The sequence below is a fragment of the Prionailurus viverrinus genome, chromosome B3 (assembly GCF_022837055.1).
Source record: "Prionailurus viverrinus isolate Anna chromosome B3, UM_Priviv_1.0, whole genome shotgun sequence".
Taxonomy (NCBI): domain Eukaryota; kingdom Metazoa; phylum Chordata; class Mammalia; order Carnivora; family Felidae; genus Prionailurus; species Prionailurus viverrinus.
In genome coordinates this window covers 120,411,646-120,555,824 of record NC_062566.1, presented here as the reverse complement: position 1 = coordinate 120,555,824, position 144,179 = coordinate 120,411,646, and the positions used below count along the sequence as shown (strand labels likewise).

Sequence of the window (144,179 nt, the reverse complement as noted above, 5' to 3'; positions counted from 1 at the left end):
TAAGCAAAGGGAGAAGAGAGTTTGGACTTGGTGTTTACCAGTATGCCAAATGCGATTGAGGTCAAGCAGAATGATGAGTACAAGTGAAGTCTTTGAGATTTGGCAAGAAGGTGATTATTAGATGTCCATGGGAAGAGCAGTTTTATAGCTAAACAATGATGGAAACCAAATTGGAAAGCAATGGTAAGATACATTTAAACCCATCAGACAGTATAAAATGTAAAATCTGACAACACGGATTGCTGCAAGGCTGTGGGGAAGCCTCAAACCTTAACAGTGAAAGAACACATTGAAACAACTATTTTGGAGATGCAATTGGTGAAAACACACACTGCCTGAGGCCCAGATATTGCAACATCTGGCTAATTACTTTAAAGAAACTTTTACCCATGCCCAGAAAAAGACATGAACTAAAGTGTCCATTTTGACATTATATTTGGTAGTGAACAATTAGAAGCCATGTAAATGTCCATCATAAGGGAAAGATAAATGACTTGTGTCTTATTTATATGATGAATATTACTCATCAGGTTAAAATGAATAAATTGAAGTCATGTATCAATATTGATAAATCTCAAATATATACAGTATAAAATATATTTAATGAACAAATTTCAGAATGGAACATATAGTATGATATCATGTACTTAAACACTCAAAGGAACACTATTTTAAAAACTACATAGACCCATAAATATGTAGCAAAAGAATAAAATACTAAATGAGAAGGATTCAGAATGGTTACTTAGTGGGGGAAGGAGTTGACAGAGGTGTTAGGCGGGAATGGGGCCAACCAGAGTTACAAGGATACTGCAAATGCACTTGATATGCTTTATTTATTTTTATTTTTTTTAAGTTCAAATTAAATAAGACCAAACTCTAACATGGGTTCATTTAAGTGGTAGATGACTTCTTATTTTACTCTAGATATGTTTGAAATATTTTATTAAAACATGAAAGTAAAGATTGGTTTTCAATTTGGGGAGGGATAATTGTATTTTAAGATAGAGGATGCTAAGAAAGAAGGAGAATTTTAAGACTCTGAAGAGACTGGGGATAAAGCATGGACCTCTTAAAAATGAAATGCACAGGGTCTCAGGATTAGAGAGGAGTGGACTCTGAGATCCATGCCACATCTTTCTCTTCGCACATCAAAGAAGACTTGAAGGAGAGAATAAATCAGAGCTAAATTAAAGAAAGGACAAAAGCTGTGGCATTTATTCTGTGTAACCAAGAAGAAAGATATTTTCCTGTTGAGAATGGAAGGGCTTAAAACACTAAGATTTATTTTCTTTTTCAAACACTTGAATCATGTTCTCTTGGTAGTGGAGCCTAACTAGGTCCCCAAAACTTAAATTCAATTATATTGTGAGGGAAAATGATAATTTGGGAAAAGCAATTGCCAGATCTACTGAACTGTAAGAGATAACTTGCATTGGTATATTAAGGGGAAGCAGACATAAAGGGAATTTTGTGAAGCTTTGGATAAGTCAGAGAGTTGGTAAAAGGTGGTTGATTTACTGACTGAATTGAACTGGGTTAGAAAACTCTGTATCAGTAACCTTATTTTGTATTAATATGAAGACTATGCAGGCATATGCATTGGACAACTCACATACTAACAGTGCTGTACCAACAATGGGTAGTGTTGCTTTGAACTATGAATCACACTGTGTGCATAATAGCAACAGCTACATTAAAACTCTCACTAGGGCTGTCCCCAAGATCTGCAATTAGAGTCGACCTTAACTTGATTCTTTGGTTTCATTCATTTAATACTATCACTGATGTCAGAGGACTAAGGACAGGGCAGATGTTGACTATAGGTCATTTGTAATTGTGCTATTGCACGTGATAAATCATCAAATAATTCTGAGATAATTGCTTGGCCAAATAAATAACACCAAATAATTCTGAGATAGTTTCTGTCTTCTGGAAAACAAATCTCAGGGTTTTATGACATTATACAGAATTTCAGTGTCAAAAAATTGCAATTGATAGGTAGTCAAATTAGTTGGGGCTTTCAGATTTTCTGCATTATATTTTCTTTATGACTAGAAGCTCTAAAAGCACCAACTAAATAGAATTACAGTAAATTAGAAAAGGTAAGCGTCTATTAATATTTCACAAAATACAGTAGTCAGTGGGCATCTGGTAACCATTGTGTATAACTTTAACCAAATTTTATTATGTTTTTATCAGGTGTTAAATCTAAGAGTATAATCATGTGATGGATTCTGAAAACACATAAAATAGTATAAATATGGAAAGGGTAACTATGGGCCTACTGGCAATTCCAGTCCACCACCTGTTTTTGTATGGATGTGTGCTAAGGATAGTTTTTACATTTTTAAGTGGTTGAAGGAGATCTAAATAAGAATAGTATTTTATTACATAAGGAAATTGTAATAAATTCAAATTTTTGTTCATCAATAAAGTTTGATTGGAACATAGCCACACTCATTCATTTCTGTATCATCTGTGGCTGCTTTCACACTACAGCCAGAGTTGAGTAGTTGTGACAAAGACCACATGGTCCACAAATTCTAAAATATTTACTCTATGGGCCTTTACAGAAGAAGTTTGCTGACCCCTGGTCTAAATATGTTATTTTGTAATTATGTAGTACTTTTCCTTCCTGAGATTGGCATAAACAACTCTTTGGGTCACTTGACAGTTTTGGGGTTTGGCCGGTCATCAACCATCACATTAATCGTCCTCCGAAGGCCACAAGACAGAGAATAGACAATTATATAACAGTCATCCATGTAGGAAATAATGGCAATAATCATGTAGAATTTCCTGAGCACTGCAAGAGGAGCTATTGAAAGCATACTTCCGTTAGAGGCCTTTCAGCTCTTGCTGGAAAAAAAAGATCTTATTTAACCAACTTGTTGAGAATGCTTTACAAGTAATATTGGTAGTCATAGACAAAGAAAATAGAGTTGTTATTTCTTAGAACCCTGAACAGAAGTTGCTAGATGAATATCTGCTTCCTTATTCCTTATTTGGAAAGGCCAGCTTGTATAGCCGAACTTTGTCCTGCGTATTCAGCTCTTGTTTTTTAGTGTTTAATAGTTCAATTAAAAAAAAAAAAAGGAATTCTTCCATGAAACTAGCTGTCTGTGCACAGAATTTGCTCATTTTTTGGTGCTTGTTGTTTTAATTGCCTGGCCCCTTTGGCTCTCTAATGCCCTTTTACTGTAAATTCTACACCAACTTGGTCTTTGTGTTTTTGTTTCAATGCGCTGGGCATTGAACGTGGAGGTACAATGTCCCCACATACTATAAAGGAGCCATAGAACCTTAAGAACACAGGAAAAAATTCTCTTTGGTATTTGACCATGTCAGAGTAGTTTCTCTGCCTTGCTGAGGAAAAATCCAGAAATGATGTTTTCCTAATAAAACTTCTTTTCAATTACTGAATTTTATTGGAAATGTCTAACATTGCTATTGGCTTACCTGTCTCTTTCAAACAGATGTGATTTTGTGTTTTCATAGTTGTTGGATTTAGAAATACCTACATGAGGTAAAGACTTTTTTTTTTCTTTTTCCTTTTCTTTCTTTCTTTCTTTCTTTCTTTCTTTCTTTCTTTCTTTCTTTCTTTCTTTCTTAATGTCATGGCTGTGGAAATTTTTCTTCCTTTGATGGCATTGAAGGCTGTTTAAGCAGCCAGGCAACTAGTGAAGCTCATAAAGGCTGAAAAGGCAGAATGGAAATGGCAATTTCTCTATTGCTTCTGGAGAACTTTGAGAGAAGTTTGATACCACCATGCTTGTCTCTGACACACTTTCATTCAATTTTCAATACAGAATTTTATATTCCTCTAAAAAACTTTTTTTGCAGTTTCCTTCTCTTCTTCTCTTCTTTCTTTTCCCTCCCCTATCCTTTCTCTCTTTCCTTTATCTTCTTTTCTTTCCCCATCCTTTTTTTCCCCCTCTATTCTTTTCCTCATGTGCGGAAAGGAGTTTCCTTTCTATTTTTTTATTGGATTATCATTTCTTAGATAATACGGATCATGATTTCAGTTTAATTGTCCAATTTAATTATGTGTGTCAGATGTACTATCACCACGCCATGCAAACAGGGGAACAGTCAAAGAAACAAACCTAAGCATGTTTTATCTCTAACTAGAAATATTTAGGGGCACCTGGGTGGCTCAGTCGGTAAAGCGTCCGACTTCGGCTCAGGTCATGCTCTTGGTTTGTGAGTTCAGGCCCCGGGCTGACAGCTCAGAGCCTGGAACCTGCTTTGGATTCTGTGTCTCCCCCTTTCTCTGCTCCTCCCATGCTCATGCTCTGTCTCTCTCTGTCTCTCATTAGTAAATAAATGTTAAAAATTTTTTTAAAAAAGAAAAAGAAATTTTTAGGGCAAGGGCGCCTGGGTGGCTCAGTTGGTTAAGCGTTGGACTGTTGATTTTGGCTCAGGTCAAGATCTCTTGCTTGGTGGAATTGAGCCCTGTGTTAGGCTCCATGCTGACACTGTGGAGCCTGCTTGAGATTCTCTCTCTCTCCCTCTGCCCTTCCCTGCTCACTCTTTCTCTCAAAATACATAAACATTGGAGAAAAAAAAAAGAAATATTTAGGGCAAACTTCATATATCTTATCTCTCTCCACCTTTATGTCTTTCCTCATTTCTTTCCTTTGATGGTGCTCCGTCCTACTCAGTTTTCACCTGGTTTCTTTCTCACTCCATTCTTTCTTCCAGGTTTCTCTCTTCGTTTTCTCACCGTAATGTAATAATATGTTTTCTGTTGCTGTGTATTACTGCCAACTTACTGGCTTAAAACAATACCCGTTTGTATCTCACAGTTCTACAGGTCAGTGCCCAGGTGGACCTGATTGGATTCTTGGCTTAGGGTCTTGAAAGTTTAGTTAATCTGGAGTCTCCAGAGAAGAATCCGTTTCTAAGCTCATTCAAGTTGTTGGCAGAATTTAGTGCTTTGAAGTTTTAGGACTGAGGCCCTTACTTTCTCACTAGTGGTTGGCTGCTACCTTTCTCAGCTCTTTGAGGCTGCTTGCCTCAGGGGCAAGGACCCCCTCCCCCCACCTTTGCAATGGAGAACCTCACTTATAACAATCTCTCTTGTACTTTGAATTTCTCTGACTTTCTCTTCTGCTACCAGTTGGAGAAAACTTTGCTTTTAGAGGGATCAAGTGATTAGGGTGGGTCCCTGTGGATAATCTCCCTGTGATAAAGTCAACAGATTGGTCATCTTCATTACAACCAAAAAATCCCTTTTGCCACATGAGGTAGCAATCACTAGGGCTAACGCTAGGAGGTACAGGTCATGGGGGTCATGTTAGAATTTTGCCCACCACAAATAATAACATTTATTTCTTCTTCCTGGGATAGGTTGAGACATTGGTAATGATGAAAGTTGACCCTGCCTTTTATATATGAGGAAACTCACTGATATCCTCAATAAAATTAGTTGAATCAGATGTTGCCAGATATGTGAGACCAAAAAAGGGCTTTATGACTCCTGCTAAAGTGTTTTCTTGGCTATACCTTGGTACTTTTCTTATAAAAGTTGTAGAATGTAAATTCCACTTTTTCCCTCCAACTTTGAATACCAACACTTATCAAAAGACAAGTAGTTATTAAGGGCTGAAAGGTGGAGGAGTCTTTGAGAAGAGCTTTTATTTATTCCTTCATTAAGAGTTGTTATGAGTTGAATTGTGTTTTCCCAAAATTCATACGCTAAATTCCTAATCCCCAATACATCAGAATGTGACCTTATTTGGAAAGAGTGCCTTTGTAGATATACTTGTTAAAATGGGGTCATACAGAAGTGAGATAGGCCCCTAATCCAACATGACTGATGTTCCTATAAATAATAAGGGGAAATTAGAACACGGGCATACACAGAAGAATGCCACTTGAAGATGAAGGAAGAGATTGTGGTGACGCTTCCACAAGCCAAGGAATGACAAAGGTTGACAGTAAACCTCTAGGAACTACGGGAGAGGCATGGAGCAGATTCTCCCCCCACAGAACTCAGAGGGAACCAGCTTTACTGACACATTGATTTTGAACTTCTAGCTCCAGAACTATGGGACAATAAATTTCTGTTATTTAAGCTCCCCAGTTTATGGTACTTGGTTATGGCAGCCCTAAGAAACTAATAAAGTTTTTTACAGTGATCCAAATTTTAAAACCGTAGTCTATCATATATAAGTTACATTTTGAACAGGTACCATGTGAGTTCTAATAGATGATTACTAAGCAGTCCAGTAAAAAACATTACAGAAATTAAAGACACCTGACTCATGAAAACACATATTTCTTTTTGTTTTGATTATTGAACTCTTACTAAAACTATGATATTAAATAAGGAAAACCTAAAAACCTGTCAACAGTTTGAAGTAAGCAGCGAGGGTTCATCTTTGTATCCCAGCCCTGGTTATTTATAGCAGGTGTTGAATAAATGGTCGTGGAATCAAAGAATGCAAAAGAGGAAAGTTGATACCCCAGTATCCGTTCAGAGAAGGCTCTAAAGAAATAAACAAGAACAAACTATTTTTAATTCAAAAACAAAGATCTTAAATGTATGGGACCTTCTTAGGAGAAATCCTAAGTTCATCATAGCACTCATTCAGTAAATATTTATTCTGCACACATGACCTGTGAGGTACAGTACTGGGCTGTGGGGGTAGACACCCAGAGCCGAGCCTCTTGGAGATGACAGTGAGTGGAGAAGATCTGAAACAAACACCCACTGGCAGATCTTTTAAATTACAAGTTCTCTTAAATGTGATGAAGGAGACAAAGTCTTCCATTCTCATTCCCTGTCTTTGGGGGAAAAAAAAAAGATTAAAAAAAGATTAAAAAAAAGATAAAAATATAACACAGCTCTAGCTGCAATAATAAAATATACACTGGGTGGCTTAAATAATAATCTATCTGCTTACAGGTTTAGAGGCTGGATGTCTGAAATCAGGGCTCCAGGATAGTCCAGTTCTGGCCTCCTTTTCAGAATGTGTTCATATGACATTTCTTTGCTGCCTGTATGCAAAGAGAGAAAGCTCTGGTGTATCTTCCTTTTATAAACGTATCAGCCTTGTCAGATTAGGGATTTACCCTTATGACCTCATTCAACTTTTTTCACCTCCTCACAGGCCCTATCTCCAAGTGTAGACACAATTGGGCCTTAGGGCTTCAACATATGAGTTTTGGCGGGGTGGGGTGGGGGGAACACAAACATTCATTGCATAAGTCCTTCAAATTATTCCCCCAAGGAGCAAACAGGATGATGAATTATATAATGCAAAGCAGATCATATCACCCTTCACTCAAAAACTTCCAAGGGCTTCCGATTTCAGTAAGGGTAAAAGCCAAGGAATCTGCTATGATGTCCAAGGTCCTGCTCCATATGACCCTACCATTACTTCTCCAGCATCATCTCTTACAGCTGTCCGCTACTTCAGCCAGCACAGTCCCTTGTCTCCCTCAAATATTCCAGGCACTTTCTTGCCTCAGGACCTTTGTGCTTGATACTCCCTCTGCCTGGAACACTTTCTCCTTGGATAGTCACAAGGAAACTTGCCGGTCCCCTTTGGCAGTCTCTTCTCACCTGCTAGCCTCTCAGTAAAACATTCCCTAGCTCCAGTATCTAAAATAAAGTATCTAGATGTTTTTGATACTCATTTATTTTTTTCACCATATGCATTTCTAACTAAAATGTTCATCAATGCATGCATCTTTTTGTGTGTTTTGTTAACTGTTGTTTCCACAACGCTTCACACAGGTACTGGCACATAATAAGTATACAAATACATTTGTTAAGTGAATGAAAAAATAAACAGGGTGTTTTGTGATAGGAAAGAGTGGGGGATATCTGTCTAGGTCAAGAAAGGCCTGTCTGAGGGGCAATAAAGTGCAAACCTGAAAAATAAGATGCCATCATGAGAAGAATCTAGGGGAGGGCAGTCATTTGGGAGAGGAGAACAGGTGGGGAGGGATGTGCTACACAAAGAGGGAAAAGTATATGCTGTGGGTTGGGAAAGGGTCTGGCATGGTTTAGGAAGTTAAAGGAGAGGAGTATTGATGGAACAAATGAGAAAGGGAGAAGGGGTTTATGATGAGGTTGCAGAGGTAGGCAGGGGCCAGCTTATAAAGCACTTTGAAGGCCATGCTAAAGAATTTGCACTTTTTTTCTTTGTGCAATGGGAAGCTGTTGAAAGTTTTAAGTGGGGGAAGGGTATGACCTGATAGAGTATTTGTAAAAATCATTGTAGGCTACATGAAGAGAAAGGATTGGGGTGGGCAAGAAGGGTGGTAGAGCAGATGTTACAGCTAAGTAAGATACAACGGTTATTTGGATTTAGTGGTATCTTCCCGTAGCTTTATTTGCCCCATGCCAGTTACCTTGCTGGTTCCTGTTATCGGCATATAGCTATAAGAGGGGCAGCAGGCTGTGGACATTCCTCTTGACCAGTTACCATTACTTGGGTGCAGTATATTCAAAGCATAATGACAAACATAGAGTTCTACAGTCTTTATCTTACTGGAAATACTGTTCTCAACCTATTTGTTACCTCAGTGGGATCTAAGGGTGAGGATTACTTTTGAATTGGCACTCTCCTATCATGATAAGGATTCTATCTATGCTGTATGACTTTATGGAATATTGATTATGTGAGCAGAGCACAACCAATCAAATGCCCATTTTTTCCATCTGCCAAGTGGGAATGCTCCTTGTTTTTAAGGGCATGTCTCTCTTGAGGTAGAGACAATAGAGAAGATGAATAAGTCAGCAGGGACAGCTCTAGAGATGAAAGGTGATATGCAAAATTAAAAGTATTCTAAGGACTCTTTAAGAACTTTTCAACTGAGACTCTCAAAGGAGTTTACCAGCTCTTTATTATTGGTCATGACTGTTCCAGCTGAGGAGAGAGGTAGCTTGCAGTGGTAAAGATCCCAGGGGTAACAAAGTTGAGTTCCCCAAAGTCCTTGGCCTATTTTACAAATTTTAATAAATATGCAATCCAATATGCCTGTTCTAGGACAGAACTAACATTTTATTTGGATGCAATACAGCGTACAATTGCAATGGTTTTGACACATTCAGTTAGACAAGAGTTACTGAATCCTGCTATTATACAGAAAATTAACAATGGATGCTATTGCTGAATCTTAGTATCTAGATATAATCAATCCAAGGGCAACAAATCAAAGTGGGGAGGTCTGTTAACCACCTCATGCACAGATATAAAAATATGTGTGAGCGAAGTTTCTAAGGGCAAGTAACTTCGTGTATGGCAACATTGCTAAGACCTGTAGGTACACAGGCACATAGGCATGGGCCCAGAGCACAAACTGAAAGGAAGAGTCTGTATTCCCCATGCTGGTTACTATATTCAGTAACTGTTATCCTTTCTTTTGGTGATGGTCATGCTCAAATTTATTTTTAAGCAAGATTATCACGAGAGAGCAATTGCTAATGATTTGTAAGTTTAGCTAGGAGGCTTTAGGGAGCTCTGCCTATGCCTCTTGATTGCCCAGCTGCTTTCTGCAGGTCTACTCCATTGGTAGAAAATTTGGAAAGTGGGTTAAAGAGGACTTTGACAGCATCCTGGTAGAAATAGGGATTATTGCTGCGATCTCATGACAGGCCATGATTCCATTGGGAATTACATGCTTGAAAATACGCTCAAGTTTTGCCCCACTTCCTCAGCTTGGCATATTGGTCTTTGGCATATTTGTGACTTAAGCAGAATTTGCAATGACACTGTGCATCTGCCAAAAGACCTCATGTTGTATATAATGAGCTTCCTCAGGTATACAGCCTTAATTCCCCCAACATGAAACATTATTTAGCTACAGTGTAATTTATAAATAATGTCCTGATAGTGTCTGTTAGGCAGCTGGAGCTACTGTATCTTGTGCAGCATATGCCCTAGTGGTTAAGAACTCTAGTGTCTACCTGTCTGGCTTCAAATATACACTGCGACTCCTGCTACCTCTGTGACCTTTGCCAAGTTATTGATTCCATGTGCCTCAGTTTCCTTACCTGTAAAAGTTGATAATGGTAATTTCCACATAGGTAGTACTAACACCATAGAGTTGAGGATTAAGTACATTGATTCATGTAAAGTACTGAGAAATGTGCTGAGTGCCTAGTAAGCTCTCTATAATGTTACTTTTTATGATGTAGTATGAGGCAGAGCATGACTAGAATGAGAGCAAAAGCCCAATAAACATCATATCAGCAGGAAAGAGTACATATTTACTAGAACATGTGGTGACTTTGCTCTGTAAGAATTTAAAAGAGCACATACACAGTTTTATTTAAATAGCTACACAGGGCTGAAAGATTGCCAGCTCATGGTGTTGACATTGTGAAACACTGATATTTCTAAATTATTGCTACTTTAGTGCTATTTGGGGACTTTTATCCTATTCAAGTGTCCCACCAAATGTGATGAGTTTTTGTGCTGAGAACTAAGATGGATGTTAATTGCCTCGTGCTTTCTTTAGGAACCCCCACTCCAACCCTTAAATGTCTTCCTATGACCGAGCACTCATATACTCCTGCTGCCCCCTTGTTAATTCTTAACTTAGGGCTGATCCATTGATTGAACCGTTCATTCATTCATTCATTCATTCATTCAACAAATTTTTTGAATGCATAGTAATAATTATGGTTTCTATTAAGTGCAAACTCTGTCAAGCCTTGTGAGAAGTACTTAAAAGTATATCTTTATCCTCAGAAGAATATTTGAAGGAAGGAATTATTATGCTCGTTTTATAGATTAGGATTTATGAGGTGCAGGATCTTACCCAAAGTCACAGAATTTGTAATTGGCAAAATTTGAACTCAAGCCCAGGACTGTAAAATCAAAGCACTACGTTAAACTGCTTCCACGTGATCAGGCACTATGCCAGGTTCTGCTAAAACAAAAATAAACGAGCCAAGGATCCCAATTTTAAGATCAGTTTAGGTCAGGGACTAGTTACTATACAAAGAATGACAACACAGTGGGATAAGTGTTTATGTAATGCACAAAGAGCTTTGCTCCAAATCTTTCCTTCCTCCATTATCACATCTATCCTTCCTCTTTCTTATTGAAATGTGCCTGCGTCATGTCCCATTAAGTCAGGGCTCTAATCTCAGATAGGGAATTGCTAAATAATTGAGTATATGGTTACAATGCGTTAGAGTCCTCTATGTCGGATATTTTACAGAGTGCTTCTAGAGGAGGCAGGAGGCATCTTATTGTAAAAGGCTGACATCAGTAGGCATCTCAAGGGAAAAGCTGTGAGGTTTAGTCTTTGTCATTACATCAGATCATGAGGGCCTGTCATTTATGTGACAGCCATGTCTGTGGCCCCTTTATTTGTGCAAAGAAGAATTCCTCACCTCCATCCCTCATCTCTTTCCTCAAGCAAAGCTTTCTTGCCTTTGCTTCTTCACTACCTGAGTTCACCTTTGAAGGAAGGGAAGACAAAAAGTCTCAATATTTCACAAAATTAGATGATTTACTTTTGGAGTCAAATCTGGCAATGTGACCAGGAAATCTTTTGGAAAAAAAAAAGTTCTTGGTATTTCCTGCTTCTTTGCAGATAATGAATTCAGAAAGGATGATCTCCCCCCAACAAGCTTAAAAAAATGTTTACCTACCCTTCTGTTTTCCAATCCAAACTGGTATGATAACATTCAGGAGGTCAACATTTGAAAATGGGTTTTGAAAAAGAAAACCACCCACACTCAAAAAAACTATTTTCCTTCCTAGTAAATGTAATTTTAAATTTCAAAGACAGGATTTAGGTCAGTGGTTTGGGTCATTTTTTATTTTACCCAAACTGGGCCACCCTTCCCTTATTGTGCAATCTAGAGGAATCAGAAAGATGTCAGGTAATAAAAATCCAGCAAGGAAAAAAAGTTGGAATACTTTCTGCCCAAAGTTGCATGCCCTTAAGTCCTGCTGACTTCAGCAGGATTTGTACATAAGTAACAAAGGGCACAATCTGGTCCACTGATTTTATTATCATTGAAGAGGAGATTTTTCTGACTGTAAAATGAAAAAAAAAAAAAGATAATATATGATTCAGACCCAGGCTGACAGGCTGAACAAGAGATGGCAACTTACCTGCTTGTGGCTTTAAATACAAATATATGCAAGTCAGTGGCAAACAGGAGCACCCACACGTGACCGAGAGGCACTCAGGTCCAACGTGACCTTTCCATTCCCGGAGCATCCAAAGCATATGGATGTGCTTTCAGACAGGGTCTGCAAGTGAAGTTTATTATGACATGGAAGCAAGATGAGGTATGCCAGGCTGACTGGACAAGTGACCTTTTCAAGCTGTCAATCTCTGTTATCCTCATAAATCATTTTAGTGCAAGGCAAGAGCCAAGAAGACTGCTTCTCACCTCATACATAAAGCTTTAGCTTGCTAGTGCTGATGCTTAACCTGGACTAATCACCTTTGATGGATGCTAAAAATATGGCCAAGGTGCAAAAATGATATTCCTTTGAAAACCCTTTTCTGTTTTTCTTCTTTTTTTACCCCAACCTGCTGTACTCCTATTTGAACTTGTCCACTCCTGCATTTGCTTGACCTTCTGATTTCATACGAATGTGCTTCTTTCTTGTACTAAATGCTCCAGTGTTATGGTCCTTCAGCTGACTGGTGACTCCATTTCAGAGATGACTAAAGTGATTCCAAACAATGATGTATGCAGTTTTGCTGTTTGTGATGATATTAACATATAGACTCTCTAACAAGTTCAAATTTAATGAACATGTTTTTCTTAATCATGCCCCCTTCTCTTTATGTAACACTCTTTAGAAGCTCATATGTTTATTCAACAAACATAACCCAGTACTTGGTACATAGTAGATATTTAATTAATGTTTGCTGAATAGATGAATGGCTTCCTATTTATAGAAGATGTTGCATTTGAACTGGATTTTGAAGGATAGATAGAATTAAATAAGTGAACAGGGCTGGGGGAAGGTTAAAGCCATAGGTAGGGAAGTACAAGGTATGTATGTGGAATGGGCTTAATGTCTGGTATGAGGTCACTAATCAACAAATATATGTTGAATGGGTGGATGGATGAATGAATAAAGGTGTTAGACACCAAACAAAGAGAAGGATAAGTTATACTCTCTTCAAAGAGCTCAGTCTAAGCTGTAAATAACTAATGATAAACCATTTACTTATTCAACAAATATTTACTGAGTGCCTACTATATTAGAGTTCCCCAGAGAGAGAGAATCAGTAGTATCTCTCTTTTGATAGATAAGTAGGCAGATAGATAGATAGATAGATAGATGATAGAGACACAGATAGATATAAATTTCTATATCAATATATATATGTATATATATCCATATATATATATGGATATTCTATATCCATATATATATGTATATATGTATATATGTATATATACATATATGTGTATATATGTATATATACATACATATATATGTATATATGTATATATATATATATAGGGAGAGAGAGAGAGAGAGAGAGATTTAAAGAATTGGCTAAGAAGATTGTGGGTTCTGGCAAGTTTAGTTGTCACAGTAGGAGAGCAGGCTGGATACTCAGAAAAGAGTTGTACCATAGCTTGAATGCCGTCTGAAGGCAGAATTCCCTCTTCCTTGGGGGGAGCTGAGGTTTTTTTCTCTTATGGCCTTTAGCTGATTGAGTGATGCCCACCCACATTATGAAGGCTCATCTACTTTACTCAAAATCTACTGATTTAAATGTTATTCTCATCTAAAAATGCCTTCACAGTGACATCTAGACTGGCGTTTGACCAAATATCTGGTTACCATGGTGTAGCCAAGCTGACACATAAAATTAGCCATCATACCTACTAAGTAGTGAGCCCTGTTCTTGTTACTAAGCATACAGCAGTGAATGAGATAGGTAAAGATCCCTGTGATTATGGACTTTACAGCACACCCATATGCAAAATTTGTATTACAATATATGGTAAATACTATGTGAAAAATATAGTAAAATAAAAAAGAGAGAGGGGAAGCTACAGTGTTAAAGAATAGTGAGAGAGGCCTCATGGAGAAGCTCCCATTTGTATCAAAACCTTAAAGAAGTAAGGAAGTGGCCATACAGTAGTCTGGGAGAGGGAATAGCAATTGTAAACCTTAGGAGGAGAGTGCCTAGTGTGCTTGAGGATCAGCTTTTGATAAGTGTTTTAATATATGTAAAATGTAAGCAAAGATGTAATATAGGCAGAGCTTGATGTTGAATTACTGTGGAAAGAGAGATTATTGTCTGCCTGAGCTTTCTTGGAATAGACCCCAGTACCTAGTACGTAGTAGATAACATTTTCTGAATAAATGAATGATAGCTCATCATAGATGATGCTATATTCGGGCTGGATATGGAAGGATAGGTGGAATTAAGTAGGGAACACAGGGAGAAAGAACAAGATGAGCAGGAAGAAACTACAAGGTATTTTTGAGTCATGGACACTAGTCCAGAATTGCTGAGGCATGAACAGTTTGGGGGAACTGAGCATGGGGTGTATAAGGAAGACTGGCTCAAAAGAAGGTTGAAGCCTGATCATGAAAGGCTTTGTAGCTAGGCAACAGAACTTGGGTGTCACTTCATAACCACTTCTAACCATCAGATTTTTAAGGGAGGAGAAAAATGAAGTTATGTTGTGATTTAGGAAAGTATTTGCTGAAGGACATTCTTTAAACACTTATTCTTAGATTATTGGTAAGTATTATATGAAGAAAACCAACAACAATGTAATTTTCAAACAAATTTGGGACATGGTAGATTAAGCAAAGTTAAAGAGTTCTTTTTTGTTCTGCAATACTTCAAATAATCTTAATATGCCAAGAGACATTTTAAGGCTCAGAGAGATGGATGTAATAAGCTATGTTTTCCTAATATTTTTGGTCACAGAAATGCTTTTATGATAGTATATCTAAAAGGATTAACAGATCATTGTGCACACTTCATTGGAAACCCTGTTTTAGGAAGATAACACTTGTTGTAAGACTGGATTGAAGGAGTAACTGACATAAGGAAGATTGTTTGGAAAGCTGATAAAATAGCCACAGGGGAGGTAATAAGAACCTGAACTGGGGCTAAGTGGGATTGTGAAATTTTTCAGAGGCAGCATCACAAATCTGTCAACAGATTAGTCTATGTTTGATAGAGGGGTTTGGGGGGGTTATTAAAAGAAAAAAACTTGAAAAGTTTAATGTCTTAGAGCAAAGGAAGCTGCTGATGTCCTCTGAGGCAAAACCCCCAAAATAGATTTAGGTTTAAGGAGAAAAAAAATACATTTGAGAGACTTAAAGAGAAAACAATTTTATAATTCCTAAATATTGGGGTATTTTCTAGATATCTTTTTGTTATTGATCTAGTTTAATTTCATTGTGGTCAGAAATTATATTTTGTATGATTTAAAATTTTAAAAATTTGGGGCGCTTGAGTGGCTCAGTCAGTTAAGCATCCAACTTTGGCTCACGTCATGATCTCATGGCCTGTGAGTTCCAGCCCCGTGTCAGGCTCTGCACTGGCAGCTCAGAGCCTGGAGCCTGCTTTGGATTCTGTGTTGCCTTCTCTCTCTCTGTCTCTCTCTCTCTCTCTCTCTCTACCCCTTCCCACTCATTCTCTCTCTCTGTCTCTCAAAAATGAATAAACGTTAAACAAAAATAAATAAAATTTTAAAAATTTGTTGAAATTCATATTCAGATACAGAATATAACCTATCATGGTGAATGTTCCATATTACTAGAAAATAATGTGTGCTATTCTGTTGTGGAATGAAAGATCCTATAAATATCAATTTGATGAATTTAGTTGATACTGTTGTTCAGGTCTTCTATATCCTCACTGATTTTCTATTGTTTTATGAATTACTAAGAGCTTAGAAATATCCAACAAGAATTGTATATTTGACATTTTCTTTTAGTTCTGTTTTCTGTATTTTTTTTATTTTTATTTTTTAACGTTTATTTATTTTGGAGACAGAGAGAGACAGAGCATGAACGGGGGAGGGTCAGAGAGAGGGGGAGACACAGAATCTGAAACAGGCTCCAGGCTCTGAGCTGTCAGCACAGAGCCTGATGCGGGGCTCGAACTCACGGACCACAAGATCATGACCTGAGCCAAAGTCAGCCGCTTAACCGACTGAGCCACCCAGGCGCCCCTGTTTCCTGTATTTTAAAGTTCTGCTTTTGGGTGCAATAATATTTACAGTTGTTGTTTTATTATGAAATGTCCTTGTATATACCTAGGAGCATTCTCTGTGCTGAGGTCTTTCTGATATGACAGCCACTCTCGCTTTTATTTTAAGTTTATTTACTTATTTATTATGAGAGAGGAGGTGGGGCAGAGAGAGAGAGAGGGAGAAAGAGAATCCCAGAGGCTCTGTGCTATTAGTATGGAGCCCAAAGTAGGGCTTGAACCCATGAGCTGTGATATCATGACCTGAGCCAAAACCAAGAGTTGGACGCTTTACTGACTGAGCCACCCAGGCGCCCCACTCTCAGTTTCTTCTGACTTCTGTCTGCATGGCATATCTTTTCTCAACCTTTTACTATTTGCCTGTCTATATCATTATAGGTAAAGTGGATTCTTACAGATAAAATATAGTTGTGTCTTGCTTTTAAAAAAAATTCAGTCTAACAATCTTTGCCTTTTAACTGGGGTGTTAGACAATATATTAATGCAACTACTGACATGCTTAGATTTGACATGCTGCTTCTCCTCCACTTGCCTCATGTATTCTTAGTTCCCCCTTTCCTCTTTTTCTACGTTTGTTGATTCAGTTTTATTTTCATGATGGGCTGATTAGCTATACCTCTTTTACAGTTTTTCAAAAGTGCTCCAGGGTTGGAATACATAACTTTCGTTTAAAATAGTCGATATTATATTAAACTATTTCACATATCGCATAAGAAACTTTCAATCATATATTTTAATTTCCTCTCATACTTTGTGATATCGTTTCATACAGTTTACTTCTACATGTTATAAATCCAGCAAGACGTTATTTTTGGTTTAGACAGTTAATTGTTGTTAAAGCAATTAAAATAAGAACAATGTACCTTTCTTATAGAGCCTCCGTTTAAAAAGCTATTTCTCTTGCTCTTAATTTGTCTTTGTAAGATCCTTGTTTCTAAATGGTATCATACTTCTTTCATGAAAGATTTTTCTTTAAAACTTTTTGAGTACACATCTAACGATGAAACAATGAAAAACAATGAAAAAGACTTTAAATTCCTTTCATCATTGAAAGATATTTTTGCTAAATACACAATTCTGGGCGTGCAGTTTTTTGTTTGTTTTCTTACTGTTTTTTTTTCCCCTTCCATCCTTTAAGTATGTAAGTCTAATACCTTTAGGCTTGTATAATTTCTGACAAAATATCTGGCGTAATTCATATCTTTGTTTCTCCTTACGCATATTCCTTTTGTCTATCTTCAAGATTTTCTCTTTACCTTGCTTTTCATCAGTTTGACTATGGTGTGTCTAGGTGTGTCTTTTCATGTCTATCCAGTGTGGCATTCTCTGAGCTTATCAGATCTGTGGTATGTTGTTTTTCATTAGTTTTAGAAAACTGTTAGCCATTGTCTCAATGTTTTTGATGTTTTATTCTTTCTCTCTTGGACTTCCGTAATCTTTATGTTAAACCATTGCTATTATCCCACAGTTTTTGAATGCTTTGTTTTAATCCTCCACTCTTTTGTTTTCTGTCTTTATATTGAAGTTTATGAGAAGGATGGTGTTCTTTTCATATGATGACATGGTCTGAATCTGTTTGTCAGCTTAGTCTTTGTTCCATATGCCCATCTGCAAAGGGCCATAATAAGAAGGGAAACCCCTTATCACCCTGAACACTAGGTCTACATGCCACAAAAAATTTTATAATACAATTAAATTAAAATTTTTTTAGAATCTAATAAAGGAGAGACTGAACTAGCATATATTAAAGGGATTTTACCAGGCTGGTTTTCTTTGCTTGTGGGGACTCACAGGCTGTTTGGTTCTTTCTTCAGAGTGACATAGTCTTGGGACAATTTAATCATGGGGTAATCAGCAGATAGAGGAAGTGGCACACAAATCTCAATCTCAGTAAAATCTGATACATATATTTTGAGCTACTGCTATGGTGCTTATAGTTCGTGCTTGATTGAAACACCCTGTTAAATGAAGTAGAAATCCATCTGAAGTTGGTACTTCATAGGGATATTCCTAGTTAACTCAAAGCTGCCATAATAAACATAGAAGACAAACTGGAAAACACATGGATGAATCTATTATGACTATCTTCAACTATCTTTGAGAAATTATCATAAAACTCTTGCAAAAGTTTAACAATTATAAGAGAAAATGTAAGAAATATGAAAAGTAGCCCCAGGCTATTCAATCTAGTAATATGAGGAAAAAAAAAAAGGACAGATAAATAATAAAAAGCATATGAAAAGGAGGAAATTTCCCACAGGTGAACACTTGAGTTTTTACCTTGCAAGCAATCATCATATCAAATTCAGGCAAAATAAAAAGAAACTGCACCTATACTTAAACTCAACATATTTTAAATTTGGGGAAAAATGGAAAAATTCTTGCAAACATTCAGGCAGAAGAAATAAGTTGTTTATGAATTAAATTTCTTTTAAAATATTAAATGCTATGAGGCAGTCTTCACATTTTGAGGAGGAAAATTTGACTTAAAAATTTTATACTCAGTCAACGTATTTTTCACAATCACGGCATCAAAAATAAATTTTCAGAAATTTAATTTTGTTTTTTAAAGGTAAATTCTTTAAAATCTTTGAAGAAAAGATAAATCTATGCTCTGAAACAAAGCTTAGTACAAGATGGACCTCTTCTCAATTTGTTTTACAAAGCCAGACTAAGCTGATAAGAAAATATATATATATTGTTTTCTTGGTAGATGCAAAAAATTTGGTAAAATGCAACACCTCTTGACCTGAAAAATAAGAGCCTTAGTAACCTACGACAGGGGAAAACTTGCTTAAAATACTAAAATTATCAGTCTGAAATAAATAGAAAATGTAATATTTAAAGGTGAAAGACTAGAATAATGTCAAAATCAGGAATAAAGTAAATATATCAGTTATTACCACTTATTGCTTTTTAACAGATGGAATAAGTCAATGAGTTATAAATATTAGAAAGGAGGAGACAATTACTATTTGAAGATCATATAGAAAGCTAAATCAACTTAAGTGCTAATTAGAACTAGCAAGACAATGAAATAAGGTATCCTTCTAAAACTTAAACAATAAGAATTAGTAGATTTCCTACATGTTTATATTTTAAAATGTGAAAACAATAGAAACGATTTCTCAATAGTCACAAAATTTGAAAATACCTAAGAATAAGGCTATCACGAAGTATATATAGTTGACAGAAAATTCATAAGCTTTACTAAGCAACCTAAAAGAAGACTAATAAAAATCGAATCATTTTTGAAGGATTTAATTACATAAGTAATTGTTTATAATATATCCTTGAAATTGGCAATACCCAGAGCTTTATTTTTTTTTTAAGCTTATTTATTTATTTTGAGATATAGAGAGAGAACGGGCAGAGAGAAAGGGAGACAGAGGATCTGACGTGGACCCTGTGTTGACAGCAAGGAGCCCAATATGGGGCTCAAACTCATGAACCATGAGATCATGACTAGAGCTGAGTCAGATGCTTAATTGACTGAGTCACCCAGGGGCCTCAACCCAGAGCTTGACATACAGCATAAGTTCAATTTTTTTTTTTAATTCACTTAGGAAATAAATTGAAGAAGACCTACCAAATGTTAACAGTGGCTATCTCTGTATAATAGAAGGTGGACTGATTGTTTGTGTGATTTTTTTTCTTCAACATGAAGAAATGAATAAACATTTTTAAAATTCAGAATAAATAAAAAATTATATACTTTTAAAAGGTAATAACATCATAGCGTTATGGATATGAAACATGTAGGAGTTAAATCAGTATTTGTCAAAGTATAATCTGCAGTCATCTCATCAGATTTCACCTGGACTATTTGTTTAAAAATTCTGACTCTTGGATCTCATGTCACACCCACCTAATTAGGCTACCTTGGTGAGGGCTCAGGAACTTATATTGTAAACAAGCACTCTAAGTGGTTCTTTTGCACACTAGAATTTGAGAACAACCAGGGTAAAGGGCTTGCTCAGCTTATGCAGAGGGAAAACATTTTGTAGAGCCGAGGATAGAATAAAGTTGTAAGACTTCCGTGGTCTGGAATGAGTTTAGATGCAACGCTGGAAGTCACCTGGAGGGTGAAGTGAGTCTCACTAGTTACTAAGTCATTTCTCTTCATACTTGGCAAAATTCTCGCCCAGGTGCTCATGAGCTGGAGAGAAGTTCTTACAGTCTTATTAGCTCTCATTGTTCTCTAAACTCAGTAAATTCCACTTTCTGGGATGGAAGCACAGCCTGTCATCTTCACCACTCTATCCCCAGCACCTAGCATGGTGCCAGGAAATTATAGATGCACAGTCAATACAGTAAAACCTTGGTTTGTAAGCATAATTCATTCCAGAAACATGCTTGTAATCCAAAACGCTCGTACATAAAAGTGAATTTCAAGAACCATTGACTCGGTTGTGATCATGTGACATTCAGCATCACATACTACTTGTATTGCAAGACATTGCTCATTTATCAAGTTAAAATGTATTAGAAATGTTTGCTTGTCTTATAGAACACTCACAGAACAAGTTACTCACAATCCAAGGTTTTACTTTTGTTTAAGGAATGAAAATTGGTCTGCCAGGTGTATTTGAAACCTGGTGCTCTAAGGAAACCACCCAGGACTCAGGCCTGTGTCATTTACTTCTCCTCCCCTACCCACCTCTTATCCTTACAACCCGATGGCAAACCCAAGATTTGAGAAGTCAAAGTTGCTCATTGTTAGGAAATTCTGGGGCTCTTATATCTTAGAGATATGTGAGAAATTGTTGAAGTTTGAGGTTTACAGTTCTCTGGTTTTGGTTTCAGTACCTAAGAACATTCTTTATTTCCTGGAAAACAGGAGATTAATGAATTCTTTATGTCCTAATAGCATACATGGTTCTGTGTAAAGAGAAGAAAGTTCTTGTATTAGTGCTCTCCAGAGAAACAGAACCAGTAAGATACATGTATAGCTGTATGTATATAGATAAATATATTTATTTTGAGGAGATGGCTTGGCTCACAGATTATGGAGGTGAAAAAGTCCCATAGTGTACCATCTACAAGCTGGAGACACAAGAAAACCCGTAGTATAATTTAATTTGAGGCCTGAGAACTGGGGAAGCTAAGGGTATAAATCCTAGTCAGAGTGGCAGAAAATAGGAGATGAGATGTCCCAATTTAGGCTGGCAGAAAGCAAAAAGGGAATATTACCTCTTCTTTCACCTTTTTTTTTTTTTTTTTTTTTATCCAGGCCCTTGATGGTTTGTATGATGCCTATTTGAGAGGGTAATCTGCTTTACTGAGTCTATGATTCAAATGCTAATCTCCTCAGGAAACACCGTCACAGACACACCCAGAAATAAAGTTTATTTTGGGAACCTCATGACTAGTTGACCTGACACATAAAATTAACCATTACAATGCATTTCTTTTGGTAGGAATAGATGCTAAAAATACCTGTTGTAAAGGTGCAGTGATACTCCTTGTGAAGTGCCTGAGTTGCCTCTTAACTTGAATATATTTTGTCTTAGTTTCCTACGGCTGCTGTAACAAATTACTACAAATTTAGTGGCTTAAAACACATATTTCTTATAGTTCTGCAGGTTCGAAGCATGACACGGGTGTGATTGGGCTAAAATCAAGATGTTGCCATACTGTGTTTCTTTTGGGCTCTAAGGGGCAGTCTGTTTCTTGACTTTTTCAGCTTCTAGAGAGTGTTTCATGTTCCTTAGCTTGTGGTCCCTTCCTCTATCTTCAGAGCTGTTGCTGACTCCAGTCCCTGGGCTCTCCAAGTAATGGAGCCAAATGGGGCTAAATGAGAGTTTCCATGCAAGGCTTATGCTCCATCACAAGGGAAACAGCACAAGGAAAGGGTCCTTCATGCTGATTCTCAGAACAAAGGCCAGGAAACAGTTTTTTAAAGAGGCTAAAGCAGGAAAGGAGTGACATCTAAACATGTAGGGGTTGGGAGAGATACAGGAAGTTGGGCCCACAGGCAGAGTGGATAGAACATGTGCATGTCTCTTTAGCATGTCAAATCTCCACCTGGGGTATGAATTTTAGTATTATAATGAGAGAAAAAGTGGGTGAAAGGTCAGTACTGGGGTCTACTTTGGTGTAGACAGGTTAGGTTTGGTCTTCACCAGTCTTTGTAGTGAATCCTTCCTTTGGTAAACATCCTGCTTCTGCATCCTGTAAGACATGCTACTCAACAGGAATAGGGTTTCAGCCAACAAGTAAAGCTGGATTTCATGGTCACAGTTGAGGGAACCCAAGTGCAGTCCCTGCTCTGTCTCAAAGCCAGCAAACTGCATCTCTCTGGCCATTCTTCTGTATTCATATCTCTCTTTCTGATTCTAAACCCAACTGACAAAGGTTTTCCTGTTTTAAATACCCAGGTGATTAATTGGGCCCACCTGAATAACCTAGGATAATTTTATCATCCGAAGGTCCTTAACCTTAATCACATCTGAAGGTCGCTTTTGCTATGTAATTTACAAATTCACAGGTTCTAGGGATGAATATGTGGACATATATTGCAGATTCATTATTCCACCTACCACAGACCCCGTAAGACACTTACGTTTTAGGAATGTTTGCGGATATGGGTGAGTGAAGAAATGCTTCTTTTTCCATAACAGAGTACCTTTGTCCTGCAACTAAATCAGACAAATGTTCATACTGCAAATGCCAGAGGTTGCAAAGAATTTACTGCATAGAGAGGAAAAGGACTGAAGGCTTTATTTATAAACATGATGCTTCATTTGGCCTAAAAAAGTTGAACTGAGATTCTGTTCTTGCTGTGAGGATTTGACAGAGAAATAACTGTTTTAATGTAAACCAGTGTGCTCTTTACTTCAGTTGCAGAATCTGTACCTAATTCTCAACTAGGGTTATGGTATTTGAATTGATGTTATTTGAAGTTTATGGACATTTGGACCATGAGGGATTGGAAACTTGAGATTCTGGAGTTAGACATTATCTATCATTGGAAATAAATTACTTCTGGCTGTATTTGTTTTTTAAAAAAGAAGGCAAGAAAAGATCTCTGACTGCAATATTATTGATATATATTAATGATGATCCTAAGATAAACCAAATATATAAGACTCTGAACAAGATTGCTGGAATTTAATTAAGACACAGTAAGGGGTTCAGTTGGTATATTTATACACTGTCAGTTATTTGCAGAAGAACATTAATAATCTGAGAAGAGTGTGACCTATATTTGTCTGAGTATGTAAATAATAAAGTCCTTTTGCCAAAAGTTAAAGCTGTTTATAGCCTGTGGAGAATTTCATAGTAACTATTTTTATCCTGTCATTTCTGTGTATCTTATGTAAACATCACTCGAAGAGGATTATCTGCAAGCAGGAATTAGTTAGCATTAAAAATAAGATGTACTCATCAAGCTTTCAACACAGATACCATTTTCCAAATTGACATGCTGTCAGAGGACTTCATGACTGCAAAGATATCATAATGAGAAAAAGGGGGCACATGCCTAAGTGATCCAAGTGTTCTTGCTTTCTACACAAATCTCTCTTGACAAGTGGAATGAATTCCCATGTATACTCCCAGGATGTGTCTGTGTGTGTGTTGTGTGTCTCTTTCTACCAATGATCAGCCGGTTTAACTATAAATCACTGAGAATGTTCTTTTATGTTCCTGAATCTTTAGATAGTGGAGCCACCTGTTGATATGATTACCCATCCTTGATACTAGTCAATATCCGGGAACATAAAAAGCAGGAACAAAGGGGTCCTGGATGTGTTTGTTGCCTATCAACATCCTGATTTCTGCCTCCTAAATTTGGGAGAGTGAAAGGCCATCTAGTGTGGTGATTAAGAGTGAGGTTCCAGATTAAGAAACCTATTTGAAGATCCAGACTGCCACTTTTCAGTTGTGTGATATTGGGAAAGTCATGTAATTTTAAAGGACCTCAGTTTCCTCATCTATAAATACAGAGATAAAAATGCTACCTATTTCATAAGACTGTTCAGAGAAGTCACTTTACATATGTAGAATGCTCAGAACAATACCTGACAAACTGAACACTGAGTATTGCCAAATTGCTATTCTTGTTTGAGGTCATTTTGCCAGCAAAACATTTTTATGAAGAGTTGTGCAAGTAACTTTTAAGGGAACTGAATTTTTTCCAGAAACATTTTTAGGACAGCAGCGTATTTGAAAGAAGGTATAGGATATGCTTTGAATAGTGAAAAAATGCTTCACTCTCAAGACACTAACATCTCCCATTCTTTCAGAGCAGGCCTGTATCTCCACAATATTTGATCAGCGGGTTATGTAATCAAGGAATATTCCTAACTTCTTTTATTTACATAAGTGATATAGGACTGGGACTAGGGTGAGGCTCTAGATTTAGGCATCAACCCCTTCCCAATTAGTGATATGTTAACACAATATTTAAGAAAAATAAAAATTAATGCAAGAAGTCCATGATGAATACAAAATCAAAATTTAAATAACAGGATCAGCATTTCTGATTTTCCCTTTTGCCTCAACCTCAGTATGGCTTGTCATGGCACTGAGTAATGTACTCATATGTTCCATATAAAACTATTCAGGAATATATGTAAGATCAATGGTTAACATTAATGAATGACTCTGTTATAGACATTATGCTAAGCGATTTGTGTTTTTTTTTTCTTTTCAAAATTTTTATTTATTCTGAGAGAGAAATAAGGTGAGCAAGGGAAGGAGCAGAGAGAGAGGAGAAAGAGAATTCCAAGCAGGCTGTGTGTTGTCAGGTCTCGAATTCATGAACCTCGAGATCATGACCTGAACCAAAATTAAGAGTTGGACACTTGGGGTGCCTGGGTGGCTCAGTCAGTTGAGCCTCCAACTCTTGATTTAGACTTGGGTCATGATCTCACAACTTCTTGAGCTCGAGCCCCACATCTGGCTCTGCACTGACAACATGGAGCCTGCTTAGGATTCTGTCTCCCCTTTTCTCTGCACCTCCCCCACTCTTGTTGTCTCTTTCTCTCTCTAAATTAATTAATTAATTAAAAAAATAAAATAATTGGATGCTTAACTGACTGAGCCACCCAGGTGGCCTATGCTAAGTGCTTTCAATGAAGTGATTGAATTAGTATAAATACTCCCATTTGTACATCATTAAATTAAAATTAAGTGACTCCTGCCAAGTCAAATCCTTTGTTAGTATCATATGTTTTACTTCTACATACATTGTAAAGTCCATTTTATTTTATTATTAATTTTATTTTAAGCAATTATCTTCCAAAGAAAGGAATTTAAAAAATGCAAAAAATAATTTTTGTATTTAGTCACATATTACCATTTCTGGTACTCTTTGTTTTTGTGTAGGTTCATATTTCTGTCTGGTATCATTTTCCCTCTGTCTGAAAGATTACTAGTGATAGATTTTTAAAATTTTTGTGTGTCTGAAAAAGTTTTAAATTCACTTTCTTTTTTGATATATATTTTTCCTGAGTATAGAAATGTAGAATTCTTGGTTGAAAGTGTTTGGTTTTTATTTGGTTGTTTGTTTATTTGTTAATTTGTTACAGTACTTTTAAAGCTGTCACTACATTGTCTTCTTGCTTCCATAGTTTCTCAAAGGAAGTCTGCTGTAATTATTATCTTCACTTTCTATATGTAATGTGTTTTCCAGTGAATATTTTTAAGATTTTCTCTTTATTACTGGTTTCAGCAATTTAAATGTGATTTGCATTGGATTGGTTTTCTTCATGTTGGGGTGTGGTGAACTTATTGGATCTGTGAGTTTAAGTTTCTATTAAATTCAGAAAATTTTTGCCAATATTTTTTTCAAATATTTCCCCTCTCCATTTGCATGTTAGATCATTTGATATTGTCCCACATTTATGGTATGTTCATATTTTAGTCTTTTTTTTCTCTTTGTTTTATTTTGGATATTTTCTATTGTTCTATCTCCAAGCTTACTGATATTTTCTTCTTCAATGTCTAATCTATTTTCAATCCCATTCAGTGCATTTTTTTCATGTCAGATATGGTTTGATTTGTGTTTTTTGCATACTCCGTTTCTCTCTTCATCATGATCTTATTTTGTCCCTCTACCTTCTTAAAAACTTTTTTAGTTTTAATATCCTTGTCTACAAGTGTTGTCATATTTTAATTTCTGGACCTATTTCTATAGATTGATTTTTCTCTTAAAAATGTGTCAGAGTTTCCCCTTTATTTGCATGCCTGTAATTTTTGATCGGATGCTAACATTGTGAACCATATGTACTTGAATGATGAATTTTGTTTTATTTGTTAAGTACTATTTGGCTTTATTCTAGGTTACAATTAAATTTATTGTTTCAGTTTGATCCTCTTAGGCCTTGTTTTTAAGTTTAATTAGGACAGATCCAAAGGCAGCCTTCATTCTAAGACTAATTTAGCCCAACTTCTAAGGAAATGCCATACTGAGGACTCTACTCAATACCCCAGGTATAAGGAGATTTTCCTACTCAGTATGGTTGGAACAGAACTATTCTCAGTCCTGTGTGAGTTTCAGGAATTGTTCACTTCTTCTTCTCTTACCCTTGGATAGTTTCCTCTCACACACATGATCATCAGTATTTAGCCAAAAACTGAGGTCATCCCCTCTTCAGATTTCTGGGTGCTGCTCTCTAGGTAACCCCCTCTCTAGTACTCTGCCCTACTAATTCTAGCTTTTTTAGCCTCCTTGAGTTCCAATCTCTTGTCTCCTCAATTCAGAAAGACTTCCGGTTCCATTTGGGATCCCTTTTCTGTATTGCAACCTGGAAACACTGCACACAGTAGGCAGGGGCAATCATAGAGATCATTTTATTTGTCTCATTTTTCTCAAGGATCACTGGCCTGAGTTGCCAGTTGTCAAATATTTGAATAGCATTGTTTCATTACCCCCCCACCCCACCCCCCACCCCCCACTCTGACCTCCCTGGTTTTCTTATTTGAGGTAGGAGGATAAATCTGGTCTGTTACTTCCACATGACTGGCTGGGATTAGAAGTCCTCTGAAGGATAACTATTTAAAAGTTAAGGACATTTCATGTATTATGTAATCATCACAAGCCTTACATTCTCATAGATTAAAAGACTGAGGGTCAAACAAGTGAAATTATGCTGAAAAATGATATAGCATAGAGGTTAAGAACATGGCTGAACAGCTAGCACCCTGAGTTCAAGTATTAGCTTTTCACTAACTAGCCATTTGAAACTCTTTCTGTTTCAACATCAATAAAATAATAATATCATCTAATTCATACAGCTATTATATAGACTATACTTAACATGTCAGGTGCTAATATCTGTTCCTGAAAAATACTAATTTCTCAGTAAATGTTATTATTTTCAAAGTCACATGGCCTGTGGTGGAGCTGGGTCTAAAATGGTGCCTCTAGGGGTGCCTGGGTGGCTCAGTCGGTTGAGCGTCCGACTTCGGCTCAGGTCATGATCTCACGGTCTGTGAGTTCGAGCCCCACATCGGGCTCTGTGCTGACAGCTCAGAGCCTGGAGCCTGTTTTGGATTCTGTGTCTCCTTCTCTCCTTGACCCTCCCCCATTCATGCTCTGTCTCTCTCTGTCTCAAAAATAAACGTTAAAAAAATTTTTTTTTAAAATAAAATGGGGTCTCTATTGCTCATTCAATTCTTGTGATTTCCTCTATTTCATGCTACTTCTGAAGAGTGAGGCTTATGAATGTGCTGTTATCAAAACAACTGGTGGAATCTGGTAAGCAAGTCTTAATAGACTTTCATTAACATCTGTGCATTGAAGATAGGTTCCCAAGTATTCAAACACTAGAACTAGTCATTTATAATGTAAAGTTACCTCCAGTGACACAAGTCAATTTAGGGTCAGTGACTTCAGTATGGGAATATAAAAATTAAAGCTGGAGGGTCCTAGCTATCCCTGCTGCCAAGAGGAGGCCAGTATTTTGGTAACCTGCAAGCAAATGGTACAAATATCTTTGATGCATCATTTTCTTCTTTCCTTTTCCATATCAGGCCACTATTTTGCCATATACCCACACTGTACTAATTCAACTAATGTCACACAGAAATATTTTGGATGGTGCCCTTGCCTGTATGGCAATGCCTATGGGGCTAGGTTGCTTCTGTAATTTCCTTTCAGGTTCAAAAATGTATGAAGGACTATTTCAATGGAAAAATTAATCTCTTTCATCATCACAGAGGTGTGTTTCTGCTTTGACATCTTGAGAACACAGAGATAAAGACATTGGATCTTTTTCTTCTATTCAAAGAAGAGAGGGGCACCTGGGTGGCTCAGTTGGTTAAGCATCAGACTTGGCTCAGGTCATGATCTCTTAGTGAGTTCGAGCCCAATGTCAGGCTCTGTGCTGACAGCTCAGAGCCTGGAGCCTGCTTCAGATTCTGTGTCTCCCTCTCTCTCTGCCTCTCCCCCATTCACGTTCTCTCTCTGTTTCAAAAATAAATAAACATTAAAAAAATACAAAGAGAGAAGGAGAGAAAGAAGACAGAGGATGTAGGAGAGAGAAAGAGCAAATAAGCCATGGAATAAAATGACATATTGAATAGAAACTTCCATTATATCTAAATGTTTATGAGAAACAGAAAATATTTAGGATATCTCAAAGTTATTTTACCTTAAACTTATTGGATAAGACTAAGCTTACTAGTAAACTCAGTGTTGGAAACTCCTGTAAAAGCCTCCAATGTCCTAAAGAAGATAAATAATTAGAGGACTGATGAGCTGCCACCCTTCCCTTTTCACCAGCTGATCTGTATTGTTAATCTATTAAAAAGATATCTGTTGGGGCGCCTGGGTGGCTCAGTCGGTTAAATGTCGAACTTTGGCTCAGGTCATGATTTCCTGGTTCATGAGTTTGAGCCCCATGTCAGGCTCTGTGCTGACATTTCAGAGCCTGGAGACTGCTTTGAATTCTCATTCTCTCTCTCTCTTTCTCTTTCTCTCTCTCTCTCTCTCTCTCTCTCTCTCTCTGCCCCACTCCCACTTGAGCTCTCTCTATCTCTCTCAAAAATAAACATTTTTTAAAATTTAAAGAAACATATTTGTTCTTTTCTGACCAACTCAGCCTTCTTTCCTCAAAATTCGTCTCAATTGATGTAGTTTCCTGTCAAAAGGATTATTCTTTTAAGGCTAATCTGTGGGTTTTTTTTTTTTTTTTTTTTTTTTTTTTTTACAATCTGGGGTCACTTCAGGCCTTTAAGGTTTTAGTGGGTTTAATTTTTTTTTAATTTATGCATTTCTTTTGTGTCTCTGTCACTTCCCTTTATGAGTACATCTGAATGGAATTGCTTCACTTTAATTATGTCACTAGTGTCCTTCACAACTTGCTCCCCAAGCGATGAGAAGCAGCTGGTCCTTCCATGAGGTAGGGAAGCACCGAGATGGCCTCTTCCCTCTATGCTGAGAAGTCCTGTTAGGAATGTACCATGTTTAAATGTAAGTTCCTTTGTTTGTTTATCTACAATTTCATGACTGACCTTAGCTAAGTGGAACCTGATGAAAGAGAAGGGAAACTCTCATCACCATCCATTCTTTTGTTTTCTTGGCCCACTGAGTACATTTTCCCAAGTTTCTGGCATTTCATTTTAAAATTTATTTGGAACAATTTTTCTGTTGCATATTTAAAAACAAATGCATTATAAGTTCATTTGGGTTTTGCAAACAAACTTTGCAAAATGGTTAACTTTTTAAGAAAAAGCACTTTGTGTTCTTAAAACTATTTTTTCTTTTAGAATGGTGGAAATGGTGGTTTTGTAAGCAATCAAATCTGTAATCTTGAATGAAAATTGTACTCCACAAGGATCAGTGGACAATGAGGGGTCTTCTACTGGAACTTGGTACTTTATTAGCCTTTTAGCCTTGATTGTTTTAATTCCCTGGTGACCCATTTGGAAGTGAAGTAATTCATTTTCCATGCACCAATCTATTCTTGAGCAGATGGAGGCCACCAAACAGATTGAAGCAAAATGTCAAGTTACGTAGTGTTACCCCCATCACTTCTGAGAACATGACATGCTGCATCCAGTCGTTGCCCCAATCTCAAGGGTGTGCTTCTCTACACATTTGAAGTAGTTGTCATTAAATGATAAATATCATTATATAGACCCATGACTGGTTAAAGCTTGGAGTACATTCTAGAGGAAGGGTTTACTGCGTTTCCACAGTTTTCCTTATAGGGCACATCTTGGTTTTATAGAAGGGTATAACACAGAGGAAGTTTGGGTAAATAGATGCAGAAAATAAAATCTCTTAAAATTGTAGGTTTTAATCTGATAAAGAAAGTTGCAATGTTGAATGTCTATTTATTTCCTACTGATGTTTTGCATTGATTTAGGATAGTGGTAGGAGGAGCCTCACAGTACCCAAATGCCCAACTTTATGTAGTGTTTACAACAGCAATGTACAACCTTGTTTGGGTATTGGAATGCATGTGTGGACCTGAAAAAAAAAAAGTGCAAATGTCTAAGCTCTTCCCAAGACCTACTGAAAATAAATTAGGTGGAGGTCAGACCTGGATATCTGATTTCTTTCAAAAGTTCCACAAGTGTTTCTGATTGAGAACAGTGCACTCAAAAAAATTTTTTTTCAGTTGTTATCTTGGGAAGCTTTACCTTTCTATCCATACACTACAGAATTATCAGAAAAGTTCAAATAACAGTCCATTTCAAAGATTCTGGACTATCTAGATAGCTTTTTAGAAATAGAAAGTTCTTAAAACTCTAGTTTGAGAATGACATGTTATATAGTAAGAACATCTCTTTCTTTAATCCTTTTACTCACAACACAAACAAACAAACAAAAACCACTCACTACCATCTGTCTTTATTGAGGATCTTCTCTGTCAAGCACCATGCTGGCTCTTTACATTTAATGTCTCATTCAATATTTACATTTATCCTAGACTAAATATAACTGTGTCCACCATAGAGATAAGACACTTTGGGCAAAGACACATAGCAAAAGCCAGAATTTAAATTAATGATGATCTGATTTCAAAACTTGTTCTTTTTTTTTTTTTTTTTTACCAGCCACCCTCTCTCCTCATTTCTTTTCACCTTCCCCACCCTTTTCCTTTCAGCTCCTATGTCCTTTAATTCTTGTCTTCTTTACCTTTCCATGCTATAATATCTGGAAAATGAGAGAGAAGGGTGCATATGTCTCACTAAAATTCTTGGTAACAGAGATTGTCTCAGTATTCTTGTAAACATTTCCACTTGGAGAAGTTCTCACAGTCACTGATTTGACAAACCTCGGTCTGGTATCCTTTGACTAATGGAAATATTTATATTTTTTGACTGCTTCATTTTAAAGAATGTACTGGGATTTGCTCAAGAGAATATAAAAACCTGCTGTCCCTGTTTCCATTTCCCGACCCAGACATGACCCCAGTACATTAAAGCATCTGCTTTTGATTTCACATCTTTCTATCTTAAAGGCCATCTTTCTGAACTAGGGTTTAAAGTAGCTCAACAAGCAGCAAGTGTGAGATGAAGGCAATGAGGGAAGTGGTTCTGGTTGAAAAGCATAAATAACAGAACTATCTATGTAACCTGAACTTTGGTGTAGTCATCTACATTCATGGCCTCCCATTTACCCTTGCCATGGGCCCTGGTGCATCTAGCTGCTCATCTGCCTGTGTTTCTCAAGTACTGCCAAAGAATTGCAATATGACTTACCCTTTCTCCTCTAATCCACTTATGTTTCTCCCTAGGTGGGGCATGGGGAAACGGGTCTATGGCTAAAAACTACTATGCAAGGGGCACCTGGGTGGCTCAGTCAGTTAAGGGTCCGACTTCAGCTCAGGTCATGATCTCATAGTTCATGAGTTCGAGCCCTACCATCAGGCTCTGTGCTAACAGCTTGGATCCTGGAGCCTGCTTTGGATTCTGTGTTTCTCTCCCTGCCCCTCCCCCACTCAAGCACGTGCACATGCTCTTGCGCTCTCTCTCTCTCTTGCTCTCAAAAATAAACATTAAAAAAATTTTTAAAACTATGCAAAATAAGACAGCTTAAAAACAAATATGAGTTATGGAGAAAAGCTTTGAACCTTTCTGACGTGGAGATGTAGATATTTACTTAAGTAAGATTCTGCATGATATTTTATAATATTCATCTAGAAATTATAGAGGAAGCTAGTTGTAGATTCAGGGAACGTGGAGGTAAACAACTTGATCAATTTGAGAACTGAAGAAATTGACCAAGCTGGCAAGAATTCAATATCTCTGCCTAGTGAATATTGTGCACACAATTAGTTCATACTTAATAAATATGGGCTAGTAGAGTATGCAACCAAAGAAGACTAAAAGGAGGTAACACAGTTGATAACTCAAAGCCACAATGTGGTTATGTGGAGTCAGAAATGTCCATTTCTACCTTGGGCAAGTGACACATCATTCCTGAAATTGCTGCTTCTTTTGTAAAATGAGATTTATGATACATACAATGGAATATTATTCATCCATAAAAAAGAATGCAATCTTGCCATTTGCAATGATATGGATGGAGTTACAGAGTATTATGCTAAGTAAAATAAGTAAGAGAAAGACAAGTACCATGTTATTTCACATATGTGGAATTTAAGAAACAAAACAGATGAGCAAAAGGGAAAAAGAGAGAGAGGCAAACTAAGAAATAGACTCTTAATTACAGACAACAAAATGATAGTTACCAGAGGGGAGGTAAGTGGGGAGATGGGTTAAATAGATGGTGGAGATTAAGGAGTGCACTTGTGATGAGCACTGAGTGATTAAAATAAAAACTTAAAATAATAAAATGAGGTTTATGATACCTACCTCACAGATTGTTATGAGGATCAACTGAAATGATATATGTGAAAGAACTTCAAAAATTATAGACTATGAATAATCAGGGAAGTATGAGAATCCCAAATCATAGATATGTAGTATGGATTCAATTAAAGCTTTGGTAGAGAGTCATGAAAGGGAAATTAATAGGAGTAAAGCTACACAGACTACATATGTTTGGACCTAAAAGTTAGTGCTGTTGTTGAAGACAAAAACTTTGGTTGAAGTAGATAATTGATTTAGAGAAAGGACTGTGTCATGTTAATACTTACAGTTCTGGTTCCAGCAGGGTCTTCCCTGGAGTAGATGTTTAGTGCATGTTAGAAGGGATAGGTGAATTGATGAACAGATGTATGTGTGACTACATAGCTGTAGTTCATTTTTAGGTTCAGAAGTGGAGAAGCAGTTTTTAATATTCTCTTTAGCTCAGCCCAATATGGTTTTATAAGAAAACCAACATCATGACTTTTACTAAGTATTTTTTTTAAGACTGCGGTGTTTACCTCATTTTCTAGAAAGACAGGTGATGACATGAAATAATGCTGAGAAAACAAGGCTTATACTTTGTGATTGTAAACCACATTTTCTGAATTAGTATTACAGTCAGCCAATGAGACCAAGCTGGCTGTTAAGTGATTTTTAAATTACATAAGAGGTATAAAGACTATGCCATCAGCCAGTTTTATCACATACCATAGAATGGTGCCTCCTGGCAATGGGAACCAATATCCTTATTGGGCATTAGGGTAGAAAGGAGGTAGCAGTCTTTGTTGGGGAGGCAGCTTTATACAGAATTGGGGCAATTATGAATGAGACATTTACACTAAGTTCCAAGACTTATTTGAACCTATCAGAATTTCAAAAGCACCAATGTGGTGTATCTCATGATATGTGTTTTCATTTTGGTAGGCTTGAGTTTTTGTGGCCTTGGATTTTGCCCATTAACATTTTTCACAAAGAATAATTGTGTGTTTGTAGATAGGCATCCAGACTACTGGTGAATCCAACCAAGTAGCTTTTTCATTGCACAAACTTGTTTTGATAGTTTGAAATACCCCACAAGAAAGCAAGATAAAAAAAAATTGACCCTTGGAGGCTAACAAGATAGACATGAAACTCTATGAAAGCAATCCAACACCTATTATTGCTCTCATGGGGATACTTTCTTGGGATATGTGAATGCATCAAGTTTAAGCATGCTCAAAAGAAATACGAGCAGATGTAGACAAAGAAGTTTAGTTATCAGGTCTATCTATGTCCATAGGGCAACACATGCCAGTGAAAGATGCTTCCTGATGACTGGACAGTCAGTCTCCAGTAATAAAATCATAATTATAGTACCTAATGTGTAAAGGAGAGAGAGACCTGGGATTATGGGCAGTAAAGGATGAATCCGGGCACATAGATATTACTTGAAGCCTATATCCGCGTGTCTTGGTTTAACAGGTAAAAACCCATTCCCTTCCTTTTCTCATCTTGAAGACCTTAAAGAATCCCTAGGGTATAAGAGCAAATAGGTGATCCAGTTACAGTATTATTAGGTGAAATGTGGGTATAGAGACCCTTTCCACTATTTACTTATTTATCAATAAATATTTATTGATCAGATACTATGTGCAGAGAGCTTTCTAGGTGCTTGGGTTACAGCAATGAACACAACAAAATCCTTGCCCATATGCAGCTTACATTCTGGTGGGGAGGACCAATAGTGACTAATCAACCACATGAACACATGCATTATAATGCCAAATAGGGATAAGTATGACGAAGAAATACAAAGTAGGCTAACAAGATAGAGATGACCTGGGATAGCCATGTTAGAGGATGTGGTCAAGGAAGGCTTCTCTGAGAAGTTGAGGTTGGAGGAGAGAACTGAATGAAATGAGGGAGCAAGTTGGATAATGTTATAAGAGGATGGAGCAGCAAGTGCAGAAGCCTGGAGGTGATTGAACTTAGATTTTTAGAGAAGGAGAAGGGAAGTGAGTGCGCCTTAAGTTGGAAGGGTCATAGGAAGAAAATGAGACTAGAGAAACAGGCAGGCAGCAAGAGAATCAGGGACCTCCATGTAGGTCATGGTTCAAATTTGGGTATCATTCTAAGTGTGCTGAGAAGCTATCAAAGGGTTTTGAGCTGGTGAACAATATGATCTCATTTGTATTTTAAATTCATCTTTCTTCTCCCAAACAGAGACTAAACTTCTTGGGTCAGCCATGGTTTGAAAGCAGAACCAATTATCTCTCTCCCCTCTCATGATCTCTAGCCTAAAAGAATATGCACTCCTCATGGATGGAGACTACCTACATCTCTACTATTATTGTTCCCAGTGCTTTGCCTTATCTTGGCACTACATGGGTACTTGGCAACATTCTGGAGGGGTGGGTGAGGGAAATTTCTTAGACTGGGGCCGATATATCTTCGTCTATTATGAATTAGGACCCCTCTCATAGATGGGTCAGTCCCCAAGAAGCATGAATTGGGTATCTTATGTTTTCTCGAGTTTCCTAAGTGATTTCCTGGGATTGTGGGAAGATCATTATAATAGCGACCATATAGAACTTGCAGCGATATATGGAGGGAACTTTGAAAGCATCTCATGAAATGGAGATGAGAAATTTGAGTCATACAGAAAGTTTGGCTTGAGACCGGAGACCAAGACTATATCAGTTAGCTGGTCAATTTGTTGTCATTTCTCGAAAGGCACTTTGCAGATTTAAACTATGTAAGCATTAAATGTTTTCTTCCTCCTTGTCAGTATAAAATGTATTTGATAAGGTCATGAGTGTTGGGTAAGAAATAGGTCTTTCTTCTTTGATGGGCCCCTCTGGAGACTTGTCTTGACCTGTGTCCATAAAATCACTCTTTCCTAGCTAAATAAAAGAAACAAATCTGTGCAAGCCTCCTCATAATTTTGACTTGTGGGTGTCAGACAAGTCTGTGAGCTCCCGCCCTTATTATAAACACCATCTCCAGAGGAGGCAAACGTTCTTAATTTTTACAGTCACGATGCAGTCATGCTTTGAGATCATCTGAGAAGTGCTGTAGAAGCACAAAGCGTTATTACTATCATTAAGGCAGTAATGACTATGATTATAATGCAGTTAGGGGAGCTGAGGAGGAATGGTAGTTAAGGGTGAGTAAGCTTTACCCCCCCATATATCTAAGTAAGATTTGCAGTATCAGAAACATGTATGTGTGTGCATGTGTGTGTGTGGTGGGCACAGAGAGGCAGATGATATTGAGATATCATTACTGTAGGATATGTACTGAAATCATTTTAGTGAAAATTTTCAGAAAACATCATTCTATTCCATTCTACTTAAAACCTAGAGCACAGCTTTGCTTTGTTTCAGTAGTAATGTGTTGGTAGAAATGTGATTTCCCTGCATATCACTTGGAATGTGATGGTGACCTCAGAAGCTCTGGATTTAGCAGAAGGTTGTGATATAAAGTATTTATTTCAGATATTACTCTAACTGCTCTGCAGAACAAAAGGAGGATGTGACAGAAAGTCTGTAGTTTGGCATTTTTTTTTTAAAGGAGGCTTTATTTTTTTTATTTTTTTATTTTTTTTTCAATGTTTATTTATTTTTGGGACAGAGAGAGACAGAGCATGAACGGGGGAGGGGCAGAGAGAGAGGGAGACACAGAATCGGAAACAGGCTCCAGGCTCTGAGCCATCAGCCCAGAGCCTGACGCGGGGCTCGAACTCACGGGCCGCGAGATCGTGACCTGGCTGAAGTCGGATGCTTAACCAACTGCACCACCCAGGCGCCCCTGTAGTTTGGCATTTTGTCATTTACTATGTTTTCTCACTTTCTTCCTTGATCTCCATTTAAGAGAATCTGTGATTCTGAAAAACTAACATTTACTCATTCAATAAGCATTTATGAAATATCTATTAAATGCCATGCCTGGTGTTAGCTTGTAGGATTAATAGGATGAATATGATTTGATCCTTGCCTTAAAGGTGTTACAGGTTAGTGAGAGAGTCAGACAAGAATATCAATGGGTTTGATGTGTTAAAGACAAGCTTTTCCATTGCCAGAGCACCATGATCAAATCTACATCTTGGATGTCTCCCTTTGGGGTCAGTGTGTAGGATGGATTTAAGTGAAGTGAACTGGAAGCAGGGAGAACCTGATCAAGGCCATTTCAGAAGTACAGGTGAGAGATAACTGTTAAGTTCTTGAAAGTTTTTTCATCTCTGAAACCCAAATACTTGACATTATTTATTATGAGACCAAATGAAGGGAAGGACTGGTTTGTAGGATTCAGATAGTTTGTGTGGTTGGTATCTTTAATTCTTTGCCCTGGCTGTGAGTGGAAGTGAAGAGTGATTGTTTCACAGGGGTGGGAAATGCCTGGATGTTTCCTCTGAGTTGGAGAAGTTCTGTGCAACTGAGAAATTGACTTAGAAATATTTTGTGAGTTCTTATAGAGGGCTAGAGTTGCATGTCACATTTTGGACATGATCCTAAATGTTGCCTAAGAGAGCATGCACAATGATAATGACCAAAATAATTACTTATTTTCTATCAGATTGGATTGTTAATGGAGACTTTAGAGACTCTCTTTCAGAATTTGAGAATTATTTTAGTGGAGAGAAAGAAAAAGAGCATGGGCACTGAGACTCCATCTGCCTTGCCTGGGGTTGATACAGTGGGTTTTGGGAGAAGACCTTGGGTCATTTATTTCAGGCAGAGGGTCCAGCAAGTAAATAAACTCATAAGGCTGTACAAGATGTACTCTATAAATTCTTCCCTATCCTGAACGAGCTATAAAGCCCATGACCTTTAAGATTTTAAAGAAGCTAATTGTTTTGAATTTATAATTTGAAAAGATGGAGTTTGCCTTTATATCACTGGGAAAACTTTAATCCCTATGAATTAATGCTGTAGAGTATGTTTACAAGGGTCATGTTTTACCCACTTAGAGATCAAACAGCTTTGGGAGGACTTTTGAAACTTTGCTTGTATGCAAATATTTGCTGTTGATTACAAAAGAGGCTTAATTGAAGTCAGCCTAACTTTGCACCCGACCTGAGTAATAGAGTATGGGGACCAGCTATTTTCCATTCTCTCTCCAAGTGTGGAAAAGATGAATGACTTTAAATATAGCCAGGAAAGATAAAGTCAACAAGCTCTGTTCTTAATACAAGTAATATAACAAACAACAGTAGAAGACTGAGATTGAATCAAGAAAAAAATCTTGTTAGCCATTGCAAGGTGACCTGAAAGAGCCAGCCTCAGTTTTGCCAAACTCTTCCTAAGAGTTTCAATAACATAAGAGTCTGCTACCTTTTAGGGAACGCTTTCATATATGGTGAAGGGACTGGATAAGCTCTTCTAGTTCTGTATTAACAACATTATATTTAATTGGAAATTACCCTTGAAGCATTTGTGGAAGTGTGGACTATTTTTGAATTTAAAGGTGATATTTATTTATTGCCTGTAACTAAGAAAAGGCTTTCTAATTTTGTTGTCAGAAAGTACCTTTGCCAGAGCAGAAATAACATGGGTTGCATAGGGACACTCCATGATATGAAAGCACTGCCTCCTACAGCTATATAAGCATTTCTCTTTTAATATCTTCAGAAGAAACAGAAATGATTGCCCATGGAAACCTGTAAGTGTAATTTGCCTCATATTTATTAATATCTTCTGATTGTGATAGGTGCCATGCTAAATGTTCATGTGCATGATCTCATTGCATCATATTTTATTAAATGAAGAAATAGAAAAGTAGTGACTTTTTTTCAGAGACATAGAACTAAAATGAGGCAGAATAAAATTTCTGAGTTTGAGATTCAGGTTTCTTTCCTGTGCATCTGTGGTCTTCTACTTTCACTGACACACTGCTGATTACTCCCTGGCTGTCAGGCTGAGCTCCAAGCAATAGCTCTATCCCACCCACCACCTCCTTCAACACCAGCTGTATCCCCCTCAAGCTAAGCTGTCCTACACATTGAAAGTTTCCATCTCTGCTTTTAATTCTTCCCCTGTTATCTCCATCCATACCTAGTATTGAGACCAGAACTTCTGGTTCCCTGAAATTTTGGTTTCAGAGGCCTTTTTAATACATACACTGCTACAACGTAAAGAAGCATGCTATAGTTGTAACACCCAGATATATCTCAAATCTGTCAAATTTCCTCTATTAGAACATTTTTGATCCTAGATCAAGCCATCATCCTGAAAGAGACAAAAGTCTGGACTGCTGTAAAAGTTTTCTCATACTTTGCGATTCAGAGCATGGTCCTTGGACCAGTAGCATCTGCATTACTTAGGAGCTTATTAGAAATGCAGAATCTCATGCCCCACCCTGGACTTGGAGACTCAGAATCTGCTTTTAACCAGACCACCAGATGTTCATGTGTACTTTAAAGTTAGAGATTCAGTGTTCTAACAGACCTCCCCATACTTTTATTGCCTCTTCCATTACATTCTCCCCCTTGTATCCAGTGTGATCTTTTAAAAATATAAAAATGTTCATGCCATTTCTCTACTTAAAGTTCTTTAATGGCTTCCCATCTCACTGATTATAAAGCCCAAAGTTTTTACAAGAACTTACAAAGTCCTGCAAGATCTGATTCTTACCGACTCCCAGGCACACTGACTTCCCCTTCCTTTCAGCTTTTAAAACACACCAAGCTTGGTTTTACCCACAAGACTTGCCTCATTATTTCCTTTACTTGAATACTCCCCTTCTGCTCTTGGTATAATCTTAATTTTCTGAACCTTTCATTTCCACTTAAAAGTCACCTCTTAGAGAAAATTTACCTGAATACTGTAAGGAGGTTCCTCCAGTTTTTCTTTATTATAACCATGTTGGTTTCCTTTAGAACATATATCTCAATTTGCCATTATATTATCTATTTCCCTAACAACTGTCCATTTCCCTTCTTGGACTATATAATGGTAAAACCCATGACTACTTCCCTAGCCCTTAACACAGTGAATGAGAAGTGAATAAATATCTGTTCAACAAATGAATAAACCATAGTATAGTTATGCTTCTTGCTCATTGAAATTTTTTCAGGAGTATATAATCAAAGAGAAATCATTGGTGTTTATAATTCCTGCAATTGTTACTAGTTTGTTTGTTTGTTTTTTTTTTGTCATTTTTACCTGGATTATGCTTAGTTATACAGATTCTGGAATACCAGAATCTAATACTTAATACCAACTTTAAACATTATTGGTATAGTGATTTTTGTTTTTAAGCTATTTGCAAATGTGAGCTAGTTCTTATTTATCTACTTTATCCAACAAATATTGTCCTTATATCAAATATCTGGCCATTTCCTTAATGGAAAACAGAAAATGTTGTCTACAAGTATAATTGCTTTGGACCAGGGTTGATCAGGAAACATATTGAACAAATATTCAAATATTGTTTTTTCATTTCTTTTCTTTTTTAAGAGTATTGTAAAGGATGTAGGGGTAATGAGTTCAAGGGCTGATGTCTTGAAATATTAGGCTGCAACTGATGGTTAACCCAGGGTCGGAAAAAGAAAACTCCCTTGTGATGTATCATTGCACAATTGCATAAAGCACATGTGTAATAGAGACTTATATCTTCCCCTGGAACATCTGGCATTACTCATCATGAGAAGCAGGTGCCTAGGTTGGACGGACCATATGTCCTTTCCAGGATGACACATTTCTGTTGTTTCTGGGTTGCATTTGAATTTTATTTGGCTCTTGTCAACCCAAGCACATTAATGATCAGAATGATAATGTAGAGAAAGATTGCCTAAGAATGACGGTAAACAAGGTAGTTGTTGCTTCTGGTATGATGAGGTTCTGGATTGCAGAAAACTTAGTAAGCCACCCTGTGATTGACAACTCATGACAGTCCAGATGTAATGCTTGTATACTTGCTCTGACAAGTTGAGTCACAGCTTCCATGGATGGAACTTGTCTCCAAATGGAGGGTTTGCCTGCTAGCTAGCCCAAAGTCTTTGTTCAGTCTTAGCCAACCATGGGTCACAGTGTCATAAAAGTTTACTGAGTTGTACCCATTCCCCTCACATAAGCTGTTGTGGCTCAAAAGATGAAGGTTGGTGAAAGTACTGGAACAAAGTTTATAAATGTACAATACTTCAGCCAGGGTACATCTTGGTAAACTCATTAAGAGAACATCGTGAAGTCACCTGTCCTGTTGTGCTGTTCTCCCTTGCTTTACTCCAGCGTGGTGTTAAATCACTGACTGTTAGATTTCCACGATGAAAACCCTCTGGTTATCTGGGTCCATGCACACTGCTTGTATTGTGATCTTTCTGAATCCCGTGTGGAGTTTGGCAGGAACTTAATATTTGAAGTTCTAAGAGTCATAGTGTTTCTCCAGGTGTGGTGTGCTGATTATCTCTTTTGCAATTACCTACTGAAAAGCCTAATTTTTGGCACTGCCCCCACAGATCTACTGAATCAAGGTCCTGACATAAAGATTCAAAGTCTGTGTTGTCAACAAATGTTCCAGATAACCCTTATGAATTCTAAAGTCTGAGAACTAGCTTCTCTTGAAATTAAGTGTGCTATTTTATTTTTTTTTTAATTTTTTTTTCAATGTTTATTTATTTTTGGGACAAGAGAGAGACAGAGCATGAACGGGAGAGGGGCAGAGAGAGAGGGAGACACAGAATCAGAAACAGGCTCCAGGCTCTGAGCCATCAGCCCAGAGCCCAACGCGGGGCTTGAACTCACGGACCGCGAGATCGTGACCTGGCTGAAGTCGGACGCTTAACCGACTGCGCCACCCAGGCGCCCCAAGTGTGCTATTTTAAAATTATCTTCCAATAGGCTTTAAATAGAATTGGGGGTTCAAATAATCAGCTTTAAAAATAAAGGTTTCATGGATTACCAATAGCTCTACAATGCATTCTTGGCTTGTCAGCTATGACACTAATAAAAATTATCCTAAAGTTAATCCATAGAAATGTAAATGTCTGAGTCCTGCTCAAAAGTGACTCTTTATAAAACAAAGACTTATTTTCAGGGATGGTATACATGATTTGGAGTGCATGCATGTGTGTGTATCTGTGTGTGAGTCTATTTGTGCATGTTTGCATATGTGTGTAAGAAGAAAGTTAATTGGGGGCCTGTTGTTTCTGTGGATTTTGGATCACTCCTTTTTATCCCAGGTTAAATACTTATGGAATCCTAAGAGGAATTCATCTTTTTTCCTTTAGTGAAATGATTTTAAGAGATTTTCTTTTGTCATTTTCTTTTTGCAAATGAATAGATATCCACTATACCTTAGCTTTTTTCATGGCTTTTGTTTATTTTTCTTTAAAAATCTAGTGCAAAGATGCAAAAACCATCATTTAAAAATCAGTCAGGGTGCTTTTAGTCCTCACTGCTACAGGTCATTTCTTAGAAATGTTTATTGAACTGTGATATATACAACTGAAAATATACAAACTGAGTGTCACATTTAACCAATACTGACATCAAGCAACAGAACCTCATTGATAACCCAGAAATCCCTTTGTCCCTAATTTCAGTCACCAAAACTTTCCAAGAAAAGTCATTTTCCTGATGGCCAGAAGTAACTTTATTTCTAAAATACATCTAATCATTTTACTTATTTTTTACTGTAAATATTAATCTTTCTTTACATATTGGAATCTTTAGCATCTTAATGATCCATATGAATTCAATCTGAACTTTCCTGACTACATGCTGACTTTTCAAAAACCCTTTTGTTTTGCTAATTTTATAATTCTAGAATTTTTATTTCATTGAGTGGCATTCTCTATGTTCAACTTGAATCATTTCTGGTTGCTCCATGTTTTGTTTCTAACCTGGAATGTACAACTTAAAATTTCAGGGTGGCATTAGCTATGTAGTTAATATCAATTATGGGATACTTCAGACAATTGTTTGAACTATATTAGCTTAAAACAAGTGGTTGACTTTTTTTTTTTTTTTTACCATTTATCTAATGGGAAAACTTGGTCAACAAACAAACCAATTGGTTGGATAGAATAGACTCAGTGCAATAATTTATCAGAGCTAGGAATAATTCATTAAGAATTAATATTTGGTGTGTTAGGGAACCACAAATAAGAATAAATATGGCACTCCTAGGGACTTCCCATGATTTTCTGGTTTAGTCATAAATCACATGGGCATTCTCAGCACCAGGCAAGCCTATTGTCTCTAGGATTAAAAAGAAAAGGGATCATGGGAATGTGAAAAGTGTACTGTACTTGGGGTCTTGAAACCTTGTGTGACCAAAGGCAAGTTATATAATCTCACTGAGAGTCAGTTTCTAGATATATGAAATGAGGATGATAATATTTTCCTTGAAAAGTTGTGGTGAGAAGTAAGTAAGATTAATGTTTCTAACCATCTAAGAAAATTCCTGGACATAGACATTGCTCAGTCAGTGTGGCTTTCATCTCTCAGCATAGCAGGCTTTTTCAAAGAGGCTTAACATGGGAGGCCTATTCTACTGGAAAACAAAAAGCACTATACCTTTTCCATACATTTTCTATTTATTGATTTCTTATTCCAAAACAAATGCATGCTAGTTACCTAAAAATTTGGAAATAGAGTTATACCAAAGAACTCCCATACTCTCAGAGATAGCCACAGTAAATATTGGTTGTAAGCATCGCCCTTACCATGTACTTTCTTAGTATTCCTCCAAATGCTCTGTACATAGTAGGTCTATCAGTGCTTCCAGAACTGAACTTTTTCCAAAAATATATGAAAGTGGTTGTAAATCCTTTATGAACATTAATTATTGGCTTAGTGTGAAACCCGGCAGACTTTCTTGTCTACCTGCTATTTTTTTCAATCCTCAAGGACAGATACTTGTCCTATTAACTTCTCAAATAGCTCTAGGGACAGAGATTATAAGCGGATAGGTCTATAGAGCAGATGTTAATAAAATAAATCACTTAAAAACTACTTTATTAGACTTTCATTGAATTTTAAAATTAAAGCTGGGTTTTTATTTTCTTTTTAAAGGAGTACAGCAGGGTGGGAAGAACTGAATTAGGAATCCCATGAGCTGAGTTGTAGCCCCTGCTCATTCATTCATTCATTTCCCTGCCTTGAGATCTAGGTAAGTAACACAACTTCTGTCACCTTGTAAAAGCTGAGGAAATAATGCTTGCCTTGCTTTCCTCTTATGTGGTGAATGTAGAGCTCAACTGTGATAATGTATGTAGTAATGTTTTTTGTGCACTAATGTGCTATAAACTTTTTGTGTTGGTATGGTATTAATAGGAAAATTAGTATGTATAACATTAACATAAATATTTCTTTTGGGGCATATGTGAAAAACACCAGAATTTACTTTATTTTGATTTTATTTCTCAAAGTGGTTTATACCTACATCCTTAGTCATATGGATGAGTAAATAGAGGCTGAGTGCTATACCTGGCAGTACAAAATTCCCCGACTTCCTATAACTTTTGTGGATTATCATATCACTTCTTTACTATGTGCCAGTCTAAAAATTCAGAAAGCAGAATTAAAAAAAAAAAGGATAATAATACATTTTCCAGCCCTTATCTTACCCAGGAATAGAGTTCCATTTATATTACCATTAGTCTCTTTATATACTTTGATACAATATGATGATAATAACTGTTATCCCAAGCATTAAATGGGCTACTTAGCATTTGGGGAAACAATAGCATTAACCACTTAAAATTATAATCATGCATCCCCTAGACACGTTGTAACATTTCTGTGTCTTTGTGCAGAAAGAATATACATTTTGAAATCAGAACAAACTGTTTTTGAACTTGCTACACTTCACCAGCGATGTGACTTTGGGGGTAAGTTATCATCCCCTCTGAATCTCAGCTTTAACATTAGGATTATATGAAATGGTGTATATGGTATACCTAGGACAGTGCTTGGCACAATTTTTGGCATTCTGTAAGTATTAGTTCCCTTTTCCTTCTCATCATGACACCAAAATGTTTACTTATTTTAACAGATATGAATGTTTGATAACTTAGAATAACATGAAAAATTTATCTCATTTATGTTCCCAAGGCATAGTATAAAAATCCATGCTTTTATTTGCGTGGATTAAGAGGCAAAGAATTATATTTTCAAACAAGACGTTTTCTTGGGAATTTGTTTACCTTGCATAATGCAAACATAAGCTACAATTGGGTTAATGACCTAAATGTGAAGCTAAAGCCACAGAGGAAATAAGAGAAATATTTTAATCATAGGAGGATATTTTAATCATCTTGGATTGGAAAAAGTTTCCCTTTACATGATAGCAACTCAGGGATCATAAAAGAAACATATGTCACATTTCATTACACTAAAATTTAAGACCCCTGTCAAAAAAAGTAACCATAAAACAAAGGGTAAACTGTGGAAATTTTTCTTACAATTCGGAAATATTGTGAAGAGTTCCCACAAGTCAATAAGAAAAGATAAATAACTTAGTAGAGCAAGCAAGTGAATGGCATACATTTAGGTAACTACTTCTTACCACCTGAAGAAGTTACCTTGGTAGTCTTGGATCCAAGTACTGAAAACACAGTATTCAACCATCTTTGTAAATGAATGGGAAGACAGTGGTCCTTCATTTTGGCAGTGTGATCAGCTTTGTTTTGAATGAATGAGTTTTCTTGACTGAAACCTAGAAGTTTCCTGAAAAAACATTGTTTAAAAAATTCTAGGCTTTTAAATGGATATTTTTTTCTAAACATTTCTGTTTATTCCGTTGTCTTTGTCAGAGTTAAGAAACATACACCTAACCCTTTCTTGATGACTTTATTCATCATCAAGAACATTGATTATTATATTGTGCTGTAATACAGTACAATGAGGTTAGGAAGAGCTGTTTACCTCTGGGCTAGTTAGGTTAAGATTGCTCTGCACTTTGAATTCTTAAGGAGATATTAACTAGCAATAAAAGACAATCATACAAATTACAGTTACCTTTGAAAATCCCCTAGGGAGTTTCCCCTGTGGAGATCAATGTATAATCAGTCTCTCAAGAATTCCAGAAGAGCCCATTTTTCTTTGGCATTGGAAAGGATTGTTCTTTCCCTGAGGATCAGATAGTTGGTTCACAATGTGGTACCAGATTCCATGAAACAATATCTGCATTTAAACTCAAGGGCACTTGCTTTGTGTTTATACTTTACATGTGTGCTGATTACATCTTCATACTTATCCTATGAAATATCCATTTTACAGGTGAGTAAATGGAGGCTTTGAAAGGTTAAATCTCCTACTAATACATGGGAACTAATATATGGGAGAGCCTGTGATTTTGATTTAGATTAATCTATGTTTTACTAAATTTCTTAGAATTGTGTATAAATAAAGCTAAAAAGGTTCTAAGTGAGAGTCCAATAAAACTTTTCACTGAATGAAATATGGAAGTTTCAGGTATGAGTTTTGGAAGTAAATGTGTACTAGCTGTTCAGAGGTATGGCCATCTTCTGCTCATCATTAACATTCTGCCTATGTGAGCTATTACTTTGCATATCTGCAAAGGTGATAACTAAAGTATGAGGTGCCATAGTTTATAAAGAAATGTTTTTGATCATGTCTGCAGCTTGCCACACTGTATTATATAAAACACATTGTGATTGAGCAATGAATGTCATCTTCTCCTGGATATCTCGCATTTCACACCTCTACACTGTCATTGTCCTCATGAATCTTTCATTGTGGCTCAGAGTTGGGTAATAGAGTTGAGCATATCAGGGATGGAAGCTTTCCTGGAAGGGCTGTCTGTAATCAGCTGATGAACTGAATACAATTGGACATGTGTGATGTAACTCCTACCATATACACCCCACAGAAAAAGCCTGAGTAAGGGCAAACAAACCCGCCATGGCATGTTTGCTTTCTATTCATGATTGCACAGTCTTGGCTTCCAGTATTCTGGGATCAAAAATGGTGATATGGGTAGCAGAGTTAAGGGGAGGCTCTGAGAAACAGGGAATTTTATATAAACCTCTCTTCTAATGATTGTGATCAAATTACTTAATGTTCTTCTGTTCTTTCTAAGAAGACACTAAAGAATCATTTTCCAAGCCTTGCTTCAAGCAGTTAACTCAAATACTTACTTGCCCAAATGTTTGAGATTTTATGACATCAAAACTTTTTCCTATTTTCTTTTCATTGTCCTCAGTGGAATTCCTTGCATTACTCTTAGGATGTGTCCCTGGTTTCTTTTTTAGTCATTATTTCTCTTCCGCTCTCCTTCCCTCCCCCATCACATAGATTCTCCACAGGAAGAACTAGCTTGAACACATTTGTTAAATTTTACATTTTACCTACCTATACTCTATTTTATTCTTTTTATTAAGCTTCTGTTGCCACAGAACTTCCTCAGTTTCTAATGTTTGAGTTGCCATGAATTACTCCATTTGTTTTCAACTTTTGAGTTTGAAATTACTCTAATTTCTTTGTTTTGTAAATTAATGCGGATTGGCAGCTCCACATTTTGCTCTTTTGCCTGAGAGAATGCCACTGCTGGTGGCACACTTTGGAAAAGGTGGCTAGAGCCAGTCCCAAGCTGGGTGACTCAGAGCTCTTGCAACTCCTTCAGGACTTACTCTCTTGTCTACAAAATGATGATAATAATAATACCTCATGGTACAGTTGGCTCAGGTATTTTTCCTTAACAATGCCTAAGGAGATTGTCTGATTGCTTTTTTGGGTGTTTACCTTGGGATTTCAAATGGTCAACAAAACTATTAGTTTGGGAAACTAAAGGCATATAACGGAAAGAACTGCTTTTGGTTGAGTAGTAAATATATATACACATACCGAATTACAAATGGCAAAATAATAATAATAATAAAATAATAATAATAATAATACATCATGGAATCAATGCAAGGATTAAGCAAAGGAGACATATAATGTTATTGGCAAATTATCCTGTGTAAACAAAATGTTAATTATTGTGATTGACATCATCTCATTTCTCATAAGTTATTTTTATTTTTCTATTTTTGAGAGCAAGAGAGAATGAACATGAGTGGGGGAGAGAGAGAGAGAGAGAGAGAGAGAGAGAGAGAGAATTCCAAGTAGGCTCCATGCTCAGTACAGAGCCTGATGCAGGGCTCAATCTCATGACCCTGGGATCATGACCTGAGCTGAAGTCAAGAGTCAGATATTCAACTGACTGAGCCACCCAGGTACCCCTCAGAAGCTCTTTTGTATATGAAACGATCTGTGCTTTGCCATTCGTATTCACTTGGTAATATATGTAACGTATGTTGTCTTGATTTCAGTTTACCTATGCATTCAGATGGTTCCTTACGTACATTTTTCCTTCTAGCTACCACCCTATTTTTCTCCTTTCATTAGACATGGCTTGAAGGAATGTTCTATATTATCAGCTCTGGGTTTAGAATTTTAGAAACCCTCAGCTGTGAACACATTGTGGTACCCTTACCCCCCCCAGTACCCATCCATATATAAATCAAAGTAAAGTTGTATTTTTTGAAATAATGCAAAACCCTATAATAATATCTCTATAATACAATAATCTCTACAGATAAATAATATGAGACTTAAATGATGAAATTAGATTTTTCATGTTATGGTTATAAATTTCTGAGTTAATTCACAGTACTTGACCTTTTTACTTTTTTTAGAGGGGCAACTGTTGAGTTATTAGTCTCTGTATTAAATAAGTCAGTCTTGTTAAGCCAGTTGCCATTCCTTTAGCACACACAATCACACACATATACACTCTACTAGGGAGCAAGAATTCCTGTCCCCTCAAAGGTCCTTCTAGCCAGACTAGAATCAGTTTGACATGAGACCAATTAATAGGAGAACATCAAATTTAATGGCATACACATGGGGAATACACACAGACCTGGAAATTTCAAAGACAGGTGAAATGAAGTGTGTATGACATCCTGAGTTAAGGAGAAGGGGTAAGGTATCTGGGAGTTCAGAAGAAAGGAATGCAGTTTACAGAGTAATAAGAAGTATTTAGATATTTACTTTGCCATACAAATGGGTTACTCACATAAAAATTATCCTTGATAATCAGCCTTATTCCGAGGAAGACCCCCAATTTAGATTCTTCTATGTAGTTAAGAGAAGGACAAAAGTTTTTCTTGAGGCTGTGAGGGCTTGCTTGCCTTCAGCTCAAAATAATCTTCATGCCAAAGTGGCTCATCTTGTCCTTGGCCCTTACAACACATACTACTATCTGTGTGTGTAGTGTATTTTGTACTCAACTGTATATAATATATATAGTTTTATATAGTTAATGCAATATTTATATAGTTAACTATATATAATACATATAGTTATATAGAGTCACGATATTATTTGAAGTGCTTAAGTCTGGAGGGAGAGTATAAGACAGCTGTTATATCTGCCATTTGCTAGTATGTTTTTGTGTAGATTCTTAGCACTTATGAGTGTCCTTTTTTGGTATGTGAAAATGATGTCACAACAATATTTGCTTCTCAGATTGCTGTGAAAATTGGGGAAGATTATGTAGGCAACACCATTTAAGAAGTTATTAACTACTTCGGGGTGCCTGGATGGTTCATTTGGTTAAACATCTGTCTCTCGATCTTAGCTCAGGTCTTGATCTCGGAGTTGTGAGTTCAAGCTCTGCATTGGGCTCTGTTCTGGGTGTGAAGACTACTTTAAAAGAGAGAGAGAGAGAGAGGAAAGAGAAGTTATTAACCACTACATAACTTCTGTGAATTAAATTTAAATAATGGTATACTTTGTCCCATTAAATTATTAAAATGTGAGATCAAGGTCAGTATTGAATAATTGTTACCTACCCATCTCTGTTATACCTGGCTGTTACTGAGAACACTGTTTCTTTATCACTGAAGTGTGAGCACCAAGATGAAAGTCTTGTTTCATGCAAGGAAAAGGTCAAGGGGCAGATGTGAAAAGTGATATTTACTTCATAGACTTATTGGGAGGTTTAAATTACTTAAAGTATTCAGAACATTGCCAAGTGCACAGGAAATGCTAAATAAATGGGGGTGGTGCTGATTTTTATTGACGGATATCTTTGGAAGCAGGGTCCATTCTGATTTTTGACCAAAGTCAGACTTGAGGTTCAAGATTTGAAGTAACCAAGGGTGAGAGTCTGGTTGAAGTGAGGACATTCAGAATTAACATGGAGACAGGCAGAGTTTCTGTGGAGAATGTATCAGTTCACATCATTTTTATGGACAGCGATCTGGATAAATTTTTATGGACAGTGATTCTGGAAAGCTAAGTTTATTTCAGAAAATATAACTTCTCATTGCCTCCTTTGGGGTAGATGGATGATGTAAATCAGAAAGTCTTTATTTTTTTGAGTGTCAAGGGCACTGGATGCAATTTGGAGTTAGTCCCTGGGGCAGAGCTGAAATTTTCAGCATCTTGAAGGGGAGAGGTGTTTGAAGATCCTGAGAATTTGGGAGAGAGAAGAGTCAATAAGATTGGGCAGCATGTGGAAAAAGAGAAGAGGGAAAATAAGTCCTGGTAGTGATTTGGAAAAGAAAAGAAATATCTAATGGAAGACTTTAAAGGTTTTGGAGATAATGTGCAATTTAAATCTCTTCCTCCATCTTCCCTACAAAATCTTCAGTAAAATCTGCCACTATTCATGAATATTTTGATGTAGATGGGTTCTTTAGAAGAACTATGAGATAGAGAAGTACCCCAACGCAGAGATAGTTCAGAGTGGTGCATTTGAAAACATGTGGGCTACACTCTGCTTTTCTCTGTTCCTTTTACTCTGACTCCACTGTTCTCAGAGGCTTCTTTTATGCAGAACAAGCTTTCTTGTTTATAACTTTTTTAATATACAGATTTGAGGTCACCTTCAAGTTAGGTTCTGTTCCCTGGAATCCCCAAGTCTATCTTAAATTGTTCTAGGACATACATACTACTCTGATGTGAGGTTTTAGATGTATATAGTTCAAGAGATTAGGAGTCAAGATGATGGTGATGGTGGTAGTGAGGATAGCAGTACCTGTCCTCGCTGTAGAGAAAAGCATAATATAATGGTTCAATGAAAAAAAGCCCATGTAATTTTTGAGTTAGACTCACTTGAACTTGAATCAAGTTTCTGTCATTGTTTACAGTGTGATCTCAGTCAATTTATTTATCTTCTCTAAAATGTAGGTGTTGTTATCCATAAACCCTTTCCTCACAGAGTTGTGAGTTTGTTACCCACAAAGACAGGTAATAGTAGTGGAAGGGCAGAAGGTTGAAAGAGTCTAGTAGATATCATCATTGCCTGTTAAAGCTAAACATCTTTTTTTCTTCGTTTTAATATTCCTCTCCACTAAATATTTTGTAGAACATGGTTAGTTCTACAACATACCAAAAGAAAGATGAACTTTGATAAATGTTTACTGTCTTTCATCAGAAAGCAATTGTAATAGTCAACCAAGTCTAGTTTTTATTTAATTGTAAATATTCTGATAAGTTTTCAAACATTCAGATTCATACTAGTAATTAGTATTGACTGCCTATGTATAAAACTCATTTTTTTTTTAATTATCATTATTAAACTACTGAGAGGATAAACAACTAGACAGTTTCTTAAGGTACTACCTTTTAGATACTGGTAAATTGAACATTTCCAAAATCAATTATATCTATCACAAAATAGCAATGGGAATATGCTACATTTGCAAATGTATTCTTATCTTAAAATTTTTGTTGTTCAATTAGCACTTCAACTTAAGGTATTGTCCGAGTACTAAAGGGAGGACTACTGAACCATTTACTAGACAAAAAGTATGAAATTACTTATTCTCCCAAGTCAGCTTCAAATTTCTAGTGCATCTGGAGCTAGGAAATGCCAACCAATTTGAAAAGGAAATGATCACAATCTCTTTGCCAATATTTTCTGTCTTAATAGAACCAAGGATTATGGCTAATGTTTTTCCTTTAGCTGTTGCTGGGCAAAAATTTACTTTCTATAAATCTTGCTTATATAACAGGCATAGTGGTGCTTAAGAAATATAACAGATAATAATGGCTGTTTTGTAGAAATATCTTCATTGAAGAAGATGGTAATTCCATTATTTAAACATTTATGGAATAACTAAGGGGTTTAAAATGAGAGGTTATTTTTAAGTTTTTTAATCATGATACTTGTGTAGCAATGGGAATATTGTTTAAGTTTATTTCTATTAAAAGGGATATTCAAAGGCTAAATACAACTAGAAATCTCTTGAGCAACCAATATGCAACTATATAGTAAATAACAGAGAAATTAGATGGCTTATACAATAAAGAGTTTTTTCCAAGTAAATTTTAAAATTATTTTAACAGGGACTAGTTGATAATTAATAGAATCCACTACTAAGAGTGGATAGTCAGATCCAATACTTTAACAAGCATATTTATTCATCTTCAAAGCCAAGGGAAAATGCTTTTGAAACTAGGTCGAAGGGAAAAGTGGTTTTTCTTGGACTATTATATGATCTAATATTGCTTGACTTCTATATTGTAGGGTAACAGACCACCACAAAGGTATCATGTGCTTTGTTTACATTTCAAGAAACACACAAAAGACTACTTCATTCTGCAAAGTTGAGAACTTTTGTGATTCCTTTACTGTTGATTTTAGGGCTTTTTAAATAACTTTAATAACAATAGATTTTGTGACTTTTTTTTTCAAGTCTTATCTCAAGCAATCTAATTTCATGATCTTTATCTCCATTTCTATCTCCATTTTTACTCCTACCTTTTCTTATCTCTATCTCTCTCTATAATTTAATCTATAAAATTACAACATTAAAGTAAAATACATTTTAAAATTTGGGTGATAGAGTTATGTCTTCCTGTGTTTTAATAAATATCAGTTTAGATTATGTCAGTTTAATGTGCCTAAACTAATAAAACCACTTTCATGTTTATGCTTGATGTTAGCAGATGCACTTGGCATTTATGGATTATGGCTGATGCTGAATAGCTGCAGGTGAACTGTTGCTTTCTCAGTCTTGACACTTCTTATTAAAGTCTAAGACAATTCTGATTATTTTAGGAGATAGAATGAAAGAGATTAAAATTATTTCACCTGGAGAAAGAAAGCTTATTGACAATCTTCTAGGATAGAATCTTGAAAAATAGTGGCCAGTTGGTCTCCATCAATTCTGAGAAATAGTTTTAAAGCAAGAAGAATTTTGTTAATGTCTAAGGAAGAAATTCCTAAGAATAAAGATTTCAAATACCGACATGACTTACCCAACATAAGCTTGTCTTTTTTTTTCTGTCTCTCTCATCCATAGGAAAAAAACAATCCATGGGATCCACTGTGGACATAATGGTTTGAAGTAGAGGACTTCCTTGGAGTCCAATGAACAAATCAGACACTTTTTTCCTCCCAGGAAATTTTTTTTTTTAATTAGGAAAGTTCAGTATGGTCTAAATTTTAAATTAGCTTTAATGTGTTTTATGTTAGGGGCTCCTGGATGACTCAGTCAGCTGAGTGTGACTTGATTTCCATTCAGGTCATGATCCCAGGTTCATGGGATTGAGTCCCTCCACACTCAGTGTGGAGCCTGTTTAAGATTCTCATATTCTCTCTCTCTCTCTCATAATCATTTCTCTCTCTCTCATTTCTCTCTCTCATAGTCATTTCATAATAAGGATCAACTTCTGCTGAAATAGATCGGTTGAATTGACAACCTATACTAGCTTTAAACAAAATTAGGAAGTTGATAAAGTTGTTCTTGGTATTCTCTTTCTTTTTCTTCTTCTTTCATGAACACTTTCTCTTCCTGGTAGGCAGCATGGTTTAGTAGAAAAGTATTAGACCTTAAAATGAAATCCAGTTTCCCATAAACCAGTTGTTCATCTGGTCTTAGTTGCTGAACCTGAGTCTCTGCTTCCTCATTTTCAAGAGGAGGATTATCAGTCCTGCTTTATGGAGCGGATATGAGCATCACATGACACTTCACAATGTACTTGAAACAGAAGAAATGTTTTCTTTCTTTTTCTCTTAAGATCTTTCCTGTCACAAAAGAAAGCAGTATATTTAAACCATCCTAAGGTGTTATTGTCTTGTAAGTTACTATTTTCAGGAATATTTGAGTTTAGAAATAGCCTGTATAGAATTTGCAATAACATATTGGAGTGGAAGAAGGGAGACATTTGAGAATGCAAGGGCACTCTCACTTCCCTTAAATAATATATGGAAGTGATTATGTATATCATTTACACATGATTCTGGACAACTTGCTCATGGTATTATACAAGTTATCAGCTAGTTGGCCAAGGATGTCTGGCTTCATGACTTTGATGTAATGACCATTTATGTGACATTTTTAAATAATTACGTACTATGAAATATTATTCAGTCCTTAAAAAGAAATGGAATTATGACACATGCTACAAGATGGATGAACCTTGAAAACATTATGCTAAGTGAGGTAAGTCAGACACAAAAGGGCAAAATGATTCCATTTATATGAGATACCTAGAATAGTTAAATTCATTGAGATGGAAAGAATAGTAGTTTCCAGGGGCTGGGGGAAAAGGAGAATGGAGAGTTATTACTTAATGGACAGAGAGTTTAAGTTTGAGATGGTGAAAAATTTCTGGACATAGGTAGTGGTGATTGCATAATAATGTGAAGGTACTTAATGCCATTTAACCGTACACTTAAAAATGGTTAAATTTAGTTAATTTTGCATTATGTATATATACCACAATAACAAAGGTAAACTGCTTAATACAAAATAATGATATAATGTCAATACTAAAAGGTACACATATTCAAAAACAGTGTCGCAAACTGGGAAAAAATATTCGCAAGAGACATATTTAAAAAGAACTATTACCATAATATACAAAGAACTCTTAAAACTCAACAATAAGAGAATGTACAACTCAATTAAAAAATGGTCCAAAGGCTTTAAAAGATAGCACATTAAGTAGATATACAGATTGCAAATAGCAGATGAAAATGTGCTCCATATCATATGTCATTAGGGACATGCAAATTAAAACAAAAATGAGATAGCACTACACACCTACTTGAATGATCAAAATCCAGAACTCTGACACCAAATGCTGGCAAGGATGTGGAGCAAGAAGAGCTCTCATCCATTGCTGGTGGGTATGCAAAATGGTACAGCCACTATGAAAGGCAATTTGACCATTTCTTACAAAACTAAACATACTCTTACATTACATCAGCAATCGTCAGTCTTTTTGGTATTTACTCAAATGAGTTGAAAACTTGTATCCACACAAAAACCAGCACAGGTATGTGTATAGTAGCTGTATTCATAATTGCCAGCTCATAATTGCCAAACTTAGAAGCGAGCAAGATGTCCTTCAGTAGGTGAATGGATAAACTCTACCACACCCAGACAATGGAATATTACTCAGTGTTGAAAAAAAAATGAGCTGCCAGGCCATGAAAAGACAGAGTAACCTTAACTACATATTAATAAGTGATAGAAGCCAATCTTAAAAGGCTACACATTGTAGGATTCTAACTATATGACGTTTTAGAAAAGGCAAAACTATGGAAATAGTAAAAAGATCAATGGTTGAAAAGGGCTGGGGAGAGAAAGAGACGAACAGGTGGAGCATAGAGGATTTTTAGGGTAGTGAAACTATTTGGTGTTATAATGGTGGACACTTGTCATACATTTGTTAAAACTTCACAGAATGTCAAGAGTGAAACCTAATGTAAACTATGGACTTGGGACAATGTAAGTTCATCAATTATAACAAATCTACCACTCTGGTGTGGGATGTTGACAATGGAAGAGGCTATGCAGGGAGGATATGTGGGGTCAGGGGTTATATGGTAAACCTCTGTACTTTCCCCTCAATTTTGCTGAGGAGCAGCATGAAACTGCTCTAAAAATGTCTATTTTAAAAAATGTGCACAGAGCATAATTATATAGCTTGGTGGATTTTAATAAACTTGAAGTTAACTTTTATAAAAAACACTCAAGAAATAGAACAATACTTGCATAACAGAAACCCCCATGTAACTCTTTCCAGTCACTACCTACCTGTCATGACTAACCACTCTCTCAACTTCTAATAGTGGTTGAGTTAACAATCTCAACTTCTCTTTCTCTTTTTTTAAATTCAAGGGTTTTTTTTTCATTTTTTGTTTTTTTTGTTTTTTGTTTTTTTGAGAGAGAGAGTATGGAAGGGGCAGAGAGAGGGAGGGAGAGAGAATATCAAGCAGGTTACATGCTATCAGTGTGGAGCCTGATGTGGGACTTGAACCCATGAAGTGTGAAATCCTTACCTGAGCTGAAATCAAGAGTCAGACACTTAATCAACTGAGCCATCCAGGCGCTCTAACAAAACTTCTAACAATAGATTCCACCCCCCCTCCCACCCCTTACTTTTTTTTTTTCTGGGTACAAATGGAATAATACAGTACATACTCTTTTGTATCTGGCTTCTTTCACTAACCTGTTTTATTTGTGTCATCCATATTGTTGCCCATACTTGTAGATTGTTTATTTTCATTGTCACATAGTGTTTCATTGTGCAAATATCCTATAATTTCTTTGAACTTCTCCGCTATTGGTGGGCATTTGAGGCATATTTTGTTTTGGGCAATTATGAAGTGTACTTCTATGAATATTGTAGTGCATTTTTTGGCGAACATATGGTACATTTCTGTTGAGTTTATACCTGGGGGTAGAATTGCTAAGACATAGGGTATGTAGATATTGCCAAGCAATTTTCCACAGTGGTTGTGTCCACTTATACACCAAGAGCAGCAAATGGAATTCTGGTTTGCTCTGCATCCTTACTAGTGTCACCAGTTTTGTGAGGTTTTTTTCCCCCACATTTTAATTTTAGCTCTTCTGGTGGGTAGCCATACAAATTCATATCATTTTTAAAATGACTTCTCAATTGCCTCTATCATGTGTGCCTAGATGTCTCCATTTTAGGTTAGGTTGATGCTCCAGTTAAAAACAAAACAAAACAAAACAAAACAAAAACAACTCCCTTTATTCTTTTATCTTACATCTAAATTCTTATTTCACATCATCTCTTCATAAATAAAACAGTGGATTTTTGGTCTGTGTTTCACTTTTGTTTTCTTGGCAAACACTTCAAAAGGCAACTGGTAGCATCAAGATTCCAATGTCCTGGTATGAATAAATTAACAGTTGTCTCTTCAGAGTTAAAAATCTAGCTTAATTCTTTTGAAATATTTTGATAACTGTTTTACTGATGTAAGTAATTTAGATAGCCTGTCTTTATGGAGAAGAAAAATAAAAATAGTTTGAGATCTCAAATAGGTACAGTTACTGATATTGACTAGTAGAAGTTAATTATTTAGGAATATCCAGGATATGTACAAAAATTGGGCCTTTCAGCTAGAAACCAAATAGGAATGGCATTAAATCTTAGCAACTGAGATTAATTGAGATGTCATAGAAATATTAAATTTGAGTTATATATATTAAAGTATATTGATACAAAATATTAGTTTCAGGTGTACAACATAGTGATTTAACAATTATAAACATTATGAAATGCTCACCATGATAATTGTGGTCAAAATCTGTCACCAAAGTTATTATAGTATTATTTGCTATATTCCCTATGCTGTACTTTTCATCTCCATGACTTACTTATTTTATAATTGCAAGTTTGTACCACTTAATCCCTCCAATTGGTAACTAAAGTGTTGGTCAAAGGCCATTGAGGAATTTGTTAAATTCCTAAAAAGTGAATGGATAAAAAGAATTTATAATATATTAATTAAGGATTGATAAAAAAAAACTTAGGTACTCAAAAATTTTTCTATTCTGTTAAACTTTGCAGTACCATATTCATTTGTGATTTCAATAACACACCATTTTTCTTTTAGCCTTTTTCTGGTCTATCAAAAATTCAAAATGAGTAGATTAGGAATTAACTAATAAAGCGTTTGAGCTTCAGGGATACCCAGGATTAAAATTACATCCAAACAAATAAATTATTATATATCAAATTGTTTATATAGGTTGATAACTGGTGCATATAAGTTTCTAAAAATCATCATTACTCATTGCTATAACTGCAAAACAGTCATTATACTATTAATAATGTGTTTCTGGATACTCAACCATGTTACAAAATCCATTAATGGTTCTGTCAGTCTTGGGTCTATCTTTAGCTGTCACTTAAGGGATAAGCAGTTTAAAGGTTGAAGATGGATTTTCATGTTTACACTGGATTTCAACCCCAAGGCCATACCACTCTAGGATGGTTGAATCTCTGATTTTGAAACAAGAAGCATCATGTGTCTTATTTAACTATCCTTGAGGGGCATATAAGGATGCCCTTGAGGTATTGAATTAGATGGATTCATCCCTATGAGAGGGTTATTGGGGATTTGCCAAAGGAATATAATACTCAGTTGGTACTTCAAAAGGCTGTGTGCCAGTTGAAAAATTATACTTTATAGTTTTAAAATAAGCAAGTAGAGTTCCAATGTTCTGTGCTATTCTATTTACCACAAAACTGCCAGAAGTGATCTTCAGTTGCTATTTTCATTGGTTAGTAAGGTCATTTTTGTCATTCTTTACTGTGAGTTTTTGGAAACTCCTTTATATTCTTAACAAAATTCTAAAAGACATGATCTTTTTTATTTCTTTCTTTGTAATTTTCTGACTTTCCTGTATATCTATTGGCTAATGTTATACTTGGAGAATGCCATTTTTCTTCCTAGAATACATGATATGCTAGGACATAATCTTCATAGGGACAGGAACTTTTGTCTATTTTATTTACTACTATATCCCCAGTTTCTAGAATCATGCTGGGCACATGGTAGGTTTCCATAAAATGTATTGAGTGCATGAATGATAAGTGGCAGTTTAAGCTTCAGGTAAATTATATCAATTAAAAAAATAGAATTGCAATAGTAATTAATTCATTCATTTATTTTTAAATAAAGGGAGAGAGAGAGAGAGAGAGAGAGAGAGAGAGAGAGAAAATCCTAAGCAGGCTCCTCACTGCCAGCACAGAGCCTAATGTGGGGATTGATCCCACAAACTGTGAGATTGTGATCTGAGCCAAAATCAAGAGCCAGATGCCTAATGACCGAGCCACCCAGGCTCCCTTTTATTGAAATAGTAATTTAAATCAAGTTTTTCAGATACCATTAGTGAAGGAATACACTTATCTTACTTAAATTTTTTTTTCAACGTTTATTTATTTTTGGGACAGAGAGAGACAGAGCATGAACGGGGGAGGGGCAGAGAGAGAGGGAGACACAGAATCGGAAACAGGCTCCAGGCTCTGAGCCATTAGCCCAGAGCCTGACGCGGGGCTGGAACTCACGGACCGCGAGATCGTGACCTGGCTGAAGTCGGACGCTTAACCAACTGCGCCACCCAGGCGCCCCATACTTATCTTACTTAAAATTTCCAGATGATCCCAGAAGGCAAACCTCATGAACTCCTCTCTTCTTATTTTATTTTATTTTATTTTATTTTATTTTATTTTATTTTATTTTATTTTATTTTATTTATTTACTTGCTTGCTTGCCTGCCTGCTTGCAGTAAATTGCCTTGTCCTCAAGCTGAGAGCCTACCTTTCATATCTTCTTTACTGCCAAAGCCTTTGCAAGAGCAAACTGTCTTTATTCCTTTGCTGATGGGTCATCCTCCTTACCTCCTCCTCCCATTACAGTCTGGCTTCTCTACTACTATTTTCCTGAAGTTCCTTTTACTGATGTCACAAAGGTCTTCCACTTATAAGATTGGATCATATTTTGTAGTCTCTTTCTCACTTGACTCTTTTGGAGGATGATCCTCTTACCCTGCTCCTTTTCCTTGTTTTTTATTTTTCCCTTTCCCCTGGCTCTCTTCCTAAATTATTGCTTATTTATGAGCCCCTTTCTGACTCCTTTCTGTTTACTGTTGCAAGAAGAATTGGTCTCCCTCAGCCCCACTTCTCTTCTTATATGTCTTTCCTATCATGGCTCTATTCATTTCCTTGACTACAACCCTGATCTCCATGCTGCTGACTTTCTAGTCTATATCACCAGCTCTGGCCTTACCCCAAAATCTCACACCTTTATGTCCCAAAGCTTTCTAAATTTCTCTGCCTGTATGTCTCTTAGATTGAACATATTCAAATATAACCTATTCAATATTTAAGTCAATGCCAACTCTTAAAATTAGTACCATCTTCTGTCTGCCTATTGCAAGTTAAAGCATTATCATCTTCTCAGATACTCAAGCAAGATAATATTTTTTTCTTGACTTCTCCTTTGTCCCCCACATCCAGGCCACAGTTGAATCTTATAAATTCTAAAATAAAGTTGATTTTTATTTTTCACAGTGATTATGTTCTGTAAAGTCACTTTGAACAATAAATTAGGAATACTGAACCATTGCTACTAGAGGAAATACAAGGTTAGGTTCCTGTGAGCCTCTGGTCACAACATCTTTGTCAACTAAATAATGGATAACCTTGTTTATGAATTTTTGTTTAAAGAACCCATGATTATGATATATTGTTGATTTGTTAACATTGAATTCATGGCCAGCAAACAGCCTTATAACTCATGCCTAAATGAAGTCACCTAGCACATGTATTTTTTCCATAAGGCATATCACAGTCATCTGGCACTTAGGAACTCTAGACAGCACTATGCTTGGGACCATTTTAAACAGTGAAATAACCAACAAAAAGCACAAAGATATAAAAAACATGGCAGTAAATAGACTCAAATGTGTTTTTTACACTATATGTTAACTAGCTAGAATTTAAATAAAAACTTGAAACATTTTTTAAAAAAAGGACATGTGTTTTCCATATGAAAACTGAAATAGGAAAGCAGAGCTTTGCCTTATTCGATCTCAGGTGGGAATTTGCACATTGGGCAACTCAAACTTTTCACCACTCCATGACTGTCTGCAAATGACTATGAAAAGAAAACAAGTATTGATTTGGGAGTTACAAAAAAATTTAGTAAGTAGGAGTAATTTCAAGTACTTAGGATCAACTGTACATTTGAATCCCCCTCCTTCATTGTGCTCAGAATTTCTTTCCTGGGTTGTAATATTTGCCTAACTATTATCATTGACTCAAGTCTCTCTTCAATTCCTCCTCCTATTTTTTTTTAGAGCTCATCACTAATCTTGTCACATTTCAGTGTTAACTCCATTGGTGAAGGGATATATTTAAATATATCAGCCCACCATACAGATTAGCCCCAACTTACTTTTCCAGTCCCATCTTTCATACCTGCACATACTAATTTCTTTTTGAACTATTCAATGTTCAACAAAAACTAGAGATTTTATGCCTCTAGACCTTTTGATATTCTTCACACTCTTCAGTAATAACCTCATCCATCTCCATTGACAGATAAAGATAGACCTCAAGGGGCACCTGAGTGGCTCAGTTAGTTAAATGTCCAACTCTTGACTTCAGCTGAGGTCATGGTCCCAGAGTCATGGGATTGAGCGCCACAATGGGCTCTATGCTGATCATGCAGCCTGCTCGATATTCTTTCTTGATATTCTTTCTCTCTCCCTCTGCCCCACTCATGCTCTCTTACTCTCTCTCTAAAATAAGAATATTAAAAAAATATTGGTCTCAAATGTCATCACCTCTGAGTAGCCATCTGAATCTTTGTCAGACAAGTAGTTATCCTCTTCCCTTGTTTCCATAGATTATTGTTACATGCCTGGACTCCATTATTTACTTAGGCCACCCTGAACACTGTGCCGCCTCAAAGGTAGAATCCATATTGTATTCATATAATTCTTCTTTTTCTACTCATATCCAATTAGCTATTAAGTTTTATGAATCAGCTTCTAAAATATTTGATAGTACCAGGCTTAGCTTCTGACCTTTGTTAGCCTAAGAAGACATGTTTGCTGAGTAAATGGATGAATGAATAATAAACTTTAGTCAATTTATGAGAGGTCTTTGATTGATCATATACTTTTATTAACAGCTCATAAGAGATCATAAAATAATAGTCCTCAACTATCTATGTATCTATGTACTAAAATTAAACTACGGTATGTAAGCATTTACCAGAATTTATTCCTATCTGTCTTCATAGTTATATCATGTTTTCTCTGGCATGGAAACAAAATGACAGCCATTTTGAAATTCACTCTGAGCTGGTGCCACCTATATTCAGTTGGTGTGGATCAATTACTGATGATTTTGTGCTAACAGGATTGTTTAGGGAAACAATGAAAGAAGAAATGTGTTCATATTTGAAGAATATTGAGTCATACACATTATTTTTTAGCTGGTTTCTCTGAGGGAAAATCATAAAACAGAAAATGATATCAAGAACAGTTCAGTGAAATAGTTTGTAAATGATAGTGTGAAAACTTTATTTTTCCTTGGTAAGTAATAATATTTGAAATCATGGATGTCTTTCACTGTGATCCATCTTTACATTCTAGAAAAGTCATTTATATGCTGATGAATTTAATACCTTTCGCCCTCATTTTTCGATGAACATCATTGGGTTACTTGCATGTTAGCAAGAAAAATTAAACTTCTGAAATGTTTCATTCAGGAATAGAAATTGGGTGTTTTATTATATTTCCTTCTAATGGATGAAAAACTACAAAGGATGCATTTTTATCTATGGGAATCTTGTCTTTTATATCTTAAATGTATTTTACTATTGCTTGGAAGCTATAATAAAGCTTTTATCTCTCTCTGTGTTCATAAATGCTTGGTGTGTATAAATCTGCAGCAAGATAAACACTTCACGAGGCTTATGCATGTATGTCTATTAATTTCTTTTTCTTTCTGGGATTGGGATTCACAATCAAATACTGAGAAGGAGAAGTGAAACCATGCAGTATAATGGAAAGAGCATTTGCTCTTGACTTCGGCTCTAGTCTTACCTGTCTTTACCAATAAAATTATGTTGCTTGGAGAAAGTCACCTAGTATCTCTGAACCTTATTTTTCTTACCTGTATAAATGATTCAGTTGAACAACACAGTTTCTAAGAAGATCACTTTAAAATTCTTTGATGAAAGATGAAAATTGATTTACTATGGGGATGTTGGTAGGAAGATTTATTCCAAGCATAGAGTAGGCATTTAACACATTGAGTATATATTTGTTACCTAAGGAAATATTGTGTGATGGGTAATTTTATGTGTCAACTTGACTGAACCAAAGAGTGCCCAGACATTTGGCCAAATATTGTTCTGAGTGTGTCTGTGAGGGTGTTTCTGGATGAGATTAACATTTGTATTGGTAGACTGAGTAAAGCAGATTGCTTTCCCTAATATGGACAGACCTGATCCAATCAGTTGAAGACTTGAATAGAACAAAAGGGCTGAGTAAGGGGGAACTCCTCCTGGCTGACTTCTTGGGCTGGACATAGGTCTTTTCTGACCTGAAACATTAACTCTTGGGTTTTCAGTCTGTCAATATTGGAATGGCACATATACCATTCACTCTCCTAATTCTCAGGACTTTGGACTCAGACTGGGGTCATGCATTGGCTCTCCAGGGTCCCTAGCTGCCAACTGCAAAGCTTGGGACTTAGTCTCCATAATTGCATGACCTAATTCCCCATAATATTTCTTCATCCATCCATTCATCATCCGTCCATCCAATTTGTTTTGTTTTTCTGGAGAACTCTAATATGTCCTGTATGTGTTTCCCTTAAGTCTTCCTTCTCCACCTATATCTAACTACAAATCAAGGCACATGGCCAAGACAATAGAAAATTAGAGTACTCTGCCTTCTATGAGCATGGCACAGCAAGAACAGATAAATATTTGTGAAAAAATAGAACAATCTTCTACAAGATGCAATACATGTATAGCGTTTAGCACCATGTCTGGCACAGAGTATAAGTATAATGTTTGGTAATTGTGCAATAATAATAATAATGATGGTGGCTAAATTACACAGAAATAGAGGTAATGGAGTAATTTTATTCTTTCAGGGGGTTGTAGGACAGCATTGCAGAAGAGTTATTGGGTCATTAGCTCAGGAAAGAAAGAGAGGAAGGGGACTCCAGATGGAAAGAACATAATGGGCAAAGACACAATGATATAGAAAAGGATTAGGCTAGAGGCTAAGTAGGTGTGCAGTTTATGACCATTTCTGGAGGTAATGTTTAATACCTAACCCATGATAACTTATGGTAACTTCAGCTGCAAGTAACAAAATATTTAATTAAAAGTAGTTTAAAGAACAAAACGAAAACATGCATTATATCATTACACAGGAAGCCATAAGGTGTTGAATTTTAGGATTCATTCATTGTTAGAAGGATGCCAGTGTGCACTGACCTCAGGTTTTACTTTTCCATCCTGCCACCCTTGGTGTGATGGTTTTGTTTTCAGGTCACTCCCTTTGTGTTCAGAAGACCCTTTCAGACCTGAATTCTTATGTCTCATTGGCTAGAACTAGTTTAGATGTCTGCTGCTAAATCATCACTGATAAAAAGAAATGGAATTGCCGTGATTCATTTAGAACAATAATGTCTGAGGAGGTTCTTACTTTCTCTCAACATATTTCTTTTCCAAGACGAGAATAAAATCAGGGATTTCTTAGCAAAAAAAAAAAAAAAAACAAAAAACACCAGACACAAGATTTGTGTTTTCTATTCAAGATTAAACATTTGGAATGGTGACCATTTCAGTATATATTATCTTGATTTTAATCATTTATAGAAATTGCCTCTTTGAGTAACTTCTAGCGTGAGATTGTAGTTGAGAATTGAAAAAAAAATGGTTTCAAATGTGGGACAATTTTTTTTTTGTAGACTATCTTGATGTGTTGATAACATAGAGATACAGTACTGGATCCAAGGTTATAGTTTGAACTCTATTTTTACCTTCAAAATCTCTGTAAGATTTGACAAGTGTATGATCTGGTTTATATGATAAACTAAAATAGACTTCATTGGGAAAATATTATGTTACCTGCTTCCATTTTCTAATAATCACATAGAATAAATCCTTTATCCTATTATTTTTTCTTTTCTTTATTGATGTACTGTGACAAACTTCATCAGTATTGACAACTGTCTTAATCAGCTAAGTCTGCTACCACAAAAATATACACTGGGTGGCTTAAATAAGAGATGTTTCTCATAGTTCTGGAGTCTGGAAAGTCTAAGATCAAGACACCAATCAACTCAATGTCTAATGATGACCCACTTCCTGGTTCATAGATGGCTGTTTTCTTGCTCTGCATTCTTTATGTACTCACAGGACACAAATCCAACCATGGGAATTCCACCCCCCATGACCTCACCCACACTTTATTATTTCCTAATGGCCCCACTTCCCAATACCATCATCTTGGGAATTAGGCTTCAACATATAAATTGAGGGAAGGGGCATAAACATTCAGTTTATAGCAACAACTTAATAATTTCCTTTTAAAAAACCCTTATTTTATATAAACCTAATGGACAAGCATCCTCCTTTGAAATGCATTCATCTTTGTGCCATGATAGAGGCCAATATGAACATTTGGTCAGTTGTAGCTCTCATGAATGGAATGCTGATTCCCAGGGTGAGGGAATGCAAGGGTAACTTTGCAGTGAACATTAAATGCTGACAAGATGACATGAGTCAACACATACACTCACACTCAGTATTAGAATTTTTAAAATGTTAAAACTTAATTTATTCACAATGAAAAAAACCTTCTGGAACAAAAGGTAGAAATTCATCTATTTTCCTCTCTCAATCTATATTCTCATATTCAGACAGCATGGTTCTGTGACTCATTGGGCTAATCCCCTGTTTATGACATATTTCAATGCCCACACATTTTTAATTCTCATGACTTTCTTTTGTTCATATGCTTGAGTCAATTATGTTAGCTATTCATCAGTGTATTAGACAAGTCTCTACCACTTTATCCTTCAGTGTCTCTCATTATAAGCTTTTTGGCCCCCCACCCCTCCTGCCTGATAGAATTTAAATCACAAAATGGAGCAGAAAGGAAGAAATCAGGATGCATGGGCTTTATGGGAAAGGTTAATCATTAGAGAAGATGTGAAAAATACATGAAAACAATGAGGACAAAGAGACCAAAATGGCTGTTTTAATGGGCAGATTCTCTGAGGAAAGGGTTTCAAGGGTTTAGATACCACTGTTGGTATTTTCTGGACAGATCCTGCTTTTTTTCAGTTTGAATTGGTATTTCTAATTTTTAAAACTTTGCACAAGTAAAACTTTTTCCTAAATATTTATGTAAGGATTTGTGTCCTACATTAAAAATCTTGGTTTGTGAGCATAATTCATTCTGGAAACATGCTTATAATCCAAACACTTGTATATCGAAATGAATTTCAAGAACCATTGGCTCAGTTGTGATCATGTGATGTTTGGTGTCACATACTACTCGTATTGTAAGATATTGCTCATTTATTAGGTTAGAAATGTTTGCTCGTCTTACGGAACACTCGCAGAGCAAGTAACTCACAATCCAAAGTTTAACTGTATCTCTTAATATTGCCAGCTGAAAGAAAAACACTTAACAAAAGAATGGGCACAAAAGTTTTTAGATTCATTGCAACAACTTCCCAGCATAGTCCCATGGTATTTAAAAAATACCATGAATGGAGCACGTTTAAAAGAGATGGAAGTAGGGCGCCTGGGTGGCTCAGTTGGTTGAGCGTCTGACTTCAGCTCAGGTCACGATCTCGCGGTCCGTGAGATCGAGCCCCACATCAGGCTCTGGGCTGATGGCTCAGAGCCTGAAGCCTGCTTCCAATTCTGTGTCTCCTTCTCTCTCTGCCCCTCCCCCCTTCATGCTCTGTCTCGCTCTGTCTCAAAAATAAATAAATGTTAAAAAAAATTTTTAAAAATTAAAAAAAAATAAAAGAGATGGAAGATTCTCTAGGAGTGAAGAAGCACTAGGAGTCAAGCACTGTGCTAGGCAATTTCCATTCATCATCTCTTGCCAACAACCAGACTCCTTTGCTTACCCTCACTTTACAAATGAAAGAATTTCACCTCATAGAGTTCCAGTAATCCACAGTATTCAAATGGAGAACTAAGACTTGAACCCACTTCTCTCTCACTCCAAAGCCTATCCAAATCATTCTCTAACATGGTCTTAAAAGATTAGATGAGATTTTTAAAAAGTTTAGAGACATAGAAATGAATGCATAAAAATGCATCAATTTTATATACTCACTAATTTAAGAAAAACTATGTTTACTCTGCCTTTACTTACAAGTTTTTGTTCTTGACATCTTCTTGGTTGGTGCTAGTTAGAAGCAGAAGTTGTTATGTAGCTTTAACTTCAGGGTTTCTAGTTTGTCTTTTAATCGATGTAGATGATTGTATATACTATTAGCAGAAAGGCAAATTGGTACACTTTAATGGTACAAGTTACAATATATATCACATGTCTTAAAAATCTTTATATTCTTTAACCAAATAATTCTTCTTCCATGTACTTAGTATAAATAAATAATCTGCTACATTCCCAAAATTATGTCAAGGATGCTTATTGCAATACTATAATTGCAAACAATTGAAATAACCGACAATGAGTTATTGATTGAATAATCTAGAGTATAGCTATATAAGAAGATTATATGTAATTATGAAAGATCATAATTTGGAAGAGTAAAAATTTAGGTGTTAATTAAGTGAAAGGCCAGCTTATAAAACAGTGTGTAAAGATAATTCCAATTTTATTTAAGTTTATATAAATATATCTATGTAAAATATAAGCATCCATGTCAAAAGGTTAACAATTATCTAGGCAGAGATAGTATGGAAGACTTAAAATTTTTCCTTAATTTTGTCTTTGGATCCAAAGCTTATATAATAAACACATGTTGCTTTGTGGTCTAAATAAGTGATATAAAATAGTAAGTTTGCAAATTTTTAAAGAAATGTTTTGTAATTTAAAGTCAACAAATGAGTCACACAAGGAATTGAGTCCTTGGGCATTTTTCAGCTTGTCTTTTCCAACCTGTTTTTGGTTTGGGCTAGATATTGTAATACATACATTCTCATGATTTTTTTTTTTTGGCTCAATTGTTTTGTCCATAACTTGTATCAGATTTCCAAATAAACCATGCAAGAAACTCATTCATTCCTTAGAAATGTTTGAAGGAAGCTGCCTAACATAAAGGCAAGAGGAGAATGAGCCAAGGGTACCTTTTTTCTCTTAAGAAAACCCCAACTCCAATTTTCAAAAAGATTTTTAAAAAGGAAAAATTATAGGTACTGCTCTATTCATCGTTGATGCTGTTTGAGGCAGTCTGCAAACACTATGCTTCTTGACTATACATTGGACCCGCCCCCCCCCCCCCCCACCAGCCACCGCCACGTGTTATTATTCTTGGAATTGTGAAATATCTTCTAATTGATGGGTGCATTTAATATCATAGGGATTTAATGCTTTTAAAATACTTTTTCATTAGAAAATATTTTAGATATGCAAAACTATGCACCTACCCCCTCACCTACTCTACTCATACACTGTCAAGGAGAAATACACTGCACTTATCCTAAGATAGGTGCAATTCTGGCTTCAATGCCAACATTCCAAATAGGAAGGTAAATTTGTAGAGTTGGATGTCAGACTTCCAAAGTATGCAGTTGAGTCTTGTAACTTTCCTTCAAGTCAGTCTGATCTCCCCCTCGTGTCATGTACACAATGGCATCAGGCTGGAGGCAGAATTGCTTCTTTCTTCTTCCCCAGCATTCTTCCCTCTTTGTTATTCCATTTTTTTCAAATTTTTTTTAATGTTTATTTTTTGAGAGAGAGGCAGAGCGCGAGCGGGGGAGGAGCAGAGAGAGAAGGAGACACAGAATATGAAGTAGGCTTCAGTCTCTGAGCTGGCAGCACAGAGCCCGACATGGGGCTCGAACCCACGAACTGTGAGATCATGACCCAAACCAAAGTCGGACGCTTAACCCACTGAATCACCCAGGCACCCCAGCCCTCCTTATTATTCTTTAAATCAATTTTCAGTTGTAATATGTGAAAGTTGTATGTTTGTGCTTAGTTACTCATATTTTGCTCTTCCTTCCTTGCCATAGCCCCTCACATTCCCAATTAAGGTTACCCTGATTTTATCCATTGTCCCCTTCTACATTTTTTTTTCCTCTTGGTTTTGTAAATATTTTTTAAATCTCCCTTTCTTTCCTCTCCTTACATCAATTTAGGCATGGGCAAAACATGGCAGAAATACACCAGAGTAACTCATTCCATTTAAATAACCAATGAGGGGCACCTGGGTGGCGCAGTCGGTTAAGCGTCTGACTTCAGCCAGGTCACGATCTCGCGGTCCCGGAGTTCGAGCCCCGCGTCAGGCTCTGGGCTGATGGCTCAGAGCCTGGAGCCTGTTTCCGATTCTGTGCCTCCCTCTCTCTCTGCCCCTCCCCCGTTCATGCTCTGTCTCTCTCTGTCCCAAAAATAAATAAACGTTGAAAAAAAAATTAGAAAAAAAAATAAATAAAATAAATAAATAAATAAATAAATAACCAATGAATTCAAAGTCTTTGCATTTCTTCCCTGTTAGTAATGGGATCAGGGAAGGACCCACTTCCTCCCTCCTCAGCTCTGCATTCTCTCTTGCAGGGATTATTATGTGTGGAGGCCAGTTGTAATATTATTCAAGTAATTTGTCTAGAATCTAGTTAGAATCTTTTGAGGAGTTGTCCCCTTAGTGAAGTGTTCAATCTGATATGGTTTCTAAGGTTTGTTTCTGTTCCTTATTAGTGGTTGTTGATTTGATAAGCACCAGAAACAATCTCAGAAGTTTGCTGGATAGCTTTGGATCCTGTCAGCCACTGTGTTTTCACAAGTGATGCTTTGAGGATACACCTTCCACTAGACTCCAGATGGGACAGAGCCCACTTACATGGGCTTTCCTAGTTCTCATGTAGGGACAGAAGCACCAAAGTGGTCGTGAAACATCTGGCAAGCACAAGTATTACATATTGCAGTGGGGATATGAAAGAACATGTTTTTTGTTTTTGTTTTTTGCTTTGTATTCTCCACCTTAAAAGTCCAGTTTTATTTATAAACAATGGTTACAAATGGTTATATACATTTTTCCCCCTAAGGAACACCTTAAATTAAGAATAACTTCATAATTATTAGTAATCCTATAACCCAACCAACATGAGTTTACTCCTTGGTTAGTCACAGATACATCAGGTGGAATTGTCGCACAAAGTAAACTTTATTTGCAGCAAATAAGGAGATCATGGGGAAAAGCCATGGCTCTCTGAGCAAGGGTGGATAGGTTCCTTTTATTTAGGGTTAGGCTGAATGTTTAGATAGGGAAGCCTTGTCATCATATGTAAATGTGGGCATAAGTCCACGCATGCACCTTAAGGAAACATGCCTTTACATATATTATATGTTATGTAAATTAGGTTTGTGCTCCTCCTTGGTGGAGATTTTAGTATTATAATGAGGTAGACTTGGTTTTTGGTCATTTTAGAGGTCACACTGTGTTCCATCTAGGCAGATGCGAGTCAGGGGCGGGGCGGGGGGCGGGTTACACTCAAACTGGTCTGGGTGGTCTGGGCTGGCTGGAGGTCTTATCAGGGAAGTCACTATTTCTCAAGGGGTGGTTTCAGTTTCTATTTGCCTGAGTTAAGAGATAAGCTGGAAAAAGAGCTTAAGGAAATATGTGGGGCCAAAGGTCAGTGAGTACTAGCAGGTGGGCAGTGAAGATCAGGTCTTGGGGTCTAGTTGGTGACATAACAGGTATCGCATAGGCAGCACTTATTCTGTGCTAGGTATTATTGAAGTGCTTTCTTTATATATATATTAGTTCATTTAATCGTCACAACTCTATGAGTGAAGTATCATTGTTATGATGATCTCCATCCCCACCATTTCATCACAGATGAGAAAATAGGCTCAGAGTTCTTATCCCAGGGTTATACAGCTTATGAACAGTCATCCCAGATTTGGAGCCTGGGCAATCAGGCTCCATCATCCGGTGCTTCCTTTGGCTAGCTAGCTGTATTTCTAGTAAGCCACAGCAGCACCATCCCAAACACTTTATTGGACCACAAATGTCATTCTAGGGGATTATACTGAGTGGAAAGGCACCCAAGTTTGCTTTTGCTAAAGGTTGATGCCCTTTTAAGTCACCCATCCCTTGAAAGATAGCTCTAGGGTTCCATGTGGCAAAGAGAAAGTTTACATAATTCAGGTTGTCAGCTAAGTCTTTGAGCTTGAATGAGAAGCATCAGAATCTGAATTGAGACCACCCACACCAAACCAGAAGTTCTCCTGATTCTTCTTTGTGTGCACATCACTCTGTTTTCAGTCCAAAACCCATACCTAATTTCAGATTAGCTTTGGACTGAGATTACAAATTTCCTGCGAATGGTAGGCACCAGACCCAGCATTTAATCTTTGGCTCTACCATTTATTAACTGAATGACTTTATTTATTTAGCTTTCCTGATTTGTTTTAAATGTTAGCCTTATGTAACTGTGCTGCTTAAAAATCCTTCAATCTCTTCTAATTGCTTGGTGAGTAAAATCTAAACTCTTGAACACAGCCTACAAGGACATGCAAAATCTTGTTCTTGCCTACTTTTTCAGTCTTACAGAGCACCTCTTTCCAGTTTGTTCCAACCCCTCCAGCCTCACTGGCCTTTCATGAGTTCCTTACACTTTCAATAGACTCCTTCCTTTGCCTGGCACATCATTGTTCCTCCTTTCACATTGGTACTCATCATTGAAGTCTTAGCTTAAGTGTTCCTACCTTAGAAAAGAAGCCTGCTTTCCTGAATTATCTTCCCCAGCCTTCTACATTATGGCCCTTGCTCCAACTTGTTATTATACATTATTTACATAATTATATTTTTACTATTTGTCTCTCCCACAATTGTTAGCCCTTCTTAGGGGCAACCTAGAGACTCTGTTTGATTCACCATTACTTATTAACACCTAGCACAGTGCCCAGAAAATAATAGGTATTTATTTCATAAATATTAAGTAATGAATGAGTCTCAGTATCTTCATATATAAAAGGGACTTTCTAGTGTTGCTGTGAAGATTAAGTGATTTATTCACAAGCACTCACACATTCACAGACTAGCACAGTCCTAGCATATTAACAAATCCTGAATAAATATTAGTGCTCTTCCTCCTTTACCCTTTGATGTTAGTGATCTCAGTTTGGGCTCTCTTTTAGCTTCTCTTAGCCATGGGTAAACATGATGAATTAAGGCTGATGGAGATGCTGGGTGTGGGGGACGTGGTAATCCCAGGAAGAGAGAGCAGCATGAGTAGAAGCAGAGAGGCAGAGTAGTGAATGCAAAATTTGAAGAAAAGGGGTCATTTGGATTGGCTAAAAATCAGGGGCTGTGTAAAAGAGTTATGGTAGGAAAGTCTGGAGAAAATAGACCTGATTCAGATTTGGAGAGCCTTCTTAAAGAGTTTAGAAGAGAGACTGAGTCATTGATACAGATTTTGGAGTTACTTGCAAGGTTGTTTGCAACCTTGTTGTAGCAAGAAAGAAAACAGGGAATATGACTGCCAGTGCAGGTAGGTTTATAGAATTGGCAAGCATTTATTTTTCCTTTGCTGACTTTTCTTTTGCTTATCAGTTAAGTGCTGATAACTTCCTAGACTCTGGCTTGATATTATTTTCTCCTTATTCTGTTCTGTCACCCTGACTGCCTCATCTATTTTCCTATTATAATCGTATGATTGAGCTCTCTTATACTTATGAATATCAAATTATCAAATTATATTCCAATTTAAAGCATAAACTCTGGACCCATCTAGCTACCACTCCCTGGATTTTCCTGAGTATCTCAATTTCACTGTTTCTCCCAAGTCACCATTTCTCTCACCAACATCCACTTCTCCCTATATTGCCTATCTATAAGATACAGCAGCAGCAGCATTCATTTAGAATCCCAGGAGTCATTTTGGTTTCCATTCTCTCTCTCCCTCCTTTTTATATGGAATCAGGATCAAATATTATAGATTTTCCCTTTTCTATCCTGACTCCTCTCCACTGCCTTTGCACCTGTCCTCCATCTCCCTTTTTCCATCCTCACTGATGCTGCATGAGGCCATGCCTGCACCAGTTCTCACCTGGCCAACAGTTCCGATAAGTCCCCTTAACTCTAGCTGAGTATTTTCTTCCATTGCTTTCACTGCTTTCACCAATTTTTCTAAAATGCAAATTGATGTTACTTTCTGGCTTAAAAATTCTCAGTTTCTTTTTGTCCATGGGATGAAGTCTAAGAAGTTTAATCTCTATATTATGACCTAGGAGACTTGTTCCTTCCCAGTAGAGGTCATTCCAGACCCCTCTGCAAGCAGAATCTGCCACTTTCTCCTTTGTGTGCACATCACTTTGTTTTCAGTCCAAAACCAGTGTCTAACACAATGCTATATATAGAGCAAGCTTTTCATTAATGTTTGCTGAAATAAATGGCACGAAGACTGGAAACAGACTTGGAGAATGGCTTTCACATGGGGAGTGGAAGGAGAAAGCAAATCCAGGAAAAGAATGAGAATGGGTGAAACAAAGAAGGAAAGAATAGCCACTGAAATCAGAGAAGACAAGAATAGCCATTGGGAATTAGAGAAGAATGACAAGAATGTTGAGTAATAAAAATCAGTTTACCTGTGGTTTCTGAAGAAGGAGGAGAAAGTATAAATGTGTCAAAGATAGCAGAAGGATCAAAGAAGAGAAAGAACGAACAACAATATAAATGGGTAATTTGGAAGTCATTGGTGAGGTTTGGGAGAAGCATTTTAAGGGACTTGGGGGTGGGAAGTAGAAGCCATGTGGTAAACACTGAGATATGTGTGGCAAGGGGGTCAAGGCAATAAGTGCCCCAGAGAATTTTAATCAAGAATGTAAGAGTGATATCATGGAATTCATGTTAGAAGTAGAAATTGTCTCCCTAAATATGTGTTAAAACCACCCTTCCATTTAATTTGAGAAAGTTAAGAAATGTGATGTAGTTATATTTTATGACTTCCTCTGTGCACCAACTACTTCTGAATCTTGAAGAGATTGTCAGGATAAATGTTGAGTGTGTAAGGAATTGGATTTGGTTTGGGAAAAGTGATAAGCACGCATACAAGTGTTGGAGAACTTGTATTTCTCCAACACTTGAGAAAGTTTTATTTGTTGTATTTCTCCAACATTTGAGAAAGTTAAGAAATGTGATGTAGTTATATTTTATGACTTCCTCTGTGCACCAACTACTTCTGAATCTTGAAGAGATTGTCAGGATAAATGTTGAGTGTGTAAGGAATTGGATTTGGTTTGGGAAAAGTGATAAGCAAGCACACAAGTGTTGGAGAGACAGACCTTTGTATATAAGTTAGTTACTTTTTCAATTTGTCAGGGCATTTGTACAGATTTTAAAAGTAATGCATATTCATTATCATTTAATGTAATCATATGAGAAGAAAATAAAACCATGTGTAACTCCTCTTCCCAGAAAAAACTCTGAGCATATCCATATTATATGTGTGCATATGTATACCTATTGCATAACTTAATTCTAGCATCCTAATTTTAAAGATTAGATAGTGTAGGGAGTTCTTCATTGTAGCATTCGTTTGCTATTAAACTGGCTGGAACTACTTATAACTATTTTTTTTCCAGTGGAAGCTCCAAGTATAATTTTACATTTAATGATAATGCTGTTTGAATGTAGTCTAACAACACTGAGGAATTTATGACAAAGGTTTGTGAGTAGCAAGCTAAGGGCAGAGTTTCTGAGCTTAGTGACCCAAAGAGGTATGGTCAATCGATAATATATAGTGAAAATTCTACAGAATAAATAATTCAGGTTTTCCTCTTCCACCAACATAAACTTACCATCTCAGCAGTTTTTGTTGGGCTTTTCTTTCCCTGAATGCTACCCTCCACGATGTCATAGCTCCTTTTTGACCAAGCCAATGACTTTTGGTGATTATCCAGTGATCATAACCAGAAGTGCCCTGAAACCCCAAGGGAGAGGCTGCCTTATGGTTTTCCGAGCTGGTGCAGAAAGTGGAAAGGCTCTTGCCATTTCTTGCCATTTTTCTAGCTGACCACTATAGGATGTAGGATTTGGCTCTCTGTTGAGGCTTTTGGGGAAACTTGAAGTCTGACCTTGAGAGTTCCATCGGTTGTGAAGAAGAAAGAGAGCAATGTTGTTACATCCTGCTGGTGCCTTATGGAAACTCTGGTTTCAAGGCTCTACTTTGCAGGGTTTGAAGCCTGCCCATCACATCATCTGCACAGGACATGAAGCCAGCCTGACTTCTCATGCCAGCCACACTTTGATTTTGCTCTCTTCCCTTTTACAATGTTCTTTACATGTCATGCCAGAAAAATAATAATTCTGTGAACCTTTTTACCCCTGATAAGTGCTCACACAATGAATTTAATTAAAACCCCCTTTATCTATTATGCTGAAAACAAGGAATTAACAATATCCATTAAAATGACTATTACATTCACATCAAATGGATTTCAACACCCGACTAAAATGATATGGAGGAAGCCATAATCATGTGAGGCCCAATATGGTGTATAATTTTTAAACCTTTTGAAACCCTAAATTATTTTAATCTTCAAATGTAATTATCATAAATGTCAGTCAAACTTTCTCCGGGCCTCTTTCTTTTGAACAAAAAGAAACAAATGAGACTGTGAAGGCATTAAGCTTTACAAACTCATGATTAACTCTTCCATTGCCAGTGGACTCTCATGCTCCGAAGAAACAAGACATGTTTAAGTGTGTCACAGGGCCTGAGATACAGCTGGCAGAAAGTATAATCAGCGGATTATAGTCAGTGGGTTATAGCATTCCTTGAATTAGTGTTTGTTGGCTGATAATGCCAATCACTTTTTTTTTTTAATTTTTTTTTTCAATGTTTATTTATTTTTGGGACAGAGAGAGACAGAGCATGAACGGGGGAGGGGCAGAGAGAGAGGGAGACACAGAATCGGAAACAGGCTCCAGGCTCTGAGCCATCAGCCCAGAGCCTGACGCGGGGCTCGAACTCACGGACGGCGAGATCGTGACCCGGCTGAAGTCGGACGCTTAACCGACTGCGCCACCCAGGCGCCCCGCCAATCACTTTTTAACAATACGTATAGATTCTGCTTTTTGCTATAAATTTGGAAATATGACTATGTAATAATTACTATACGATAATACTCAACTTTATATGATAGGTGAAGTTGTTCATCTCCTTGGCATCTTCAATGAGTGGCATTCCAGAACCACATATCAGGTTGAGACACGTAGTAAATACAGTGATTGTCTTTCTTATGGCATTGAAGGGTATCTTTATCAAAACCAAATGCTATTGCTCAGGTAAAATCTGTCCAAGGAAAGGAAGAAGGCATATCATTACTTGGGCAGAGAGACCCTAGTTTTAATTGAGGGGGTGTATCAAAAGATGATGTCAACAGAAGAGACACAAACTTGTTTTAGTTCATTCTTTACCACCATATCCAATAATACATTTTATCCAAATTGTACATCTAAGGTACTTCCAGGAAAGAGGTTTTAGGTTACATTATCTGTTGGGCTCATAGGTGTCTCCTTCTAGAGAGGACCAATTGCCAATGCCATCTCCCTTCTGGCATCCATCATTAGACGGTCCAAATCAAATTTCAATTAGAAACAAAACAAGTAACTCATAAACACCAGTTCAGTTACACACAGGTTGTCAAATTGTCTGAAAATTGCTAACCTGTTAGATATTTAGAATTAACCTCATGCACTAGAAAAGTAGCCTTGTTAAAACCCTTCTCACATTTCAGCCACTTCATCAACCTAGGGTTCCAACTTTATTCTTTTTTCCCTGATTATTTTATTGCCTTATCTGGTACTTGTCCCTTCTTTATTGTTGGTAAGGTCTGAAAGCCTGTCATATTGAGCCTGCTTCTTACTCCATTATTTGCTTTGAACAAATGCTGTTATGTCACCCTAATAACCACAGCTGTGTAAGCATCTATCAGTCTTTTATTGTGGTATAATTTCTATATATGAAAGCAATTTGCCCTCAGTGTCTGCTGATGATTTCCATTGTTTGTATTGACACATTACTCAACACTCAACCCTTGGCTCTTATCTGCCCTCTCTTTCTCTCCCTCCCACTGGGAGCTATTTTAGCCTTTATCTTAAAACGCTACTTTAAAATTAATGAAAAGAAAGTGGCCTTAGCTCTTCAGTGACCGAAAGGGCAGGATAAAGAGACTGACTTGCCAAATCTTGAAAACATCTCAGTTTGATGGCTCCTTTCTGAGACATCATTATCATCTGTGTTTGTGGATTGCCATGCTGACAGTATTATTACCCTCAAGAGTGCCAAGGATTTTAATGGAAACTCGACACTGGAAGCTGTCTTTGGACTCTGTTACAGAGACAGCAAGCGGTCCCAGTGATGTCACTGTAGACGCGAGTTGTTCCAAACTAAAGGTCTTTAAAGCAGAGACAGATTCTGACCTTGGACGTGGCTGTGAATGTTGAATATGCCACTGATGTCCCTGTTGGTGGTTTTACCAGTGTTACCTTGATGCCATAATTTTCTGGGAAAGACTTTGAATGAGGTCCAGAAGCACAGGACGCAGGATGGGGAAGATTGTTTTCATCTCTTCAAGTTTGTTAAACATCTGCATTTCACAAATGAGTAACCTAAGTTTCAGAGAGGTTAAGTAAGTAATTCAAGTTTACTCAGCCAGCTAAGTAGCAGAGTAAAGATTCAAACTCCAGACCTCTCCTTTTTCTATCATCTCTGGAGTGCATCTTGGGGTAGATCAGCCTCCCTGGGCTGGCACCGAACCAGGGTTTTGTGATAGCAGAGGGGTAGAAGTAACTCCCATGGGCACACTAACATTCAGTAATGCTGAATGCACGTGTGGTAATGGGTAATGCACGTGTGAAGTGAATGCTGATGAATTATGGTTGTAGATCAACCAGCTGGGTAGAGCATCCAGAAGTGGTTCATTTGGAGCAGTTGTTTAGCAATTATGAGATGAATCCTAAGTCACCCATAGCATCCGCAAATGGTACCTACAACCTCAGATAAGACCAAACCAATGGTATCCTGTATTCTGTGTCATTAGCTGTATCTGTTGGGTGTACGTATAGTTACACATGTGTGTCTGTGTATGTGTGTGTGTTAATACTGTAACTAGTCATATGATTAGCCTGATCCTAACTTACTCTGTAAGAAACTTATAACATAACTTTGCAATATTAAGTGCCAAATCCTATTCTCTGCCTTCAAAATTGATCTGAAATCTGACTACTTTCCACCACCTCCACTGTGATCACATTAGCTAAAATGACCATCATCACTTGCTCAGATGACTCTAAGAACTTCCTAAAGATTTTCTGTGTGCTCATATGTTCTGATTCCTACCTAGCCGCCAGTATGCTCCCTCTAAGACATATATCAGACCACCTCATGTCCCTTATCAAAGTCTTCAAATGGGCTCCCTTCACAGCTGCATTATATACATCTCATATAAAGTCTCTAAGAGATTCCATGGTCTGAGCTCTTTATATCTGTCTCCTTATAACCACCTTTATATCCATCTCTTCCTACTCTGCCCTCACTCTCTCTGCTCTAACCACACTGGATCTTGTTCTCCATGCACATCGAATGTGCTTACATTTCAGAATCCATGTATCTGCTGTTCCCCTAACTGGAATTCTCATCTCTCTACAGCTAGCTGTCATTCACTCACATTATTCAGGTCTGAAAGGGCTTCCCTGAGCTCCCCACCCGCAAGATCTCCTACCCCATTCGACACATTCACTTTCTATCCCTGGCTCTGAATGCTTTTTCTTCATAGCACTCTAGCAATCTAATTGATATCATAGCAATCTAATTGATATCATATTGTAGATTTACTTGTTTGTTTGTTTGTTTGTTTGTTTGCTTTGGTTTGCTTAATTGTATGCCTCCCCAACTAGAATACAAACTTATGAGAAGAGAGACAATTTTTTACTTGTTCATCCTCTGGCTTCTGTATTTAAAGTGCCAAACTTATAACAGCTTCTCAGTAAATACCTTTAAGGGATTAATGAATGAATGCAATCTGTTAACAACTTTAAAAGATGACCATTTGTTTGTCCTTCTTCCAAGTGAGAGAAAAAGTAGTTCATCAGAGATTCATTAGGTACCTATTAACAAATATTTATTAAACTAGGTGCTGGGACTACAGGTACAAGTAAGGAAGTCTGGATTTAAGGAACTCTCCATGGAGGGGGAGGCACACGGAGTAGTGTTATGACAAAAAGAAGCAACAGTGACTGTGGAAGTAGGGGAAGATTCCTAACCTGGCCAAAGGAGAGGAAAGACAGAGTTTCTAAAGCTTTCTGGAAGAAGTGACAGTTCAGCTTGAATGCTAAAGTATCCTTAGGATTTAACTAAAAGAGTGTAGGAGAGGTCAACCTAGACAGCAGGAGGAACTACACATGAAAAGGCAGAGAGAGACAGAGACACAGAGATACAGAGAGAGTTAATTAAAAAAATTTTTTTAACATTTATTCATTTTTGAGAGGCAGAGAGAGACAGAGCACAAGTGGGGGTGGGGCAGAGAGAGAGGGAGACAGAATCTGAAGCAGGCTCCAGGCTCTGAGCTGTCAGCACAGAGGCCGACATGGGCCCCCACCCCATGAACCCTGAGATCATGACCTGAGCTGAAATCAGACGCTCAACTGACTGAGCCACCCAGAGGCCCTGAGACAGACTTTAGAGAAGTAGAGTTAGTCTCATTCATGCCCCTGTCATTTTTGCATGAAAAAGGGATGAGAGGAACAAGAGATGGTACTTGAAGATACAGTAGACAGCTAGCAGATTTCTCAGTGAAAGCGAAGAAAAAAATCTCTTTTTCTAAGAAGCTGTAAAGAACTTTGTATTTACTGAAATTTTTGGAAATGCTTCATGGTTCTATATAAAGTTCAGAAGTGAAAACTTGGCCAGTATAGATTCTTCTAGTTCTATTGTAGGGAGACATTTTTGAAGGACTTTATTTTCTCTAGATTTCTAATATATTTTGATATTTTAAACAAAGAAATATGTCTTTTATTATTAATCTGAGATTACATATATATAGCCAAGTTTTCAATGGCTCCAAATCTTCAGCTGAGTCCCAGAAATTTTGGCTGAGAACGCTAAGACAAGCCTCTCCTGATATCAAAAATGGCTCAGAATCTTTAAAGCCAGAGTCCCATGTGCTTGACATTAATATAAAAGTCTCATCCTGGAGCCCTCCTTAGCAGACAGTATTATACTCCATGAATGTACCTTGTAGTGAGGGCCGAGTGGGCCTTGTGGGGATTTGAATTAGTGATTTCAGAACCTCTAAGTATTTTACAGTTGATACTCAGACAACTAAATGATTCCCCTAGGACTCCCCTACTCTACCAGTGGAGGAGGTCAACATACATAATCTATGGACAAATGCCAGCTCTTTTGGGTGGATTTGTTAGAATCCTGTTGAAACTTATACACTTCCAGAGTTGAACTCAAGCCTGCTGCACTGGCCTAAAACATTAGTGTTGACCCTTCCAAAAAGATCATATTATGTAGCAAAATCTCAGACATTTTTATTATATCCAGTTGGAAAAACAAAAAACAAAACCAAACTCACTGCAAAAAAAATTCATTGGGTTGAGTACACTTTTTTAGATTCTGGGGAGAAAGCTCTTAGAGCCTTTCCAGCTGCTTATTCCCTCAGAGTTCATTGTGACCAAATTCACAAAGCTGTGTTCTGGCATTAGTGATAATTACACAAGCAGATGTACCACTTAATGCTTTGATCTTAGTGGTTGTGAATTAAACAGGGTTGAGCCTTGTCGATACTTGAAGGGGAGGTCTACAAGGAATTTGAAAGGTCTGCAGCTATAAACCTTTCTTTTTGATACAGTGATTCTCAAGAGCAACCTGGAGTACAGTGGTTGTCCAAAAAAGCTCTCCGGGCTGTCCAGAAGTTTGTTCATGAAGCCATTATCCCTGATATCAACTTTTAAAAGATGACAGTAAAAAATTACAGAAATTTTTAATCCAAAAATTTTGGCAAAAAATGATACTTGATGTTTAAAAAACAGAAATGTTTAAGAAACACAGAGCCTAATCCAAACTATCATCTCCATGCAAGTAGCCCCCTTCATTATCAGCAAACAAAACAAAACAAAACAAAAAACCTTTCATATCTGGATCTGGATTTGTTCCTAATCCTATATTTCCACTTGTCTACTAGAAATACCAAACTCAATACATGAAGAGAAAACTCATTATTTTCTCTCTTCCTCTAGGCCAACTACTGTTTCCCAACTCTGGTTTCAAACCTAAGAAATAATGAAGCTGTCAGGGTATGAAAGACATAAATGAGGTAGTATCTTTGACTCTACAATTTTATTCATCTCTAAAATCCACGAAGTCATTTTGATATGTCATTTTCTCCATAAGGTGGCTCTTGAGTCTACCTTTTCCTCTTCATTCCCACTGTCTTGATTCCAGCTCTCGTTACGTTATATGAAATTTGGAGGGCAAGGACCCTCCTAAACAGTCTCATTTCCTTCTTTCTCTCCTGGATATTGTTAAAATTATAGGCTCCCTTAAATCCTATTTTGTCATGACACCTTGTCATAAAATTCAAACTCTGCATTAACTTTACTTGTCCCCCATTGTTCCTCTATAGCTGTGACTGCTATTCCCCATGGTTCCTTGTCACATACATTCATTCTGTTCTCTCTTCTGCTCTCTTTACTCATTCTGTTGGGACACTTAGCAAGAGTACTGTACTGAGAGGCAGGCAGTCTGGGTCCTAGTTCTCCTTCTGTGGATTATTTGTGTGAACTTGGGCCTGTCATTCAACTTTTCTGGATTTCAAGTCAAATGCTAACCAAAAGAAGTGGCTACATCAATATCAGTATCATCCAAAGTAAACATGAAGGCAAAAAGAATTACTTGTGATTTTGAGAAACACTAAAAATGATGAAAAGGATACGTTTAAGGAAAAATTAAAACATTCTCAATTTTTATGTACACAATTACCTCAGAAGTTTGATTTAAAAACTAACAGAACTGCAGGGAAATGTATGCCAAACCATCAGCATTGGTACTATATCTCTAAGTCTTTAGCACAAGACAATTAAAATAACTTTGTATCTATGTGTAGAGAGGATTTGAACAGCATAATCAGCAAAATTGGTATAATTCACCTATACGGAACATTGCAAACAACAATTAGATGACAATCATTCTTTTAAAGCACATATAAAACATTTATGAAAACTGGTCATGTGCCATCCCATAAAGTTAGCCACAACAAATTTCAAAGGGTTGATAGCATAAATACCACATTATCTAATTGCAGTGCCATAAGTCAGAGATCATAAATTCCCTAAAAATAGGGAAAAAAATGATTGAAATTTAAAATATATGTTATTAAATATACTCATGGACCAAAAATAAATCATAAATTTAGAATATAATTATAATTTAATAATAAACTACTGTCATAACCTTGTTATGTTTGAAGGAAATTATTAGCCTGAAAGAAAGGCTCAAAATTAATAAGAATCTTAAGCATTGAACTTAAAATATTAGAATAGCAAAATAATCCTAAAAAACTAGAAGAAGATATTAAGAACAGAAAGTATAAAATAGAAAATGAGGAAAAATACAACAACAAAAATCCACAAACTAGAATTTGGTTCTTTGAAAAATACTAACAGATTAGATGAAACACCAAATAAAAAAATTTGGTAGAAATTAAAAATAAACAATATTAGAAGTGAAAAGGAGGATATATGTTATATAAACTAGGATATTATAAAAAACCTATGCCAAAATGTTTGAAAACCTAGGTGAAGTCAATAGATTATAGAAAAATATAGTTTCTGAAACTGATCCAAGAAAAAATATGTAACTAACTAGATAATCATTCAGAAAGCTGAATTGGAGTTTAAAAATGTTTCCATAAAGAAAGCACCATGCTCAGATAGTTTTATGGGCCCGTTATACTAAATTGTCAGTGATAAGATAATTCTAAATTTACACAAACTCCTGAAGAAGACAAAAAAGATTATTCCCCAGATCATCTAATAAGGTTAATATTGCCTTGATACTGAATATCAGGCAAGACTATTAAGAAGTACTAGGTCAATTTTAGTATTAAACATGGTTACAATAACAATAGCAAATAAAATCGAGTGATATATATAAAAAAGATAATAATGACTAAGGTAGGCTTATCTCAATGATAGTCTAAGATCAATTAAACAAATTATCACATTAACAGAGTAGAGGAAACCAAATGTCATGTTGCTAAATAGGTTAAAACAACCAAAAAGCGTTTGATGGAATGGTATATCCATTTTAAGTAAAAACTCCTAGCAAACTGGTAATAAAAGAAACTTTCCTTAATCTAATGTAGGGATCTATAAAAATCCTATAATAAGCATCATATTTAACCATAAAATGTTGAAAGCACTCCTTTTTATCCATAATGAAGGATAGGCAGTAAAAAGAATGAACTAAAAATCATTTAGATAGAAAATTATAAAGATTCTATAGGAGTTTTATTGTAATTAATATGAATTTAGCAACATTATTAGATACAAAAGTCATATGCTAAAGTTTATTGTTGGGTGTAATAACATAACTGCATAATAGAGTCTGTGAGGATTAAAGTGGGTAATGTATATAAAGCAGTTGTCACTTGAAACTCAAATGGTAGAATTGTTATTGATGTTGAAAAAAGTCAATTGCATCCCTGTACATCAGCAACAACTAGATAATGCCATTTCACATTACTGTCTTAGCTTAGATTTACTTAGAAGCAGAGTCTGATGCCTGGGTAGCTCAGGTGATTAAGCGTCCCACTTGGGCTCAGGTTATGATCTCACAGTTTGTGAATTTGAGCCCCACGTGGAGCCCAGCATCAGGTTCTTCCCATTCAGCACAGCCTACTTCAGATCCTCTGTCCCCCTCTATCTGCCCCTCCCCTGCTCAAGCGCATGCACACACACTCGCTCTCAAAAGTAAATAAACACTGAAAAAAAAAAAAGTAGAGCCCCAAACAAAAGTTTTTGTGTAATTAGGTAGGTAGCAAATGTGATGTCATGTAGCAGTTGTGAGAGATTAGGGAATAAATAAAGAAGAAAAGAAAGCCAAGATAAGGCTGTGTTAGTAATCTGGCCACAAGAACTTCTTTTTTTTTTTAATTACTTTTTAATGTTTATTCATTTTTTTGAGAGAGAGAGAGAGACAGAGTGAGAGCAGGGGAGAAGCAGAGAGAGACAGGAGACACAGAATCTGAAGCAGTCTCCAGGCTCCAAGCTGTCAGAACAGAGCCTGGCACAGAGCCTGCCATGGGGCTCGAACCCATCAACCTCAAGATCATGACCTGAGCCAAAGTCAAATGCTTAACCGACTGAGCCACCCAGGTACCCTTGGCCACAGGAACTTCTGCGAGCTTATGCAATACATCTCAGAAATGTCGTACTTTGTTGTGAAAGGGGGACACATTTACCCATATGCTCCTGTCCAACCAGCACTCAAGGATGGTCCCATGAGTGCTAACTCCCTTGTACTTCCAGATTGCCTACAGATGAGTGCGATGAGTTTCCACGAGTATCTTCCACTGTGCAACAGAGAGGCTCAGGGAAGGTATTAGCCCATGTGAAATGTGAACAAAAGCTCTGTACTATATATAAGTTTGCACATGATTAAGCTGGCCAAATTTGGTTAGAAATTATATGGTCATGAGGGCTGGAATAAGAGGCATGGCCAAGAGGTCATGAAATGATGCACAAGAGGTGTTTGATCGACAAAAGGTGTGAAAGTGAATAAACCTAACAGGAGGTATTTAAAATTTCTATGAAACAATTTTTTAAGTTATTGAAAAACAGTAAAACAAATAAACCTAAATAATGTTCTTGGATAGGAGGAAGACTCAATGGTCTAAGTTGTCAATTCTCTCCAAGTTGATTTATAGGTTAAAAGGCATTCTCTACAAAGCCTCAGTAAGATTTCTTATATCGTATTGTTTTGTTTTTATGGTGTTAGATAAGCTGGTTCTAAAATAGATATTGTAGAGCAATGTCCAAGAAATTAAGGCCCCATGCTCCTGAAGAAGAAAGCCAGTGTGTGTGCGTGCATGAGTGCACATGTGTGTGTGTATGTGTGTGTGTACATCTTTCCCTACCACATGTCAACACTGAAAAAGGCTATAAAATTAATAAAATATATATATATATATGAATGTTTTCATATATATCAAATGGAACAGAAAAAAGAGTTCTCACACTCATGCATATATAAAAATTTATTAAATGTTGACCTTTTCTATCAGTGATTATCATATGAAAATGATAAAATAAGTTGAATCCCTACCATATACCATTAATAATGATCAATTCTAGATTAAATAAAGACTTACATGCCAAAGCGAAAATTAGAGAAAACTTTAGGATTCAATAAAGAAGAATATATTATTAATTCAGGGCAGAAAGGAATTCTTTAAAAAGTTAAATGAAGTTAAACCATAAAGGAAAAGACAGATAAATGGTGCTAAGTTAACATTTAAAGTCATTAAATTAATATTTCAAAATTCCGTAACAAATGCAAAACAGCACGACACATTCCAGGAGAAGATTATTACAAAACAAACAACCAAAAAGGATTAGTATCTAGGTATCAGAAAGAAAAAGAGAAGAACCCAGAGAAATAGGAAACAAACAAACAAACAAACAAGCAAACAAAAAAACCATAAAGAGGTTTATACAGAAAATGAAGCACAAATGGTTCATAAACATATGAAAGCAATTCAACCTCATTTGCATTAAGGGAATAACAGATTAAAATCCCAATTAGATATGTTTCACACACCAGATGGGCCACTTTAAAAGTCTGAAAATACCAAGAGATGGTGATAACTTGAAGCCATAGAAACTCTTATCCGAGGCTGCAGGATGGTAAATTGGTACAGCTGCATTGGAACTGTCTGGGGTTACCAAGTGAAGGTCAACTTGTGTGTATCTTTCTTGCTCTAGAACCCCAAGAAACTCCTTACTGTGCACCACAGAATATATACCAAAAAAAAAAAAAAAACAAACCACGTTCTTAGTAGGGTCTTGCCTAAGAGTGGCTGGGAACATCTGAAATGCACATCAGTGGATGACTACATTGTGAGATATTCATACAAATGGAGTGCTATTCAGTAGTGAAAACAAACCATCACTATGCATCACTATCAGCATGGATGCTGTTATGTGAAATGTATCTAATTGGGATTTTAATCTGTTATTCCCTCAATGCAAATGAGGTTGAATTGCTTTCTTATGTTTATGAACCATTTGTGTTTCATATTCTGTATAAACCTCTTTATGGTTTTTTGCTTGCTTATTTTTTGTTTCCTATTTCTCTAATGAGTTCTTCTCTTTTTCTTTCTGATACCTGGATACTATTTTTTGGTTGTTAAGGGGGAAAAAACATGAAGCAGAGTAATATATACAGCATTATTAATTCCTATGTACTTTAATGCTAACAATATATTATTTAGGGAAACCTACATAGGTGGTAAAACTCTAAAGAAAACAGGATAAATATGAAGTCAAGATAGAAATATCTTCTAAAATACTATATTTTTCCTTAACCTTAGGGCAAAATACATGGTTTTTTTATATTATTATTGTTTAAACTGTTGAAATTTGTTTAACGTACCACTTTATGAAATGTTTCAACATAGTAAAAAAAAGTTTCAGTGACACAGCGATCTCATGAATAACCATTTCTGGTTTTGGACATGTCTACCTTATAATCTCTTTCTTTACATTAAGCCCAAGTATTCAGCACTAATTCTTTATTTGGTCTATAAAGTCTCATAGAAAATCACATCCTTCTTACCCATCACAGCTTTTTAAGTACTCAGAGACAGCGGCCTTGTCCCTTTTAGGTTTCTTCTTTTCCAAAAATCAACCATCCTTAAATCAGGTTTCCAGATACCTCACCATGTTGGCTACCTTCCTCTGGACATGCAGCCAGAACAGAGTGCAACATTCCAGTTTGTTCTGGCCAGCGAAATGTCTGATGGGACTATTAACTTTCTTGTTTGGGACGCTACATTTATTGATATAGCCTAAAACTGACCTAGGTTTTCATAGCCTTGTACACCTCATGAATTTATCTTGGGCTCTGTGTCACTTAAAACCTTAAGTCTTTCCACATTAAGGTCTATGTGATACATTTTTTTTTCTCATCCTATACTTGTGAAGTGATTTTTTTTTTAACTATATTCGGGACTTCACACAATAGTTATTCTTATTGTGTAATCTTGAAATTTGGTTACATTGTTCTAGCCTATTGAGATATTTTCAGTCCTGATTCTGATACCTGGGTGTTTACTTTTCTTCCTAGATTTGAATTATCAGCAAATTTGGTAAACGTTTATTTCATTAATCAAACATTCACTTTAAAACTACTGTGTATGAGGTAATGTGCTAGGTAATGCAATATTCATCCCAGTAGTAAATAAAAATAATAAAATAGAGATATCCAAGAGTAAAGACTTCCCTCCAAGTGGATAACCAACACACTCATAATAAAAAACTTTTGATATTTGATAAAAATTGGCACACAGATTTACGATCCACATTTCCCTTTAAAATTTGCCCATTCTCTCTGTGAAATGTCACATTTTGTTGACAAGACCTAAATCTATACCTTCATCCTTGACTCAATTTTTATCTGTGTTTGACTCCTCTATTTTGCTACTTCAACCTCCAGGAAACTAAGCTCTCTGCAGGATTTTCTTTTTGCCAAAACTTGCCCCTTTCCCTTTATTGTTATCCATATTGGTGAATGACTCTCACATCCTCTCAGACATTCAGTCCTGACAAACTTGAAGTAATTGTTTTTTAATTTAAAAAATCATATTGTTTTTTTTTTCTTAATATAGAAGAATGTAGGATCCTGTATTTTAAGTTTATTTATTTATTTTGAGGGGTAGAGGAGCAGAGAGAGAGGGAGGGGGCTGAATCTCATGAACCCTGAGATCATGACCTGAGCCAAAACCAAGAGTTGGACACTTTGGTTACAGTGAGCCACCCAGGCACGCTTGATCCTATTTTTTTTTTATTAAAAAAAAATTTAACGTTTATTTATTTTTGAGACAGAGAGAGACAGAGCATGAATGGGGGAGGGTCAGAGAGGGAGCACAGAATCTGAAACAGACTCCAGGCTCTGAGCTGTCAGCACAGAGCCCGACGCGGGGCTCGAACTCACGGACCGCAAGATCATGACCTGAGTTGAAGTCGGACGCTCAACCGACTGAGCCACCCAGGCGCCCCAAGATCCTATTTTTTAAAAAGAGGAAAATTAGTAGTATAATGATCCAAATAAGAATTAAAATAAGTATGCAAAACCTCCATCTAGAAATGAGCATTTAAAATTGATGTTTATCCTTCTGGTCATTGTTCCATGCATTAGAAAAAAACAATCCTTATTCATTTACCTGATTAAGCAAATGTTGTAACATAATGTGAATGCATATAACTAAAAGAATAATTTAAAAGTATGTAATTATCACCTATCACTTATGTTATACCTAAGAAATAAGTATAGCAAATCCCTCAGATAACTCTTATATACTCTTTCTGTGACTACTTTTTCCTTCTTTCCCAAAATTTCTATTGTGACTTAGAATATTATAGTTCATTTTGCTTATTTTTATTTTTATTTTTTTTAACTTTTTCTTCATTAATATTTATTTATTTTTTGTGAGAGAGACAGAGCACTAGCAGGGGAGGAGCAGAGAGAGAGGCTCTGAAGCAGGTTCCAGGCTCTGAGCTGTCAGCACAGAGCTCAACACGGGGCTTGAACTCACAAACCATGAAATCATGACCTGAGCCAAAGTAGGACTTAACCAACTGAGTCACCCAGGCACCCCTCGTTTTACTTATTTTTAAACACTTACTTAAATGAAATAACATGTCTGGCAAATTATTTTCTATGTTATGTTGGTGAGATCTATCCACATCATGTTTGGGACAGGTTATTCATTTTTATTATTGTGTAATATTCCACTGATGGACTATGCCACAAAATATTTATCCACTCTAGTATTGATTAACATCTGGGTTGTTTCCAGTGTGAGATTATCATGTATCATGCTATGAACATTCTCGTGTATGCATACATGTGTGCATACATTTCTCTTTGAAATATGCTTAAAAATGGAATTGTTAATAGTACATATATATATATATATATATATATATATATATTTAATATTAGCATAGAATTTATATTTTCAGAGTGGTTCTACTAATTAGAATCTATCTACTCTCTATGAGAATTTTAGATGTCCCATATTCTCATCAACATTTAGGATTACTAGTCTTATTTTAGCCATTCCAACTGGTATGTGTTGATGTCTTTTTGTGGTTTTTAAAAAATGTTTATTTATTTATTTTGAGAGAGCATGAGCAGGGGAGGGGCAGAGAGGGAGACCGAGAATCCTAAGCAGACTCCATGCTGTCAGTGCAGAGCCTGACATGGGGCTTGATCCCACAAAGCGTGAGATCATGACCTGAGCTGAAATCAAGAATTGGTCCCTTGATCGACTGAGACACCTAGATGCCCCTCTTCTTGTGGTTTTGATTTACATTTTCCTAAAGTGTCAAAATGTTGAGCATCTTTTCATTTGAGATCTTCTTTTATGTACTGAGTCTCTATAAATATCTTCTCCCAATCAATAGCTTACCTTTTTGCTCTCTTGAAATATCCTTTGATAAATGGAAGTTCTAACCTTTAGTGTCTTTTCCTTTAGCATTAGTACTTTATATGTCCTGGATTAAGACATTTTGGCTTACTTCAAAGTACTGAGGATATTCTTTCATAGTTTCTTCTGGAGGCTTCATTGTTTTATCTTTCTTACTAAGATCTATGATATACCTATGATTGATTTTTATACATAATATCAGAAATATTTTCTTTTTTAATATGCCTATATAGACGACGTAGAATAATTTATTAGAATGACCGTTCTTTCTCCATGCTTTGTCACCATCTTTGTCATGAATCTACTGTATGTATATGTAAGTAATTGATGGACTGTCTGTTATGTTCTGTTGATCTTGGCATCTTTTCTATTAGCAATACGATGCTCTCTTAATTACTGAAGCTTTAAAATAAGTCTCAACATCTGTTAAAGTATTTTATCTCTGTTCTTCAGGATTGGCAAACTTTTGCCATGGGTAAATTTACTTCATTTTAGAATTGGTTTGTCAATGTCTACAAAGCAGCAATGACAAAAACCCACTTCCTGAATTTTGCCTGCAAGAGATTTGAATGGAAAGGTCAATTTGGGGAGAATAGATATGTTTATTATGCCTTCATTATACCTTAATATATTTTATTCCTCTGACTATTTAAATCAGGGACTGGCAAACTATAGTCCGTTGTCTAAACACGGTCTCCTGTCTGTCTGAAAATAGTTTTGCTGGAACACATTGGCATTACAGTGCAGAGTTGGGTGGTGGAGGTGGCAGAGACCATCTAGCCTGCAAAGTTAAACATGTTTTTTATCTAACTCTTTACAGAAAATATTGGCTCACTTCTCACTTGAATATTGCTTATTTCTTCTCATAATATTTTATATTTTTCTGTGTGGGACTTCTTACATATTTCCTTAGATTATTTACTAAAAATGTAATGTATTTGGATGCTGTTATAGATGATAAAATTAAATTTTCTATTTTCTATTTATTGATGCTTAAAAAAACTACTAATTTTTATTTACTGACTTTGTACCCAATCTTTAGATTCTTTTCCCTTTTCTGTGTATTAAATCTTATCCTTTTTATTTCTTCTTTGCTACTTCTCATATATCTTTATTAAATGTGTGGTAATGGAAATATTTTTTGTTGCTGATAGTAGAGGGAGAGCTTTCAAAATATCAGTATTATGTAGGGCATTGCTACAATTTTACTGAAATAATTTTCATCAGATTAAAAAGGTTGTCTTCTACTCCTGGTTTTCAATGAGCTTCTATTATGAACTGTTGTTGAATTTTATTAAGTATTTTCTCTGAATATATTGAGATATTAAATATGATTTTACTTCTTTCTCTGTTAATATGGGAAGTTATGTTAAGTTTTCAAATAATAAACCTCACATTACCGAAGTAAACTCAACTGGTTGTGATGTATTATTCTTTTGGTGTTTGTTTGCAAATAAATTTAGATTAGAGTTAAATCTCACAATTTTTGTTGCTTTGTTTTTGCAATTATACTCATGAGAGAGATTTGGCTGTGATTTCCCTTTCTTATAAGGTTTGATATCAAGGTTATGCTGCCTAAAAATATAACAGTGTGTTTCTTCTTCTTCAGTTCTCTTGAAGAGTTTATGTGAGATTAGTATTATTGCTTCTTTAAAAATTTGGTATAATTTACCTATGAAGTCATGCAGGCATGGAGTTTTCTGGATGGAAAATTTTTAATTGAATTAAATTATTTTATAGTTACAGGAACTTCTACATTCTTTTAGGATATATAAAATAGTGGCAGAACATTGCTTCTTCTGTAAAAACTAGAAAACCTGGATGAATTTAGAAATTATATATACATATTATTTATATCTCTATATCTATGTCTATGAAAGTCAAGAGGTCTAGAGGAATTAATTTCCAGAAACTGAAGACATGTACTGTATTGACAGAGTTTGGCAACCATGTCCCTCTGGGGTTTTACCAAGTCCAGTCTTAGGCTGTGGTTTTGAGACAGACATTGCTGAGGGAAAGAGAGATCAGAGGAGCTTTGAATGGAGGGATGGCATAGCCACTTGGAAACTGGATAAGTCCTAAATGTATAGCTGTTTCCCCAACCATATTTCTCCGCAAGACTCTTTTCTAGGGTTCTGCAGGAGGGAGACTGGACTGAAACACTCAATAAAAACTATTTCTAGGTCCTAATACTTAGAAGCCAAAGTTCTGTGTGCTGGAAAGTTTATAATAAACAGAACAGCTCACACCTTTGTGACTTAGTCTAACTAAAGTGGCAACCCAACACTTACCCAGCTCAATTTCTAATTAGTTCAAAAGACCCAGTCACCCCGTCTGCCTGACAGAGGAAAGGTATGCCCTCTGAGGGAAAATAACATCAAGTTCAGTCTCTATTGTCTGTTTGGCATACATAAAACAATTATGCAACATGAAGGAGAAAAATGTGATCCACAATCAAAGAGAAATACACATCTCAGACCCTCAGATGATCCAGATGTTGGAATTAGTAGACAAGGGCGTTGAAATGACTATTAAAATTTGTTATGGAAAATAGAAAAAAATGTATAAATTTGGTAAAAAGGTGGAGAATTTCTATAGATAAATATAATTTTTTTTCTAGGCAGATACTATGGATCTGAAAATAAAAACATTATCTGAAGTTAGGATTTCATGGGAATGGCTTAGTATTAGATTGCACATGCTAGATAAGATTAGTGAATTCAAAGGCCAGGTGATATAAATTTAAATGAATGAATAAGAGTTTAAGAGACTTGCAGGACATTGTCCAATATATAAGTAGGGTCTAAAAGAAAAAGCAGAAGAATGATACTTAAGCAATGTTTGAAGATATAATGGACAAGAATACTTTAAAACAGATGAAAGGCACCACCCCAGAGATTTAAGAAGTTCAGCACTCTCCAGTCAAGATAATATGAGAAAAATTATGAACTTAATAAACTATGCCGTTTTTCATCATTTTTGGAATGTTCTCAGCTCTTTGTTTCTCTTCTTCTTCTAGTAGTCCTGAAGGTACATTTAGAGCTTCTTAATGGTCTAAATCTCTTTAGTCTCTTATTCTCTTAGTGTTTTTTGTATTTTTCATGCTCTTAAAACTATGTGCTTTATTCTGAACACTTTCCTTCTACCCAGTTGTCTTTGAATTCACTAACTCTCTCTTCAACTCCAATTTAGTTCTTCTTAAGTTTATCTATTGAGTTTTTAATTTTGGTTATTGTGTTTTTGATTTCTGAAATTTTGATTTGATTCAAAATTTCTAGTTTTTTTTAAATCCTTCCAGGCTTGAATTCTGCTTCCTCACACATATTCACACGTTTAATGTCTATTATTGATGTTTGATTCAGCATTTTTTTTTGATAACTCCACTATCTAGATATTTGACTGCTTTGTTTCTTTGACTATCATACTACCCCCCCATCACAGTTTTTGGTGTATGTGTGTGTGTGTGTGTGTGTGTGTGTGTGTGCGTGCATTTTTGATTGAGTGTAATGCATTATATATAAATAACTTGTAAACTAGTATAATGTAACTTTTCCTCAGCAAGGCTTTACATTTGTTTGACAAGTGGCTAAGGAACATCTTTAATCTAATTTCAGGGTTTGGGATTATTGTTTTTATTCCCTGTGAGGGTTGATATAGTTCAGATTTATTTTTTCTGTTATGGCACAGCTTTTTGAGGTCTTAATATAAAGCATTGGGGTCTTGAATTTTAATTTTTGTCTCTCTATCCTAAAGTTTTTCAAAAGCTCTGCTTAGGTTCTTAGCCTCTTGGCTGCTTTTCTAGAATCTACAAACACTCTCACAATTAAAGTGGCCTCAAATGCCAGATGCACCTCTCTGGGACCTTTTCTTTTAAATCTTTGAAATCCTATAATTTTTTATTTTCTCCTTAGGTCTCATAGCTTCAAGAAATCTTAAAAAAAATTTTTTTGCCTAACTTTTCTATTTGTTTTCAGTGGGGGGGGGGTTTGCTTGAATTACCTATTTTGGCAGTACAAACACAATTTTAAAATATTGTGTTAGTTAAGTTTGGATGTTTCTAATAGCAAAATGCCAGAGGGGTTTATATCTCTCTCACATTAAAGACCAGAAATAATCCGTCCTGTGCTTGTTTGGGATATCTATGGTCATTAGGGACCCAGGACATTTTTATATTTCTGTTCTACTAGACTTAGCATGTGGTTTCCATCTTCAAGATTGTCACAGAATCCGAGATGGCTGCCAGGACTCTAGCCACCGTGTCCTCATTAGAAGCATAAATGCGAGAATGGGAAAAAGAAAACCTACCAGTTATCTAACCTTTAAGGGAGTATTTTCAGAAGTTCCACCCAATAAATTTTGCTTTTATCTCACTGGCTAGGATGTAGTGTCACGATTACCTGGCTGTAAAGTAAGTTGGTAAATGCAGAATTTTATCTGGTAGGTAGTCTCAAATAGAATGGGGTTATGTTACTAAGAAATAAGGGTAGAATGGGTATTAGGCAAGTAACTTGTAGTCCCTGGTATAGCTCCACAATATCCTATCATGTGGTGGACTATAATTTATTTATTGTTGCACATTCATATTTTCCCCATATTTTCCATCACTACAAGCATACTGTGATCAATCTGTAAAACTTTTCATACATATACATTCTTTTTTTTATTTTTTAATGTTTATTTTTTTCCTTTTTTAAAAATTTAATTTATTTTTTTAATTTACATCTCAGTTAGCATATAGTGCAACAATGATTTCAGTAGATTCCTTAATGCCCCTTACCTTTTTAGACCATCCCCCCTCCCACAACCCTTCCGGTAACCCTCTGTTTGTTCTCTATGTTTAAGAGTCTCTTATGTTTTGTCCCCCTTCCTGTTTTTATATTATTTTTTCTTCCTCCCTTATGTTCATCTGTTTTATATCTCAAAGTCCTCATATGAGTGAAATCATAATATACATATACATTCTTATGATCTACTTTAAAATATCTTCATATTATACCTCTGGCATAGTTTTAATATTGAATATTCCTAAACAAATCCATGATTATAAAATACTTATTTATGTACGTACATTATAACTTACCTTGTTATTCCCTGTTAGTGGGCAGGTGGTTTTTATCTACTATTTTGCCATTTGAAGTAATGCTACTATGCATAGCATTTCTCCATTTAAAAAATTTTTTAATTATTTCTTAGAATTGTTTTAAAGGTCGAAGTATTTGTTCATTTTTGACCTAGTTTTCTTTGGGGGCCATTATTCAATCTACCACAATATTTATACTAATTGGCACTCTTTTAATAATATGTTAGAGTTGTGATATCGATATATGCTCATCACGGTTAATTTCTGTCTTTAAAACAAATGATATTTATAATTTTATAAGTGAAAAACATGAATTGCTTTAATTTATATGTTTTTGATTACTTTTTGTTTTAAATATATATTCATATATGGTTTTGGCTATATTTTTTTCTATATTGCCTATCATGTCTCTTGCCTATTTTTCTATTGGGTTGATAGATCTTTTTTCAAGTAATTTAAATAACTCTTTGCAGAAAAATTATATTTACCTTCCATTTGCAATAAATATGTTGGACTTTTTTTCCAGTTTATTCTTTGTCCTTTAATTTGGTTGATAATAGTTTGTAAATAGAGTAGTATTTTAATGTAATATCTATAGATTTTCCTTTGTGATTTCTTCCATTATATACTTTAATTATCCATCCTCCAAAAGAGATGAGTTAAATATTTACCTATGTTTTCTCATAGTCTGTTTTCATGATTTTATGTGTTTTTATAAAGGAATGTATTTCACAAGTGTGAATTTGATTACACACATTATCTTTAAAATGAGGACCCCTCATGGGGCAAGGTCCCGATTGCAGTCATATTTTTATTTCTAACACTAAGTATAGTACTTAATACTGTACAGGTACATAATACCTGTAGTGTAGTGAATGTGTATGGGATGAAGTTGACTTCATGTACTTATTTCCTCAACTATGCCATCTCCATGTCTTTGCTTTACCCTGTTCCTCAGATCCTGTGTGTTTGATGAATGTGTGCATAAATCTTCATGACCATCTTCTTTCTACAGTTAATATAGGACAAAGAATTATGAAGTATGTGAGGAAAAATAAGGGAGGGATGGGAATGTGTGGCCAGAGGGTGCAGCCTTCACAGTTCTCCCCAAGGCAGTTTATGGTTTGCTAATGAAGCTAAGCTTCAGGCACTTCACTTGAAATGTGTTCATATAGTCGTATATTTTTGCAAACTTCACACAAGTGAGGCATTTTAACTAAAATTGGTTAAATCACCTACCTCTGTACATCCTGACTTTTATTCTTTCATACCTTTGTGTTCAGTGATGTTGGAGAGCAGCAGTCATTTTTAGTAGAAATGCATTTACTTCCAATTTAATGGGATGTATTTATGTTATTTTCAGTCACTTGTGCATAGTTTAGCTACTGCTAGCTGTCCTGGTATGGAATTGTTTCTAGGAATATTGCCCTCCATAACAAATCAACTGATACTGTGATAGCAAAGTACAGGACCAAAGGACTAAAGATGTGATTGTGGAGGAAAAATAAAGTTGGAAATGTATAAAATGAGAAACTCATTGCTGGAAAATCCAGCCGTACAACTCTTACATGAAAGAACAGTTGACATACCTCCTAAAATTTTATATTGACATTAATGAGTTGTAAAGTTGAAAGAAAGTCTTCTAAATGATCAATAATAATAAGGAATTTTATCCCTATTTGCAATTTTGTATAAAAGACTATTTTTATTCTATAAAAATTATGTGATAATATTAATTATTGTATTATGAAGAGGTGATCAAAGAATATACAGTCAAAAATTTAAGAAATGTATCTTGTAGTTAATTAATAAAAAATGCTGTGCTATTTTTCTGGATTTTATGGTGTTTGTGGTATCTCTCAGCCTTTTAAAATCTGTAATTTGTTGTGATATCTTTTCAACATTCTGAATAGTTATTCACTTTTGTATCTAATTTTTGTATTTATAACTACACGTCCTTTTTCTTAAAGAGAGCCCTCCCAAACTATAGAAACTTCAGGCCTCATAAAACCTTCATTTATTTTCATGTTCTTTCTTATGCCACTTTATTCACTACAAAAAAGTGGGAGAGTACTCTCCCAATTTGCAAGCCAGAGTCCTTGGATTTGCAAAGTCAACAACTCAAATCACACGAGACTTCTTTTGTCAGTAACAGTACTACTCCTCTCCCTTTTGGGATACAGTAGGACAAGGTAGAGGGAGACCAGAATTTTGATAGGTGAAATCGCTTACCTGATCCTGACAATGACAAAGATTGCCAGTCTCTCAGGCTGGGACAGTCTCATCAGTCAACCTAAGTTTGAACTATTAGCACTGTCAGCTTCCTCTGAAGAGATGACAATTCAAGGTAGCTTTCCTCACCCACTGGGACTCCCTCAGTCAAAAGAGCAAAACACTTAATCAGAAGGAGGAGCAGAAATGCATATCTCTGGCAACAGAACTGGCCCCATCTACTTTCAGTCTACAGAGCTGCTTGCACTAATTTTTGCATGACTGTGAAAGTGATCCTCAGCAGAAGGCTTTGACTTGCTGGTACAAGAGCTGGGGCAGGGCTTGCATCCTCTGCCTTGGGAGGGAGTGGTTGTGATGCCAGGAATAGGAGGGTTACAACAACTTTGCCCATATACTCTCACAAATGACGTCTGATTAAAAATAACAATAAACATTTGCCCATATTTGTTTATACATGCATTATCTTTGCAAGATGAGCAGAAACAAATTGCTGGCTGAAGGTATTCGAAATGAAAGCCAGCTATTAAGCTTTGCCCTCACTTGGTAATAGGAGGAAACTGTAATGGACTATCTATTGGGGTTGTGAGGATTATTTAGATCTGAAAGCAGAGTTGTGATTTTTTTTGACCCTAATGCAAATAAAGTAGATGTCTGGAGAGTATCCCGTAACTCCTGGTGTTATTTAAAAAATCAAGTACTTACATGATTCTAAGGGAAATCATAGTGCAAGTTGAAATTTCTAAAAGTTCTAGTAGCTTAGAATGTGTTATTTCTATAAACATTCACAAAAATCATTCCATTTATGGCTTTAAGACATTTTGGTTCTTATGCAGTTTTTTCTATTATTTTGAAAATAAAGGACTGAAAAGCTGCCTCACAAGTTTCTATTTCTCTTAAGGGTCATGATAGCTTGTCACTAGTAGGAGCCCCATTACCCATGTCCCTTAGTTTTATTTTTATCTGCTATAGAAAGAACAAAGATCCCATTTTGGGGTGAAACAAGGGAAAAGCATCTCAGTTGGCCTTCTCCTAAGTCCTTTTCTCCTTACCTCCACTTCCAAATCACCAAGAGAATTAAAAATATGCCTGCTGGCCACTTAAATTAATGAAACTGCTAATGTCTAATGCAGGAACATCACCTCCATATGCTCTAGATACATATATGAATAGACGAACACCTGTCTTGAATGTCAGTGTAATCCATGTAAATCAAGGATTGGTTTTAAAATCCTCATTCCCGGAAACCTGAGTTAAGAAGTATTGAAGAGATATGGAACATGAGCAAGCTGTCCTTTGGCCTCGAGATCAGTCACAAAATTATCTGATTAAAAATAAACTCTCAATTATTCTTTCAAATAAGTCTATCTTTTACTGTGAAAGGGGGTCCTTGTTGATCTGCCTTACAGCTTTATGATTTCCTTTAAAACAAGACCAATGTAAAAGAGGCATATTAGTTCCACTTTTGTTTCCTAACTTATTTCAGTCAAACTGGTTATATTTACCAGCATTTATACTTACTCTAAAACAGCAACTGGGCATGATTTTGTTCCCTGGGGACATTTGACAATATCTGGAAACATTTTTGGTTGGGGGACTGGGTGAGGTGTTGCAACTAGCATGCAGTAGGTAGAGACTAGGGATGCTGCTAAGTATCCTATAGTGCACAGGACTGGCCCCCAAGTAAAGAATTATAGACTTTTTGAAAACAGGAACATTTAACTTATTTTCAAAAGTGTAGATATTCTTTTATTTGTGCCTGTGTTAGTTTCCAATGGCTGCTGTAACAGATTAGCACAAACTGGTTGGCTTTAGCCAATAGAAATTATTCTCTCACAGTTCTGGAGTCCAGAAGCCTGGAATCAGTATCACTGGGCCACAAATCAAGGTGTTGGTCAGGTCAGAAGTGGTAGGGAAGAATTCTTTTTTGCCTCTTTCAGCCAACATTCCTTGGTTTGTGACCACATCTTCAGGGCCAGAATCTTCAACTCTCTTTTTGCTGTCTTCTCATTTTCACCCGTGCGCACGTGCGTGTGTGTGTGCACACGCACACACACACTCATGTGAAATCTCCCTCTGCTTTTCTTTCACAAAAATGTGTGAGATGGCATTTAGGGCCCACCTGAATAATCCAGGATAATTTCTCCATCTCAAGATCTTTCACATGATCACACCTGCAAAAACCCATTTTCCAAATAGAATAACATTTATGAATTCCAGAAGTTAGGATTTAAAATTCTTTTTTCAGGAGGAGGGAATTTTTTTTTTTTTAGCTTACCACACAAATTGAGGAATAAACTGGTTGACTGCTTCATGGGCACCTTCTAGCATCATAATTTGTGATCCAAAGCTTGTACCCTTTGGAAATCTGCTTTACCCCTCCCTGAGCCTTGGTTTTCTCACTTATGAAATGAGCCTAATACTTGTATTTAGGCCAATAAGATGGGTATGAAGATTAACTGACTTAATGCAATTAAAACATTTAGAAGTGTTACTGTTATATAAGAAGTTCTCAGTGTCAGCTATTATTACTTGTTGGTACTGTTTGTATTGATATTATCAATATTATAAAAAAAGATTGTGTGAGAAGATAATTGTAGACTTACTTGGTGGCCTATGATATAATCCACATTTCTTTACTGTTAACTTTATTTTGCTTTGACAAATTTAATGAAGGTGAGTCACAGAAGTAAAGTGGTGACTTAGTGTCTAAAGAATATGTTTAATCTGCCTTGTGGAGTTTATTTAACTTTTTCTACAATAGGAACAGACTAAGTTAACCCCCAAATTGAGAGGGCAACTCAGAAGCCAAGTTCCCATTAAGAGCACTAGCTTTAGGAATAGCAAAGATGTAGTACTTGCTCAGAGAAGGAATTATTCTATACTCTGAAAATGTTTGAGTCACTTTTTAAGCTTTTTATGGACATAAGTAAATCTCAAATTTTTAGATTGTGATAGAAATCCTTTCCTGCTAACTTGAGTACCATCCTTACATCACTTGGCTTAGTCTCCCATTCACGTTGGCCTTTCTACCTCTAATACTTTAGATTGTCCTTTTTTCCCTCCCATCATTATTGCAGTATAAGCACATCTAATTTGTTAGTAACTAAGCAACATATCGTCTACAAAATGTTTTCTAGCCAATGGTTTTATAGGATTTTCTAGTGATATTATATGTTCTCACACATATTGGGTGCCATCATTTTGAAGAACGAACCACTGGGCATATTCCACTATTTGGTAGGAAATGTAATTTCTTCCAGGGGCTCCATTAGACTACTGACAGAGACAATTACCTGACAGACTAAAAAATAATATAAATTTATTTTCCATTCATTAGGATGATTTTTAAAAATATAAAATTTCAAATAATGTCATGTGTGCACCAATGGAAATACTTCCATTTTTCTCTGGGCATTTTGCCAAGAAATAACCATATATATGCTCAAGTGCAATGGAAATCTGCAGACCTTTTGACATTTGAAATGTTACTAGGTTAAATAATATGAAATTGCTGTTTTAGTAGGTCAAAAAAGGTTGAATGCGGTGTTTCATATAGTAAAAAAGTAAAGAGTACCCCTGTGAAGAAGGAGCTCAATTTTCCAGAGCTATTAAATGGAAGTAGCTAGATGAAACATTCAAGTATAAGGAAATTTTTGCACTTAAAGTTACTGATATTTCTCCCAATAAATATAAACTGAGTCCTGTTTCACATCCTTTACTTTAATGTCAATGATTATGGAAACATGTATTATTAAAAGAAGGGAAATGAGTGAGCGAAATTCATAGTACAGAAAGCTAGGTAAACAGAAAACAATGAAAACTGCAGATTGTTACAAACTTTGTAATCATTTCTGTTTGACAGTGTTTATCTCTTTAAATGTTTATCTTCTTACCCATTTTTATTTCATTTTTATGTCTGTCATAAAGTTGGATATCACTCAATGCTTAGCTCTTTGGTGTCTGAACATGGAAAGCAGATTGCCCTGGCATTTTTATATACTGTAGGAAAAGAAAGTCATTTTCATTTATTGAGATTTATTATTTGAATATGTTTTCCAATATAGCAAAGCACACCTACAAAATTTAATGTACATGCATATGCAAGTACACTATTCTGGCATGGCATCAGGTAAAATTTTATACTTTCTGTTGGAGAAGATGCAGACTCAAATAGATGCACACATGTCTGGCCTCCCACCCTCCACACACTCCCTTAGTGATCAGTGATATGGGGAAAGGTATTATATTTTCTATAAAACCCTCCAAACATCCATTCATCACTTTTTAGGCTGGGAGTTGTTCTGAAATGGTAAGTGGTTGGGAAGATGGAATAATCTCTAATGGAGGAGGTTATTACCTTTGGGGAATGTTCGATGACTCAGGGAAGGAGAATGACTTTAGGGAATAGGCACACAGACCTATTATCATGGGTTTCACTAAGAAGTTAAGTTTTATATTATTTTTGCTTTTTATGGTAAATATCATGATTTTGTTTTATCAATGAAGTTTCCCTATGAGAAATTTTACATTAAGAAACACATCAGCTTCTCATTGCTCACTTTCATGAATTCTTATCAGCTTTTGTTCTATCACAATCGTCACATTCTTATGACCCAGTTGGCAATTTCATGCTGTACCTTGTAGTACATTGCATTTGGGGATGCATGTAAATGAGTAAACTGAGACCACCTCATAATTTAAAAAGCAATCTCACTCTGAGTCAACATGTATACTGCATATCATTAAAAATGGGGAAAAAAAGGAAATGACTGTGGTTCAATAATTTATGAAAAATGTTACACTTTTATTGTTTTTCTGTGCATTTTTTTACAACACCTATCACTGTAGCACAAAGGTACTCAAATGAAAAATTGGATTCAAGCTCAAAAATGATGGGGAGGAATGTCTGTTTTCCATTTCTTTCCTAGCGTTTGACAAATAAATATCACTGTGAGTAAAAAGCTAGATATAAAAGAATAAATCAATTAGCTAGCTAATTTATATGATGCTTTCTGTAGACAAAGAGACCTCACAGATGTTTTGGGAGAATCGAAAAACCTGACCTGAACTTCTTTCAAAATTACAGGGAAAGCAGGGTAGTAGGTGAGGATGGTAGAGATGAAACAAGATTGGACATGAGTTTATATCTTTTGAAGCTGGTTGATGGATACATGGGATTCCTCATTCTCATCACTCTACTTTTGCATTTTTACGTTTTTGTTTGAATTTTTCCATAATGTGTTTTTTTGAAATCCTAGGATTTAACTGTTTCCCAGCAGGAGTTTATACTCTAAATACGGAAACAAAAATGTTCATCGTGCATGTATACTACAGACTCTACAGTTCACAAATGTTTCCTATTTCCATAAAATCTTGATTTCCACATCTTTCTTGCACTAGCTCATAAAATTCTCCAAGTAAATATCTTCAATGTTTATGGCCCTGCGTCCTATACACTATCAGGGTGACTTGTCATGAGAAGACAAAAGTAATCGAAATAATAGACAAAGAAGCAAGAAAGACACCCTAAGCTATAGACTGAAGAGAACCAGAAAAATGAAAATTTGGATTCTGAGTTACTCAACCCGTTTTTATCCTGTAGCAGCATAAAGTTTCCAAAGACTCCAATATTACAATAGTCACTAATTTAGAATCTCAATGTGTTTTATGAGCTTGTCTCTGTGATGTACCTAGAGAACCTAAAAATGAAATGAATGGCTCAAAATCATACAAGTGTGGTAGTGGAAGACTAGAATTGACCTGGTCACTGTTATGCCCATTACTGATTATTCTTCAACTGGAAGTGAATAGCATTACCAAGAAGTGCTTCCTAACTTCCATGATATATCCATAATATTCAGATATTAAGATTGAATATACTAACTTTCTGTCAGTTATAAAAGGAGAAAAAAGATATATTTAGATCCCTGTTCTTTGCTATTACTGGTAGAATCTATCAGAACAAAGCTTTAATCAAACTTTTTTCATTTTGTGTAACTATAACAATGTTACTGTTTATCAAAAGGTTATCTATACCTAAATAACTTATGTTCCAAGGTCAAAAATACTACATAAATTACTCTAATAGAGATTATTGATAAAATTTTGTTGATAAAATAATCTCTATTGGAGGTATATATAAACATTTCTTTGAACTTGTTCTATTATCAAATATCACATTTCTGAATTTTGCAGTACTATACTTAGTAGGGCTTGTGTATTTTCTTCATTAACACTTTCTTTACTCTTGTCCCACATAAAATTGGCTAATTCTTCTTTTATACCATACTGTATACTGCAATTTTATTTATTACAGCACCTGTACCATGAGTTGCCTTCTTTAGTTTACATGTTTGTCTCCCTCTACTGGACTCCAAATTTGTTTGAGACCAGTAATCCTTTTCAGTGCCTAGCACAATGACAAGCTCTTTGTGGGTTTCAATAAATGTTTGTTGTAAATGGATTGGTGAACTGAGTAAATGTCTTCTGGTGGCTGATATTTTGAGTGAACTTGAGCTTATTTTATTATATAATCAGATGTCTTTGGCTTTTTCCTATCCTTTTTCTCCCATTTCCCATATTTTTTCCCTGGGGCTACATATAGAAGAAGAAAATATTTTACTCACTGATTTCCAATGTCGCATCCTTTCATTGAACTAACCTCCAAATTCTTTACATTTCTCTATTTTTCCAATATTTAATATATTAATAGATCCAAAATCTATTATGATCAAGGAATCAAATGTTATTAAATGTGCACTGCCCTCTCAGGCCCTTATTATATTCATTCTTCCAAATCCAGCCTTATTTTTCTGCCCTATCCTTTGCCTCCATACCCCCATTGCCTGCTAACCCCTTCTAGAAGAGTCATTTTGTACACAAAAAATCAAATAGCTCTTAGGGGTGCCTCATGGCTCAGCTGGTTGAGCATCCAATTCTTGATCTCAGCTCTGGTCATGATCTCATGGTTCATGGGTTTGAGCCCTGCATATAGCTCTGTGTTACAGTGAGGAGCCTGCTTCGGATTCTCTCTCCCTCTCTCTCTCTGACCCTCCCCCATTTGTGTGTGCATGCACACATTCATATGCTCTCTCACGAATAAATAAATAAACTTAAAAAACAAAACAAAACAAATAGCTTTGATAGCTCTTTCAAGACCCATAGTTCTGAGGTCCCAGGGTAGTAGAGAAATATTTCCATGTAGGATGAATAAAACAGTCTCTATTTAAAAAAAAAAAAAAAAAAAAATATATATATATATATATATATTTATTTATTTGAAGTTTATTCTTTGAGAGAGAGAGAGCATGCATATATGAGCCCTTGTGAGAAGTGTGGAGGTGGAGAGGGGTAGAGAGAAAGGAGAGAGAGAATCCCAAGCAGGCTTGGCTCTCTTAGCAGGGAACCCTATCCCAGGAACCATAAAGTCATGACCTGAGCCAAAATCAAGAGCCCGATGCTCACAGACAGAGCCACCCAGGTGCCACAATAAAATAGTCTCTTAAAGAAGGTACAAAGTAGTGTCACACATAGTGACAGGCTTCGGATTTTTTGAGGCTTCTGTGAGACAAGCACACAGTCATTAAAATGTCAGTGGTTTTCCTCCTTTGTTATTGAATGTTTTTCTACCCCCTTCTGGTTCTACCCCTTTCTGGAAACTTAGGAGAACAAGTGTTTTCTAGGATTAGGGATACTTGGGTAGATTTTCTTTCTTGTCTCCTTAGAATCATGGAAGATGCAGGAGTGTTACATGGTGAATAATTTAGAGTTAAGGAACATGCCTCCCTAGAGGAGTCTCACACAGGTTCAGTCCAGGGTTGAGTTTGGGTAAAGATTCAGGGTGATTATTATTTTTTAGGCAAAGTTTGTCCATCCACAGTTATAGTAATCTTTCCTGTTTTTCACTAAGTAAGTAAAGTTTCCTTAAAGTCAGTTAGAACAGGTTGTTAATTCATACTAAAATCAGTTCTGACCTGCTAGGAACATTTTTTTTCCAAAGGTTTTTATTATCGGGAATCTATTGATGCAGATAGGTTTGAATAAACTTATCAGTCAAGATTGCTTTTTATTTTGAGTATTTTTAGAATAAGACTAAGTTTCTTAAAAACATGAATACATTAGCCAACAACATGAGATAAGTATGGGAAGACATTTTTAGCTCCATTTTAGAGATAGAATATCAATTCAGAGGTTTGCTTCTGATCTTATGGGCCTATGTGACCCCAGAAATAGATTCTGTGCCTGATGATTGAAGTCTGTCAGAACAAGACTTCTCTTGATTAAGGGGTGAATGCCAATTTGCTGAGTGAGCTGGTATTATTTAACATTTATCAAGAAAAAATAGAAATATTTGTGCTGAGGAGTTTAGCGTCTTAGATTTGTGTATCATTTAATTCATTGCTGATACAAAAATCATAAAGTGTATTGTTTTTATTTTGGGAAAGCAGATTTTGAATCTTTAAATCATGATAGAAAATTCTCCTGAGAAAACACAATAAAAGTATTTAGGAATTTGTACACATTTATTTTTAAAATAATCATTTACCTGAGTGGTTATGTCTTGATAAAAGACTACCAGTGTTGATCTACTAAATGAAGCTAGATTTTAAAAATAGATTTGAATTGCGTGCCTTATATTTTGTCCTCGGAAGACAAATGGATGCTTTCCTGTCTACCTCTTAGAAAAGCATAAGGATTTACTTAATTGGACAAAAAATTTGCCTTCAAAATTGAAATGTAGGGGCGCCTGGGTGGCGCAGTCAGTTAAGCGTCCGACTTCAGCCAGGTCACGATCTTGCGGTCCGTGAGTTCGAGCCCCGCGTCAGGCTCTGGGCTGATGGCTCAGAGCCTGGAGCCTGCTTCTGATTCTGTGTCTCCCTCTCTCTCTGCCCCTCCCCCGTTCATGCTCTGTCTCTCTCTGTCCCAAAAATAAATAAACGTTGAAAAAAAAATTTAAAAAAAAATTGAAATGTAAACACAGCAATAATTTATGATTATGGTATTCTGCCATGAGCCTTGTCAGATGGTTTTAGGTATGTTTTACATATTAACTTACTTTAAACTATTATTTTAATAGTACCATAGGCTTAAAAAAAAGTTTTGAGAGATTGCCTTATTAGCCTTCCTCCCTACCTTGAAAACAAGTCCACTGATAGCATTTTCATAACCTCCCTGGGTAACATAGCTCATTGTATGGTCATCCTCATTGCAGGTATTTTATCCCCATATCAAATGTGGATTTTTTATGCTATAGTAATTCTACTAGTTTCACCATCTCCACTGAGATTGGGACATCTAGCTTATTTTCTCTGTGCATTAGTGTCTACCAATTCTTGAGAGGAGGTGTGGCATCCTTTGCTCTCAGTGGGAACAAACTGCACTATTGCCTCTGGAATGGCATGAACCAGCATGAATCTTAATATATTTTGTCATGCTCTGTTCATGTACTCAGTATATGAGTGAAGCAATGTATAAGTGATGTTTTTTTAAAAAAAGCAACTGTAAAACCATTTATAAAGAATGGCCTATTGTATTTTAACACTTAATGTTTGCCTGTGGTTTCCTATGAGCTATAGAGTAAGAGTAGAGGAAAAGCTGACTTTTTGACCATTTTTCTTTGTTTCTTTTGGTCTATTGCATTGGGTCAAAGATTTAGGGAGAATGATGACATTGAGTCAAGTTTTAGGAAAAGAGGGTAAGTTTCAATGTATTCATTCTGACAGCTTCTTGTCCTGAAAGAATTCATCTTGTATAACTTTACAGAGTGTTCTTTTGTATTCCCCTGCCCTCCCCCACCAACCTGGGGTGTCTCTAGAGGTTACTACACTATTCTCAAAACTAAATAACACTCAGAGAGCCTCAAAGCACCAGAGACATTGGGCTGCTTGGGGTGGGGATTGGCCATCAATACGTATCTAGACCAGGTCAATAGCAAACGAAGGCTGTTGTCTCATAACAGCTGTTCAGTGGCCTCTGTGAAATGAGGTGGTGGCTTCCCTCCAGTTTCTGGACAGCTGTATTCCTCACAGAAAGCACTGCCACAATTGGCATTAACTGGCTCTCTTGCTTACAGCCTCCTCAGGCAGCTCATTGAATCTTCTCCTCTTTTCTCCCTGCTTCTTTCTCCTCTCCACCCTCCTCATCTTCTTTCTCTTCATTTCTCCTTTCCCCTTCCTATTGTCTTTTCCCTTTTCCTTTCCTTCTCTGTCTTACCATAGGTGGCCTGGAAACAAAAGAGTAGCAGCCTTTTCTGAGGGAAGAATGCATTAACACCTCAGCCTGTGTTTTCTGCCAGGGCTTGTGAAGGGACCTAAGAGGAGCTGTTGGGATAGAATGCTCCTACCTCCCACAGCGTCTGCCTTCTCTGCCCCAGCCCTAAGTTGCTTTGCTCAAGGTGTGTCAGAGTTTACTCTGGGGTTGTGTATTTTATCCATTGAGGTGCTTTCATCACAAGGCAGGGAACACAGCTCTGTTTGTAGAATGGACGGGCCCACAGGGAATTTTGAATGACTCAGTAGTTGTGGTATAAACCCTTCATTATAACTCCCTCTTGGGCACAACCAGGAGTTACTAGAGACAGAGGGTTGTACAGTTTTTGGTTTCCTTCTCTGATAAGAAGGGGGTGGTGTGTATGGCAATCATATTCCCAAACCTCAAATAAACACACCTGTCCTGACTAGGCATTTTTTTGATTTATAATCTATTTATCTGACAATATTTTAATAAAGGAATAATCAAACTCCATTTTTAAACTATATTTAACAAATTGTTTGAATTTTAGAAGGAATAAAATTCTATGAAATAAGACTTCTTAAAAATCCACAGCATGAGTTATTAACTTGACAGAATTCTTTGGATGTTCTTTGGCTCATTCATAGAACAATAATGTGATAGCAGTGATAGCAGTGATAGCTTCTATCCCTGAAATTTCCAAGTCTGCTCTCAAGTTATTCAACACCATGCTCTCAGTCTCAAATTGAGTCAAAAAGCAAACCAAAGGAACATTTACCACTCATATTCTTATTTTTTCCAACCAGAAGGAAGCAGTGGTTGATATGATGCTCTCTTACTCTGGAAAGAAAAAACAATTAAACAATTTTACAGTGGTTCTACACTTACTAAAAAACCCAAAGCATTTTGCCCCAGGCTGCCTCTGTTTAGAATTTAAAACCTGTGTACAACATTGTATAGAGAAATTGAACCAACATGCCACACATTGGTTTGCAATTAGCTCATTACAATGTTGATTGCTAAGAAAGCTTACATGGCCAAGAAGATATCTAAACCTTTGAAATGACCATATGAAATCCAAACCAGGAGCTTGAATTGGGGCAATATTAAACAGATGTGAAATCCCAGATATCCTTTGCAATTTAGAAGGTAAAATAATTTAGCACAACCACTTTTGGCAAGGGTTTCAATTTTCAGAGTATGACCAGGACCCACAAAACAGTTATGTAAGAAAAAAGTGAGGTTCAGTGTTGGGGAAAATATCCTAACATCAGCTTTGATTCTACGGCCTTCTGAATCCACTTTCCCTCATCTATATGATGGGGCATCTATATGATACTCTGTCACCATACGCATTATTTTTGTTACTTCATAGATATAAAATGACTTGAAAATTAAAGTGATGAATAACTATTAATAATTAGAACAAGCAAACCATGTGTACAAAATATCTTTGGAGAAATGTAATTTCTAGAATGGACAGATTGTATAACAGGTAAATGAATGGCTCTCAGTTTTGTGATTCATTTATTCATTCATTTAAAAAATGATGGATGAAATCTTAAAAATGATACAATCAGATTGGCTATGTGTCTATTTGTTCTTCCATTGAAAAAAACCAAACAATCCTCGCATACATCTGACTTTGGAAGGAAGGAAGGAAGAGAGAAAGAGAAAGTAAAGTAAAAAAGAAAAAGTCATTCTGATTTATAATCATTTGTACGTTGGATGTGCCTTGAACTTTGCATTTAAAAAGAAAGTGTTTTTCTGATTTTCTACCAATCCCCCTCCTTGGCTTGCCATTTCTAATCATACCTTTCTCCTTGAAAGCAAATGACAAGTGAGGAAAAATTGGTGTATGGCTGCTAAAGCCTCTGCCTTAAATGAGCACTGCTTTCATTCAAACGGGTCAAAGTGAATGTCTGAGAAGGGGTGAGATTTTAAGGCTTGAGCAGTGAGTGGAAGTGTCATTTACTGACTCCACACCTTCTGTCATGGTGGAGTGGGACTTCATCTGGCACTTTAGCTTTCCCATCTACACTAGTTAAAATACAGTGTTATCACCTCCTTCTCTTTTTTTCCCCCTTCAATAAGGATATTGAGAAGATTGAGAGAATGAATGGAGTAAATGTATATCATGTATATGAATAATATTCTTTTCCTAACAATGTACACTAGTCACAGGAAAACTGTTTTTCTATGTGGCTCATATTCATTCCTCTAAGCTCTGAAATCTTGCCTCAAAATTTAGTCCATGGAATGTAAATCCAAGATTCATAATGGGCTAAACCAATGAGAAAGATGAAGGTATCAGGTTTTTTTTTAAGACAATAGGGAATGGCCAGGGTTGTGTCCATGGGGAGGGTCACATCCAAGGCCAGCCAGGTGTACAATTCTGGGACACCACAGTCATATCATATTGAATGTGAATGGTGCCCCCTAGTGTGGAGTAGTGCATACCCTGCCCATTGGTCCATTCAGTTCATCCACCTTGAATTTACTCTGTTCCAGGAATGGTTCTAACTGGTGGAAGACAGCAGTAGAGAAAGCAGACAGGAATCCCTGGTCTCATGCAAATTAAAAGCATTCTCACTGTATTATTTTTTTAAAGGCAAAAAGCACCAGGCCAATCAAATAAAATGCATATATGTATAGAATTTGGCCCATTGGCCCACCAATTCATGACCCCTGCTTTAGGCTTTTAAATTATTTCTGTGATCTTGCAGGTTTTCACCACAGGGACAAAACATAGAAATGTACTGACCCACAGGTTTGCATCTTCTGCTTAGCTCATACTTAGTGAGAGCAATATGTATATAAAAAAGTCAGCTAATTAATTTTCAATTTAATTTCGATTTCCCCATCCCAGGATCTGTACTTACTACTTCTTCTCCCATGAAAACATAATTCCTAAGGTGATCTGTTAGGTAAGTGAGGAAGGAAAACTAGAATGAGGCAAGGGTCATGGCATTCTGCCAAAGCGCTGTCTGCCTAACTACCCATCGCTCCTGGAGACTAACGGCAGAGGTGAGCAATGTTCACTGTGGCTCTTGAACCAATTCAAAGTCTTCTCCTAACCACGTACAAATTTAAATTTTTTTTTTTTTTGCAAGGAAATAGGAAGAGTCCCTAAAGCTTCAGGTCTCTTAGGGATTATGTTAACAGAAGCAGGGAAGAGTAGAATTGAAAGAGCTCACATAAAGAATTTATTTTTCAGTCTTATGGCATCTTAATGCCATGTGACAAAAAGTTTTAATTTAATCTGCATATAGGCAAAATGGAACAAAAAAAAAGGAGTTCTGATCACTTAACTACTTTTATGTCTGTGTGGAAGATTTTTCTTTCTTTTTCTTTTTTATTTTTCTTTCTTTTTTCTTCTTTTTTTTTGCATTGGAAATTTCAGTAAAATTGAAAACTTGTATTCATTTTCTGCAAGAAGCTTTAGAGAAATGCTGTGATGGTACTCAAAGAGTTTAAAAGTTTCCACCTCAGAACTTTGAATTTTCTTAAATAAGATCATGACTCAAAAATATTTAAAGAACCTAGGTCACAAACCTGACGAGAGACTGTCAGAGTAGAAAGGTATAAAGACCAAATGTAAGCATATACATCTTCCAAGAACTAGGGCAAAGACCTTCCATGAGGACTCTTCCTCTTGATCTACCTGCTTTCCAGAATCCTTTCCTTCCCAAACCCCTCATAAATGAACGATAACAATAATAATAATCAGAGGAGAGAGTGTTTCCCTATCAATCTGCACGTTACATTAAATTACTTTTCCCAAAATCTAGAAGTATTTCCTGAAAACTGGCAAAGGTATTAATTTTTTTTCTCTCTCTCCCTCTCTTTAAATCACAAAGCAAAATTCCACTGTCCCTCTACCCCCCCCCCCTCCTAAAAAAAAAAAAAAAGTTGTCGAGTTTTGCTTTTCTATTCACTGCAGTTCTGGCCAAAGTAAAGCCCTCTTTCTCAATGACGTCAAGATCTTTACCAAGATTAGGCTTTCATTTCTCTATTGCAGCAATTAGCCAGGGAATGTATAAAAGGCTTCAGGGAGACTCACTGGGCTGCAGAGAGAGAGAGAGAGAGGCACTTTGCACCACAGACAGATAGCACGAAGGAAAAGGCAGAGCGAGTGAGGAAGAGAAGAGTCAGTCGCTCCTGGGGAAGGGAGAGAGAGACAGGCTGGGAGAAGGAGAACAGAAAGTGTGTGTCAAACGGAGTAAAGAAGGGGAAAAACTACCCTTCAAGCACATTTTTGAAACTCTGGCAACTCCAGAAAGAAACGGGCTACGTTTCTGAACATTAGAGACAATGAAAAGCTAAAGAAAATTTTGCAATCTCTGCCACAGTCTCATAGGTGCTTAGAAATGAAAGTAGAGCTGCCTGTCTGTCACCGACTCTGAGAGGGGTGACTGGATTAAGGACGGGGACGCCAGTTTGTGTGTGGGTTGTTTTTTGTTTTTTGTGGGTTTTTGTTTTTGTTTTTTTAACATCTTAAATCCTGAAAAAAAAAAAAAAAAGGCAGCAGCTCCGAATTGAATGAATTGATGGGCACACTCCAACTGCTGGGCTGCAGAGACTGGACTTGGTCTTGCCATTTCTGCTTCTTTGAAAGAGGAGACAACTTGGGCTTCCTTTTAATTTAGTTTTTCTCCTTCTCCCCCCACCCCGGCCTTCCCCTTTATCTCCCCCACCCCCTCTATCACCACCCCCCTTTTAAATAAGAGGGTGAAGGGGAACCAGAGCGCACAAGGGAACTGACTGGGAGGCAGAGAAGATGGGCATCCTCAGCGTAGACTTGCTGATCACACTGCAAATTCTGCCAGTTTTTTTCTCCAACTGCCTCTTCCTGGCACTCTATGACTCGGTCATTCTCCTCAAGCACGTGGTGCTGCTGCTGAGCCGCTCCAAGTCCACTCGCGGGGAGTGGAGGCGCATGCTGACCTCAGAGGGAATGCGCTGCATCTGGAAGAGCTTCCTCCTCGATGCCTACAAGCAGGTGAGCTGCCCCGACAGGGGCTTCTCCCCCGGTCAGCAGGGGCAGGGGCTGGCGAGCGAGGGACCGCAGGCCCTGGGGAGCATCGGGTTGGGATCCTGGCGCGCTATCTAGGCTCCTGGAGTTACGCTCAAGGGAGCCCCTACCTGTGCCTTCCACACCTGTCACACAGGTTAGATTTGGGGATGACAGGTATTAAGCTGTTATGACTCTGTGCCACCTAGTAAAGACGCTTTCTAATAAGAGCCATTAATGTCTTGCTGCAATTTTGGAAGAGAGGGTATTTGTGCCCGATGAGTAACTTTGGGAAAAGTCAGAAAATGTTGGGGGAGGGGAGGAGACCGCTGCATTTAACCTGCTCTTGTAACAAACTTGGATTTTGATGTTTTGCTTGATGCGAGGCTGGGGTGCGCTAGGAAAGACAGTTCAGTGCTGGGCACTGAAAAGCGAGGGAAAAAAGAAAATGCTCCTCAGAACCCTCAGAGTTAGCAAGCCTTAACAAAATTGTCACAGTGGGTAAGATTTGGCATAAAAGCCCCCTTGTTTCTGGTAGAGGTAAGAGTTAACGAAAGCAGCCCTGTGTGCAGCGTCCTCCTCTAGGTGGACGTTGTTTTACTTGAAGGATAGTTGACATACAATGTACAGGTGTACAACATGGTGATTTGACAATTATGTACATTAGGAAATGTTCACCATGAAAAATATGGTTACCATCTGTCACCATAAAAAGTTATTACAAACTTATTGACTATATTGTGCTATACTTTTCATCCCCATGGCTTATTTGATTTGAACCCTTTTGAAGTGGTTATAAGGCAATGAGTCCTGGGTCACTAGATATCAATTTGCAATAGAAAGAGCTGTGAACTAGCTGTCAGAAATCCAGACTTTGTGCGAGGAAACCACATTTGCCTTCTTAAAAGTAAAAAAGTTGTCCTAGAAAGAGCAGATAAGTCTATGGTTCATTACAGTCTCAAAACTGTTACAACACATGCCGTGAGCACCAGAGCAGTGGCCTCACTCAGCTGCGGAACACACATCCCAGGGCTGCTTCTCAAAACCAGACCTGGTGATCTTTGTTTCTAAGACTTGCCTTTTGGCTGCTTGGAGATGTTGGTAGGACATCCTCAACTCCGATCTCAAGGGCCAACGGGGGGCATTTTGGCACTGGTCCTTTGTCAGTTGGCACCTCTGCCTATGCCCACGTGACTCCTGCTGATCTCTGGGCTTAAGAATGGACTCATTTGGCAAAAGTTGCTGTCAAAGTAGACAGTCTTGGTTTTCCCCAACTGTACTGGGGGACCTCGTCCAAGATGGCAGGGAATGGAATTTGAGAGGCATATGGAAGACAATGAAGTGGTACATTGTAGACAAACAGCACCACAGAAGCAGGATGAAAACTCAGAATCAAAGAGGAGGAAGGCAAGACTCCCCCATAAATCAACCCTAGAAAAATAAATCTGTACATGAGGAAAGGAAAAGGAGTAGCTTCTAGTCACAAAGAATCCAGAGTAGGTTTGTTCCACTGAAAATTAAATATTCAAGAAGGAAATATTCATTGAGAATTCAGGAAGGTTTACTACAACACACATCTTTCTTATTGAAAGCAACCTGCATCTGTCCTAAAGGCCAGAGAATAATAAGAGCTCTTGTTAGTAAGTGAAAATTCCTTTTTGATGATATGAAACAATGCTTAAAGTTCTAATCATATAATCTCCATTATAACATGCATGTTGGGCAAAGGGGAGATGATGGAGGGAGATACTGAGATGACCATTTCACTCCCACAAATGTATCACTGAATGTGAATTTTTTATGTTTTGACATGGGAGTAAAGAATTTGGAAGAAGGTGGAGAACACACAAGTATGTCAGGCACATTATGAATTAGGAAGTTCCCTCATCTACTCTGTATTTTGTAGGTGTTAGGAAGACAAAATGGAGATGCCAATGGCTTGAACTCAGCATATTAAACTCTTACTTTTTTGAAAGATAATTAACATTTGCCTATAAAAGAAAAGTCACTTCTCAGGAGAATTTTATATATGAATATGTGCTTACATAGATATCTCACATAAAACATGGGGGCTGTGCTGTTACCCACAAATATTAAGTGACCTTGTTTTTCCTATCAAGCAGCTTATTGAAATAAAGAAGGAAAAACAAACAAATGTCTCTTCAATAAACTTGATTGTTTATTTTTTCACTGATATATAGCATTCCATTATGTAGCAATATTTTGTTAATTGTATTCCAAGAAATTGACAAGGACAAGTGATTTTTCTTTTTTTTTCTTTTTTTGCATATGGTTTATGTATTCTTCTCCTGTATTGTTTCTATTGATTTGATTAGTGACCAAGTTCATAGCTGATGTTATTATGTTTGCTTTTTATGATTTATATAATAGATACCATGAGAAGGAGCAAACCAGGAACCCATATATCCAGAGACAAGACTGGACTGGGTGTACAATGAATAGAAACGTTGTGAACACAGCTTGCACTGAATTTAGGTCTCCTCTGTCTCCCAAGTATGACAAGGGTGGTGGTATTTGAGGGTCACTCAGAATCTCTAAAACAAGTTGAATGACTTCCCTGACTGCTGTTTTCATCTGTGACGCTGTCTTTGGGTGTGGCCATTTCCAGAGCCACACTGGAGGAAGTTTTGTGTGAGGTGGCACCATGGTATTTCACAATGCCGACTTACGTTATTTCAAGGCCACCACCCTCAGAAGCAGAGATTTCTGGGAGGAGTGGTTTGCACACCTGCCATACACAAGGCATGTCATTTCTAATTCCCCTCGTTGAAGGTCAGATATTTGGGGAGATAGTTAGAGAAAGTGCAGTAAAAGTGTTATCCCTGTATTTGGCTCCTGGAGGGGGTGACAAAGAAATTAAAATAGAACAAAATAAAAACAACCCTTCTTCATTAAAATGTTGAATGGAATTTAAAATTAATTCCAGAGTGGAACCTTTAAAGATAATTTGCTCTTGGTTATAGGGAGTTCCATGCATGGGTTTTGATGGAAAAAAAGTCTATGGAAACTTGTGACGGACAGAGGTGAATAACAGATGTTTGTTATTTAAGTTTTCCTAATCTGTGTCATTGCATCTAACACTGCATCCTTGTACTAGCACTCCAAGACTCGAAAATGCAACCAATAAGCAAACTCCCCTGTCTGGGAACCGGGCTCCTACCTAAATGAAGTGTAAAAGTAAACACACAGTATAGATGTTGACAAGCAGTTTAATTTCTATGCAGTTAATATTGCGGTAGAAATACAGAAAACATATTCATTTGAACATATAATTTTGGTTTTGAAAGGGTCTCTAACATCCTCCTCCTCTTCATTCACCTCCAGCCTTTTGACACTAGTTTCTACAATGGAAAATAGCTCTCTTAAGAGAGAAACATTCTCAAAAGAACACAAAGGAGGCCCCAGCCAGAGTTTATCCATCACTTGGATAAAACACTAGGAAATGATACAGCTTAGAGCTGCATTTTCAAGGCATGCACCGAAAACAGAAGGACCAGAGAGGAGTTGAACTTGGAGGAAAGAGTCAGTAGCTCATTCTTCAACTCTGGTTTATTTGGCCAGTTGGAATGTACCTGGGTAAATTACTGTTTAATCATTGTTTGGCCATGTTTGTAAGGACACTGATGTAGCCTGGTCATTATGTCAAAGAATTTGAAATTTCTTGATGGTTAATAAAGCCATCCTAGGGCTTTTGTGTAGCAAGAAGGATGTGTAAATATTGTTCTGCCACACACCCAACCCCCATTTTTATCATTTGCCTTACTTCCTATCATGAGATGAGGTGATATTTTGTCCAGAAGCCTTTCTAAGGCTGTGGAAAAGAGGGGAAAAAAAACAAGGTTAGTAGTATATGCTCTATTTCCAGCTTCTGCTTGATGAATGGTTCTTTTTTCCCCTTGCCCTGCATTTCAGAGTCCACATGCTAAAGCAGTATTATCCTTTTCCCCATGCACTGAACATTGTCAGTAAAAGGAATCCTATCATCAAAGGAATCAAATTTATAGGCCATATATTTACCCTCTTGTTCATATTTATAAATATGGCTATCACAACATTTGCATTCTGCCTGGAGAGGTCATGTGTTATAAAAATGAAGCCCTTTATTTACTCCCTTGTTGGTGTTGTGTTGATGTTGATTACACAAACATAGGAAAGGACAACTGTAATAGCGCAGATGAGAGAGATAAAGTCAGTGATGACGATATTACATTTTACGTATGTCCTTTCTGATCCTTGGAAAATAAAGGGACCCTTTGGGAACATCGGAACTTCAAGACCAATTAGTGGAAATGATGCTTCTTGTGTTTGGGCATTAAATACTGGGCAGGGTTCTCTTTAGAGCAGCTAATGCTGGCAGGGAAAGAGGTACCGACCTAATTACTCTTCCGCAAGAGTAAAAAATGCCTTTTGAATGCCTCTTTGGCAAATATGTCTCATTAAGGACAAAAACCAAACACAAACCCTCTAAGAAGGAGAAATTAAGATGATAGGTAACTTGTGGCCAGGAGACTTTCTGTGCCACTGTGGGAAATTAAAACAAAGTTTGAGAGTACCAGGGGATAACTTGTTTTTGTTGAGCTTCTTTCCTGCAGCCTAAATGTTATTATGGGACCAACTTTATTTTCTTCATCATTTTGGCTCTTTGTCAAGGAATGCTTTGCTCCTGGGGAAAGCAAAGAATCTTCCATCATTGAAGACAATGGTGATTCTCCCATTCCATCTCAGCAGGGCATATAACTGAGCAAACCAAGAAATTCTCCACTTGAAACTCTGTTCATAATAGGAATTTAATTTTCACGGAGATCAAATGGAAAGATGAGAAATGATATTGGTCTCAAATGGCAATTGAGAAAGGACAGTAATGTCCTTTTAAAAGATTTATTTTTGTTTGTTTAAAGTGAACTTCCATTTTTTTTTAATTTCTGAAGTTTTTTTTCTTTATTGTTGCTAAAGTGTCATCAGCAGGTTTTAGCAAAGATGGACAAATTTTATGATTAGTATATGATGTTTATAAAAGTAGACTACTGGTCTACTCACACTGAGACTTACAAATAATGGGTGTGGGGTTTTTTCTCCCCATGTAGTTTTATTAATATCTTTAGTCTTACCTATGCATTTTCTCTAACCTAGTCATCTCATGAACACGCTGTTTATGACATTCCAATCTGCAGTAGGGTCCCATGGCTGCAGAGCAAAATAAAAAGAATTGGCTTCTTTGATTTCATACATTGGGAGCCAAGATAATCAAGAGCAGATCAACAGTATTCGGTGTTGATTGTGGCAGAACTCTACAATAGGGCTCCAGGATTCACATTTCTGAATTATCTGACTCAGTGAACATATCCATCACCCAAACATAATTATGTTCATTGCAGGTCTAGGTTATTATTAAGTGTAAAATTCTTCACTGACCCCTAGGATTATAATAGCTATCGTTCATTTACTAATTCATTCAACAAAATTTCCAGCTTAATAAAATGCCAGTGCTGCCCTCGCACTACACACACACACACACACACACACACACAAAAGCATTATGTATTTGGTAACTTTTCTAATTTTTAATTTGAGAATGAAGGTATTGTACCTGTTTGAAATTTTCTAAGTCTGTACTTTGAAAAGAATTATGTGGCTGAACTATAGACATTGTCACTAAGAGGAAGAAGGTGCTTTAATTTTCTAAGAAAATTAACTACAGATAATATGAGAGCCACCTGTGACAGAAGCATCAGATGAGATTATTCAGTTGAATAATCAGGAATAATGCAAAATCAGCAGTTCTACTTGGGTGAGAGTCAGGGGCATCAGAGGTCTTTAACATGACTCCAAAAACCAGATGGTTGTTTCCACCTACCAAGAACCTACAAGTCTGTAGTCTAGAGATGACTTTTCTTCTGTGAATGGGTTGTTGACTTCACAAGAAGTCACTACAGCATTTAATGGATTTAGAGTGAATGCATTCAGATCTTTATATCACAGTATGTTGAGGAACACAACACAGTATCATTGAAAGCAGCCCTCCTAGAGCTGTTACTGATAGTTTAAGTGGGAAAAATCTAATGAGTAAGTAGGTTAAAAGATATATAATACCTATAAAGTGTGTATCTTTAAATTTTAAGCATATTTTCATACCTCAGAGATGTGTGAGGTGTTATTTTACCTCATATAAAATAACCCAGCTGAAAGTGGTTTATAAGATTTCTCCATCTAGGGTAACTTGCAAATTAACCAAGAAAATTAATATAAACAAAGTAACTTTCTCCCTGATAGTAACTAAAAACAAATGTACTTATTTAAATAATACCAACAGCTTCCTTTTCTAAGAAAGAAGATTGTTATTTTAAGATTTGTAGAAAACTAATAGTATTGTTTCAAATCTGCATTGCTAGGATTTTTCTGAAGGGAGAGAAAGAACTTCTTTCCTTCTTTCTCTACAGTTAAAATGAGTTATGCATTCACATTAGATAGAAGCTTCTGAATGAAAGCCCTTGAGTATTTTACATCAGTTTGGATTGTTGAGTCTTTAACAATTTACTTCTAAGTGACTTCAATTACTAACAGTGTTATATGTGGCTGTATTTATATGAGGGAAATAAGTCGATCCAGTTGGGAGTGTTTTGTAATATTAAGTATAGCGTATAAAAATCAACTGGGCTGTCGTAAGTTGTCCGTAATGTTATTGGCTTTGATTAAACCATACTAGGGGAAGATCCGATTGTGTTAATTCAAACTGAAGTAATTGGTTCTTTTATGTTGCAAGCTTTTTATTATCAATTTACAGATCCAAAGGCCAGCAAACTTTCCTTCATTCTGTGTTCAGCTATTTAAACCACTTGCAAAGGGGCATGTGGAACAATTTTCTTCTATACCTTCTTTTATACCTGCCTGAGTATTTTAAAATTCAGAGGAGCTTGTTAATAGAATGTATGATAGAAAAGTAAATGGTTTGTGATTTCCTAGATAAAAACAGGAAAACAAAACAAAAACCCATGAAAAATGAGGAATTAAAATAATTCTGGAATAATTCTATGTTTCTATTTAATTTGTTTAATGGAAATTAACTCATTTCCATTACTTTTGGGTTATGGGAACCCAAAAGTAAGTGGTAGCTCAAGAAACCTCTAGGAAGGACATCATCCTGAGAAGAGATCAAATTACTTCTGAGGATAGTCTTTTTTTTTTTTAAACATAGAGTTTCCCAGAAAGATGATATGCTGTTTCATATATTTGGGTGGCATTTAATAATGGAACCTATACTCACACAATGATTTATAGTATACAAGAGCTCATTTTCTTATGTTGTAGCCCTTATAACTGTCTGAGGAAGACAGGCATTATTATCAGCATTTTACAGATGGAAAAACTGAAGCACTGAAGAGGTGAAGTGGGAGTAGCCCTTCTAGTAAATGGTGGACCTCAGATTTCTAGCTCTGTCCAAGAATTGAGCCCATTGGTATCATTGTCCATTGGTGGAGATTAAGTAAATTAGCCTCATGCAAGAATATAAAGGTCTTTCCTGAGTATTTTAGAATTCAGAAGTGGGAATACAAAAAAGAGGTACCTAACCCCCACAGCTCTGACAATTTCACTTAAAGTAGACCATTCACTTTTAGCTTTTAAAATTAAGTCAATTAATCATTTGTTGTATAATGTGTGCTCAGCACTGACAGCAGACTAAGCTAGTAAAGAATACCAGCCTCAACATAATTATGAAAAGAGTGGTGCCTTCAATGGTTCTTTGAATGTGGTGCCTTCAATGATGAAAATAATTACCTTCAATGACTATACAGAATGAAAAAGACTTACTCTTTAGGGCCATTCTTTACATTACCAGCCATGATGCTTCTTTACTCAAATCAATATATATTTATCATATCCTATGAAGGAAATCCCACATTGTATTAGAGCTGGTTGGTTTTGTATAGAGTGAATTGGAGTGACAATGCATTTCATATGGTATTCTCTCCCTTTTTCTTTTTTTCACCATCAGGTGAAATTGGGTGAAGATGCCCCCAATTCCAGTGTGGTACATGTCTCTAATTCTGAAGGAGGTGACAACAGTAGAAATGGTGCCCAGGTGAAGATAGTTGATGGAGGCGAGTGCCACCTTCTTGACTTTGCCAGCCCTGAGCGTCCACTGGTGGTCAATTTTGGCTCAGCCACTTGACCTCCTTTTACTAGCCAGCTGCCAGCCTTCAGCAAACTGGTGGAAGAGTTCTCATCAGTGGCTGACTTCCTGTTGGTCTACATTGATGAGGCTCATCCTTCAGATGGTTGGGCAGTGCCTGGTGATTCTTCTTTGTCTTTTGAAGTGAAGAAGCACCGGAACCAAGAAGACCGATGTGCAGCAGCCCACCAGCTTCTGGAGCATTTCTCCTTGCCGCCCCAGTGCCGAGTTGTGGCTGACCGCATGGACAATAATGCCAATGTAGCTTATGGTGTAGCCTTTGAACGTGTGTGTATTGTGCAGAGACAGAAAATTGCTTATCTAGGAGGAAAGGGGCCCTTCTACTACAACCTTCAAGAAGTCCGGCGTTGGCTGGAGAAGAATTTCAGCAAAAGATGAAATCTAGATTAGCTGGTTGAAGGTATGATTGTAAAAGAGTTTTTTTTTAATTATGTAAAGGAAAGGAAACTAAGAACTGAATCCACCATTTCAACTGAGTCTCATTGTCTCCCTGAAAGACAGGAATTTACGTGTCTGAAGAACATAAGCTTCTAACATCTCCATACTTCTTTTACCACTCAAATGGCATTTGGCTGAATAGTAGCCCCATCACATCTCTTCCTAGTGAAAAGCCCTGAGTAAAAAGATCCCAAGATGTAGAGGAAGAAACCCTGTTTCAACATGTGTTCATCTGCCTTGGGAAAGAAGTAATACAGCTGATGGAAGCTTTGGGACCTGAAGAACAGACTTACCTGAATAACTACTACGTTAGGGAACTATTATCCTTGTTAGTATAAGGGGTATTGCCTAGGCTTTATTCAGCATGGATAGAGCCCAACTGGAAAATTCCCAAATATTTACTTATGATGAATCCTTGAGTCCAGTCCTTGTGCTTGGGACTTCGTGTTTAACAATGTTCAAGTAGTTTTTGCTGTTTTAGTTTCTAGCCATCTGGTGCTCTCTGCCAGTCTAAATATCCCAGAACTCACAGATGTATTGGTAGATATCAAGAATGATCCCTGGAGGGTTAGATTATCTGAAATCTGAGGGTTACTTTTTAGGCAGGTGGGAAAGTACTAGAAGAAAATCAAATTGACAAGCTAGGAAAGGATGCAGAAAGATGAGGAGGCTTCACAGAGTTTCACTTTGAAGCTGTGGAGAGTGGGACTAATTTGTTAGCCACCGAAACATTGAAACATAAAACATACATGGGCCAGAAAAAGAAGCAGCTCAACTATAATTAGCATTGAGAATATACATATGAAATCAATATATTTATCATATACTCCTGAACTAAGGGAGAAAGGGGGATTGAAAGAGGGGAAAAAAAAACCACACTTCATTATTTGTAATTATGAGAATTTTTTGCTAGAAATAATTACTTTTTGAAACATGTTTGTGGTATGTATATTTTCAGTTGATTAATTATGCCCTGCGATACTGATTAAATGTAAAACCAATAGATCCAGTGGTACTGGTCTGTCCCTCTCCATTCCTAAAATTATGATGTGGCCCCACTCATTCTTAGTCTTAGCCTCCATAATGGTGTTCTCTGAATGCTGAGCTGGACTCGGCTCTTTCTTTATTTATATATAAATAAAATATATTCTTAGCTGCTGTGGGAGGTAGGTGCCCTGGCCATTCCACCGTGGCACTGTTCTCCTAAAGTAGGTGAACTATAATGAATAATAGGTGCGAACAAACAAGATTTCTTCAGCTGCAAAATAGAGGAAGGCAAAGTTAGTTTGAGAAAATTCTCATTAGTAATTTTGGAGGCTTTGATATAAGGCAACCCTCAGTGGCATGGAATTTGTTGAAATGGAATTTCCATTTCCATTTAATTTGGACTGGGGTCTTCCTTTGTTCCAATTAGCTGAGGTCTGGTAATCTAAGCCCTAAATTGTACATTATTATAATGATATGTGTGTGTGTGTATATATATATATATATATATATACACACACACACACACACCATATTTCTCTTTAAAGATACTATAGTTTTACCTGTAATGTAAGTAATAGCTAAATATCATAACCCCCAAAGAATAGACCAACTCGTTTTATATCATAAATTTTTACTGTAAATTTGAGGATGCTGTCAAATCACAGTATATGGTTGTATTGAATGTACAATCAAAGGTTCTTATGACCATTCCATTAATAATTGAATCATAAAATAAAAGTAATAGAAAAAAATCTCAAGTTGAAAATATCTTCTGAAACTAGTTGCCTCTGAAATGAGAAAAAGGTGGGAACTGAGTGTGTAAGAACCAAAAGTACATTAAAAACAAAAAAAGCTGGAGCGATATATCAGTCCTATCACTAGTTTATTGTTTAGATACTAATACATTATTTTAACTGATGATTGTGTTTTACAGCAACATTTAAGCTTTCCAGTGTCTTAAAGTCTATAAAACACACCCACAAAGAAACAAAGCAAATTTTGAAAATGTGGCATCATCTAATAGATTTCTGGAAAATCACATGGAGAATAGATTATTTCAGACTTCTCAATTGTTAAACTCTACACTCCAGAATGCTCAGTGGGCCCCATTGTATTTTATCTTTAAAATGGTGTTAAGATTATGTGGTCCCCTAGAAAAGTAAAGTGAAAACTTGGTTGCAGCACACTCACTCTGTTGTCCTTAAACTTCCCCTTTGTTCTACATGTACAATAATGGAACAGGATGTTAGAGAAGCTGGTGGGGGGATGAGATTTGGCTAAGGCAGTGCTAGTTGTCTGGGTAAAAGGATGATGGAAAAAGCACCCAGTCATGATATATTTTTAAGGAAAGAGAAGGTTGTGTGTGTGCAATTCCTCTCCACGAGGATACTCCAATGGAGAAATGAAGCAGTGGAAGTAAATACACAAAGGCATAGGCTGAATATCAGGGAAAAAGATATGTTCAATAGAACATAGAAGACTTTCTGGAAGAAAGGCAGTTAGGGGCCAATGAAGAAAGTGAATTGACAAAGCTCAGGAATCCTACAGTATGTAGAATGGCTTGGTGTTACCAGAGTTATGTAACCTATTTATCTCAACATGATTTTTTATGATTTCCTATGATGTATCTTTAGGAACATAACAAGAACTCATTATTTGAGGTAGAGGAGAATCAGTGCTTAGCTGGTATGCTCAGAGAAAGTATTAAATTGTCAATACCCACCCCACCTATCTTCTCTTTTATAAAGTATGTTCCTTTGAACAATTGTTATTCATTATATATATATATATATACATATATATATATATACACACACACACACACAAACAAACTTTGAGTTCTTCTTAGTACCTAAACATTCCCCCCTGCCCATAGGCTATGTTTACATGGAGCTATCAGTTTAGCCTTTTAAACTGAGTTAGCATATCTATTATTGAAATAGTTTCCAAGCAATTTTAGATATTATCATAGCATCTGGATTTACTCAAACATTTAGTGTTTGAAAGACTTATGTCTTGGAACTATTCAAACTTACTTTATTTTATTGCTTAGAGAAAATAGTGGAATCAACATGACCTTCTTGAATGGACATGAATGAGATGCCTGCACAATGATGTTGAAATGTTTGATATAGATATTAAAATGTAACTGACCTCCTTAGAGGCAGACTAGTAACTGCTCTTTGTATAGCTAAAGTGAAGCCATTTAACTTATATGACTTTTTATATTCATGTTTTGGATCTTTGGTACTATGTCTTCACCTTGTTTATAGAATTTACCCTTGATTTTTGGTAATATCAAGTTCTAAATGGTCTATTTATTTAAATTTTCTTGCCGTTAAGCAGAAAATGCCTATTCTATAACCAAGGAAAGAAGAAAATCCTGCTGTCTTTGATTTTGCCTGGAGTGTATTTCACTATTTGGGCTCTTGAATAAAAAAAAATATGAAATATGTTAATATGTTGAGGTCATGTGTGGGTACTGCCTTGCTGCATAAAATACCAGAGGGGCATATTAAAGACAATATCTATGCCTTTGGGAGAATTTCCAGCTGGACACAGGTGTTCTTAGCATGTCCTGTGGGTTATGTCCACAGCAAAAGGAATGCACTGATGTACAGGACTTCCCATTCTGTAAATCTGACTGATGGTTTGGAAAATAAGCTTAATTAGAATCATATGGCCCCTGCAAAGGGGGAAATGTAGATACCAATTACTGTCCCATTGAAGGGTTCATGAAAACCTCTCCAGCATTTAGAGCTTTTCAGAACATGTCCAATGTCATGTCTCTCAGCAGTGGAGAATTCTAATTCCAGGAACTTAAAACGATATTGCCAAAAATCAGACCAAAAAAAAATTTTAGTTATATTCCAACTTTCTCCCTACTTTCTCCTTTATCTTAAAAATAGAATCCAAACTTAGTCTTCATATGTACATCCAGAATGGGGTATAAGTATCAATTTCTGCCTTGGTGATTTGCAATCTCTTCGTAGTATCTTGAGGTCCTCTGTGAAAGAAGGTAGTAGGGCCTGGGAAAGCCAGGAAGTTGCTAACCTGGAAGAACGAGGTCCTGTGAATTTGGTCTATTGATTTGGGAAGGTTTGAAAAGATAATTCTCACCATTGGAAGAGGGCTGCTAGGTGTCAGTGAATGACTTTAGGAAGAGCCAAACATTGGGCCACTTCTTAACACCTTATGTTCTGGATAGCACCAAAAGCAAGGTCGCCGACTTAAGAGACCCAGCTCTGTTCTAAGATGAGTCTGATACAATAGAAAGAAAACATGTACAGATATCCAAAAAAAACCCTGCTCATGCAAGTCAGGGCTTGCTGCCCATCTCAGGCAGCAGTACCAGAGCTCTAGGGAGTTTATTTACTATTTACTGGGGAGATCTCAAGGACCAAGGAGATGTTAAATGTAGTCACTATTTGGGCTCTCCCCCTCCCCCAAAAGCAAACAGGTAAACACATAAATGAAAGAAGCCCACAGAAGGGGGTGGGAAATAAATTAAAAAATCTCTCAAGCCTTCTCCAGACTATGTCACTGGCCCACGTACTTTTTATGTGTGTTAGGATGAAAGAGTGTGAAGACATAAGTATCCAGTACTTTATAACCAAAGCAATTAAAAGAAATTGGGTAGGGAATGTTGGCCAGTTTCATTTTCTTTTGCATCACATTATCACCAGACTATATCACTAGCCCAAGCAGTCGGGCACCTGGAGAGGGAGATTGGGACGTGCAGAGGTGACCAGTGTGCAAATGATAACTACTGATGAAAGAGTCACTGACTCAGTTAGTGGTTGGATGTAGTCACATTAGTTTTCCTCTGCCCATCTTTGTCTCCCTAGCAAGGAGAATATTTGGGGCATGATGCTATGGGCACTGGGTAAATGTGGTAAGAATGCATGTGTGTATTTCTCTGCTTCTCAGTTGCAGAAACAGAAACGCTTTGGAGATTATCAGTAGAAAGAGTGTTATATTGGTGCTGAGTGGTACGTGTGCTTTTAAAATTTGTTCTTGTATTTTAATAAATTTTGAATAAAAGAATAAAGTTACTCTTTGGTTCTGTTTGTTTATTTTTAAATTACTCTCTAGACCTTGCTCCTGGCTGGAACACATTCATGGTTGACAAGGGAAAGAGAATCCATCATTCTAATATTTATTCCTTGGTATTTGTGGGTAAAGACTCCGGCAATGCCAGGTTATTTTAATCTCATGCTGTGTGCCAGAGTCTTCAAGGAAATTAAGACAAGTTAGAAGAAAATCTTCAGATACTTTCCATATTTGTGAACAAGTCACACACAATTCATGGGAAGGGCCTTATTGAGATCATGGAGCAAACTTTTACTTTGTTAAATTTATGCCCCAGGTTTTTTAAGTGATATAAATAAACTTTCCATGAGTTGGTTAAAGCCATATGTGTGTGTGTGTGTGTGTGTGTGTGTGTATGTACACACTATATATATATATATATATATATATATATACACATTATATATAATATGCTTGGCAGTGTATTAATGTATGATGAAAAAAATTTGAACACACTTCTATCAACTACTTTGCATTATGAGAAAGTATAAAGGATATGAATGTTTTATGGAGGCAGTGGTCTGTTAATGACAAGAGATGTATTTGCAACATGGTTAAATATGTACACTTTGATCCTGGAAACAGGTGACTCAACCAATGTATTAATGTATCTTGAGACTGAAGTTACTCATGGTTTCCTACTCATAATAATTTCATTAATATTTGTAGTATCTCATAATATTCCAGAATTTTAATGGAAATTTGAAGAATCATGACTGACAACTATTGACTGAGATTCTATTTAGGTGTATACCCTGTGCTGGGTGCAATAGGATGTGTAAAAGCCATGAAACAAAATTCACGAAGATGTGACTCCCCTTAGGAGCCTATCATGGATTTGTCAAGGCTCTGCAAGTGACAAATGCAAATTAGTCTTCAAAAAAAGAAAAAAAAGAATTTTTTGGCCAATATAATGAAACCCTAGAAACGATTGGGATGAAACTTACCTCAGGGACAGTTTGATGGGTCTAAGGACTTAGAAACCTTCAGTGCTTGTTTACTAAGTCTTTTGTCTCTGTTCTTTTGGGGTGTCAGGTTTTCCTCAGATCAGCTTCTTATCTTGTGTGATCTCGTTGGGGAAGCTCCTCACATTCTTTTTTAAATTTCATTGAGATATAATTGACATAAAACATATTAGTTTCAGATGTACAATGTAACAATTTGATATTTCTATAGTGAAATGATTACCACAGTGAGTTAGTTAACATTCGTTACCATACATACAGTTAAAGAACTTCAACCTAAAATGGAATTGGAAGATAGAAAATGGGAAAATTCAGGCATATACCCTTAGAAAAACAAAACTTAAGGAACGAGAGATGATTTCCCATAAATGTCTAATTTATGGAAAACTGATAATATTGGAATTTTCTTAAATGATAGGCAGTTGGTCAGGGGTTGCCTCAAAGCAATGTTGGGAAGTTTCAATTATGGTTTCCAGAAGCAAGAATAAGAAATGACCCAGGTCAGGTTGGTCTCACAAGATAAGCTGAATTGAGCTTTGTTTGTGTGACTGGGCTGGTTTTATCTGGTTCGGGAATTTTGAAAATTGGTCATTTGTTTTTGATTTTAACAGACCTAATAGAGTTCTCCCCAATTTGCACTTCCTGCCCATAAACACAGCTTTGCCAAACCCTCAATGGGCTCACCGGTAGCTTGCTACGTTTAATTGTAATTCCTCTGTTATATTCCTGAATAAATACATCTTTTTGACAATTTTGAGCTTGCTTCAGTTTACTTCTTTATTTAGGTGGACAATAGTTGCGAAAAAAGGTTTTTTTTATTAGGACTTTAGGATTTACTATCTTAGCAACTTTTCAGTATATAATACAGTATCACTAATGATAGTTACTGTGCTGTACATTACTTGCATTCTAACTATAAGATGCTTCAAATAGAGTTTGACCCTATCACCAGAGAAGGACTTGAATTGGGCCAGCTTGTGTTACATGTGGGTTGTGTTACATGTTGCCATGGTAACAGGGTCTGCTACCAAAAGGAGAGCAAGAAATACTGGGAATGTCCAAGGGTATCAGAAGTTAACTCTGTGGCCATTTCTTTAACTCCCCTTATAATGAGGGTTAAATAAGTGATTGGATGTGTATAATCAATAAGAACAAGTTCAGAGGAAGAAAGGAAAGAGCTCTGGGTAGTGCTCTCAGAAGAGGCTCTGTGGAGTTTAAAATGAGTTGACCTAGGAGAAAGGGTAAGATTTAGATAGAGAGGAAGATGGACGGTCTTTCATTTAGTCAAGTCAATCTGTATTTACAAAGTGTCCATTAGATGTGACTAAGAAAGCCAAATCAGTAAAAAAATAAGACACTAAAATGGCCATCATCCTTAGGAGGGAGAATTCAATCCAATTCAGTGAAAGTTGAGAGAACTCAGGATAGGAACCTATGTTTTTTATTTCTTTGTGTTTCTCCCTCTCTTGGGTAAGCAGGCATTTAAGTATCTAAAATACAACCACCAATGGATGTTTTAAGTACCCACTAAGTGATAAACACTACCATCAAAATACTACACTTGGTGGATATATATACAAATGGTATGAAATATGGTTTTCTGCACCGTGTTTACAGTCTTGCTGGTAAATGAATAATCTAAACATGATATCTAATGTACCAGATATAGACTCCAAATGTACTGAGTCAAAACCTTGAGTATTGCCCTTTAACTCCATCCAGAAGGACCTTCAGAAGAAACCGGAGGGGGAAAAAAACAGAAAAGAGCACTTAAAAAATAAGAAAGTCTTTCAGCCAGCATTGAGGTCTTAAAGACATTCCAGGAAAATTTGTAATAAAATTCCTTAGTATAATGCCTTTTATTGGGGCATTTTGCAAAGGTATTCACAATCCTTTTCCAATTTTCACATGGGTGAGGATTCACTGTGGCTTAGCCATTTTAGTCCACTGCTGTGGGCTAGTTTTGTCTGTACAGGGGTAAGAGGCATAGAACAAACCCTCAACATATGCTAGTGACAAAACTTGGTAACTTTTAATAAGGAAAGTGCAAGGTCTGTTGTTGCAAAGTTCATGAAATGTCTGGATGAGCTTGCATACCTAGCTACTGAGAATTCAAGGGATCTACCTTCAGGAGTCAAGACGGGCTGGAACCCTGCTGCAGTTTGGCTCTTCACTTGCTGATATTTGTGGTTTAACTATCCAGGGTGGGGGAATAATTCTGGGTCTTGCAGTTACCTATGTCTACTAGAATAGTGGCAAAGATTCCCGGTATCTCTTGATAAATTATGGTTATTTCAACTGGCCTAAACCAGGGAGAGTGGACTGAGAGAATGGCAGGGACCCAGGAACACATCCACTCCCACTCCCTCTTGAGAAAAAGTTAACTTCTGTTTCCTCCCTGGCTGTGCCACCTCCTTTGTCTTCTCTTGCCCTCCAAAACAGATAAGAACTTTAGCCTGACTGCAGTGAGTATGAGATGGGATAGGATGGAGTGGATTGTATAGTTGATACAGCCTATGTAATTCAGGCAAAAATCTTGATTTATACATTTTAGACAACACATATGAGGCAATTTAAACAATCTACTAATGTGTGCACACACCACAAGCCTAGGCATCCTCATAGGCCACTTCCATAAGAAGTGGAAGATGCACTTAATGCTGCAGGACAGTTATTCATCAGGTGATCCTACTCAGCCACCAAATTTTCATTGCATTTTGTGTTACTATTCATCTATACGTTGTTAACCTATGTTACCTTAACTGTTTAAGGTTTAGGTGCTTTACCAATTCTAATGGGAGAAAGATTGTAAATGTTTGATTTAGTAAAGAGTCTTTATTTATATTATATTATATTATATTATATTATATTATATTATATTTTTAAAAAGAAAGAGCTTGAGTGGGGGAGGGGCAGGAGGGAAGAGAGGGAGAGAATCTTAAGCAGGTTTCATGCTCAGCATAGGGCTTGATGTGGGGCTTGATCCCATGACCCCAGGATCATGACCTGAGCCAAAATCAAGATTTGGACACTCAACCATCTGAGCCACCCAGGCACCCCTGGGTAAAGTTTCTTTAAAGTGAAAAAAAAAACCTTAAGGGAAATTTTAGGAATTCTTACCCTTTGTTGGTACTAGGGGAATCTAATCCATTTCCAACCATCATTATCTGGTGGAGACAAACCTCCCCTGCTCTTGTAATAGCTATGGTCTCCTTTGCCAAACCCAACACTCAACTGACTCCACTACTGACTGTAACCATTTAAGTGTGTTTCCTATTACATTTTAAGGATGTGTAACTATAGGCTCTTTATGTGTTATAATGACTGAAATCCCCTGAATTCATTCTTTACCACTATTTCTTATGGAAAATTTTGGGGGGGGATATGCCTTCTTAGTTTGTGCAGAATTTTTAGAAGTATCCTCCTTTGGGTACATCAAGGAATGCCTACTTATATTTTGCAAAGTTCAAAGTTCTGGCCTGCATCCACTCCTTCCCTTGTTCTTGTGCCCAGAGCTTCTATGAGGAGATTGGTGGGTGATAATTGGGTCAATGTTTTAGTTATATCTTTAGAAGATTTGTCATTTTCTATTACAGGTAAACACTTATACACACATTTATAAATATATTATTAATAGTAATATCTGTATTTTATTCCATGGCAAAAAGACAGTTACCTTCTAAACCCTAGAGAAAAAAGAATCCTCTCATATACTTAAGCAGAGAGATATGTTGAACCCCAATTAAATTTTCAGTCATCATTCTAGTGACCAGATGAGAGTAGACCAATTATATTCCTACTGGGTATGTCATGATTGTAGAAAAGACATCAAGAAATTATCCAGGGCAAGGGCTATTTCTGTTTCTTGATGATTCATGTACATCTAGTTACACCCGTAGCCCAGAAACACCAAACGTGTTTGTATGTTGGTTTTGTGTGGAACTGGAAGGCCTCCAAATAACGTGCAAGTGGCAATAATCCTTTGAGTGCTGTGTTGCTTCACTGGATTCTTAGTCACTGTTTGGAAACAGTCTTCTAAAGCCACCAGTGACCTCCTTCTAATCTAGACAAGTCCAGAGGTAATTTTTGTTCAGTACTCGCTTTTTGTATTTCACAGCATTGGGCACTTCTAACTTTTATAGCTTCTCTCTCTTTTACTGTTCCTTATTCACATTTAGTCCATTACAAGTGGATGCTCCCACATGATTATTCCTATATATTCTTTTTTTCTCTCTTGTAGTCTTTCTGCAACAAGGAGAGAGGATATATCATTACAAATTGTGCAAGTTAGCTTTAGGTCTGGCTGTGAGGAGTAGAGACCTAAAATAATAATTACTTAAGACAGAAAGCTTATTTTTCTCTCTTACATAAAAGTTCTGAGGCAGGCAATCTGCAGCTGGTATGGAAGCTCTGTTCCATAAAGTCCTTAGAGATCCAGGCTCTCCTTCTAGCTTTCTGCTCCATCCTCATAATGCCTTATAGTTCATATATACCCCTCTACTAGGCAGAAGGATAGGAAAAGGAAAAGAAAAAAAAGGGCAAAGTATGTGTCTACCAGCTTTGTACAAGGAGATTCTTAGAAACTGCTTTATGGACATTTCCACTTATATACCTTTGGCCATAACTTTTATCATAAGAGAATCTGACCTGTAAAGAAGATTGGAAAATATAGCCTTTATTCTAGGCAGCTATGTGCCCATCTGAAAATTCTATATTGTAGAAGGGAAAACATATTTGTAACGACATTCTCCTATATTCTCTTCTAGAAGTTTTAATATTTGCCTTTCTTTTTTTTAACATGAATTTTATTGTCAAATTGGTTTCCATACAACACCCAGTGCTCATCCCAACAGGTGTCCTCCTTAATGCCCATCACCCACTTTCCCCTCCCTTCCACCCCCCATCAACCCTCAGTTTATTCTCAGTTTTTAAGAGTCTCATAGTTTGGCTGTCTCCCCAGATTTTTTTTCCTTCCCCTCCCCCACGGTCTTCTGTTAAGTTTCTCAGGATCCACGTGAGAGTGAATACAAATGGTATCTGTCTTTCTCTGTATTACCTATTTCACTTAGCATAACACTCTTCAGTTCCATCCATGTTGCTACAAAAGGCCATATTTTGTTCTTTCTCATTGACAAGTAGTATTCCATGTGTACATAAACCACAATTATTTTATCCATTCATCAGTTGATGGACCCAGCAATAGCACTGCTAGGAATTTACCCAAGGGATAGAAATGCTGATGCATAGGGGCACTTGTACCCCAATGTTTATAGCAGCACTTTCGACAATAGCCAAATTATGAAAAGATCCTAAATGTCCATCAACTGCTGAATGGATAAAGAAATTGTGGTTTATATACACATGGAATACTACTTGCCTTTATTTTTTAAAATATAATTTATTGTCAAGTTAGCTAACATACAGTGTATACACTGTGCTCTTGATTTCTGGGGTAGATTCCCATGATTCATCGCTTACATACAACACCCATTGCCCATCCCCAACAAGTGTCCTCCTCAATGCCCATCACCCATTTTCCCCTCTCCACCCCCATCAACCCTCAGTTTGTTCTCTGTATTTAAGAGTCTCTTATTGTTTACCTCCCTCTCTGAAACTATGTTTCCCCTTTCCTTTCCCCATGGTCTTCTGTTAAGTTTCTTAAATTCCACATATGAATGAAAACATAAGATATCCGTCTTTCTCTGACTGACTTATAATACCCTCCGGTTCCATCCATGTTGTTGCAAATGGCAGGATTTCATTCTTTCTCATTGCCAAGTAGTATTCCATTGTATATATAAACAACATCTTCTTTATCCATTCATCAGTTGATAGACATTAAGCCCTTCCCATACTTTGGCTATTGTTGAAAGCACCGTTATAAACATTGGGGTACATGTGCCCCTATGCATCAGCACTCCTGTATCCTTTGGGTAAATTCCTAGTAGTGCTATTGCTGAGTTGTAGTGTAGTTCTATTTTTAATTTTTTGAGGAACCTCTACACTGTTTTCCAGAGTGGCTGCACCAGTTTGCATTCCTACCAACAGTGCAAGAGGGTTCCCATTTCTCCACATCCTCGCCAACATACATATGTGTTTTATCCACCTGGAGCTAATTTTGTTTATGGCATAAGGTAAGAAATATAATATGACTTTACTCTCCTTTCAGATAATTAATTATTGCAGCATCCTTTATTCCTTTTCTCCCAATGATCTATGATGCCATGTAATGACAAATCTCTTTGCCTGCATGGGGCTGTCCTGATGCTCTCTGTTCTGGATTTTCTTGTCTATTTGTCTTTCTTTAGGCCAATGATACATTATATCTTTATTATTTGGTTGATCCATGAGAAGTTACCAATATTTGGTTTTGACCTATCAAAATGTCAGTTTGATATGAATTAAGATGAACCCTTAAGTTTAATAATAAGCTTTGTTGTTACAAGTGCCTCTCCCTACTTTCTTCAAACATACTTTGCTTTCTAAGGAGCATCTTTTGCTCTTCCACATAAATTTTCAAATCAGTTTTCCAAGTTCCAAGAAAGAACATTGTTAGCACTTTAGTTGGAATTTTGTTGAATTTATAGATTACTGTATGGGATAATTGGCATCTATCTGGCATTGCATCTTTCTATGAACATGATATATCTTTCCATTTATTTAGATATTCTTTAATGTTTTGCAATGAAGTTATGTAATTTTCTCAATAAATTTCTCACACATATTCTGACATGTTATTTTGGTTCACTAAGTTAGTTATTCTCCAAATTACTATCATTTCATACAAGAGCTTGTTCATTTATATTTAATTATATTTTTACCAATTTATTTGCTTACCAGTCCTTCTTGAATATCAGGCCTACCTCATGAGATGACTTTCTTTTTTTCCTAAACTACATTTTTTAGATCTTCTTTTAGTGAGGGCGTGTTAATGATAAAATGTTTTCTTTTATCTTTTTCCTATGGATATTTTTTTTCACTCTTGTTTTTGAATTAAAGTTTAGGCAGGGATATAATTATAGATAACCTTTTGGAGATGTTATTCTGTTGGTGTTTCCAATATTGCTGTTGAGAATCTGCTGACAGATTCTATTATCCATTTGTTCTATCTATTTGTTCTAATTTTTTCTCTCTCTCTCTCTCTGGCTGCATTTTAGCTTTTCCCTTTGTCATGTGGTGTTTTAAAATTTCACCATCATGTACTTAAATGGGGATAACCTTTTATTTACTTTTAACTGGTATTGAATTGAAGATACATTACTCTAAGGGAATCTGAAATATTCAAAGCCATTAATTCTTTGAATGTCAATTCTCCATTTCTTTACATTTTCCCTTTGTTAACTCCAAACAGATGTATGTGTGTCCTTATTCTATCCTCCAAATCTCCTACTTTTTTTTTAATTTCTAAAGTGTTGCATTGCACTTGGTTTTCTCAATCTCTCTTATGAGTGCTCCTGTTCTCTTCTCATCTGTGTGCAATCTGTTGCTTAACCAATCCACTGAGTTTTGAAGTTCAAAGTTTATATTACTAATTTATGAAAATTCTTTTGAGTTCTTTTCAAATGTTCCTGGTTATTTCTTGAAAGTGCCATGTTCTATGTTCTTAATTTTAATTCTATTTGCCAAAACTTTTAAAGTATATTTTAAGGTAATCTGTATCTGATTATTCTAGCATCTGAAGACCTTGGGCTGTTTTACTCTGATTCTTGTTAGTTCATTGTTTACTTGTGTTTTTGATCATTTTATATTATATTCTTCCTCTTGGCTGATATTAATTTATGCAGATGATGAGGAACCTGGTTAAGAGAATTGTTTCTCGACAAGATCCATGTTTCCTTCTGCTATGTGTCCTGGGCCACTAACAACCTGGAAGCCCTTAAAAATTAAATGTAAACATACCAAGCGTTCAAGACCCTAACCTTTGTGAGGGCACGCTAATCATTATGAATTTCCAGGGGAGATTCATTTTTCCTTTCTACCAAGACCTAAAGCAAACTGTTCCCTCTGTTGCTCTTTTTCCCAGTGGATGAAATTTTTTCTGGCTTACATTTTTTGTTGAGGGAATATCCTTCCAAGTAACCCAGATTTCTGTAGGAGTCTCAGATTTGACTTGTTACTGTGATTCAGACTGAGGTCTTTCTCACCCTTCCAGGTCTTGATTATTAAAAACCTGAGCATCTAGATTTCTGTTGTCAGGAGATGCCCCTGGGCAGTCTATGACTTTAGCACTTGCTTACACTCAGTTTCAGGCTCTTCAGGTGGCTTCTCCTCCTCCCCCTCCCCCTCCTTCCCCTCCCTCTTCCCTTCCTCCTCCTCCTTCTTCTTCTTCTTCTAACCTATGAATTTCTCTTACTTTCCTGTTACTCATCTATGGATTTTAAAGTCTATTTGTTAATTTTATCCAGAATTTCTCAGGGTTTGTAGTAAAAAGTTTTTCTGGAATATGTAGCCAATTTCTATTGTTGAAAGCAGAACTTGCTATTATTCATTCCTGTGGAATGTTATCCTTCCTCTAATGATTATTATCATCAATTCTATGCTAATGACACTGAATCCCAAATCTAGATCTTCAGACCTAAACTCTCATCTACTTTCTATTTCCCATAGGCATTTGTTAATATGAATTAACAACTTGAATATTTCATTAGCTGTTAAAGCTCAAGGTGTCTGAAGTAGAATTTATCTTCTTCCACAAATTGATTCTCCTATCAAACATTGCTATTTTGTCATTTTAACAAGTCAGCATTATTTTTAGATTTTAGCCTGCAAACCTTGAAAATACTAGAAATGATTATAGCACCCTCATATCCTTTATGCAATCTGTCACTGTCTCCTCTCCTTGCCCAAATATCTGTATTATAAATTATCATTCCTAATTCCTACCCAGAATACAAGATCCTAATCACTTCACTTAAGAATAATCTGATAGAATTTCAATATATCTAGTATATATTGATCATCTTTGTGGAAGGTAGTATGCAAGCTACTAGAGTTGAGATAAAAGATGTGTTCTTTGGCTCTTTCCTCAAGATTCTTGGTTTCAAACGACTAATAAAAAAGTTTATTTACTAAATTCATACATATTATTCTTTGATTAAGTGTTGGCTAAATATAATTGATTGCCTAATTGTCTGCATCAGGTAACACCTGTGTGAGTGGGGACAAGAAAGAAGAGATTGCAATGTTCGCTGGAGTTAGGGAATGATAGTGAAGACAAAGTAAAGCAAAGCTGAAGGAGCTCCTTTACTGATGACAGATGACATCTTTCAGTGCCTGCACCTAGTCATACTTAAGTATCAGCTGGATAAATAAGTCAATAAATGCCCATCCTTCTTTTCTTTATTTTTCCTTCGCGTCTTCTTGTTAAACTTTTTTTCACCATTAAAAAACAAACCTATTTTTTTTTCTAGCCATCCTTCATTCCCCTTTTGGGGTTTACTTTGGGGCTTACTTTCTATAATAAAAAGAATCCTAGTTATCTATCATCAGTGAGGTTTTGATCTTGTAGTACACTAAGATTCCCTCTTTTTTTCTTGATTATAGTTACTACCTATTCCTCAAGACTCATTGTCCCCTTGAAGTGTGCCCTGGACCCTCTAACTCAGTGTTGTTCTTTATTTGGATACCTGTTGCATGTATTTTCTATTTTTTTTTAACGTTTTATTTATTTTTGAGACAGAGAGAAACAGAGCATGAACCGGGTAGGGGCAGAGAGAGAGGGAGACACAGAATCAGAAGCAGGCTCCAGGCTCTGAGCCATCAGGCCAGAGCCCGACGCGGGGCTCGAACTCACGGACCATGAGATCGTGACCTGAGCTGAAGTCGGATGCTTAACCGACTGAGCCACCCATGCACCCCTGTATTTTCTATTTTTTTCAAAAAAATAATAAAACATTAAATATTTTCTATCTCCCTTAATCTCTTTCTCTAATGATCATTTAATACACGAAAGTAACTATTTTAGTCATCTTTTATCTTCCTAGTGATAAACATAATGTCTGATTCATAGTGCTCAATACGTGTTTATTAGACTTTCTCTTGGGGAGAGAGAACTGTTTCCTGAGAAATGAAAAAAAAAGTTTATTCCTTTATTATATCTGCCACCAACTGTAGTGAAGTCTCTGATTCAACACGCATATTTAGAAAATAATTACCCTGTGACTTGATGGGTGGTCGAGAACTCTTTGTTCCAATATAAATATTCTTGCATCATGGCATGGCTTAAAATTCAGCTTCAAACAAAGAATCAAATTATTGGCTAGAAAAGTATATTATTATATGTTAATATTTTTACCTAGTTCCAGGGGATTTGTTCTATCACTTGATTCATTAATTTACTGCCTTGGTTTGAGACTCTGATTTTACTTTGTCACATCAATAATAACTTTTAAAAAACTCATCATGGATTATGTGTGCTATATTTGCTGTATCTGTGATCTATAAAGACATTTGGATCTAGACAAATATATATTTAGATAATTCACTGATGGAGATTCTATTATAGGTGGTACTGTTAATTTATGGCTATAAAGGCAGGTATCTAATTTGTATTGTTCATTCCTTTTATCCCCAGTGAGTGCCCAGTACAGTTCCTTGAACATGGTAGATACCCAATAAATATTTTTTGAATAAAGGAGCAAAATAATGCATATTTACAATAAGGTTTATATAGGACCAACACTTCGGTTTATATAATCTCAATCTTGTACAGTATCCTATTTTCAGAACTATGTTGACCCATGGTCACTCAAATAATTTGACATCTCTATCTCAAAGGATTTATTTGTCATTTAGTAAGCCACATGCTAACTAATTCAAATAGAGAAGGGAGAGGTGCCAAAGGAACATGAGAACAACAGATAGGTGTTTTAAAATGCACCTCACTTTTAAATATCAAATAATGTAATTTAATGAGAGGTCCTTATGCATTATGAAGTTTTTCAATAAACAAATTGGTGGCCTCAGTGGTCAGAATACCTAGATTCTTATTGTAGCCTGTTGTTAGCTAGCTATGTGACATTGGTTGGTATTACCTTCCTGGTCAAGTTTCCTTATTTAAAATGAAGAGGCTGGCTTAGTTTTGTTTAGGTTCCTTATAGCTCTAAATTTCTATATTTTATATTTACTCCATATGTGTTGTATATTGCAAACTCACTGGTCCACAGTTGGAGGCACCAGCCATCTCTGCTGCTGCTACCCAACTAAGTATGCAGTTTTCATGCAGGAATGCAAGTTTGGTGTGATCAGATCTTCATATTTTAAAAAAAGAAACCAGAAATCTGGATTTTTATGTGAAATGTCAAACTTTTAAATATTAACCACAAAGTCAAGTAGCCTTAAAATACTGTTTAATCCAAATAAAACACAACAGTGGGTTGGATTTGGCCCATGGACTGCCAGTTTATGCTGTAAAGGATTTTTTTCTGCCCTTACCATTTTCAGTTACTACTTTTCTGGTCAGAGAACAACAGCTGCTGCATATTATTTTTCTGCTACTTCCACAAAAGGGTGGATCAAGCCCAGTAGAGCTGGATCATAATACCAATAGGTTTAGTGTTCCAGGATGTCCCGCAATCATGATATGAGGAAAAACTATATTCTGTAAGTCTTAATTCAGATTTCTAAGATTCCAAGGTATACTATGACTAGTTACTTTATATATATCTTAATCAGAGAATTTCCAAATTATTTGGGAGAAGAAAAGAGAGATTTACAAGGGTTTCAGAAGTTCTATAGGCAGCAATTCAGTAGAAACCTTAGTGTCTAGTTCTTATTTTTGATCAAAATAGCCTCAGTGAGGGGGGAATGTTGTTACATATCTAATCCAATTATATTCCTTCTGCAAGTTTTATGCCTGATGAGGTCATCTAAACTTAATTAAAATTTAATTGAATCAGAATGGTGTGGCAGAAAATCATATGGCCACTGGAGTCAGACTTGGGTGTGAATCTAATTTCAGTCACTAACTATATAATCTGGAAGTTATTAATCTTGTCTGTGCTTCAGCTATCTATTCTCTACAAAAAGACACAATAATAATTACCTCTTATGCTTGTTATGGGGAACAGAAATAACACATGTCCTGATATGGAGTGTATAATAGATAAAAGCTGAACTTAAACTAAATTTAACATACTTCTTTATTGAGCCTCTTCTATATGACAGTTTCTGTTTGCTTCTTATAGAGGAAATAACATGAACAAAACATTATTCCTACTCTCAAAGATTGAATGCTCTAATTGGGGAATAAGGTATAACCACAAATAGCTATCGTTTATGGTAGACTCTATATTAACAAATAGCACAAGAGCACATAGAAGAGAGAATTCTATATTATCTCCTTTATGAAAACTTTTATTATACTCCTCCTCATTGAAAAGTTCTTGAGTCTTGGTTATTTCAGTAGGAAGAAATGGATTGAGAAAAGATGCCAAGAAAGAACTTCTAGGAGAAGGTAACAGCATGAGAAAATGCATAGTTTCCGGGAACCATAGGGTATATAGTGAAGACATTGATGGAAAATATAATGGGAAGAGAAAAGAAAAAATAATAGAAAGGAATGTTTTGGAAAGGTGGTGGCATTAGCAGAAATATCCAACTCCCTTATCACCAGATTCCAATAAAATGGCCAAGGTCATGCATAAATGTGTGAAAACTAGAAACTATGAAATTCACATTTTTAAAATGTGAAAAAATTTCAACTACATAAAGTCCAAAAATGATAGACTATACTAAAGTATAGAATAATGACCTAAATCTTCCCTTCCTATAAACAGCAAGTGTCCTCTACTTGGAAAGGAAGAAATTAGCAGAGACTAGTAGAGGGTATTGATGGGCTGCTAATTCAGAAGAATGGCAGGCTGGGGGTAAGAAGCCACAAGAAACAAAATCCAGAAGATCAAAAGTTTTATCCTGAAAAATTGGAGTAAGTTCTACCTCCTTGGGCTTCTTCTGTTCTAGCAAAGGGCAGGTAAAATTGATTTCTTTTCTTCATCTATCAAAGGGTATAAATAGGGAATGTCACAAAACACATCAAAACAATAATGTATTCAAAAGGATAAGACCACCTTTCTTTAAGTGGATGAAGAAAAATTTAGCAATGTTCTTATTCCTATTACTAAGATGATTCAAGAAGTTGTCACAGGTATAAAAAGTGAGCAGGCAGTTGCGAAAACTAAATATTCTGAGCTCATGAAAGATTTCATGGGAACTTTTAAAAATGCTTAATTAAAAGGAGGCAGTGAAAAGTTGATTGAATAGTTTGAGAACTGAATAATGATATTTTAAACTTTGAAAATTTCTCTAAGAACCTATAGGATAAAAAATGGAATTCTTGAGAGAGAAAAAAAAATTGAACACATATTTAGGAAAAAAGCTACATATGATAGAATGGAAATCAGTAAGGCACAGAATAAAAGAACAGAAAGTAAAGAAGTAAAGAAAGAAATTTTTTCTGACTGAAGAAAGATCCAGGTTTTTTGACTGAGATGATTCACCAATTATCAGGCAAATTTAATGGAAATATACTATTGCCTAGAAATATCTTGCTGAAATTTTTAAAAATCAAAGATAAAGAAATTTAAAACACAGAAGCTAATTGAAACAAGTTGGCTAAAAAAGAGCTAAGATAGGGTTGGCATCATACTTTTCCAAAATACTAAAGACACTAAGAATGGAGAATGAGCAAAATGGTTTTGGATTCTGAAACGTTGCTACACAAGAATTCTATACTCACAATGTGTTTGGCAAATGGAATGTGGTCAAGTGAGAGATATTTCATATCTGCAGGGGCTAGGAGAGTCATCAGTATACCTTTCCCAAACACACATCCTGGGGAGACAATGGATATTGACAGTTAAAACAAAATAATAAACTCAAGAATAATAAAGTCATAGTTAAAAAGATTAATTTTGGGGTGCCTGGGTGGCTCAGTTAGTTAAGCATCTAACTCTTGGTTTCAGCTCGGGTCATAATCTCACAGTTGGTGGGTTCGAGCCTTGCATCAGGCTCTGTGCTGACAGTGTGGAACCTGCTTGGGATTCTTTGTCTCCTTCTCTGCCTCTTCCCCATTCATGCTCACTCTCTCTCTCTCAAAATAAATAAATAAACATAAAAAAAGATTAATTTTGAGCAATAAAACCATTTGAATATCAATAATTATTTCTTAGTGATGAAATATTTTGAACATTAAAATTAATCTTTAAAATAAAAGATTCATAGTAAGCAAAAAATAACCTAATAATAATTCAGTCTAAAAATTCAGATTAAATCAACAATAACTGGAAACTGATAAGAAAATCAAAGAATGATAAAGTAATATCATGTCTTATCATATACTTGGAAAATGAATGCTTTTCATTCTTCACACTAATAACTAAGGAAACTAAGTTCTATTGTATTTTTAAAATACATGTTAACATTTTTGTCAATGCTAGAAGGAAAAATGATGTAAACCTTCTAAATCACTAGAGAAAAGGAAAGAAAAGATAACTTCAGGTAAATGTCATTATGTAATCATTAAAGAAAATAAGCAATAACTATATATTTTAAGATGACAATAATTATTAGTTTTCTGTTATCTAAGTATGGAATAAATTTACTTGTTTGCTTATTTGTGCTTTGTAAATTTTATACACTTTTACATAAGCACAGATTTATTACATAATAAAAACAATTCATGTATATTTGAGTCAGTGTTGCAAATGGTATTAAAATAATTAAGAATTATTTTCAAATATGAAAAAATGCTACCAATATACTAGCAGTAAAAACAGGATATTTCCACTTTTGTAAAGGACATATGTATATAGACCAAAATATCTTTGAATGGTAAAATTAAGATTTATATCATTTTTCATGTTTTTTACATAAATTTTTACAATTACCTGGAGTAATTTTTATAATAATAAAAACCACCCTAAAAAAACTAAAGCAAATGCTATCTAGAGCTTGGCTGGGGCTGGATTATAGAGGACTTTAATAACAGATTAAGGAGTTGGGATGCATTCTTGGTCAATGGGAAGGCACTGAAGCTTTTTAAGAAGGGAAGTGATGTGAACAAATTTGTATCCTGAGATTAAGACAGAAGTATTGTTATTGTTTAGGTTGGAAACAAATGGAAAATTGACTGGAATTTATTGTAATGGTCTAGACAGGAAGTAATAAGGGCCAGAACTACATCTCTGCAGCAAGGACAGGAAAGAGGAGAGGTATTTGATGTAAAAGAGGGCAATAATCAAGGGGACTTGGTGACAGCATGCAATGTTAGAGAGTTGGGGAAAGAGAGAACCCAAAGAGATATAAAATCAAAGTTACTGGGAAAACTGTGATACTCTTTGCAGGGATAAGATAGTCAAGGGAAGCAGAAGGAGGAAAAAGTTTAAGAAACAAGATGATGAATTTGATTTCAAATATGTTAAACTTCTGGCATTGAAGAGACATCACATCTTTGGGGTACTATATAATAATGGCTGAAATCCATCTAGGAAATACTCTTTTGAAGCTATAATGGTATCGCTGAATGATCCTTTCCATTCTTGCTTGACAGCATATAAGCAAAAATCCAGAGACTCCAAGTCCCATAGGGCCAATGACCTCTATACAAGTGCCAGATTCCTTCCCTGCCTTGAGTTTAAAAGTCCCAATGCCAAAGATCTGCCTGGGTCAGAGTCCTGTGAAAAGCGTAGGGGGTCCAGGGGGGTGCTCCCTCCACCAAACCTCCCCCATTTCTATACTGCTCTGGAACATGAGATGCTAAAGCCAGTTCTCAAGGCTTGCTCAGTCCTCTTCCCCAATCTGTCCTCTAAAGAGTGAGCTATCCTATGGCTCTGTTTCTCTTGATCCACAGGGTAGCCAAAAGGTGATTGTTTTGGGGAGAAATATGGATTGAGGTGAATGTATTCTCCATGTGGCTAAGGCTCTTTGTGGCAAGAGATGGGGGCAGGTGTGAGAAAAGAAGGTAAGTGGACCACAGTATGGGGCAGGGCCATTTATTTGTACTTTTGTCATGAATCTTGCAATCTACTTGGCAGTGGGTAAGCAGAAGCAATGCACAGGACAATTAAAGGACATTTAAAATATAAGAGTAGATTAGTATTTTGGTTACTGGTGCTAAGTACTGAGTACAGCTGAGTACACCAGTAGGTAAGGGGAAAATCAGGTACAGATTTTTTGTAAGGCGTTTTTCCTAAACCACAATTAAAGGACCACTTGAAGAGTTTCCTTTCCCTTTGTGACTCATAGATGACTGAGATCATCATTTCCTATTAAGGGGAGACACAAGAAAACGGAGGAGATGTATCACATTTTGGTCAATCCTGGTTTTCTGTTTTATTGGACTTATTCCTAAATAAAGAAAACCATATTCCTCATGTTCCTCCCAAGTCCATGCCTCCTTCCAAAAAATCAGCACCATTCATAAGCCCAAAACTGCTCTTAAAGACTAGATTTGGCAACTAAAATGACTTGTATGTCTGCTTCCATCCTCTTTTTAAAAACTCTGCCTGTACACCAAGCCCTACTACCCTCTATCTTATGGCCCCAGGACCAACCAGGGGTGTCTGGGTGGCTCAGTTGGTTAAATGTCTGACTCTTGATTTTGGCTCAGGTCATGATCTCCTAGTCATGAGATCAAGCCCATGTTGGACTCCCACACTGGGTGTAGAGCCTGATTAAGATTCTCCCTCTCCCTTGGCCCCTCCCCCACTTGCACTTTCTCTCACAAGAAAAATTAAATTAAATAAAAAATACCATGATATCCTGTATTTAATGGCCATAACTGATTAGATCAAAGAAGAGGCACCTGAGCCAATGTTCCTGAGTGTTAGAAAGTACTGATGGTGGATTACCTAAGATGCCGTGTTGGACCAGATGAAAGCAAAGGAGGCTGATCAAAATAGATACAAAGAGAAGCAAAGATACAGATATCCCTGCTGTCCAAGAGAAACAAAATGTTGCCCCATTCTTGGACTTTTCACCCTGTTCTTGTCCTCATGTAATTCTGCTCTTCCTTTTCTTTTCTCAGCTGCGTGTAAAATATACTGTTCCTCCTTACAAATCTTTTGTATAATCTATTCCTTGTAACAGATAATCACAAAGACTCTTATGGCAACTACACTAACTTGAGAGAACTTAATCCCTTATCCTTAAGATTCAATGGTTGACTCTACTGGATTTGCTTATGTTGACTTTTCATCTTTCATATAAGGATGCTGGGGCATGAGAGGTTAAATAACTCGCCAGGGTCATGCACACAACTAAGCAGATTTGGGTGA

General features: G+C 36.4%; 1 protein-coding gene across 1 annotated transcript; it reads left to right on the top strand.

The window, feature by feature from the left end:
- Positions 1-29,493: 29,493 nt before the first annotated feature.
- DIO2 (iodothyronine deiodinase 2) lies at positions 29,494-125,846 on the top strand. Its single transcript, XM_047860972.1, is given in 6 exon segments — positions 29,494-29,620; positions 43,968-44,064; positions 44,711-44,785; positions 111,930-112,203; positions 120,227-120,797; positions 120,800-125,846. Coding segments are annotated over 3 exon segments (816 nt in total). The 5' UTR covers positions 29,494-29,620; positions 43,968-44,064; positions 44,711-44,785; positions 111,930-111,981; the 3' UTR covers positions 120,823-125,846.
- Positions 125,847-144,179: the final 18,333 nt, after the last annotated feature.